General features: G+C 47.9%; 3 protein-coding genes across 15 annotated transcripts; 1 reads left to right on the top strand and 2 right to left on the bottom strand.

The window, feature by feature from the left end:
* Window positions 1-41370: 41370 nt before the first annotated feature.
* Window positions 41371-42429, bottom strand: G0S2 (G0/G1 switch 2). The gene is made up of 2 exons (XM_028125812.2): window positions 42199-42429; window positions 41371-42060 (listed from the first exon to the last, which is right to left on the bottom strand). The coding sequence occupies exon 2, from the start codon at window positions 42040-42042 to the stop codon at window positions 41731-41733; it is 312 nt and encodes a 103-aa protein (XP_027981613.1). The 5' UTR covers window positions 42043-42060; window positions 42199-42429; the 3' UTR covers window positions 41371-41730.
* A 136-nt stretch (window positions 42430-42565) lies between these two features.
* On the top strand, window positions 42566-105674 carry LAMB3 (laminin subunit beta 3). Of its 13 annotated transcripts, none has more exons than XM_088017239.1 (28): window positions 42642-42702; window positions 56912-57122; window positions 60820-61001; window positions 63575-63697; window positions 66680-66754; window positions 66858-67140; window positions 68514-68598; window positions 69388-69542; window positions 80855-80969; window positions 81503-81576; window positions 85418-85609; window positions 86961-87024; window positions 87445-87638; window positions 89720-89840; window positions 90598-90786; window positions 91948-92103; window positions 92455-92651; window positions 92967-93078; window positions 93864-94242; window positions 95461-95621; window positions 95747-95967; window positions 96252-96449; window positions 96787-96931; window positions 99509-99716; window positions 100359-100500; window positions 100908-101084; window positions 101849-102002; window positions 105165-105674. In XM_088017239.1, the coding sequence occupies exons 7-28, from the start codon at window positions 68571-68573 to the stop codon at window positions 105299-105301; spliced, it is 3519 nt and encodes a 1172-aa protein (XP_087873365.1). In that variant the 5' UTR covers window positions 42642-42702; window positions 56912-57122; window positions 60820-61001; window positions 63575-63697; window positions 66680-66754; window positions 66858-67140; window positions 68514-68570; the 3' UTR covers window positions 105302-105674. The 13 variants fall into 13 exon arrangements, with proteins under 13 accessions (XP_027981581.1, XP_027981585.1, XP_027981579.1 ...); XM_028125773.2 differs by having other exon boundaries at window positions 42642-42709; XM_088017241.1 differs by having other exon boundaries at window positions 42642-42709; window positions 63552-63697.
* A 2193-nt stretch (window positions 105675-107867) lies between these two features.
* CAMK1G (calcium/calmodulin dependent protein kinase IG) lies at window positions 107868-125498 on the bottom strand. The gene is made up of 11 exons (XM_028125832.2): window positions 125407-125498; window positions 120597-120725; window positions 117540-117614; window positions 114957-115095; window positions 114174-114297; window positions 112738-112813; window positions 111574-111686; window positions 110739-110817; window positions 109143-109230; window positions 108496-108902; window positions 107868-107958 (listed from the first exon to the last, which is right to left on the bottom strand). The coding sequence occupies exons 1-11, from the start codon at window positions 125496-125498 to the stop codon at window positions 107868-107870; spliced, it is 1413 nt and encodes a 470-aa protein (XP_027981633.1).
* Between the last annotated feature and the right edge of the window lie 4439 nt (window positions 125499-129937).

Below are 129937 nucleotides of genomic sequence, written 5' to 3'. Positions count from 1 at the left end.
GGAGATCTGATCCAGAAGCAAAAAGAACTAGCACCATTGAAGCAAAATTAGCCCCCAAAGCCCACATCCAGCTAAAGATTGATCGAGTATAACAATCAGAAGGCCAGAGGGGGAAACCCCTAGTAATTTGGGATGTATCACAGAAATATATAAATAACCACTTCAGTATGTTTGTAGCAAGAATTCAGTAAGGAACAGTCCTCAAAAAAAGAATTTAAGATACATTATTGTTAAGTTTTTCAACTTCCAACCAACTAACCAACCAAAAAAATTCCCACATCACAGAGCAAATATAGAATTCTGCAAATTATCAATAGAATTGAGAAAACCATTGAAATGTTAGGGTAAGAATGGATACCCGTGTTTTGGGAGGAGGAATGTGGGTTGAGGGCGGGGTTTGGGGGTTCACAGAAGATTAAGAGAAATTGAGTTATGACCCCAAGTACAGTATATGGAAACACTCACTGAGTTTTCACTTCAGAGTAAGGGAAAATAATTGAAGACCCAGAGGAGATGAAATAATTTGTCAACAAAGGCTCACAGCTGTGAAGTTCACTTCCAGGAAACAATGGAGATTTGACAACAGTTGAGGGCTAGCTAGAGCTCAAGGTTAATGGAGGACAAAATAGAAAAAAAATATAAAGAAAATTCAAGTGGGAAATGACATTACATCCTGACAGAACTACAAGATATATATGCATAATTTTATAAGGGGCTTTATGCTGCCAAGACATGTTACAGACTAGACCCCATTTTCATCTCCAGAGGGAAGGAAATTAAAGTTTTATTTTCTTAGTACTACCCTATTAATAGCAAAATTATAGAAAACAATGAAAAGTTGCTTTAAAATATGATGCTGCTGAAATGGAGAAAGATGGACAGAGAAGGTAAGTTTATTATCTGATAAAAAAAGAGACTTTAGAAAAAAAAAAGACTTTAGGGTGCCTGGGTGGCTCAGTCGTTAAGTGTCTGCCTTCAGCTCAGGTCATGATCCCAGGGTCCTGGGATGGAGGCTCCCTGCTCCGCGGGAAGCCTGCTTCTCCCTCTCCCACTCCCCCTGCTTGTGTTCCCTCTCTCGCTCTGTCTCTCTGCCAAATAAATAAATAAAATCTTAAAAAAAAAAAAGACTTTAAGGTGCACTGCAGAAAGCATAGATTTAAAGAAAGCAAAAATAACAATGAGTAAGACAAACTGCAGGTGATAGAACATGAAACAAATGCATCAACTATTGCTGATTGTTGGCTGAACTAAAAAATTAAGTCCACATTGTGCTGCTCAAAAGACCTGTTTAGACACAGGCACATAAAAAAACACAGACATTTTAATAATTAGTTGTTGTGCTAGAAAATAAGGATAGAGAAAGCATTCAATAATTTTCATGAAATAGATGAAATAATTTTTAACTAGTAAAATGCATTTATGAGAAATGAGGACACCGTGTAATGGTAGATGATATATTAAGTCTTAGCAGTTCTCAAAATTTTTGGTCTCAGGGTCCCTTTACAATCTTAAAAATTATTGAGGCTCTCCACTTTTGCCTAGAGGCATACTTTGGAGATATTGCAGGTTTAATTCCAGATCCCCACCATAAAGCAAATATTACAATAAAGTGAGCCCAATGAAGTTTTTGGTTTCTCAGTGCACGTAAAAGCTATGTTTACACTATACTATAATCTTTTTAGTGTGCAATAGCATTATGTCTTTAAAATATCTATACTTTAATTTAAAAATACTTTATTGCTAAAAATGCTAACTATTCTCTGCGTTTTTAGCTAGTTTTCACCTTTTTGCTGCTGGAGGGTCTCCCCTCAATGCTGATGGCTGCTGACGGATCAGGATGGTGGTTGCTGATGGTTGGGTGGCTGTGGCAATTTCTTAAAATAAGACAAGACTAAAGTTTGTCACATTGACTGACTCCCTTTCTCATGAATGATTTCTCTGTAGTATACAATACCGTCTGATGGCATTTTACCCACAGTAGAACTTCTTTCAAAAATTGGAGTCAAGCCTCTCAAACCCTGCTGCTGCTTTATCAACTAAGTTTGTGCAGTATTCTAAATCTTCTGTTGTTACTTCAAAAATCTTCACAGCATCTTCACCAGTAATAAATTACTTCTTAGGAAACCACGTTCTTTGCTCACCCATAACAAGCAACTCCTCATCCATTAAGTATTCTCATGAGATTGAAGCAATTCACCCGTATCTTCAGGCTCTACCACTAATTCTGGTTCTCTTGCTATGTCCACCACATCTGCTGTTACTTCCTCCACTAAAGTCTTGAATCCCTCAAAGTCATCCACGAGCGTCAGAATCACCATCTTCCAAATTCCTGTTAATGTTAATATTTGAACCTTTTTCCATGACTCATGAATGTTCCAAATGGCACTAGAATGGTGAGTTCTTTCCAGGAGGCTTTCAATTTACGTTGCCCAGATTCATCGGAGGAATCACTATCTATGGCAGGTATAACTTTATGGAATGTATTTTTTTTTTTAAAAAAAGATTTTATTTATTTATTTAAGGGGGGAGAGACAGAGACAGCACAGGTGGGGGGAGGGGCAGAGGCAGAGGGAGAAGCAGGCTCCCCCCTGAGCAGGGAGCCCAATGTGGGGCTTGATTCCAGGACCCTAAGATCATGACCTGAGCCGAAGGCAGATGCTTAACCAACTGAGCCACCCAGGTGCCCCAAAATGTATTTCTTAAGTAAAAACACTTGAAAGTCAAAATTACTCCTTGATCAATGGGCTGCAGAATGGATGTTGTGTTAGCAAACATGAAAACAACCTTAATCTAATTATACACCTCCATGAGAGCCCCTTGGGTGACCAGGTGCACTGTCAATGAACAGTGATATTTTGAAAATGTATTTTTTTTTTTCTGAGCAGTAGTTTTCAACAGTGGACTTAAGTTATTCTGTAAATGGCTGTGCTGTCATCCAGCCTTTGTTGTTCCAATGCTAGAGCACAGGCAGAGTAGAGTTAGCATAATTCTTAAGGACCCTAGGGTTTTCAGAATGGTAAATGAGCACTGGCTTCAACTTAAAAAGTCACCGGCTGCATTAGCCCTTAACAAGAGGATTATCTTGTCCTTTGAAGCTTTGAAGCCGGGCATTGACTTTTCCTCTTTAGCTGTGAAAAGTCCTAGATGGCATCTTCTTCCAATAGAAAGCTGTTTTGTCTACATAGAAAATCTGTTGTTTAGTGTAGCCAACTTCAGTAATTATCTAAGCTAGATCTTCGGGGTAACTTGCTGCTTCCCTTTGAAGTTTTAGGTTATAGAGATGGCTTCTTTCCTTAAACTTTATCAACTAACCTCTGCTCCTCCTGCAGCTTCCTCACCTCCCAGCCTTCATAGAATTGAAAAGACTTAGGGCCTTGCTCTAGATCAGGCTTTAGCTTAAGGGAAAGTTATGGCTGTTTGAACTTCTATTCAGACCACTCAAAGGTTCTTCATATCAGTAATAAGGCCCTTTCGCTTTCTTATCACTTGGGCGTTTGCTAAAGCGGCATGGTTAATTTCCGTCAAGATCTTTTCCCTTGAATTCACGTCGGGTCACCTGGCACACAAACACTTTCAGCCTACCTTGGCTTTCGACACGGTAGCTGTCGAAATGATTATGATTTAAAGTGAGAGATGGGGCCTCTTCCTTTCCCTTGAACACTTAGAGGCCATTGTAGGGTGATTGGTTGGCCTAATTTCAGTATTTTTGTGTCTTGGGGAATAGGGAGGCCTGAGGGGAGGGAGAGAGATGAGGGAACAGCCAGTTGGTGAGGAGTCGGAACACTTTTGATTAATTTTGCCATCTCACACGGGTACAGTTTGTGGGGCCCCAAAACAATTACAATAGTAACGTCAAAGATTGCTGATCACAGACCATAACAAATATAATAATGAAAAAGTTTGAAATATTGTGAGAATTACCCAAGTGTAACACAGAGACCCAAAGTGAGCAATGTTGCTGATAGACTTGCTTGATGCAGGGTTGCTGTAAACCCTCAATTTATAAAAAAACACAATTATCTGCAAAGCGCAATAAAGCAAAATGCAATAAAATGAAGTGTGCCTATATGTGGCTTTTACTATTGATATTGATGTATTAGAAATTGAGAGTGAGGGGGTGCCTGGCTGGCTCAGTTGGTACAGCATGCGACTCTTGATCTTGGGGTCGTGAGTTCAAGCCCCATGTTGGGTGTAGAGACTACTTAAAAAATTAAAAAAAAAAAGTGGAGGTCCCTCAAAAAGAAATTAGGACTGAGAATTTTTTTTTAAAGTAAGCTCTATGCCTAATATGGGGCTTGAACTCACGACCCTGAGATCAAGTGTTCCATGCGCTACCAACTGAGCCAGCCAGTCACCCAAGAGTGAGAATTTTTTTTCAACTCAAGAATATATAAGTGTACATGTATTATGCTTTGTATTATCACAAAACCTGTAGCTTCTAGAAAACTCATGAAAGAATAAGAAAAAAGGCAAATAATGTCTTAGTATGATTATGAAAATAGTGGACTTCTCAAGCCCCCGAGAGGGTCTCAGAGATGCACTGGTGCCACACTTTGGCCAGATTATGTAATAAACATTGATCCAAGATGTGTCCGTATCTTCACGCCTCGTTCTCTCATTAGCTTGTAAGCTCCTGGAGGATGCGGACTGGATCTTTTTATCTTTGTCTCCTTCCATATCCCCCTAGCCCTGCTCCAGGATAGGCATTCAGTGAACTTTGCTGTTTTAGTGTTTCTGAGGTGCTGCAGCAATGAGAAAATTGCTATCTTTCTGCAGCCTGATTTAATCCAGGGAAATCACTTCGATTCGGCATTCTGGTTAAAACCTTCAGCCCCACTCCCTACTCCTCTTCTAGTTGTTCTCAACAAAGTAAAAATAAATAAATAAATAGACAAAAGGAAATATGAATGTTTCACCTAGCAATTGTTTTGAGTCATATTTTCACTATTCAAGTAAAGTTCCTTTCACTGCCATGGCAATGAAGCTATAACTGTTTGCTCCACTCCTTCATGCTGGCAATCCCTTGTAATGCACCCACCATGTACACTTCAGTGTAGGCTTTCAGTGAAATACCTAAACACAACCTGGCAGTTTTCACAAACTCAGAGTGGGTCCCTCTCAGCTGGAGGCACATGTCCCAGCCCAGTCAAAAATTCTGATTTGATCATTCTCACCTGAATAAATGGGTCAAGAAGTAACAACGGGAGAAGAGCAGGACATTGAATGGGAACGGGACCATGAGGGATGGGCCAGATCTGACAGGACTAATAGTGGGTGGCAAAACTGTGAGGGGATGTAGCCAAAGAGGAATTTCCATGCATCTGGCGTAAGATGTGGATCGTGAAAGGTGCATCTGTCATTTCTGAGGCAGCAGCAGCTGTGGGGCTTTTCAGGCCTGTTTAGTAGCTTTGGTAAGTGGTCTCTTCTTTTTGCAAACTAATCCTACCAGGGGAAGAGTGGGAAGACCTCAGAGTAAAAGATGGGTGAACCCTTTCATTTTGGAGAATCTCCCTTCCCTGGGAAAACACCACTGACATGCTGAAACAGGAAAGGATCTTAGCATATTAGAATGCATAAAATTCTCCCTTTCTCTTTACCTTTCCCACCCATCCCAATCCAGTTTCTCAGGTCTGATTATTTTAGGAACTCAGTCTGCGCCATGGCTGCCAAGATTTGTTCCAAGCTATGGACACGACCACCACTTTGTATCATTTTATCCAAAAACACAGGTTCCTCCACACTCCCTCCTTTCTTTTTCCTCTGTGTTTATCTAATGAGGTGTGGGGGAGAAGTTCTTTTTTAACCCTTCTGCATGACCTCACTCCTAATGGACAGATTTTTCTCATCTTTTCTAACTAATGGAATCTCAAGGTCGGGGAAAATGAACTAGGAATGGGATAAACTGCCCTGTGTATGTCGTCCTGTCCTCACCTGTCACATATGGTCTGTGGCCAGGAGACTGTTGGGGCAGACTACCTGGAATCCATTTGTGTGGGAAAGCCAAGAGCCTCTTGGGAAAGAACAGGTACTTGATGAGGCCCAGAGCGTGGTCTAATCCCTGTCCCTCAGTGGGAGTGGGGCAGAGACAATTCCAAACATGCTGTAGTTGCAGTTTTTCAGGTTTTTCCTTTGGCCTAACTCCCATGGATTTGCATCTGAGTATGAAGGAGAGATAGGGCCCACCTACAGTAAGTGAAAAAGTTACTCCCTGGCAACTTTGGTAAAACACAGGTAGCACATGAGGAGCAGTGGAAGAGACCCACACGGCTGAGATGGCTGACTCCAGCAAGGCCACCACATAGCTCACACATTTGGGCTTTGGCCCATCTTGTGTTTTTTCTTGGTTATTAAGTCCAGCTTTCAGGAAGCACATCAAGGTAGCATGACAGCCTCAGCTGGGTGGGTTTCTTTAGGGTGCCCGTGCCTTCAGCATTAGAGAGAAGCCATTTCCCTTTGGTGGGAAGCAGGTTTGCCAGATTAGCAAACAGAAATACAGGACACCCAGTTAAATTTGAGTTGCAGAATACATTTTTTAGGATATATATAATCAACAAATATATATAGGGGCGCCTGGGTGGCTCAGTTGGTTAAGCGACTGCCTTCGGCTCAGGTCATGATCCTGGAGTCCCGGGATCGAGTCCCGCATCGGGCTCCCTGCTCAGCGGGGAGTCTGCTTCTCCCTCTGACCCTCTTCCCTCTCGTGCTCTCTATCTCTCATTCTCTCTCTCTCAAATAAATAAATAAAATCTTTAAAAAAAAAACAAATATATATAAACCATGGATATGTATATAAACAAAAAATACATTTTGGGGCTATGTATAACTCAACTATTGTGTTAGGGAGGAAGATTTTTCCTCTGCCTTTTAAGGTTCTCTAGCTGGTCTAAGAATCAAATTGACATAAGACAGATTAACAGGATAAAGTCAAAACAAAAGTTTAATAACATGTATGCCTCCTATATACATGGGAGAGATCCAGGAAAACTAACACCCTAAAAAGGCTGAAGCTACCCCTGAAATACCATCTCCAGCTAAAAACAAAAGATGTTGAGGGTGGGGAGTCAGGCATGAGAAGTTACCAGGAAAAGCAAAGTACTCAAGTGTAAGGTTGTTATGCAGATTTAACATCTGGGGTTTCTGCTTTCTCCACTGATAACAGTTTCTAGAGAATTAAGAGTCACCGCCTTCCTCCTGGTCCTGAGGGATACACCCTTACAAAGGGAGATTTTTCCCTTATACATGTAAATGTCTGTTACAAAAAGGTAACTGCTACTTGGTTTTCAGAGCTTCTCTTGTGCCCTTGGTTTATTAAAAATAACCAACTTAGAATAATCAATGTGCCAAAAAGACATATCTTGGGGTGGTAAAATTTCCTTCCCTACAACTAAAACAGTATTCATTGTTTATCTGAAAGCCAGGTTTAACTGGGCATTGTGTTTAATCTGGCAATCCCAGAAGTGCACAGAGCTCTGGGAACACTGGGAAACTAGGCCTTAGGTGTCGACAAAACATTCTTGACCATGGTTACTGATAGCAAAGGTCAGACTGCCTCATCCACCTTCACACAATGAAACCCAGCAGCCTGGCCACTGACAGCCCCCAAAAGGGCCCTAAGTAGGAAGGAGGAAAAGAGACATACATGCCATATGGTGGCTGAGGGGAGATTTCACCTGCTAACATTTATTTAGTACTTATATGGGTCAGGTCCCATGAATGAGAAGCAAATAAAATGCTTTCTAAGTCCTGGAACTTCTTCAGGGGAAGTAAACGAAATGTATAAAGTGCTACTAGTGATATGATAGAAGTCTATGGTGGAGGCTGTGGAGGGTGGGAAGAATTTCCTCTGCTCTTCAAAGTCATACTAGCTGGACTAATCATCAAATTGAGAAAAGACAGATTAATGGGAGAAAATCAAGTTTAGTTTTGTACATATGGGGAATCCACACAGACATGGATTCCAAAGACAGTGAAGCAACATGAGGCTTATATGAGCTAAGCAGACAGGTGGGGTTCTGAGGATACAAAGAATGGGGGGAAACATTAGCAGGAGGGTGAAAGGAGATGTTTGGAAAACAAAGATTGTCCTATTATGCAGATAAGTTTCTTAAGTAAAGAGGAATCACATCTATAGCTCTCTTCTGGGTATAAGCAGGCAGTTGAGGGGAAGTTAAAGAGATTTACCTAAATCTGCTGGGTTTTGACTGCTTTTAATTCAAGATAATGTTCATGCCATAGTGGCCCATCTTGGGGCAGTCTGCATGTCCCTCCTCTGAAACTTCCCTGACACATTAAAAGTTGAGCTGGTAGATTGTTTCAGCTCATTGAACCAGTCCTGGCAATAGGTCAGTTTAGTTAAACTCATTTCAGGAGGTGGTAATTCAGGTGTGTCCTCAAAGTTAGGCCTGTGGTTTAAACAATAAGGTATTAAATAAGAGGCATTTCTATGGAAAAGAAAGAAAAACAATGGTTAATGATTGGATCAAGTTATAAACCGGTTTCTGAGCTCTGAGGGTAGACAGTAGAGAAAATTTCTAGCTGTCAAGCTTGAAGCTTCTTCAGATAGTGTGAAAGCGGCCAGTGACAGATTTTCCTCATTTGTGGTGTGAATGTCTTTGGTGATATTTTTGCCCACAAAGCAGCAGGCATGAAGATGGCCTATATGTGAGCTGTTGTGTTGATTTCTCTGAAGTTTACATCAGGTTGTTCATACTTAGTTTGCAGGGCTTCAGGAAAAAGGGCATTTTAGTTCTCAAATGAATCCACCTCAGGAAGTGGGAGAAAAATAAAAAACATTAGTTTGGAGGGCTGTAGTCAGGCGTTGGAGGACACTAGAAGAAGTTGGGATCTAGTCTAGTTTACAGTGAACAGTATCGGAATCTAATATTTACTCAGGTCTGTTGTTGAAACCTATTTTCTCTATAATCACCCCCATTTCTACCAAAGATAGCCAGATTAATATTTTGTTTGCAAAATAAGTCTAGTTTCAAAAACAAGCAAGCAGGGGCGCCTGGGTGGCTCAGTTGGTTAAGCAACTGCCTTTGGCTCAGGTCATGATCCCGGGGTCCTGGGATCGAGCCCCACATAAGACTCACCCTGCTTGTGCTCTCTCTCTCTCTGTCAAATAAAATCTTAAAAAAAAACAACAAAAAAAAAACAAGCAAGTAAACAAACAAAAAACACACGGCCTGATTATTTACATAAGTGCAGCAAGAATAGCAGTTGGCCATACAGGCTTTTCAAAAACCTGCTTTGGGGCACCTGGCTGGTTCAGTCGGAAGACTGTGCAGCTCTTGATCTCAGGGTCATGGGTTCGAGTCCCATGTGGGGTGTAGAGATTCTTCAATAAATAAAACTTAAAAAAATAAAAATAAAAACCTGCTTTGCTGAAAGTTTTCATAAGGTGTATCTAGACTGAATTCTTAACAGTCTTTTGAGGCCAGAGGCCAAGTTAAATACTTACCATCAGATTTTGCCTGTAATACCTGTGGATTTGGGGTGAACTCCTCTCTTCCTGAGGTCCCCAAAATATCCTGAGATTCCTGTACCTGCCACAAAGTGACTTTCCTCACTGCACAGGCTGCTGGGAACTCTGAAAGCAAGGTACCAGGCTGGTATTTCCAAGGGACTTTATTGGCTCCATAAAGTCAGCCTTAGCTCTTTAAAGCTGTCTGGCCATATCTGAGTCTATGTATGTCTCCCTAAAATAGGAAATTCCAGTCAAAATTCTTGGTAATATAACCAATGTTTCCAATTGTATCTTGTTATAAGGAGAACAGTTTCTTACTGAACTTATGCAAATTAATATATTGCCATGAAAATATAAGAATAGTCACTGAGAGTTTTTAAATTCTGGAGAGACAAGGTAGGGAGGAAAAGATAAATGTTCCAATTCTGCTTACAAAGGTATAATTTATCACACTCTATAGGTCAGTCAGCTTAAGAGAAAAAGTTTCCTGAAATATGGAAAAACAAAACATTTAAAAATGTCAGCAATGTTTAAAGCAAAGTCATAAAAATGATAATTATCCTCTTCATTCAGTCCCAAGTTGTTAATTCTTTGAATCCAGTTTTTCCAGTAGTTTCGGAAATTCTTACCTAGTCAATTTTACGATCCTAAGATTATCAGAAACTTGTACTCAGAGTTTTTTGAGTCTCACGTAAGCACTGAAGTAAAACAGTAACTGTAAATGACAAGACTTACAAATGACCACAGTTAAAGATCCGATTAGACTTCGGGCGCCTGGGTGGCTCAGTTGGTTAAGTGACTGCCTTCGGCTCAGGTCATGATCCCGGAGTCCCGGGATCGAGTCCCACATCGGGCTCCCTGCTCAGTAAGGGAGCCTGCTTCTCCCTCTGACCCTCCCCCCTCTCATGTACTCTCTCTCTCTCTCATTCTCTCTCTCTCAAATAAATAAATAAATCTTTAAAAAAAAAAAAAAGATCCGATTAGACTTCATTACAATGCAATTGACAAAGAAATTTGGTTATTTCTGTGACACACAACAGTCCAAGATAATAACATACCAGGACATCAGATTTCTAGGAGTTTCATACAATTTTTAGAACACTTAGTTTAATAAGATATCTGCATAAATATAACCCAACAGGATTTAGTATCACTTACTTGACAATGCTTCCCATGTAATTTAACATGCCAAACAAGCCTACTTAATTTAATTTCTCACAAAATCTTTGAAATGTTCCAGGACTGCTCTGGAACACATCAGTTAGAGTGTGGTCAAAAGATTTCATTTTGGGATCATAAATTATTATGAAACAATATTTAATTATGTATTTAACCAAATTGACAATAAAAGATTTCAAAGGCAAATACAGGAGGTTAAGTAGTTGTAAGCAAAATTTAGCCTTTTAAATATTAAGACTCAGTTTTCTTAAGTAATCAGACTCGATAAATGTAGGAAATTATTTTGGCAAAACACAGAGTGCTTGTTTTCCAGGCAGATAACTTTAAAGGTGAAGAAAACTTGTTTGCAACTTCTTATTAAGAGCAAACCAGTAGTTCAAGAAAATTTGTCCTTTTACCAAAGAGAAAGACAAAATTTTAATTTTGCCTCAGTGTATTTTTAATATTAAAACTCATTTACTTACTTAAATTGACTCTAATCTTAGCCAGTACCAACCACACATAAAATCCTTTCCAGATTCCTTTTCCATAAACCTTCTGCAACATTTTTACACTCGGATTTTGTCCTAAGTTTTCCCTCTTTAAATAACCAGCCTCACTTTAGGACAAAATTATTTCTTTCCCCTCAACAAAAATGTGTTCCCATTCCTCATGCTTCGTCGTCGTTTTTGTTTTTGTTTTTATCCCCAGAAACACATCTTACTTTCCTTGCATACAAAGTTATTTCCTTTATTATTTTCAGTAGTCTTAATTAATTTATTAAAACTTTTCTCTTAGAAACCTTAATTTCTAATGAAAACTCTGTAGTAAGCAATTTGTGAACTGTTATACCAGTATTCTTTTCGTTGGCAAATTTATGAATACATTTTAAAATTTCAAGAAATGTATGCTTTTTCATAGTACAACCTTTCAATAAAGCACAAATCATGTTTACTAGCAGACCTGAATTTATCGTTAGTTTCTCTGTAATTAAACGAAAGTAAATAAACCAATGTTCAGTACTTAATGTTTTATTATTTTATCTTATTTGGAAATGATCTAGATATTCAACAAATTTAACAATGTATCATTTAACTTAGCAAAAGTTTATAAAGTTTCAGGTTATGAAAGATTTTGGAAGCTATTTAAAAGTTTACCTACAAAACTTTTATCTTATTTACATCTATTTAATTTACTTGTTCTTAACAATTGTGTTTAGATTACCCACAAGACATGAGGCATTAGACAAAGTCAATGATTATTTGAAGATTCTTTTTTCTTTTGGCAAATTTGGCAACAGAGATACAGTATGAACTTATTTGACTTTCAGTAAATATAGGCAGAATAAAAATTTTGCATTTAATGCTGATAACTCTAAAGATATGTCTATTTTAATTAAACTAACAACTTCAAATTAGCTTTTTATTTTTATTTTTTTAAAAGATTTTATTTATTTTTTTTGACAGAGAGAGAGACAGCGAGAGAGGGAACACGAGAGGGAACACGAGCAGGGGGAGTGGGGAGAGAGAAGCAGGCTTCCTGCCGAGCAGGGAGCCCGATGGGGGGCTCAATCCCAGGAACCTGGGATCATGACCCTGAGCCGAAGGCAGACGCCTAAAGACTGAGCCACCCAGGCGCCCCCAAATTAGCTTTTTAATACTGAATATTTTCCAAGATCATGTGAACTGGAAAAACATTTGGGTTAGTTTCTCTTTCTGAGCTTTAGAATGTCCAAGTTTTACAAATGCTTGCCTTAAAACCAACTTAAAAGAGCTCTCTGGCAAATTAATTTTAGCAATCCACCTGGAGGTAGAGAAAATACCTCATATTTACAACATATATGGACACACACTCAGAGAGAAATAAAATCTTCGAGCTTTTATTTTTACTAATATTTGTGGACAAGACAGAAAGACCCAATTTTTAAATACCTCCCTCTATTTATTTATTTATTTTTCCTGATGAAAAACTCTCAAGTTTGTATTTCAAAGAATGGCTCTTAGGTCCTAGGGAAGATGGGGGTAGAAGATTTGCATCACAAAGGCAGAGAGTAAGTATCCAAGTTCTCTCCGAGGTGGAGATTGGGAGCGTATCTGCCTATTATCAGAGGTGCTAGAGTCTGGGCATGAGAGCCCTTTTGGCAGTTTTTATTTTAAAAAGGCTTCCACCCTCCCTTTTTTCCCCCTTCAGTCTCAGGTAATGGTGGGCTGTATTTACCTTTTAAAGACATGATAATATTTATAATTTCAAGGGACATAGAAAGAATGCAAAATGTTTTTCCCCTTGAATTTTGGGGTAATTGCTATCAAAAATTTACTTTTTTTTTAATACAGGGGAATTTTGTTCTGATATTGTGTTTATATCTACAAACATTTTGAGAGGAATAGGTGAGGTTTGGGGTTTGGTAAAGATGGGTGGGCTTTGACTTTTATTTTTAGAGTTGCATTTCTGGTTTTTTGGAGATTTGTAAGACAAAGACAGTTGTTTCTAATTCCCCCAAAGAACTGGATTACAGCCTGAATATCAAGGGACTGGCCTGCTTTTTAAACTAAATTTCCTTCTTTATATCAGGAGGATTTTTAAGTAAAATGGGAATCAAAAGACTTATGCCTTTGTAAAATCTGTATAAAGCATTTCAACAAAAGCCTTTTTTTTCTAGGTACACAATTTAACCTTCGATTAAGGCTTCGATTAGTCCCTGAATATTAGCCTTTTGAGATCATTTGTAGGAGGGACTTGGAGAAATTTTGGTCCTGTTTCCTCTGTGGAAGGGAGGTTCTGAATAGTCATCAACCAATTCCTCTCTAAATTTGGTAGGATTTTCTAGAGGGGGGGGAACGCCTTTATAATTTAAAAGATCTGCTGCTGTCCAGGCAAAAGAATTCTTCTGCAGTGGGGGATCTAGGACACACCTGTAAAGGACATGGCAAGGAAAGCCTAGAGCTAGCAGATACCAGATACTGATTATAGAGCCCCAGGAGGCAGGATCAAAGCCAGCCTCACTGCCAATCTTGGGTGCTTTTATTAAGTTCATTTCCTGGATTGAGCATTTACCTAAGCAACTTGCATACTTTGAACCTAGAGAATAGGAGATGCTCCCTGTACATCTTGTACGGAAAGGGAAGTTAAAGCAAGCAGATTTTAGGAAAATTTGCATTGGATGTGAACATTTATTTTTGTCTTAAGTCTTTTTTTTTTTTTAGATTTTATTTATTTATTTGAGAGAGAGAATGAGAGAGAGAGAGAGAGAGAGTACATGAGAGCGGGGAGGGTCAGAGGGAGAAGCAGACTCCCTGCCGAGCAGGGAGCCCGATGCGGGACTCGATCCTGGGACTCCAGGATCATGACCTGAGCCGAAGGCAGTCGCTTAACCAACTGAGCCACCCAGGCGTCCCTGTCTTAAGTCTTAATTTCTGTTCTTTCATCTTGTCGAAGGAATCCCTAAGGCTATCTGTTATACTAATAAGACAATTGAGAACTCTCTATAAAGAATATTTTTCTTTTAAATATAGCCAATTTAAAGGATCCATCATCTGGCCATTGAGTAGGATCTCTTAACAGCAACCCAAACCAATAAGCCTTGTAATGGCTTAACCAAAGACCCAAGAGGCATTCAAGGAGGGCAAAGATGATGCAGCCCCCATGATCCAAAAGTTTACTCCCAAGATTAGCCTAAGAAAGAAAAGGTCTTCACTGCACAGGCAGTAAGGATGGTGTACTGAAAATGGTGTCTCTGGTCTCCCACAAAATCATAAGACACCTCCAGTCACAGACCGCTAATCTGTGACACTAGGCAGGTGCTATTGAAATGGGACTTTCCAGCATTCATAAGCAAGGAAGGTTGAGAGGACAAAGGTTCCTATGGTCTAGAACCTCTCATGACAAACACCACTGAGAGGTGGCAAGGCCCAGGATGAAAGGTGGGGGGGGGGGAGGGAGAGAGAGAGAGAGAGAGAGAGAGAGAGAGAGAGAGTCAGAGTCAGATCCCCAGTCGTTTTGACTAGCCACCAAGTTATACCCCGGTAAGTACACCGTCTAGATGATGGAGACCAAAGAGAATATTCTCATTGGTCACAAAGCCAAGCTCTTAGGACACAGAACAGGACAAAAGGAAAAAAATTATATGCACTTTAACAGCTATAGCTAAAGCCTTGGGTCTCTTGTGATGTGGAAATACTGGGGTTCAGAGCAAATGGTCAAGAAAGAATTCTTGAGAATGTCTTCAGTGCAAAAAGGTGGTTTTATGAAAGCACAGGGACTGGATCCATGGGCACAAAGAGCTGCACTGGGGTCATGAGAAAGTGGCCAATTGTATACTTTTAAGTTGGGAGGGGGTTAGGGACAGCACAAACCTCCAAGGTGTTCTGGAAAACAAGGTTTCCAGGATCCTGAGGGGGCTAGCTATTGTTTGGAAAAGGTCATTTATTCCTGTTAAGTGAAAACTCAGTCATGAGACCCTTCAGATATGTATCAGTGGGACATATGCTTAGAGGATGATTGGTAACATATATCTTGGGGGGTAGACATAAAGGAAGTTTCTAAAGGAATTTCTGTAAGTTTAAAGTAGACTCACAGGATCCTGGGGGGCAGGGGGGTGTCAGGCTAAGATTTCCTTTTGTGCTTAGCAAAGTGTCAACATTGAGGCAGCTGAGTCCCTAGAGGAAGGTCACTCTGCCTGTTCGAAGGACTCGTCAATGGGCTGTATGTATTAAGGAAATTTAATTTTTCTTTTGCCTTTGTTTCCTGCATCATTCCCCTCTGAATAATTTTGACCCTTAAGTCTTTAAGGTTGCTGAGGTCTTATCTTCTGTAACTTCCTTCTGATGAACAGGGGCATGGAAATGTCCCTAGCTGCGGGTCAACACTGGTCAGCTGGGGGCTTATATATATAAGAGGTAGGGAAGGCAGAGGCAGCTGAATTCAAGGGAGACCACACGTATGGATCGGATCTTCCGGAGTAGAAAGGAGCATCTGTTGGCTTGAGGTTATGGCAGTAAAGGGGTCTTGGCACCAGGTGGAGAGACATGGGAGAAAACAGCAAAACAAGATTAGAATAGCAAAAAGAAAAAAGAAGCCCAAATAGAAGTCCTTTGATAGTTGACAAAAATCCTCTTGAGTCCTGGAGTTGAACCAATCATTTAAGGAAAGAGAGGGATTGGATTGCTTAAAGTGCCAATTTGAGTATTCATGTCAGTTGGAAACCCAGAAATGTTTTTGTGATAATCTGGAACGTACACCCAACATTCCGTTTTTATGACAGCACATTCCACCTTGTGCAGCAGTTAAAACATCTAATGCCATTCTAGCTTGTAAAACTGCTTTATGCATTTGTGTTACTTCGGTATATAATAGGGAAATGCTATGTTGAGTGTCATTGAGGGCTCTGACTGTGTACTTATTAGGAGCTTCCATATGCCACACGACATTCTCCAGTGCCAAAGAGGGAACAAAGATGGATGCTAGGTGGTCATACCAATGAAACACAGAACATGTCCACCATTGTTTGAAATTTGGAGGTTGGCTGAGTTGGTAATGGTTTTAATAATGTGTCTATGCATCCAGGCAAAACCCAGAGTACAGTCGCCTATCCAGCCTGGGGAAAGCCATGGCCACGAGTCAGAGCCACATAGCCACTGGGTCCTGTTAGGAGCCAGCCATCTTAATTCTGGGCCTCCTTGAACTGCAGTCAGGATATCAATGGCTATTCAGTTTTGGAGGGCCACCTTTCCAGAGGATTGTGGATGCCAGTCCCAATGTAAAGAGTAATTAATCTTTAAGGCCTAAGTTATTTGCTGGGTTATTTGTGCAATAAAAGATGGTCCGTTGTCACTTTGTAGGGACAGAGGGAGTCCAAATCTATGGACAATATCTCTTAGCAAAGTTTTTTGTCACCTAATGATCTTTTCTGTTTTATGAGGAAAGGACTTTATTCATCCAGTAAAGGTGTCTACATAAACCAATAGGTACTTACATCCTTTACAAGGTGGCATTTGTGTAAAGTCTAATAGCCAGTCCTCTCCAGGATATGGTCTCCGCCTTTGGACTGGCCTTAAAAAAGGGTGGGGGTGAGTCGCACCCTCTGGATTTGCTTGTGCGCAAATAGCACATGATTGACAGACCTGTTTAATGGTCCTGGTTGAGCTAATTCCATAAATGTGTTTTAAACCATTTGTTCCAGGGCCTTTTTACCCAAATGGGGAGCCTGGTGTAAACCCTGTATTACCTTCCATTGGTTTTTTGTGGGTGTAAAGGTTTTTCTCTCATTATCAAGAAGCCAGTCCTGTGCATTTTTTTAATATCCTCATTCCCGGGCTATGTGAATTTCTTGGTCTGAACAGACGAGAGTTATGGACTTTATTGGAGGTAAGACTGGTATAAGACTTAAAATTTGTTTATTTTGGGATGCCTGGGTGGTTCATCAGTCAAGCATCCGCCTTTGGCTCAGGTCATGATCCCAGTGTCCTGGGATGGAGTCCCACATCAGGCTCCTTGCTCAGCGGGGAGTCTGCTTCTCCCTCTGCCTGCTGCTCCCTCTGCTTGTGTTCCCTCTCATGCTCTCTCACTCTCTCTCTGACAAATAAATAGATAAAATCTTAAAAAATATATATAAGGACACCAATTTTATTTATTTATTTATTTTAAAGATTTTATTTATTTGTCAGAGAAAGAGCACAAGCAGGGGGAGAGGCAGGCAGAGGGAGAAGCAGGCTCCCCGCTGAGCAGGGAGCCCAATGTGGGACTCGATCCCGGGACTCTGGGATCATGACCTGAGCCGAAGGCAGACGCTTAACCGACTGAGCCACCCAGGTGTCCCAGGACACCAATTTTTAAAAATGTGTTTATTTTGTGCTGCCTGCTTAGCTGCACGGTGTGCCAAATTGTTGCCTTCAGATTCTAAGGTCAGATCCTTTTGCTGTCCTTTGAGTTGAATTACGGCTACCTCCTGAGGCAGGTGTAGAGCCTCAAGAAGAGTCATAATTTCAGGCCCATGTTTGATTGGGGAGTTATGGCTTGATAATAATCCCCTTTCCTTCCAAATTGCTCCAAGGGCCTATAGGACTAGGAAGGCATATTTAGAGTTGGTATAGATATTAATTTTGAGGACTTTGCTAATTGCAAAGCATGGGTGACCACTACTAACTCTGCTTTCTGGGCAGACATATATACTGGGAGGGCTTTGGCCTCAACAGTCTGAATTAGACTGACTTATGGAGTACCCAGCTTTCCTTATCCCCTTTCCCATGAAGCCACTGCCGTCAGTAAACCCACTGTCATCTGCATTTTCAATAGGGGAATCTTTTAAAAATGGTCTGCTAGAATAAACAAGATCAGTAATCTCTGAGCAATCATGTTCTGACATAGAAATGCGGTGGTCAGGCCCGGGCATAAGGGGAGCTGGGTTTAAAGTTTGACAAGTTTTAAGTATTATTTCAGGTGTATCTAAGAGCATAGCCTGGTATTTAATAAGCCAGCCTCCCATCATCCATTGGTAGCTTTTGGTCTCTAAGACACCCTGAACCTGATGCGGAATCATCACTGTCAGGAACTGTCCCATAGCAAGGTTTCAGGCTTCTTCTACCAGGAGGGCTGTTGTATGCTTGGCTAAAGCCTCTATTTGCAATTTTACATCAATAGAGGTAGTTCCTATGACAAATATGGCCAAGGGATAAAACCGTCAAGAAGCCCTCTTTGTTTTAGGTCTAGCCTCAACAATATCCTAATTACGAGAAATCACTGGCAAGTGGGAGAAGACTTGTCTCAGGAGATGAGGGCATCCCCAAGTGCATCATCTAATCCAACCATAAGGAAAGTGGGATCATCCATTATCTCCACAAGTCCATAGTTAACCCCATGGAGTGGGGTACACTCTGGCTTTTAGGGAATGATACTGTCATTCCAGTCATACAGAACTGGTCAAGGTACTAGTTGAGTCACACAGTGGTTGGGGAATCAATCCCATTTTCCAGCTGCTCAAATAATCATTTGCCCCAGAGGTCCTGTTATTATCCCCACAGAATAACAAGCATGAAGATTGTCTAGACATGAGCTATAGTAGAAATTTCTCGAAGTTTACCTCAAGTTGTCTAGCTTGGGCCAACAGCAGTCAAAGACAATCAGAACTAGAACTTAACAGACACAGAGGTATGTTATCGAAACATACTTCTTTCTCTCTATAATCATCTCTATTCCAGAGATAGCCAAATCAAGACTAATTTTTTTGAAAAACAAGTCCAATTTTAACAAACGTGGCCTAATTATTTACATAAGTTCAGCAACAATAGCAATTGGCCATATAGATTTTTCAAAATCGGCTTTGCTGGCACTTTTCATAAGGCATCTAGATGGAACTTTTCGTAGTCTCTCAAGGCCAGAAGCCAAGCCAAATAGTTGCCATCAGACATGCCTCCAATACCTGTAGATTTGGGTGAATTCCTCTTCTCGAGGTCCCCAAAGTATCCTGAGGTTCCTGCACCTACCAGGAAGTGACATTCTTTACTCACCTGGTGAGGCTGCTGGGAACTCTGTAAGCAAGGTCCAAGGGGCTTTATGGCTCCATGTTTCATAAAGTCAAACTCAATTCCTTAAAAGCTGTCTGGCCATATCTGAGTCTCTGCATGTCTCTCAAAAATATGACATTCCAGTGAAAGCCTTGGTAATAATGTTTCCAATGGTGTCCTGTTACAAGGAGCACAGATTCTTATTGAACTTATGCAAATGACTATGATTGCCATGGAAGAAAGAATACTTACTAAGACTTTTTGAATTTCAGAGGGTTCAGGTAGAGAGAAAAGTTAAATGCCTCAGTTTGTTCACCAAGGAAGATTTTATCATATTTTTCTAAGTCATAGATATCTTAAGAGAAAGTTTCCTTAATCTGGAAGAACATTATAGAGAACCAGCAATATTTTAAACAAAAGTCACAAAAACTATAATCATATTTCTCAATTCATTTAGTCCCATGTCACTAATCCTTATTTAGTTTGAATGCAGCTTTTTAGTTCTGGAAATTCTTACCCATTTCAGTTTTATGATCTTAAAGATATCAAATACCTGTATTTGTCCTAAAAGTCCTTTTTATGAATCTCCTTGAAGATGAAACATGTTTTATAAGAGCATCAGAACACTTACAAATGACAAAAACTCAGAAAAGGACCTTGTTAATGATGTGATATTGATGAGGGAGCAGAAGGCTAGCTGAAGACAAAGCATCAGCTGACACCCAGCAACCTGTCCCCACCCCCCCCACTCCTGGGTGGGACATGTGTGACATTTTTCCAGGGATCTCAAAACTATCTTAGTGTTAATACCTTGCTAGAGGGGAAAACAACCTTAACTCGACAGTGGCAAGGCCTGCGGTATCTTGTAGGTATCTTGTAGATTCCTTCCTCTTTAGCACATGAAAGTTCTTTTGAAACTTCCCTTTTCCTGACTTCCCCCAACTCCCAAGTATATCATCAGCCACCCCTCACAACCCTGCTATAGCAGCTCTTTCTTCGCCTGGGTCCTGTCTCCCTGCTTTAATAAAACCAGTTTTTCACCAAAGACACCTCAAGAATTCTTTCTTAGTTGTTGGCTCCAGACCTCACCCCACAGAACCTCACCTATATTTCAAAACCCCATCAATATGAGAGTTCATTATGATGCAATTGACAAGCAAATAAAGTTACTTCTGTGACACAGAACACTTCAATCATCAGAATATCGAGTGATGACTTTATAACAAAATGTAACATACCAAATAAACAAGCCTAATTAGTCAAAGAGACTTCATTTATGATTTAAATCTTGGGGAAGTTCGTTAAAACCTTAGCAAGTTTTAAAGCACATGCCTAAATAGGATTATAGATCATCAAAGATCTGATAAAGACAGAACATAGAAACTGGTTTTTCTGGGCAAAGAGAAAAAAACTTTGTTTACATGTTCTTATCAAGAGCAGACTAAGAAAACTTGCAGAATTTCAGTCTTATACCAATGTATTTTTTTTAACATTTATTTATTTCAGAGGGGGAGAGTTTGAGAGTGTGGGAGGGGGGAGGGTGGGGGAAAGAATCCCAAGCTGACTCCACCCTGAATATGGAGCCTGATAGGGAGCTCAATCCCACCACCCCAAGGCCATGACCTGAGCCGAAACCAAGAAACCAAGAGTCGGAAGCTTAACCGTCTTACCCACCTAGGTGCTCCACCAGTGTATTTTGGAAAATCCATTCATTTCAACCTTAGCTCATCCTGACCACACTTAAAATTCCCTTCCAAAGATTTCCCTTCACAAACCTTCTACAACTTTCCTTTGCATTCAGATTTTGTCCCAAGCGATTTCTCTCAAAACAGCCTCAGGGCACTTGGTAGGTCAGTCGGTTAAGTGTCTGCCTTTGGCTCAGGTCATGATCCCAGAGTTCTGAGATCGAGCCCCGCATGGGGCTCCTTGCTCAGCGTGGGGCCTGCTTCTCCCTCTCCCTCTGCCTGCTGCTCCCCCTGCTTGTGCTCTCTCTGGCTGTCTCTCTCTCCTGTCAAAGAAATAAAATCTTAAAAAACAAGAACAGAAACAAAAACAAACACAGTCTAGGACAAAATTACCTTATTTTACCTTCAACAAAAATGTATTCCCAGTCCTTAGATCGTTCCTATACATACAGAGTGGCTTCCCTTATTTCCATCTGTCTTAATTACATTTAGCCGAATTTTAACTCTTAGAAACTGCAGTCTCCAGTGAAAACTAAATAGTAACCAATTGTGAACTGTTACACCAGAATTTTTTAGATGGCAAATTTACAGATACATTTAAGCACAAAGCAGGTTTTCCAACAGACCCAAATATCCTTAGTTTTGCTGCAATAAGAAGTCAAAAGCGGATAAGCCTTATGCTTAGTGATCAATGCTTTAGCACTTTATCCCATTTGGAAAAGACCTAGATGTCCAATGAATTCAATCCCAATTTAACAACCAAACAAAACTTTAAAGCTTCAGGTTACCAAAGATTTTGAACGCTATTAACAATTACCCATGAAGGGACGGACGCCTGGGTGGCTCAGATGGTTAAGCGTCTGCCTTGGGCTCAGGTCATGATCCCGAAGTCCTGGGATCGAGTCCCACCTCGGGCTCCTGGCTCAGCAAGGAGCCTGCTTCTCCCTCTCCCTCTGCCTCTCTCCCTGCTTATGCTCTCTCTTCTCTCTGTATCTCTGTGTCTCAGATGAATAAATAAAATCTTAAAAAAAAAAAGAAACAATTACCCATGAAAACTTTGAGACAGACAAAATTCGCTATAGTCTTAAGTCATCTTTTTGCTACATACTGCAACAGAGAAAACATGAGCTTATTTGACCTTTAGTAAACCTTGGTAGAATACAAGTTTTATAATTAATGCCAATAATGCTAAAGACCTATCTTAAACCAACAAACTTAAATTAGTTTAAATACCAAATTATGTTTCACCTGGGTCGACTTAAAAGTCAAAAGATTTGTCCCCCATTGTCGATTTTTACCTGGGGCACCGGTGGGGAAATCTGAAGTGGGAGATGTTAAGTCCAAGGGGGTGCTCTTCGGTCCTTGACGGCAAGGGTAGAAGAAGTCATCGGTGCCAGAGGCACTGAGGATGGTATAGGAACCAGTGATACAGGCCATAGCCAAGGTGCTGCAGAAATTGGGGTGGGGGGCGGTAGGCAGAAGAGGCTAGGTGCTGCCAGAAGGCAGAGAAAGAGGGTTCCTGGTTCTAAACCTCATTAGCTGACAGATGAGCAGATGTCATGTTTTTGTTTTTTTCCCACCAAAGTGGAAATACGTAGTTCATGTTGGGCTGGAGAAGACAGGGCACTTCCCCGAAGCAAAGGGAGTTTTGGCAGCTGCTTGGGAATATTCCTTAAAGTCCTCATCCCGAGGTAGACTAACCACAGTTGGCTCCAATTATAGCCATTAACCCAGGAAATGAATGAGGGAAAAGCCCCCGCATCTATTAGGAGGAGGAACAGTGAGAGAGGGTCAGTGTCTCTTTCATCAGGGGTGGCCTGTTTCCTCCAGCAAACTGGGTTCTATCAGGAGGAGGCCTATTTAGGTAATTATCATCCAAGATATCAGGAGGGAGTTTACTGGCCTGGTTACTGACTAAACACGTTCTGGAAGAGGCCTTCAGGTCCAGGTCCTGATTTACAGCCATCAAGGCTTGGACCTAGGGTACCTCTGTCCATTGCCCTGTTTCCTGAAGAAGAGATCTGATAGATCCTACTGAGGTCATGCAGCATTACAGGAGAGCAGTCCTTTCTTAAATTTTGCAATCTGAATTGTTTCCAGTGGGTTGAAAGGCATTCTGAGGGAGAGTCCTTGGGAACTGAAGACGAGAGAAGGTCCATTACCAAGAAAATCCCCACCCACCCCTCACTCCCAGGTGGCATCCCACGCAGAATAATGTCAGAGGTTCCTGGTGTCAAAGTGACCCGAGGTGTCCCTTGAATGAAATCGTTATGATCACTGTCTTGCCATTAAAGGCCCTGCAGGAAGGATGCTAGCGTCCCTCTGCTTCCCCGTGGCGATCTAGACTGCAAAATGGGTGCCAGTGTATGCACCAAGATACCGTGCCTTGCCTAGCTGTGAAGAATCCACCGTTTTTAACCCCTGGAAAACATTAGAAAAGTTTTACAAGGGGAAATTAACCAAATTTGTAATTTAAGTAGTTAGTAGAGGACATTGATGGAAAACAGTAAAGATAGAAGTCCATCATGGTCTAAGTGACATTCCAACACATGTAGACTTTTACAGCGAACTTCCCTAGGAAATGGTCCCTGTTTGGGTTTTAATTCAATCAGGTACTGGTTTTGGCCAGCTCTGAATAGAGGTCTCACAGCCAGAAGTGACGAGACCAGAGATGTGGAAGGCATCACATTAGACCAATGAGGAGGAACTTCACAGGGTAGTCTTAAAGATTGGCAGCCATCCTGGTGACTTAGGTGGCTGTCCCATGCCCAAGACAGACAGCTTTGTATACGGCCAGGAATAAAGAGAGGGCATCAAGTTTCTGGGTCTTATTACCATTCCAGCCATGGAATAACTTCCAGCCAAAAGGCAGGCTTTCTCCACCCCATAGAGTAGCCACGGACTAGAGGATTACAGCATGAACAATTGACGTGAAAGTGTTCCAATAAGACCATACTCCTTAAAAAGCCCTTGAAATGAAAGTAAAGAAAGAGAAGAGAAAGGACTCACCCAGTTTGCACCTTGGAGTCCAGGTGAGAAGACTCGAGCCACATGTTCAGACACCAAAATGATGTGGAAATGGTGGGATTCAGAGCAAACAGTCAAGAGAGAATTCTTGAGAATGTCTTCAGTGCAAAAAGGTGGTTTTATAAAAGCATAGGGACAGGACCCATGGGCACAAAGAGCTGCACTGGGGTCATGAGAAAGTGGCCAATTGTATACTTTTAAGTTGGGAGGGGGTTAGGGACAGCACAAACCTCCAAGGTTATTTTGGAAACAAGGTTTCCAGGACCCTGAGTGAGCTAGCTATTGTTTGGAAAAGGTCATTTATTACTGTTTAGTAAAAACTCAGTCATGAAACCCTTCAGATGGTATATCAGTGGGCCATATGCTCAGAGGATGATTGTTAACATATGAAACTTCCCAAGGAATTTCTATATGTTTAAAATAGACTCATAGGATCCTGAGGGGTCAGGCCAAGATTTCCTTTTGCCCTTAGGAAAGTGTCAACATTGAGGCAGAGGAGCTCCCAGAGGAAGGTCACTCTGCCTCTGCCTGTTCGAAGGACTCGTCAATGGGCTGTAAGTAGTAAGGAAACTTAATTTTTCTTTTGCCTTTGTTTCCTACATCATTTTGGAGCCACACTAATACCTAGGAGGGATGTGCCACAGGGTTGGGGACTGTATGCTGTTTTACAGTGTGCTACACTGCAGGGAAGTTGGTGGGCAACCCTACTGTCAACCTAACCCATTCCATGACAAAAGACACAAAGGATGCAGACAAAGAAAAACAAAGACCATCTCTGGAAAGAAATGGATCAGTAACCAAAGAGTAGTGTAGCATATTTAACCAGAGTTGCTAGACCCAAGGAACTAGTTCCACAAATATTTTCTCCTGCTAATCTAAATTTAGAAGGAGGAAAAAAGGACTCTCACTACTCTCACTCCACCGGACTCTGCAGATAGAGATTCTGGGAGCCTGACATGGTAAGAAATCTTACCTTCTCCCAGCTGTATGTCAGATGTCCCAGGATCTTTGAGCAGGAGCTGTGTCTGGGGAGAGCCGTATCCAGTGAGTTAAAGTGTCCTGTTGACTACGTCAACTGTTGGGGAGGGAGAATTTCCTTTGCCCTTCAAGGTCCTTCTGCTGGACTAAGAATCAAATTGACAGATTAACAGGAGACAGATTAACAGGAGAAAATCAAATTTACTTTCAGACGTGGAGTGAATCCACACAGACACGAAATACCAAAGACAGTGAGGCAGTATGAGGCTTTTAAGAGCTAAGGAGAGGGGTAGTGGTCTGAGGATACAAAGGGGAGAAAGACCATTAGCAGCAGGAAGGTGAAAGGAGATGTTTGGAAAACAAAGATTGCCCTGTTATGCAGATAAGGCAGAGAGGAATCTCCTTTATAGCTCTCTTCCTGGTACAAGCAGGAGTTTGGGGTGGGGGTGGGGAGCAGATAAAGAGCTTTTCCTGAATCTGCTGGGTTTGGATTGCTTTTAACTCAAAATAATGTTCATGCCAAAGTGGCCTATCTTGGGGTGGCCTGCCTTTGGCCTCCCCAGGGTGTAAAGAAGGAAATAGGCTGTTCTGTGTGGGGGACAGGCAAGTAGGCGAGGCTTTAGAGGCAAGGTTAACCTTGATCCATATTGAAACAAGAGCAGGAATGCTCCAGGCAATGAGGAAAGGTAACAGTGAGCACTGACTTGGGTTCCAGGAGTGTGTGTGGGAGAGGGGAGGGCTGGTCTGTAGAACATTCCATGCAGAGGAAGCTGTGTGAGAAAATAGAAGGAGGTGTGAAAGAGAATGGCATGTTTGGGAAACTGCAAACAATTCCATATGGCAGGATCACTGAATTTAAGGGGTGGGGTGACATGGTTAGAAATCTGCCTAGAGAAGTAAGCAGGAATTGCATCTTTGAGGGTTTTGAATATCTACGGCTGGAATCAGTAGTTGTGGCCATTCACTTCCAGACTTGGAACCTCTGCACCCTGGGGTCTCCATCCCTGTTCCAGATCTCTGCCTGTTTACTGGCCTTTTGTCTTCCCTCTCACCTTGTGTCAAAAATTCTGGGTCCCCTGCACTACTCAGGCTCATCTCCAGCCTCACTCCCTCCATCAACATTTCACTCCTTCTGCATGCTATGCCTGAGCCTCTGGAGGCTTCTGGCCTCCTGGAGCTATGCTCAACAGTGTTACTGGGCTCCCCCAATCCTGCTAGATTTTTCTATCATGCCTTATACTGGTTGGTTCTGTTTATATTTACCTGACTTCTCAGTAGCCTCTCTTTCCTGCTCCAAAGCATCTTCCCTTGGATCCTGTCCATTTATATTCTCTGGGCTTTCTTCCTACTGCTCTGACTGCTTCTTCTCAGCGTTCTTTATAGGCTTCCCTTCCCTTTTGGATTCCTTGAATGTTGGAGTTGGCCTTGATTCTGTTCTCACTCCTTTCTTCTCTCTCTTCCCTGTGGGGTTTCCCTCACTCCAATGGCTCCAACTACTATCTTTGTGTTGATGAAACTTAAAAATGTCTACTTCCTGTGCAGCATTGTCTCCTAAGCGTCAGGTGGCGTAACCAGCTGCTTACTCAACCTCGCCTTTTTAATGCCTCCTGAACACCTCAGACTCAACATGCTGAAACTGACCTGATTTTTTAAAAACAGCTTTTTTGAAGTATAATTTATATACCAGAAAATTATCTTGTGATAAGTGTACAGTTCAATAGTTTTGGTTTTTTTTTAGATTTTATTTATTTATTTGAGACAGAGAGAATGAGAGTGAGAGAGCACATGAGATGGGAGAGGGTCAGAGGGAGAAGCAGACTCCCTGCCGAGCAGGGAGCCCGATGCGGGACTCGATCCAGGGACTCCAGGATCATGACCTGAGCCGAAGGCAGTCGCTTAACCAACTGAGCCACCCAGGCGCCCCTACAGTTCAACAGTTTTTAATAAATTTGCAAAGTTGGGAAACCACCATGACGAGAGAATTTTAGGACATTTCCCTCACCCCAGAAAGATCTCTCTTATCCATTTACAATTATTCCCTGTTCCCATCCCCAGCCCCAGGCAGCCAATAATTTACTTTCTGTCTTGCATATTAGTGGAATCACATAATATATGATCTTTTGTGTCTGCCTTCTTTGACTTTAGCATAATGTTTTTGAGCTTCACCCATATCGTAGCATGTATCAATACTTTGTTCCTTTTCATTGCCAAATCATATTTCATTGTATGGACATACCATCTTTTGTTTATCCATTCACCAATACACAGACATTTGGAATTTCCACTTTTTGGCTATGATGAACAGTGTTGCTGTAAACATTGGTGTGGAAGTCCTTGCCTAGACGTGTTTTTATTTCTCTTAGGTATATACCCAGGAGCGCATTGCTGGGTCATATGGAACATTTATGTTTACCTTTTTAAGAAACTGCCAAACTGTTCTCCAATGACCTTGTTATTTTATTCATGATCTCCTAGGGATGTGCTCTACTCCATCTAATTCTTCTTCAGTGGTTCCTTATTGTTCTAAGGATAAAGTCCAAACTATTTTAGCTTTGTAAGTTCTTCATAAGTTTTGAAATCCTTTCCTAGGGACTTCTTATCTACCCACCTCCATTCTTTTCCTTCAGATTCTACCGTTCACAATCACCCTCCCTACCCTCCCTTGGACAAGGTAACACTGGGCATTTCTCATATCACAGCTGCCATCACTTGGTATTGGGGGGGTGTCTCAATGAGATGGGAGAAGGCACAGCCTTGAAGCTTTGGGAGGTCAAGGAGGATGATAAAGTGCCAAGAATACATTGGGTCTTGCTTATAGGAATTCTTGGAGACTGTGTCAGAGGGTTCTGAGGAGCTAAGGCCAGAATGCTATGGGTTGGAGAGTAAAGGCACATGAAGAAATGCAATGTTTAGTGTGAGCCTGGGGGTACTTTTGAGGAGCTTGAGAACTATGCAGATCTGAAGGAAGGTTCCGATTGTTAGGATAGCAATGGAGTTAAGCTTTCATTCAAATGTTTTTGAGCATTTTTTTCTGTGCCAGACACTGTGTTAGGCTAAGCACATGTTCAGCTTGTGGGAAAGATCTGAGTCCACAGACAGGTATGATTGACATGGCTCTGGAAAAGGGGACTCCAGGAGGTACAGTGAGGGCAGATCCACTTCCAAATTCAGTGAGCTCCTCAGCCTCAGGTATTCCTTTTCTTTGAGTTTTGGGAGGCAGGTGATTGTGGTGGTCCCGTTCATCCGTATCTCTTGGCAGGAGCGGGAGGAAGAAGGTGGGGAGGAAAACTCCTTAAGTTCTCCTTTTCCTCAGGCTTGACTACAATACGTACCCTCCCTGTAATGTCTGCCTCGCCCTGCTCCCTCCTGATCTTTACATATTCACACATGTAAGGCAAGAACGTCTTTCCCCGGTTTGTTGAAGTTTCCATTTTCTATCTGACCGGGAGGGTTCAGGAAGTTCGAGGGCTTGGAAACCGCCCCGGGCGCGGGGGGTGGGGGGCAGATGACCTCATTGGCATGGAATGAGTTTTTAGGTTTAGGATGCTAAGAGTTTTAACAGGCTTCTGCCAGCAGAGGGAACCCCAGGGTTGGGAGAGAAAGATCCGAAAGCAGAGTTTAAAATGCGAAGGGGACACGTTTCTGGAAATGTTTTTAGCAGTCCCGAGATATTTATGGGTTAAGTTCAGATAACAGGGAATGAAAGAGGGAGGGAGAGAGGAAGAGAGACTCATAATACACTGACATATACACAGAAACAGTCACACACACACAACACACAATCACATATCCCGCCCCGCTCACCCCTCCCTAGACGCACTCACAATTTCGGCTCCAGTCCAGTGGTTCCTGAACCTTTGCTGTGCAACTGAATCATCTGGGGGACCTAAGGGCAGATTTCCAGGCCCCCTCAAGGCGGGTGGAATCAGAACTGGCAAGGGCAGGACCTAGGCATCTGTATTTTTACAAAGCTCCCCAGACTTTGCTGAAGTGAATGTGGAGAGACTGGTGAGCTGCTCTGGGTAATTAGGTAAATACTTTAACTATAGCTTGTTCAGAGACTTAATTTAATGGCTCCAGGCATCAACATGTTGACTGCTAGCTAGAATGTAATCCGAGGGAGACCACTGTTAGGACTGAGCCATTTTCTTTCTTATTTTCTTTTTAAATAGTTTTTATGTTTATTAATAATACAAGAGAAGGGTTTAAAAAAGTCACATGGCACCAAACGGGTTATAATGAATAACAGCAATCTTTGTTCCTCCCTTCCCTGTGCCCTAGTCTCATTCAAAGGCAATCTTATTTTTTCCCCCCTCTGGGAATCAACTCCATATTTTTAAACAATATCCTTTTATTGCTGTTTCTTGATTTTGCAATTTTAGAAATTATGTATTTGACTGCCTACTAAGGAATATTAGGACTTCGCTTTTTCTTATAACGCTCGCAGACTCTCATTTCCTTCCTTTTAGATTCCTAATACCATTATTGCACAATTTTTAATTATATCAGTAGTGTTTATATTATTATGACCAATTGTTTACAGCACACATTTCTTTCCTTCGGCTTTCTCCTTCCCTCCAGGGAGTTAATAATCGCCTCATTTTTGTTTGCTTACTGAGTCATCCATATTCTCCAAATCCTCTGGTAAGAGCTATACAACTCAAATAAATTGGTCAATTTCATCAGAAAATCTATCTAATTTTTTTCTTTGGAGACATCCCTCCTGGAGCCCCAAGTCGTTCTGTTCCAGTCTGGACTGGGAGCTTGATAGACTATTTTCTGGGACATTCCCTTTGCAGTCCACCTGGGAACTCAGCCTTTTTTCTCTCTTGGCTCACTTCTTTATGAATGGTAGGGAAATGTTTTTGACACCTTGGATGCAGGAGTGATATTTCACATTAAACATCTTATGTGGCATGAATCCATCAGACCTTGGCCAGGTAAACACCAGTGAGGCAGCTCTGTCTGCTTGTCTTTAGTTTATATTCCCCTTGACTCCGTTTGTCTGGGTAAGGATTTCTAGACTGAAGGTGATTTTCTCTTGGAATTGGAAGACTTGGCTACACTGCCTTTCAGTTTCTAGCTCTGGTGGTGTTACTGAGAAGTCCAATTGCTCTCTGGATTCCTAATTCTTTTGGTTAAGATCAAGTGGATTCCTAATCCTTGCTTTGTGAACTGTTTTTCTTCTCTTTAGAACTTTGGGGATCCCTTTATTCCTGCGGTTCTAACATTTCTAATAATGAACTTTGCAGAGAGGTTTTTTTTCTTTTTTCCATTCATTGTTTTGGGCACCCAGTGGATCTTTTCAATGTGGAAATTCAAATCTTTCATGGGAAATTTTGGAGAAATTATCTTTTTGATTAATGTATTCCCTTCCACCTTCTCTTGTTCTCTTCTTGGAATTCTTATTGGAAGATGCCAGAGATCCTGGACAGATCCTGTAGGTTTCTTACTCTTTTTGTCCTTTCTTTCATCTCTTTCCCTTTTTGTCCTGCTTTCCGGGAGATTCTGTCAATTTTATCTTCCAGTTCTTTTTTTTTTTTAAAGATTTTATTTATTCATTTGACAGAGAGAGAGACAGTGAGAGAGGGAACACAAGCAGGGCGAGTGGGAGAGGGAGAAGCAGGCTTCCCGCTGAGCAGGGAGCCCGACGCGGGGCTTGATCCCAGGACCCTGGGATTATGACTTGAGCTGAAGGCAGACACACTTAACCACTGAGCCACCTAGGCGCCCTGAGTTGTATTTTTATTTTAAAAAGCTCTTTCTTGGGACACCTGGATGGCACAGTTGGTCAAAGTGTCCTTCTCTTGGTTTTTGCTCAGGTCGTGATCTCAGGATTGTGGGATTGAGCCCCACGTGGGGCTCCCCACTCAGCATGGAGTCTGCTTGAGATTCTCTCCCTCTTCCCTAACCCTCCCCTCCCGCTCTCTCTAAAATAAATAACTAAATCTTAAAAAAAAAAAAAAAGCTCTTTCTTGTTCTCTAGTATTTTTTAAACAGTGGCTTCCTGACCTTTATTCATGGATGCACTGTCTTTCCTTATCTCTGGGGAGATTTTAATGTTGCCATGGCTTTTCTTGTTAGTGATTTCCTCTGCTCTCTGGATTACCTGTGTTGGAGTCTCCATCTTCAATGCCAGAGGCTTTCATTCCGTGCTTGGTGATCCTTGGAGTCCATTCCTTGGCTGTTGGAAGCTTTGGGTTGTGAGGGCCTGGCTTGCCAATTGCTGGATTCTACTGCAGGATAATCCAGAGAGTGCTTGGTAGTTTCACTGAGGGACCCCCAAATGTCAGTATCTATGGTCTTCCTTGTTTTGGTTGGGCACTTTCTACAAGGAGGCATCTTGGATTCTTCTGCCCTCCTGCAGGCTTGAGTAGGGTGAATGGAGAGGAGGATAAGCCGAGCTGTTCCTGGTCCGGGAGCTGAGCCAGGATAAGGGGCTGGGGAATCCCATCTTTCAGTACTGAATCTTTCTCTAATCCGTCTGTTTCTAGCTCTGTGCCTAATCCCACCCTGTCCTGTGCCCAGTGTCCCTGAGCCTGGTGCCTCTTTGGCCAGTGTCTCTAGAAAATCAACTTCCCTTTTTCACTGGGGGACAAGAGAGGGAATCTGGAGTGTCTCCTATTCCCCTCCTAGCCCCCGCCAATCTCTCGGGCTGTGTACTGAGATGCCCGATGCCCTGATCCCTGACATTCTCCTGTGTTCTTTGGCCTCTTGTGGGCTTCCCATCATGGGCCCTTGGGCTTCAGCAGTCTCCACTTTGCTAAGTCACTTATCACTCATCCATCCACTTTTCATCTTCCAAAGGGCGTTGACATCTCTCCTCTGCCGTTGTTTCTATTCCAGTTCTCTTTGTCCTTGTGGTTTATAGCATGTAAAGTCTTCTACTACGATCAGTGCATTTTGTCAGGAAGCAGAAATCAACATTTGTTCAACTGCCACGTTTAACCCTAGATAGCTCTTTTGAGTAGCTGGTCAGGCTTGATGTGATCGGAAGCTTATAATAGTGACATCTATTTCCCCCAAGTTATTTGAGAGTCAGGTGCATGGAAATGAGACGTTTATTAAGTCATTTTAATGGAAGAAAATGAGGGGAGATATTTCATTTGTTCATTCATCCATTTTTCCCCCCAAATATTTATTGAGCACTAACATATGCCCAGACTGTGCTAGGTGCCAGAATATAAAATTTGAGCAATATTTGGTATCTTCCTTCGAAGATATTAGTTAATTATAAGGACGGTAGGTAAGTAAATCAAAATCACAATAGTGTAATAATGTGCTCTAATAGGGGTGTGCAAAGGGTGCTGTGGGAATACAGAGTAGGGTGTCCAAATCAGTCCAGGATGGTGGGAAAGGCTTCTGGGAGGAAGTGGCCCTGGAGCTAAGTTTTGAAGGATAAATACAAGTTACGGAGATGAAGAAGATGGGGGAAGGGCATCCCGAATAGAGGGAACTGTGTGTGTTCAGGCAAGGTGTCTAGAAATAGCACGACATGTCAGAGGAACCTCAAGTGGATTGACATTGCCGGAGCAAGGGTCCACACTGGGGAGTGGCCCAAGTAAGCGTGTAATGGTTACCAAACTATAAATATCTACATTAGTCCAGAGCATGATCCTCGGCCGACTGATGAGAGATACAGAAATAATAATATCCTATTCCCTCGGTGAATTTGAGACAATTTAAAAAATGTTAATGTAAAATGAGGATACTATGAGATTACATAAAGATATAAAGTATGCAAAATGCTGGGTCAGTGGCAGGAATTTAAAATATTCTAGTTGTCTTCTGACAAACCTGCCTTAAGTCTTTCTACTCTCTCTCTCTAGTCCCCTAACAGTTATAAAACAGATTCTGGAAAAGCTTAACTATTAGGAAAATCTTTCCTTCTTTCCATTTCTGCCAGGCAAGGATTACTCGAGCATCTTTGAACTGAATATTTTTTTAATCAGCAGATGCAGTGTTTATGAGTTCTTGGGTGTCTGGGGCACCTTCCTATAAAGTCTGGGTGGTTTTTTGGAGGGCCCTTGGGTGGGACCAGGAGAAATGAATTCCAGTCTCCTCTCCACCACGAACATATATGTGACCTTGGGCAAGGCCCTTTCCCTGTCTTGGCTCTGATCCCCTCACCTGGCAAACAAGAGGAATTAAATTAGATTACCTGTAAGATTTCTTCCAGCTCAGAAATTGGATGGAGGCGGCTTTTAGTTGTACTGATACTAGTATAAAGAGTGAGGTAGGATTTGGGGATTTTACTTTCATATCATCTATTTTTCATATCATGTGATATTTTCATATATCATGAAGAGAGAAAGGCAATTCCTTTCCAATCTTGGCAAGCAGGCAGAAGTGAGATTCTTTCATTGCTCCTTACCTCTTCCAACCTCCCACCCTTTCAGCTTCTGACTGATTTACTCACACAAACCCCAAAGAGAAATGCTGGCACTAAACACACACACACACACACACACACACACACACACACACACACACGCACACACACAAAACCCAAAAAAACTTCAAATGTGTCCTTCTGAATTGTTATGCACTGTTGGAAAAGTTGGGGGAGCCGGGGTTCTTAAAAGCCAGCTGTTGTGAAAACACATCATCGTTGTGTATAGTCGCTTTCCAAAGCATGAGTCCAGCTATTTTAATCCCTCTGAGTGGCTGGATCGGCAAAGGACAACCTTCCGGATGGTACTGTCTATCGATGGCAAGTGAGGGTTTGGGTAAATGGTGGGGGTGGGGAATGGCATTTTCTGTTCCTGTCGGGTTTCTCTAACTGACCTGAAAGAAGTGCTTTTAATTTTCCCCCTTTTAAGGCTCAGAGGGTCAGTATCCTGACCGGTCAGGCTGGACTGGGGCTAAGGAATAGGTGAACAGCACATGAAGAATTTTGTTCGACACTTTTCGGCCTCCCTTGGTTCATTGAACAAGACTTCTTGCGATAAAACAGAGCCTTCCTCGAGGCTCCGGGTTTCAATATTAATAATATTGAAGGGGCTGATGATTGGCTGCAGTATGCAGATATCAGCGTTCTCAGCAATTCCCAAGATACAGCTTGGTGTTTGTGCTCTGTCATGGGTTTAGAGCCAGTTTTTTAAAAAAATGCTTACGACCTGCAATCTTTGTACAATTTTAAAAGAACAGGCAGACCTTTTAGAATTATTTTTGCAACTTTTTGTTCCAACTTAACTTTCTGTCCCAAAATGATCAGAATGCTCCCGGTGCCAGTAACAGACGTCTCATTCCATCTGCGTCTTATCATATCTTCCCTCCTACATGTTGCAAATCTCATTGGGCATTTTTTTTTTTTTGGACCAGCATTTGACATTGAACTCTCTCTTCAGCTCAGACCTCCAGTTTATTCCAATAGTTGCATTATTTCAATAGCGGTTTTCTGAGGACCTACTATGTACTAGGCCCCGACACAAATAGTGATGCTATTATATATAATGTGATTTTAAAAAGTCTTACCTTGAGCTTTCAACCAAATTTGACTTCTTTTTATTGATTTCCTGTTTCCTTTTGCTTCTTTTCTCCCTTTCCCTCCTCCTCTGCCTTCCCTTCTGTTTCATCTCTCTCTTTCCCTGCGGTTTCCCACTCTTTGGGGAGGGGCAGGATTTCCTGCTCCGAAGTTGGTTGGTTTCTGGGAGGAGCCAGAAGACCTGCTTCGGGCCTGGAACCAGCTGGTCTGCCACCTGACCCAAGAAGGTGAAACCCAGGCCAAGGAAGAAGGGCCTTCTGCTAGGACAGAGCTTGCAGCCAGGAGGCGCTGGGGGAGGAGCCCCAAATGGAAGCCAGAGTGGACCAGTGGGCCAGTCCTGGCTGGCAGGCCCGGGGGTCCAGGGCTCTCCAAGGGACAGAGCACCCCAGGGCTGGAAGGATTGAAAATGGTCCTGGTTGCCCTGGAGACCTAGCCATTACTGTTGTTAGCTCTACACAGGCCAGAGGCACAAAGGCAAAGCCCTTGTCCCACCCTCAGCAAAGGCTCGAGCTCAGATTCCTGGCTTTGCCTCAAAGGGGGATACTGAAACAAGAACTGGGTTCGGGCAGGTTCTCCCTCCCCATCAGAAGGCACTTTAGGATCCAGTGTACTCTGTGAGACCTGTGTGTCTGCGCATTTCTCAGTTATGAACTCCTCAGGGAGTCATCTAAGTGACATAAACAATTACGGTGATCATATCAGCGGGAGCAGGGAGCAGACAGTGGAGGGGAAGACAGAAGCCTACCACAAGATCCAGGCGGGGTAGGAGCTTCACAAATTCCAGCCTGATTCACACCAATTAATGATGGAGGATCATGCCTCAATTTAGAGGTTCCGTTCTTTAGGGACTAAAGCACGGACAACTGTGTGCCAATACAAAGTTCACTGTCTTTATCCATTTATTTATTCACGATTCAACAGATATTTAATGAGCGCCTACTCCATGCCAGACACTAGGGTAGGAGCGGAGAATAGAGGGTTAGCCAAGCTAGACAAAGCCCCACCCTGAGGGAGGGTGTAATTGACATGGTCGCATAGTGGTGTCTATGAGATTTGGGGACATAAATTTAGAGGAAGGACTGGAATTGTTGGGTGCTAATGTCTCCCTTGGAACTGCATCACTGGACAGATTTTGGGTAGTCATCCTTCTGTTTCTTAGTCAAAATGGGACATTGGTTCTTTCAATGATGTTTTTCCTTGCAATAACTAACTAAGTATGCCTCTCTATAGGCTCCCAATTCTTAGAGGATAGGAGACTTTTTAGTCTTGTTTTTCTTTCAGGAGACAGTTGTTTCATCTAGAGAACCATAAATTCTATTGATTTCTAGCTTATTTACTTTCTAAGGCTCTCTGAAAATGCCTAGCCACAAATTGGACATTTGGGATTTCAGTTATTTTTTTTCTCTCATTAAATCCCCTAATTTATATTTGAGCCCATTAAAAGAAAGAAAAAAGAACTGAAAAAGACTAGTCTCCTTTACTTCAACTGTTGGGTCTACTCCAGAATACTCTTTGAAAATTTCCTGAAGTCTGTTTTCATTTTTATTTAATTTATAATTTTGAATCTTTGTCCAATGTCCCTTTAAAAGAAAGCCTTCTGGAATTGTCTTTCGTACTGTATTTTCTATTTTTTCTTGCTCTCTTAAGGCACTTTTTTCTTTCATTTTACATGGCTGAGTTATTTAAAATTTTTCTTTCTTCCCTGCTGCTTTTATATATTTTTCTCCATCTGTAGTACTAACAATTAATTGACCTACTTGGGGGCGCCTGGGTGGCTCAGTTGGTTAAGCAACTGCCTTCGGCTCAGGTCATGATCCTGGAGTCCCAGGATCGAGTCCCGCATCGGGCTCCCTGCTCAGCAGGGAGTCTGCTTCTCCCTCTGACCTTCCCCCCTCTCATGCTCTCTCTCTCTCTCTCAAACAAATAAATAAAATCTTTAAAAAAAAAATTTAATTGACCTACTTGGTACAGGTCTGTAGTCCAGAGCAATAAGTACCTAATAAAATCCTGAATTATTTAACAAATGTCTACCCAACTTCTTTAGGTTTAGGAAAACCTTTAATTATAACTCTTTTTTTTTTAAGATTTTATTTATTTATTTGACAGAGAGACACAGCAAGAGAGGGAACACAAGCAGGGGGAGTGGGAGAGGGAGAAACAGGCTTCCCGCTGAGCAGGGAGCCCAATGTGGGGCTCGATCCCAGAACGTCAGGCTTGAACCCAGAAACCTGGGATCATGACCCGATCTGAAGGCAGACGCTTAACGACTGAGCCACCCAGGCGCCCCTAATTATAACTCTTAATATGGCTCCAGACCAGGGCTTAAATTTAGCTCCTTAAAAAAAATTTTTTTTTCAATTTATTTATTTATTTTTATTTATTTTTAAGTTTTGTTTTTTTTTAAGATTTTATTTATTTATTTGACAGACAGAGACATAGCAAAAGAGGGAACACAACCAGGGGGAGTGAGAGAGGGAGAAGCAGGCTTCCCGCCAAGCGGGGAGCCCGATGCAGGGCTCCATCCCAGGACCTTGGGATCATGACCTGAGCTGAAGGCAGACACTTAACGACTGAGCCACCCAGGTGCCCCTAATTATAACTCTTACTATGACTCCAGACCAGGCCTTAAATTTAGCTCCTTTAAAAAAAAATTTCAATTTATTTAAATTGAAAAACGAAACAAAAATCCCTCAGAACAGTTCACCCAACTTCTCTAGGACTGCCTTCTGGTTTAGCAATGTTACAATGTGATCGCTTTTTTTTCCAGAGAAAATTCTGATGAAAGGATGGCTCATATAAAAGGTCAAGCAAAAATGAATGGAAAGAGAGGGAAATGAAACGGGTGGGTTTCAGAAGGTATCAGAGTCTTTGAGAGAGACCATACTGGAATTAGAATTTTGCTTCTTAGGCCTCAGCATGTGAATTAAAGAAGCAACCTACTGACTCTAGATTTCTGGAGTTCCTCTTAAATTAATTAATTTACTGATTTTGACCGGTCAAAATTCCTCCGTGATGGCCATTGTTAATCTAACTCAAAGTTTTTGTCCTTTATCAAAGTAAGCACAAGAGTTAGGATTACGGTGCAGCTTTATATGGGAAGTAAGAGTTCTTCCAAGAGGAGGTTGCAGTTTTGACATAGAAGAACCCAGAAAGACAAAAGAGGCTGCTTAGTAAGAATGTGTGCCTGCAAATGGTATCTTGTGTGCCCTTTCTAAGCAAAGGTAAGGAAAGGGCCATGCAATCAATGACCTGACAATGTTTGACCAAGAATACAGACTAAAAGTGACCTTCTTTTACACATTGACAAGACAGAGAGTGCTCTCATGGAAGTTTTGTAGGGGACCCAAAGCTAAGTTTGGCCAGTTGCCTTTTCCTGAATTGGACACCAGTCTAATGGCTCTCCAGCTACGGTCCCTTAGGTCAACTTGGACTGGATTAGTGATTTAGTGGGCTATTCCCTATGAAACACTCCCTTATACATATATCAGAAATAAGGTATTCCAGAACAAAACAAAAACACATAAGACAAGACTTTAAATATAGACAAACAAAAGCGAAGTTAAAGTGAGCAGCAGGGGAATAAGCAGTTTAATGACACTTAACAAATAGTTAGCAAATGGTATACCTCCAAAACAAAAGGTCTAATGAACTGTATGAGACCTATGTCTAATTACTCAGTGGTATACCTCCTAAACAAAATGTCTAATGACCTTATACAAAGGCCTAGGTGTAATTATTTACCAGCATGTACACCTGTCAACCAAAATACCTGATTACTTTGTACAAAGACTGATGATTTTATACAAAGACCTACTTGGTTAAAAATCACAGGAGTGGTGAGAACTCATTTGAAACCACTGGAGTTCAACCTGTCATTGGGACTGACTGAGCTGGCAGCAGATATGAAGGACAAACAGAGTTTGGGCACAATGAACCTAGTAAGCATACTTGTTGGTTTTTGGGAAACACAAAATTCAGAGATTGGCATACTTTCCCAGACTTAAGTGGGCTGATATCGCCTATAGAAGCATACTTATTTGTTGACTGCCTGGCGCTCTGGAATGTATTTATGGGGTGTGTCAGTTCCTGGTTGGTTGACCCTCAGCAGTGAGGGTCTATCACTGGCTGGTTGGCTTGTAAGAATGTGTTAGCTGAGGCGAGTTGTCATTGATTGAGCCAATGGGTTTAAACCATGATTATAGAACAATTAAACTTGTCCTAAGAATGTGGCAACTTTTTAATATTCTCACAGTTGATACCAACTATGTGCTTTCATTAAAACATAGTACAAGTTGGAATCTGATATAATACAAAATTACATATTTATTTATATTAATAGATCAGAGTTTTGGAACAAACGAGGTGACTAATAATTGTTTCACAGTGACAAAGTTTGAGAACCATTAGGTTCAAACCACCAGGTTAAGGTATTTTCTAAGAGGCAGAAGCCTTTGTTAGATAAACTTAATTGGTAAATATTTTATTTTTGGAATTAAATTGATTATTATTATTTAAATTCTAGTTAGTTAATATATAAATTCATTATTTTTAATAGTCATTTAGGAAGAAGGAAAATATTTGTCAACATGCTGAGAAAAAGAACAAAAAGGCATAGGAAACACAGAGGGTGTGTGTGTGATGGGGGTGGAGGGAAGGGTTCAGAGAAGCAGGCTGAAATAGGAAATATATCCCCTATTTGGTGGTTGTACCAAATAGAATCCCAGCACTTTTTTTTTTTTAAAGATTTTATTTATTTGACAGAGAGAGAGACAGCCAGAGAAGGAACACACAAGCAGGGGAAGCAGGAGAGGGAGAAGCAGGCTTCCTGCAGAGCAGGGACCCTGACGTGAGGCTCCATCCCAGGACCATTACCTGAGCCGAAGGCCGACGCTTAACGACTGAGCCATCCAGGTGCCCCTAGAATCCCAGCATCTTATAATTGGGTGACACCTCAGAGGTCATAAGACCACTCTCCCTTCCAAGTTCAGAAATCTCCTCTCCAGTTTATTTCCAACTTCTGCTTCCATGCTTTTAGTAATGAGGAGTTTACTATACATCACAGGGAAACTCCTTATGTTTTGAATTACTCTGATTTCTTAATGACCTGAGAATTGCTTCCTTCTACTTCTCTTTGCTACTTTTAGTTCTGCATTTTCAAGCCACATAAAATAAGTCTATTTTATTGGACTTTATTGAATCAATATGGCAGCCTTTCAACTATTTGGCGGCAGGTATGTGACAGAATTTTGTTGTAAATTCTCTACTCCTCTATTCAATTGTTCTGTATGTGACAGGGTTCCTGGATTTTTATATGCCCAAGTCCCTCTGATCTAAGTAGGTTTTTGTTTGTCAAGGTCTCTCTTGAAATTTAACAACTGAAAGCCGTTTGCCAGGTAACTGCTCTAAGCACTATACATGCATTGTCTCATTTAATTTGCAAAATTATCCCACGAGGAAGTCACTATTTTATAGATGGGGAAAGAAGTTAACTAACCAGAGGCAGAGTGTTTATAAGTAACTTGTCCAAGGTCTTAAAGCTAGCAAATGGAGGAGTCAGAATGCAAACCGAAGCAAATCCAGGAGGTCTCTTTTAACTTCTTTGGTTTCCCACCTGCCAGATTGTAAAGTAAAACAAATCCACCTCCTCATCCCCTTTTCTGGACATTAAATTTCTACTAATAAGATGTTAGGTTTTTTTTTTTGGCAGACTCTTGTTGGCTTATCTTGAGCTTGTAATCAGTGGAAACACCTAGGTCTTTTTCACATGATCTGCTGCTAGAATAAGCCTTCGTAATCCTGTGGCCATGCAACTGGATGTTTGGAACTAATTTTGTACGGTATCTTCTCTGTTCAGTTTCAGTTGATTAGCTTCGGGCATGCTTCCAACCTGTTGAGTCGTTTTGAATCCTGACTCAGCTCTGCATCAGCAACAGAATTGATATGTATACCTCCTGTCATTTCTCCTAGGTTGATGATAAAATTGCCAAACAGGATAGGGCCAAGGACCATTTCTGTCCCTGTGTGGGGAGAGGGACTTCTATTTGATAACAACCGTAGTCTCCCGAGACCACCCCAAAACCTTGATTCTGAAACTATTAAGCAAACCCTTTTTCTTTCCTTTCCTTTAACCCAGGGCTTCTCAACCTCTGCCCTATTGACATTTTGGACTGGAGAATGGTTTGTTGTGGGTGGGTGTCCTGTGCATTCTAAGATGTTTAGCAGCATCCCTGGCTTCTACTCCCTAGATGCTAGTAATAGTGCTCCTCTTCCCCTACCAGACAACCAGAAACATCTCCAGACATTTTCAGATGTCTCCTGGGGGGACAAAATTGCCCCTCCTTCCACAGAGAATCAGTACTCTAATTTCATAAATAGATTACTTGAGCAATCAATATTTAGTAAGGACCTATTATTTGTCCAAGACTTGGTAATTTCTATGAACACTAAAGAGGAAGAGGAAGACAAGGACCTTGACCACAAGAAGTTTATACTCTATCCCTGGAGGGAGAGGACTCAGATGGGTGATAACCAGTCTTTTCTCCTTCTAACCCAGAGCTTCTTACTATGATTTGAGTTGATGGGGAGGAAGGCTGGGTAGAGCTAGAGATCCAATTAGGCATTCTTGGGGACTTGCCTTCTGTCTTCCGAACAGCTAGCTAGTTTTCTTTTCTTTCCACTCTCTCTGTTAAAATACAGGAAGAAAGAGATATCAGTCATAGGAGCCTCGGGTCAGGTGTGAGATGGCAAATAGGTTTTTGCTCTAGAATTAATCAGTATCTGCTATTCGTGTACCATAGCTCAGAAGTTGATTTATCTTCCGATCTTAAAATGCTAAGTCTGGTGGGATTTAATAAAAGTTTCTCTCCTGTCACCCGTACCATGAAACAAAAACGAATCCTCAACATACTTATAAGCATGTAATGAGTCCCTGACAGTGACGTAAATGCTGCCTGCCGGTCAGGCAGCTGCTCTTCCCGCAGTGCTCAGCTAAGACCCCCTTGGGCAGCATGTTCACCCTCTCTGCTGTCCACCCCAGGGAAACATGCCCCCCAGGAATCAGATACTGAGACATAGTATAAAACGAGGGTTTTATTTCAAAATGCAAAATGGTGGTCATTGTAATAATAATAATAATATAAAAAGCATTCCCCGCCTTCCACCCTAGTGCAAAATGGTAGATGCACTCACATAGCTCAAAGATACGTAATTTTGGACATGTCATCCTGCAATGCTGCACAGCAGCAACACTTAATCCCAGACTCCTTTGGTGGATCCGTGTGGTAGTTCAGTTCTGCAAGTCTGTGGCTTCTCAAATCTAAGTCCAAACAACACAGGACTCCTGCTCTCTCCCACTTGAGCCCGACCCTACACGCGCTCTTCTTTCTCGCACTCAGGCTCTCTCTCCACTCCCTCTGCGGGCTCCCAGGGGTCCTAGGAGGCGTGCTGCCGGTTGGAGAGCGCCCGGCTGCAGAGGACGGCCTCCTGCTGCTTGCTTTTCTCCCGCAGGGTCTGGGTCGCCAGGACCTTCCGCTCTCGGGCGGCCAGCAGCTCGGCGACCGCTGCTTCCTCGTCCCGCAGGCGGCTGGCGGCCGTGAAGGGGCTGCACACAGTCTCCATCAGGCCGATCACCACGCCGAAGAAGGCTAGCACGCCGCCCAGCACGTACAGCTTCACCATCTTCCGATTGGGCCTCCGGGCCATCAGCTCCTTGGCCAGCGGGATCAGCTCCTGCACCGTTTCCATCTCGGGGGCGGGGGTGACCTGTGGGAGGGGCGGCGCAGGAAAGGGGACCGTTCAGCCACGGAAGGATGGCTCCAGCCTGCCCGAGAGCCCCCTCGCTCGGCGGTCCCGCGGGCAGGGGGTCCCGCCCCGCCGCGCTCTCCCTCCGCCGGGGCTCACCTCCAAGGCGCAGCGCGAGCAGGAGGCAGCGCGAGCCGGGGCGGCGGCGGCGGCGGCGGCGGCGGCGGGCAGTGCGTCCGCGGGTCCGGCCGGCCTCTGCGTTCTCCTCCTCCTCCTCCTCGGCAGCCGCGGCTCTTCCAGGTGGAGACTCCGCAGCGGGCACCTTGGACGTGCCCTAGGGCCACTTATATCTTTCCTCCGAGACCCGCCTCCTGGGCTCCCTTGGCCCGGCGCCAGCGCCGCTAGCGCCAGAGGAACGAGGGGGAAGGAGGGGGGAGGAGGGGGAGGGGGAAGGAGGGGGGAGGAGGGGAAGGGGGAAGGAGAGGGAGGGGCGCGGAAGGACCTAGGTGGAGGCGGCCAGGAGCTGTGCACGCTTGGGCCCTGTGAGCTGGGAGTCCCAGGCAGGGGAGACCGCGGCGGGGGCGCGGGGGGGCGGGGTGCGACCGGGACGCAGGAGGTCCCACGCCGGGTGCGCACACCGGTGAGGACCCGGAGCCCTGGGAGGTATCGCGTACGTTTCCCACGTGACTCTTCCTTAGTGCTGTGGGTGGGTGGCACAGCTTTCTTTGTCTGGGGTGGCCCGTGAGGGACCCCTAATGAGGACATCGCGGGGAGGGGGCGTTCTACCTAACCGGAAAATCTTTAGTTTTTATTCCCAAGGGTTGTCGTCTTCCCACAGGTGTGGGGATCAGACGGGAGAAGACAAGGGGAGAGGGATCCTGGTAAGGAGCAGCACCAGGTCTCCAGGCTCTGTATGTGCTTCTGTTTCTTTTCGGCCTGACTGGTTTTATTCACAGGTGCTTGCCCTGCCAAGGTCACTTGATAGATAACTACTTACTGAGGGTGCCCTTTTGCACAGCTGTGTGTGTGATGCGTCTCTGCACTTGCCCCTGTTTGTATATGTACATCTGGGTATCATTAAATCCCAGTTATTCCCACTCTTGAGAAGTGCAGCTGGGGGCTACGGGGCAGAGGAGATGGAAGGGGACTGCCGATAAATTTCTTCTGCTGGTCTGGAATGCAAATGCTCTCAATAATTACTCACTACTTCCCTGGGTCTGGGGTTACAACACCACTGTGCCATTTCAGCTTATAGAAACAGGGGCAGAAGGGTGAGAATAGAGGGTTTGGGTAAGAGCTAAAGAGAGAACTCTTGGGGCAGGGGGCGCTGGCTGGCTCAGTTGGAAGAGCATGTGACTCTTGATCTGTGGTCCTTAGTTCAAGCCCCACCTTAGGTGTAGAGATTACTTAAGTAAGACTTAAAAAAAAAAAGCACTGCTGGAAGCAAGGGAGGAGAGAAAGATATATTTTGGCTGGAACTAAACATCATCACCCTGGGGTGGAGGGTGTAATGATTTGGCTTTGGTTATCCATTTACCAGAGTTAGCTAGCAAGAGGGGGAAAGCAGAGGCAAGTGGGCCAAAGGGCTGCCAGCAGTAGAGGGGGAGGAGGGGGAAATCAGACTGTCCAGAAAATTGTAAAGGTCAGTGATGCAATCTTGCAATAGCCTCCTGTGGGGTGGGACAGGGAAAGGGGCTGTTTCAAAGATCAAATGTTTGAGTCCTTTTATGGGGGGGGGGGTGAGGCAATTTCCCAGACAATTCAATTAAAAAAGACAACCATAACAACTACCCTTTGCCTTGGCTATTACCATTTAAGGTAGTAAGATTTGTGTGGGCATGCTGATTGGCAAGGTTAGTTAAGCAGCTGTGGTAAAATTCTGCCTTTTAGCCTGCTCCCAAGCAGTGAAGGTGACACGGGGCCAAATAAGGGTTATTCCTAGAGGATGGTGAACGCTGCTTATTGTTCTTTTAATGTTAGACAGGAAATTCCTGAAACAAGGGACCAAGTTGAGATTAATATCAATCTTGGCATTTTCTTTCTTTCTTTTTTTAAGATTTTATTTATTTATTTATTTGACACAGAGAGAGAGAGAGAGAGAGAGAGAATAAGGGGAGAGGCGCGGGGCACCCGGGTGGCTCAGTTGTTAGGCGTCTGCCTTCGGCTTGGGTCATGATCCCAGAGTCCTAGGATCGAGCCCCGCATCGGGCTCCCTGCTCAGTGGGGAGTCTACTTCTCCCTCTCTCCCCCACTGCTTATGCTCCCTCTCTCGCTGTGTCTCTCTCTGTCAAATAAATAAATACAATCTTTAAAAAATAAAAAAAAGAAGGGGAGACGCACAGTGAGAGAGGGACAAGCAGACTCCCCGCTGAGCAGGGATCCTGACGGGGGCTCGATTCCAGGACCCTGGGATCATGACCTGAGCCAAAGTCAGACACTTAACCGACTGAGCCACCCAGGTGCCCCAATCTTGGCATTTTCTTTGAATCTTCCTTAAAATTTTGGAGAAGTCTCTAATAACCTGGCAGAAATGATATGTGAACCATCTCAAGATTGTGAGTGTGCCAAACACTGTGGCTTCTGGAAGAGTGTATGATGTATACCTTACTATGGGGGCTTTCACCTGGTTCCTTCTCTGAAGGTGAGTCAGCCCAGCTTTGGTTGCAAAACTCCGAAATTGACTCCATCGTAAGCATTTCTGGTATTTCTGTAACTCAAAGACGAAAACCACATGTCTTCCATGGTCAGCAGACTGCAGTTCATCTGGGGTTCCCCTTTTTGTGGTTTACTGTGGTAGAGCACATTACTACCTGGATGAGTTCCCCTCTTTCTGTCTTTGATAATCTGACTTTGACCCCCAGACCCCACCAGCTTACTGGCTGGGGCTGGGCAGAAAGAGCAGCAGGTGGTATGGATTGGGGGTGCCGGTGCATTTGGTGTTTCTGGTTTAGGTGGTAGCTGGAGCTGAGTAGGACATGGTGGGAATAGAAGGCTGGGGAATCCAGGATCAACTTATGTTTAGGAATTTCTGGTAGCTCCTCTGTCTAGGGGGGGAAAGAGAACCCAACTTCTAGGGTAGAGGGTTAGGTAGGGCTTGGGAAACTAAGCACGTGATTCAACAGCGCTGATGTCACTTTAGAGATGGAAAGCCTTATGTTACATCATACAGGCCAGACCAGCTGTATGGTGATCAACCATTTCAGTGTGTCTAGGGCTGAGGGGTTTCCCTGAGTGCAGGACTTGCAGGGCTGAAACTGGGACAGCTCTGGGCTAATTGGGATAGTTGGTCAGCCTACCCTTGAGTCTATCCTAACATTTAATTGTGCCATTTCTAGGAAGGTAGGAAAGGCCAGTTTAAAATTATTTTGCTTTCCAAATCCCTTTCTCCCAAACATTAAAATTAAAACAAACACCCAGAGCCACCTGCAGAGGAAACAATCACAAAGGGGCAGCAGGTGGTCCTAGGGGTGAGTGCAGAAGAGAGATAGAGCTGTCCCCACAACTGTGCCTTAGCGATTGAAGGAACAGGGGACAGAGGCCTTTTGGATGATTGGTTGTAAATGAGCCTCAATTATTAGTAGTAGTATTTTGTTACCAGCTCCTTGCCACCTACCAAAGTCAGCGCCCACCCCTGGTATTATAGGAGGCTGAAGGGACGCATCATCCATCACAGGAGGTAGGATAAAACATTTGTAAATCTTAAACTCCATTTTTTTTTTTCCAGTCCTTGAGTTACTTTCATTTCATGTATACTAGTTTTGGAGAGGTTTCTTATCTCTCGAATATCAGCGGATGATTTTTAAATCTACATGTCTAATCTTTGTCTTCCTCTGGTTTTGTAGACTAGAGTTCTAGAGTCTAGACATTTCTGTGTGGATCTTCTGCTTTTATCACAAGCTTAACACACTTTAAATAAGACTCCCCATATCCTCTGTACTCTGACAAACTGAGTCACCTTCTCAGTATCCTTATTGCTAGCAGTGGCATCTCCATTTTATCTATTCTCTGGACTTGAAACACTGTGGCATTTTCTTAGAGAGGCCTTTCCTGACCATTCTGTCTTACAATTCCCTACCCAATGCCCTGCTTTATTTTTCTTCATAGCACTAGTACCTGACTTTATTTTTTTATTTTATTTTTTCTTTAAATTTTTTATTGTTATGTTAATCACCATACATTACATCATTAGTTTTTGATGTAGTGTTCCATGATTCATTGTTTGTGCTTAACACCCAGTACTCCACACAGAACGTGCCCTCTTTAATACCCATCACCAGGCTAACTCATCCCCCCACCCCCCTCCCCTCTAGAACCCTCAGTTTGTTTTTCAGAGTCCATCGTCTTCTCATGGTTCGTCTCCCCCTCCGGTTTACTCCCCTTCATTCTTCCCTTCCTGCTATCTTCTTCTTTTTTTCTTTCTTAACATATATTGCATTATTTGTTTCAGAAGTACAGATCTGTGATTCAACAGTCTTGCACAATTCACAGCGCTCCCCATAGCACATATCCTCCCCAATGTCCATCACCCAGCCACCCCATCCCTCCCACCCCCCACCACTCCAGCAACCCTCAGTTTGTCTCCTGAGATTAAGAATTCCTCATATCAGTGAGGTCATATGATACATGTCTTTCTCTGATTGACTTATTTCACTCAGCATAATACCTTCCAGTTCCATCCATGTCGTTGCAAATGGCAAGATCGCATTCCTTTTGATGGCTACATAATATTCCATTGTGTATATATACCACCTCTTCTTTATCCATTCATCTGTCGATGGACATCTTGGCTCTTTCCACGGTTTGGCTATTGTGGACATTTCTGCTATAAACATCGGGGTGCACGTACCCCATTGGATCCGACACTTGTATCTTTGTGCACTAGTACCTGACTTCATATTGATGTAACTGTTGCTTTGCTTTTGTGTTATCTTCCTTGCTCATTGGAGGTGGATCAGCTTCATGAGGGCTGGGACTGCATTTTGCTTTTCACTGTGTCCCCAGAGCCTCCTATGATCCTTGGCACTGGTAGGTCCTTAAGAGGTAACTATGGGGTTAATGAATGTCTTCCCCATTGGACTGACAGGGAGGAATTATGTTTATTAAGTTTGCATGCAGTCAGATGTTTAGTGGATGCTCAAAGAAGCATTCAGGTGTTTTTTTTTTCTTTTTTTCTTTTTTTTTTTTTTTTTAAGTAGGCTCTGTGTCCAGCACGGGACTTGAACATACAACCCCGAGATCAAGAGTTGCATGCTGTACCAACTGAGCCAGCCAGAAGTCCCATTTTTTTTTGGTTTTCAATAGTTTTCTTTTCTCTTTTGTTGCTGTTGTTGTTGTTGTTGTTCTTTTCTTTTCTTTTTTTTGTTTTGCCTTTAGTCCTTTCTTCTATAATCTATCTCAAACACTACCACCAAATAAATCTTCCTAAAATTAAATTTTTATTCTTAATTCTTAATTGCCTGCTTAAAACCTGGATCATTTTGGGCGCCTGGGTGGCTCAGTCGTTAAGCGTCTGCCTTCGGCTCAGGTCATGATCCCAGGGTCCTGGGATCGAGCCCCGCATCGGGCTCCCTGCTCAGCGGGCAGCCTGCTTCACCCTCTCCCATTCCCCCTGCTTGTGTTCCCTCTCTCGCTGTGTCTCTCTGTGTCAAATAAATAAATAAAATCTTTAAAAAAAAAAAAAACCTGGATCATTTCTTTCTTTCTTTTTTTTTTTTAAAGATTTTATTTATTTGAGAGAGAAAGAGAGTGAGAGAGAGAGAGAGAGCACATGAGTGGGGGTAGGGTCAGAGGGAGAAGCAGACTCCCGGCTGAGCAGGGAGCCTGACGTGGGACTCGATCCCGGGACTCCGGGATCATGACCTGAGCCGAAGGCAGTCGCTTAACCAACTGAGCCACCCAGGCACCCCTGGATCATTTCTTATTGCCTACATGGACTCCTGGATTCTGCATATTGGATTTATTTGATTGATGTTCTTGGAATCTGAGACTTCTATGATCTGCTCTTCCCTACTCATCTAACTCTATATTCCATTCTTCTCCAACAAGAACCCTTTGCTCCACAGATGGGTTTCTCATGTCCCAAGAAACAGTCCATTCTCATTGTGGCTGCCTCATCTTTGCTCATAATCTTCTTCCTACCTGAAATGCTGTTCTGTTTCTACTCTGTCTTCCTTTCTTCAATTCATGTGCTCCAAGAAGCCAGCAGCACACCCTGATCTCTCCTTTCTGTGAATTTCAGCTGCCTTTGTGGCTCACCCTGTACCGGTTGGCACTGCGTTGTGTACTGTTTTATACAGCTGTCTCATTGTCCCCTGTGGGCTTGCCCTGTCTCTGTGGAAGACCAGATCTTTGTACCTTTCATGGTGCTAATGTATAATAGGGGCTTAATCAATACTAGTTACATTGGCCTGAAAGTCAGTATTGAGATAGAGATTGCAAAATGATCAGACTCTTTGGGGAGGTTATTTTAGGCACAGTGGCTTGTCCTTGGCACAGAGCCTTGGGGGTAAGATTGCCCAAGACCTGGCAGCTTGGCTTAGTTCCTTCCACTCTGGCTTCCTCACCTTTCACTTGTACTCCCAGCTTAGTGTCTGACATTGCAGTGATGGTCTCTAGGGCACTCCTCCAGCCTGCTCCTGGGACCCAGGGCCTTGACAAATCCACACTGGTGAACAGACCCCTCGTAGACAGTTCACTTTAGTCCCTCATGACTTCTGGCCAAGCAGAACCACTATCTGCTGGACCATGCAGGATATGCTGGGAGCAGCAACACCCTACTGCCCACGTGCCACTTCTGAATTGTACTAATCTACTCTGTAAGTTTGAATCAGCATGGAATTTTCCCCAAGCTCAAATGCCAGCTAGACTTAAGAGTATAGGGCTCTGGGGTCAAACAGACTTGGGTTCGTTCAAGACCTGGCTCCTCTTACCAGGGTCTGACCTTGGACAAGTGACTTAACTTCTCCAGTCTTGTTTCTTCATCTGTAAAGTGTGGGTGATGATCACACCTAATAAATGAGGTGTGGTGAAGCCTGAATGAGCTGGAGCACTGGAAAGGGCTTAGCAGTCTGGCACGAATAAAAGCAATCATTACATGTTACTGATTCAGTCATTATTCTGTTGTCTTTGCCCCCTGCTCAGGTCAGTAATTCCTGTGGTCCTTTATCCCGGCCCAGGTCATTCACATCCCCTAGGTGACATATAGGCAGCGATAAGGTCCAAAAATGTTTGTTGAAGCTGGCCATGTATCTGATACTGTGTTAGGTATAGTTATGGAAAGCAGAATACAGCACTGTTTTCGCCCTCATGAGGCTCATAGTCAAGTAGAGGACTCAGACATGAAGTAAGTTATTAATATACTGGGATAAGCACAATAATAGAAATATACACAGGTAAACAAATAGAATAGAATGAGAAATATATTTTTAAGGGTATTTATTTATTTATTTATTTATTAAGAGATATTTTTATTTATTTGACAGAGAGACAGCCAGAGAGGGAACACAAGCAGGGGGAGCAGGAGAGGGAGAAGCAGGCCTCCCGCAGAGTGGGGAGCCCAATGCGGGGCTCTATCCCAGGACTCTGGGATCATGACCCGAGCCGAAGGCAGACGCTCAACGATTGAGCCACCCAGGCGCCCCTAGAATGAGAAATATATTGACTGATTCAGTTTGGGGAGGAGATGGTCAAGGAAGGCCTAAGAGTGGATGATGCCTGAGCAGCTGAGGGTATTAAAGGATGGATGATGTTTACCTGGTGACTCTGGGAGGGAGTGGGGTTTCAGGATTAGGGGAGGCCTGGAGTGAGAGAGCGCTGCATGTAAAAAGGATGGGATGCATGAGAATACATTGCATGTTCCAAGAGAAGTTAGGCAAGATTGGCCTCAGAGCACAAAGAATGGGTTTTGGGAAATGGCAGGAAATGAGGGGGAAGTAGTAGGCAGGAGCCATAATGAACAATTACCTAAATGGTTGCCAACATATGTGATGTCTAGGAACTATTGACCACTCCCCTGTTCTAGAAAGACATTGTCCTTGGCTTCCATGTCATCGTATTCTAATTTTCCTCCTGTTCTATTCTGGACACTCTTTAGTTTTTTTTTTCCCCCCCTCACTTCTGCCTTTTAAAAAAAATTTTTTTTTTTTTAACGTAGACTCCATTCCCAGCATGGAGCCCAATGCAGGGCTTGAACTCATGACCCTGAGATCAAGACCTGAGCTGAGATCAAGAGTCGGGCACTTAGCTGAACCACCCAGGTTCCTCACCCTTTTGCCTTTTATACAACCTCTTAAATATCAGCAGTTCTCAGGACTCAGTCCTGGAACCTCTTTTTAAACTTTACATCCTCTCTTTAGGTGATTTAATTTACTTGGGAGGCTTCCATTATGCCTCTGTGCAGATGATGTACACGTCTGAGCCCTGGACCTTTCTATCTTCCTGCCCAGGCTATGTCTTAACTTGGATATCTTGCAACTATCTAACTTTCCATGTCTGAAGCCAAAGTCAATATTTCCACCCCCAAAATTTGCATCACGATCTTGCTTCATCTAGGCTTCACCATCGATCTGGGAGTCCAGGTCCTAAGCCTAGGAGCCATCCTTTTCTCCTCTCTCTCTCTGTCACCTCTCATATACAGTCATCAAGACTTGCCATTCTGTCTCTTAAGTTATCTCTTGACTTTATTTGCTTTCCATCCCCCTTACCACCCTCCTAGTCTAAGCCCTCATCATCTCACCTGGACTATTGCTATGGTCTCACAACTGGTCTCTCTGCCTTGGGTTTTGACCTAGCCAATCCTATTAATCCAATCCTATCCAATGTAAACTTGAGAAAAGAAAAAGAAAAAAAGCAAACCGTATCATGTCACTCTTCTCTTTAAAACCCTTCAGTGGATCCCCATGTTGCCCTTTGGATCATGGCCTGGATTCTTAGCATGGTATATAAGTTCCCCCATGATCTTGTCCTTGTCTGTTTTTCCGGTTTCATTGTATGTCCCTCAACCCTTGCTCTCTAGGTGCCAGCCACACTGTTCGGTTCTTTCACAGCTTCAGATCCTTCCTTGTGGTGTTCTCTCCACCTGGAACACTTTCATCATTTCCCTTGATCTTATGAACTCGTACTCATCCTTCAAGTGTCAGTACCCTCTCGCTGCCTCCGGGAGGCCTTCCTTGATGCTTAGGTGCTGCACGGTCCCACAGCCATCTTACTTTCCCTTTCATGACTCTTGTGTGTCTCCGTTGCCAGACTGTAAGCTCTGTGAGGGTGGAGACTATCTCTGTCTTGTTCAGTGTTCTCAGAGCTAGCACAATGCATTGTCTGTTGACTTATTTAATCATAGCTTTCAATTTGCCTTATATTGAATTGGTTATCCTCTAGGCAGTGGCAAAAATTGATGAATCTCAGGCAGCAGAACAGTTCAATAAGGTTGGCATTTTAAGTAGATCACTATTGGCATAGTGAAGAATGCATGAGTGGAGCAAGACTAGAGGCAGTAAGTAGGATGTTGTCAGAGTAATTAAAGGGGTGAGGGACTGGGCTAAGACAGAAGTAATGGGGATAGAGGGAGACAGATTTGAGTGATGCATTGTAAGTAAAACTGGAAGGCTTAGTGCTATAGAAGAGAAAAGGAGTCAGAGATGATGCCCAGGTTTGGAGAAAGAAGAAGGAACACATTTGGGGAGGAAGAGAATGAGTTCCATTTTGGATATATTGAGTTTGGGCTGTTTATGAGACATGCAGGCAAAAGTGGTCATTAAGCAGTGTGTATGAATCAGGAACCTGGAGCTCTGGAGAGAGATTGGGTTGCCAGTTGCGGATTTGAGAGATTTCAGTGAGTTGGGGGTGCCTGAGATCTTGGGAGTGGGGGAGATAACCCATGAGGGAATAGAGAGAGGAGAGAAAGGATGGAAATATGGGGACTGAGGAAATACTGATGCTTGCCTGAGGCTGGTGGTGAAGCAGAGCAGTAGGTCTTATTTCCTAAATCAGCTTGCAGAGTAGTTCGGTTCTAAGAGTATTAATCACAAAATCTGATTCTCTTCCTTCACATCCAGAATCTAGGCCAGGAGCCCTCTTGGAATAAAGAACTCATTTCTAATGTGGTGGGCAGAATTTTAAGATGGCCTCTGATATACAAGCCCTATAAAGCCCCCAGGATTTGTGAATATGATGGGATAGTCACTTCCATGATTAGGGTATATTATATGGACAGCTGATTTAATAGAATTAAACATTCAGTTCATCAGTCACTTGAACCACATTTCAAGCACTCAACAGCCACAAGGAGTTAGTGACTACCATTTTGGACAGTGCAGGTACAGAACATTTCCATTGTTGCAGAAAGTTTTATAAGAGAGCACTGGGTCTCAATCCATGGAACTGTAGGAAACATCTAGGAAGTGGTTCTCAATTCTGCTATAGATGCTGCCTGAATTCTTTGTTCCTCTTCATAACTAAAACTGTTTATTAACAGTTTTCTATAATCACTGTATCCATTTCTTCATCAACCATTCACTCTTACCCACGTCCATCTGGCCTCCATTACCACCATCCCCACCAAAAGCTAATGGGATGTTTATTGAATGAACTGGATTTTATCATTCAACAGACAATAACTCTTTCTTCCTTCTAGAAACACCTTTTCTCTTTGCTTCAGGGACACTGCACTCTCCTGTCGAAGAACAGGAAAACACTGCACCCTCCTGTTCTTCATTGTACCACCTTAGTTTCTTCTTCCCAGATTTCCTTCGTTACATCTTTCTTTTCTACCAGTCTGTGGTTCTCAACCTTGAACACACATTCGAATCACTGGGGAACTTTTAAAGTTTCTGAAGACCAGGCTAGATCAATTAAATCAGAAATCTCTGATTTAATTGGTAGGACCCAAAGATCAGTAATGTTTAAAGCTCTAAAGGTGATTCTGTTGTGCAGCCAAGGTAGTGAATTACTGTTCTTAATGTTGGGGGTATTCTAGGGTCTTACCATGATTCTTCTTCCCCAGCTACATTATTTCCCTAGGTCAATGGTTCTCAGTCCTGGCTCCACTTTAGAATCATCCTGGGAGCTTTTAAAAGCCATCATTGTCGGGGAGTTCCCCAAGATGGATCAATTCTAAATTCCTGGGGGTGATTTCTAAGATCTCCTGGGGCTGGAGTAAGGCGTTATTTATTTATTTATTTATTTAATTTCTTTAAAGATTTTATTTATTTATTTGATAGAGAGAGACAAAGCGAGAGAAGGAACACAAGCAGGGGGAGTGGGAGAGGGAGAAGCAGGTTTCCTGCTGAGCAGGGAGCCCGATGTGGGGCTCGTTCCCAGGACCCCGGGATCATGACCTGAGCCGAAGGCAGATGCTTAATGACTGAGCCACCCAGGCACCCCTGGAGTAAGACTTTAGAGGCCCTAAACCCTGAAAAGATTTGAGTTTTCCACCCTGCCCATATAAATCAAAATAACAATATTAAATCTTAAAATATATATAGGGGGGATGTACAGCCTTCTAATTTTGCCTAAGGTGTTTACTTCCATATCTTAAAAAATATTATATATAAAAGTTTTCTAAAAAAATTTTGGTACTTCTACTTTGCTGGTGCCTTAAATACATGTTTAGCCTGCCTTAGGAGGTCCAGCCCCAAATCTCATCCAAAGGTCACCTCCTTGGGGAGACGTCTCTTATCTTCCTCCTTTTTTCAATTTTCAAATAAAATTTATTTGACAGAGAGAGAGAGAGAGAGAGAGAGCACAAGCAGGGGGAGTGGCAGAGGGAGAGGGAGAAGCAGGCTCCCTGCTGAGCAGGAAGTCTGATGTAGGGCTGGATCCCAGGACCCTGGGATTATGACCTGAGCTGAAGGCAGCCACTAAACCGACTGGGAGACCCAGGTGCCCCTTATCCATCCTTTCTAAAGTGGGACTGCTAACATCCTGAGATCCCCATCTAGTATATCATCCCATTACAAACATTTCATAAAAAGTGTTGAAATTTGTAATTTTTAGATTTTTCATTTACTTGTTCATTGTATGTCTCCTCCATGAAGGTAGGGTCTTGTCTTTTTTGCTTGCTGCTATCTTTCGTGTCCTCATCTAGCACAATGCTTGGTATAAAATAAGTGTTCAAATAAATTTTACAGAATGAATGAATGCACACTGATGTATGGCAAATAGCAGTGAGTAGATGAATCCCAAGGCAGATAGGCCACCTTGGGTTGTTACCGTGTAAAAGACTGTCTTCATGGGGTGGGAAGGGAGAAGTGAGTTCATGAAGGGAGGTCCTTGTTTCCAGCAACCTGGTCAAGGCTTAGAGCAGCAGGTGCATGCCATGATGTTGATGGATGCCAGCGAGTATTTATTTTTAGTGTGTAATTTCTCTGTGTCACCTCCAAATTTTCAGTAAAATTTCTTAAACTCAACAGCTGTGTGTTTTGTTCTTTGGGGAGTGGAGGAAGGATTGTGTGTTCGTGTTTGGGGTCAAAACAGGCCATGGAGATGCTTAGAGCTAAGAGTGCTTGAAGACAAACAGCAACTAGAATGAATTTGTATTATCTGCTAGCATCTCCCTAGAGTTGTCAGCATTATGGTTATTTGGATAGTAGACGAAAGGGTGATTATGGTTATTTGGATAGTAGACCTCAGATGATTTGAGGTCACTCTGGTTACATAATTAATAAATTATTTGGTAATTCTGTGTTCAGTGTCTGTCCATGAGACTGTAGTCTCCCTTGGGACAGTGATTCTGTCTGACTTGTTTACTCCTGGCCACTGGATGCCTGGCTAGATGGGTGCTCAGTAAATGTTGGTTTTGCAAATGAATGGTTCTGGATATTTTTGTGTTCTGGGTCAGAAGTCAGAAGGGTCTGCTGACATGTGATGAGGAGGACTGGAAGAAAAGCCCAGGCTCTGAGAATGAGGACCAGGTAAAAGCTGGAGGTGGAGGGGTGTTCTGTACAGACTGGTTTGTTGGGAGGATTCAGATCCAAGCTCAGGCCCCCAGGATGGCTGGAGGGATAACAGGACACTGTTGATACCTAGTCAGTGGACTTAGAGAAACAAGTATTCTGAGACCCCATTGAGTTGTGGGAAGGGGTTTCTTAATGTCTTAGGGTTGATGCTCATTGACCCAGGGTTGGGATGGGCCTAAAATAACCATCGGGACACATTATCTTAGACGGCACAAGGACAGGTGGGGACTGACAGACCTTTGGCTGCACGTGTTCCCTGATTCTCTGAGAGTGACAAAAAACCCTTAGACATGTTGAGGAGCTCTTGTGTCCTAAGACCCTCTCTCCATTTGTGGCCTCCTCTCCCCTGGCTCCACTTGACCCTTCTATCACCTCTGCAGGTTCTAAAAGCTGGGTCTTGTATGCTTTGAGTGCCTAGGTCCATGGCCTGACCACAGAAGTATTTCAGTTCCCCAAACCAAAAATACTGCCATTTTGATTCCTGGCCTTTCTGTCCCCAAAGACCAGCCGTGGTGGATGGAATAGGAAGCTTAACCATGGGAACCTGTTGATCAGTGGATTGAATTTTCATCATGAATTTTCCCAGGTTCCAGTTCTCAGGAGAAAAAATATTGATTTTTCTGGATGATTTTCTCTGCATGTTGTCTTGACAGAGAGTTATGCAGTAGTATTTATGGCATCATATTTTTCAACATTTTTTGTTAGGTTTTCCCTTGCCCCATGGATCCATGCTTACAAATCAATATTTGTTTATTGAGCACCTACTATGTGCAGACACTGGGCTATACACTCATCAGGGGATAAAAAGAGTAGCTAAGGGTAGTTCCTGTTCTCCAGGAGTTTACAATCTGGGTTTGGGGACAAATCAGAAAATAACTATAAGTTGAATAACTGTAAATATGTAAATTTGACATAGAAGGGATTTATAAACAGAACAGAACTTGAATTGTATAAGGTCTGCTGCTGGAATTTGGGAAGAATTTATAGAGAACAGCAGAGAAGTCATCACTGATCCAGGAACCTGATCTGAGTCTTGGATTTAGAACTTACCCAAGTACACAAGAGATGGAGGCATCAGTGTAGACGGACAGAGCTGGATGAATTGAGCCTAAGTGTGGTCAAGGGAATGGAATGGCTGGATCAGAGCACTGTGTGAAGGGGGGCTGTATGTGATAAGGTCAAATGTGCAGCTTTTTAAGCAGGACCCTGAGAGCCTAGCCTGGCCGTGGACTTGGGATTTTAATCTGGGGATGATGGAAAGCGTACAGGTCAGAGTGCATGCCAAATCCAACTCAGCAAATGAAGCACTAGGCCAATGCTAACAGGATGAAATGTACCTTGGAAGAAGTGCAAAGACATGCATGTGCATCTCTGTGTGTGTATTTGTGTGTATGTGTATGCACCTCTTAAGAAGAGCACAAATTCGGGCGCCTGGGTGGCTCAAGCGACTGCCTTCGGCTCAGGTCATGATCCTGGAGTCCCAGGATCGAGTCCCACATCGGGCTCCCTGCTCAGCAGGGAGTCTCCTTCTACCTCTGACCCTCTCCCTTCTCGTGCTCTCTTGTCTCTCATTCTCTCTCTCTCAAATAAATAAATAAAATCTTTTTAAAAAAAAAGCACAAATTCGAGATGGAGGACAGCCCATTTTAACAGTATTTGACTTGAAACAGATAGAGGTGTTAATGTATCTATAAGCTTAATATGGGTCCTTGGTTTGACCTGGCTGGGAAAAGCCTCCTGTCCTTCAGGCTTCAGCAGCAGGAGTAGAGTCTCCAGAACCAAAGATGTCCTGGCATGCTATTTTCTTTCCCCAAGTCCTTGAAGAGGACTACTTTGATAAGATGGCCAATATTCATAGAGGAGCTTTCTGAGTTCTCTCCTGTGGGAGAGTCTTATTCTCATGGGCTATTTCCCTTCAGGTTTCTCTAGGACTCAGAGCCAACTTGACTTTCTCAGATCCTGCACATCTTCATGCAGCTTACTGAGCTGCCTCAGGTGACACATTCAGACCTTGTCTGGGAGAAAAAGTATCGATGTACAACCAGCTGAGCAAGCATTTGGGATGAAACGATGTTCTGAGACATGGAACTTCTAGAGCTAAAACAAGGAGAATCCTGAAAAACTACAATGGTTGGTCACCCTACAACATACCAGAACCTTCTTGAAGATTCACCCCCACACCCGGTGGTTTTTCTCTTAGAAACTGGAGGAACATGCCTGTCTCATAGATATTTATCCTCTAGGTACAACTTGAAGAGATCTCTTGGTCTATGTTTCTAAGATTTTCCAAGGGGGCAAGCTTGTGATGCTTTAGGTTTTGCAAATCTAAAACATTCACCAAGGCCATTTTTCCTATCCATTTCCTTGAGGTATCCTAGTCTACAAAATGTCCCATGTGATTTTTCCTTTTTGTGAAGAGCAGATTCCCTTAATCTTGGGAGGACCAGATATTGTAATGGAAAGAGTATGGATTTTTGAAAGCTTAAAGATCTTCTGGTGGATTCTGGTTCTACTATATACTCATTGTGGTGGACAGTGCTATGTGTTCACCACGTTCTACTGCGTTTTCCTCTTCTGGGCACGTAGGAAGATCACTTAGGTGCTCTCTGAACAGTTCTGGCCAATAGGCTGTAAGCTGAGTGACTGTGTCACTTTATAGCTGAAGCATGGAATATGAGAGAGCTTCTCCATGCTCCTCTATCCTTGCCGTCATGACCACGAGGGCCATGTGTCCTTCGTTGGTGTGGCTACAAGATGGCAGAAATCACTGAGTGACTGTATAACAGAGGATTTCTCCCCTTACCATTGTCTCCCTTCTTACTTTGTGCGAGCAACAAATGAATGTTTGTTGTGTTAAAGCTGCTGAGATTTTGTGGTTGGTTTATTTCCACAGCATAACCTGACTAAAACACTAGTTCTGTGTCTTCCTCCCCTTAGGTTACCCCAATAAAAAATACCATGGATTGGGTGGCTTAGGCAACAGACATTTATTTCTCATGGTTCTGGGGGGCTAGAAGGGCAAGATCAATGTGCTGGTGAGAGCTGGCTTCCTGGCTTCAGACAGGTGGCTCCTTGTTCTCTCTGAAGGCAGAGCCCTGGTGTCTTCCTCTTCTTATAAGGGCACTAATCCCATTATGAGGATTTCACCTGCATGACCTCATCTAAACCTAATTACCTTCCCCTTCTTAAGAAATATTGGTATCCCCCAATACCATCACATTGGGGTTAGGGTTTCAACATATGAATCTGGGGAGGATATATTCAGTCCCTAACACGTTATAAGCTTGTCAAGCTTCCTAATAATGCTGAGGCTATAAAAAAGGGAAATAATATCTCCTTCAAAGAGCCATCTTATAGGGCTGTTAGATACTGTAGATGTGGTGTTTAGAATGGTTCTTCATGCATACCAAGAGCAGAAAAATATTTTGTTCCCTTCTGTTCTTTTAGGAAAATATTCAGGTGTTTCTTTCTGGAGTAATACTTAACCAAAAGAGTAAATACAACCTCTCATGTCCAGGGAAGCATACACAGAGTCCCCAGGTGATGCAGGTAGGCCCATGTTTGTACTGTTGTTTGGCTCTTGGTCTTTCACCTGGAGTGGTCTTTGATCAAGGGACCCATGCCCAGAACATGCCACCATGATGTCAGACATTGGATACCAGGACTCCCCTCTGTTCACTTTTTTTTTTTAAAGATTTTATTTATTTATTTGTCAGAGAGCATAAGCAGGGGGAGTGGCAGGCAGAGCAGGCAGAGGGAGATGCAGGCTCCCTGCTGAGCAAGGAGCCCGGGACTCCATCCCAGGCCCCTGGGATCATGACCTGAGCTGAAGGAAGGTCATGACTGAGCCACCCAGGCGTCCCCCCACTGTTCAATTCTAAGCATCATATTTTAGGAAAATTGTTGATAGGTGGGGGAATTTCTAGGGGAAGGGGAGCAGGTTAGGAAAAGCCTGGAAGCCATGGGGATGGGTGAACAAACTACTACAAGTAAGGTTGTCAGATTTAGCAAATAAAAATACGAGAAGCCCAGTAAAATTAGAATTTCAGATAAACAGTGGATCCCATTTTAGTATACGAGTTGCGTCATGCAATCTTTGGGGTCTCCTTATACTAACAAGGTATCCCTTGTTTATCTGAGATTCACATTGAACTGGGATCCCTGTAATTTATCTCGTAGTGCTAACTGCAAGGATTGTTGAGGACAGTGCACCCACATCAGATAGAGATGCAATATCATACTTAGGAACACAAATGTGTATTTATACTTGGCTACTGGGAGTTGCTGGGTATGCAGATTTCTGAGTGAGCAAAGGGGAAGTTCAGAATTAGGTGTGTTATTCTGGGGGAACTGCATGTGAGAGGCAAATTTGGACGAGGGTGGGAATTTTGATTATCCTCGCTTCCTCCTTCGCCTCAAAATATAGATAGATGAGAACTGACTCTTTTGATTTGCCCTAAGACCTACAAGCAGGAAGATAAGGTGCTGATAGTTACTTAGTACTTTTTCTGCCCGCCCTCTCTTTTGGTCTATCCTTCCTTACACAGTTACTAGTACATACATTTATTGAGGAACTATGCTAAAGTCTTTCTTGACAGAAGAAATCTAATAGCTCCAAGAAACAATATTTCTTTCTTTTTTAAAAGATTTTATTTATTCATTTGACAGAACGAGAGAGCAGGAGAGCACTAACAGTGGAAGGGGCAGAGGGAGAGGGAGAAGAAGGCACCTTGCCGAGCAGGGAGCCCAATGCAGGGCTCGATCCCAGAACCCTGGGATCATGACCTGAGCCGAAGGCAGTCGCTTAACCAACTGAGCCACCCAGGCGCCCCAAGGCAATATTTCTTAAGAAGGGGAAACTATCGGGGACCTGGGTGGCTCAGTCGTGAAGCGTCTGCCTTCAGCTCAGGTCATGGTCCCAGGGTCCTGGGATCCAGCCCCACGTCGGGCTCCCTGCTCCACGGGAAGCCTGCTTCTCCCTCTCCCACCCCCCTGCTTGTGTTCCCTCTCTCACTGTGTGTCTCTCTCTGTCAAATAAATAAAATAAAATCTTAAAAAAAAAAAGAAGGGGAAACTATCTTACAGAATCAACAATGATTTAGACAGCTTTTTGTGAACTCCCGGGCAGTCTGTGGGTATAGTGGAAGGGGTTCAGGGCACAGTAGGGAGCAAAAAGGGGATGGATTAATAACTTGTAGAGAAACAAAAATTACCATCCTTACCTCAGCACTTTTAAGTTTATGTTTATTGATTATTATAGTAAAATATGCTCCTTATGGAAGACGAGGGCATGCAGAGGAATAGAACGAGACAGGAAATGTTAGTGTGTTGGATATTTTTTCCCTGTCCTCTCTCTATTAGTTTTCTTTACAGTGAAGTAGATTTTATGTACATTTATTTTCTAATTCCCCCCACCCCCTCACTTAACAGTATCCCATAAACATGTCCCTCTTTATTGGTATTAAATCTCTTAACAATATTTTAGGTCAGTTTTGACTCATGTTTTCAGGGGAAGGAATGAGATTGGATAAAGACTCATCACCCTTGTCTGCTAGGATATGGACCAGATATTGATCCGTGTAAGCAAGTCCCCAGGAAAAGTAGGTGCCTTTTATCTAGAGCCCTCAGACTTGCCTGGCAAGTTAAGAACAAGACTTCTGTCCAGATTCGCTTAGACTCCTATCTTTATCAGGTGCTGGACTCTGGTTTTACTAAATCTTGATGGGCATAAAAAATAAGTCTGTTTTGCTTACGCCCGTTCCTCTGCCCTCTGTCCTATGTTTGTAAACACTCCCCAACCCCCTGCCCTCTGTTCTTCCCTGTCCAGGAGTGCTGGAAGCATCGCCCTGCTCTCAGGTGCTTAGCTTTGTTGGCTCCCAGAGTGTCCCCTCATCCCTTCTGGTCCAGGTCTTGGCTCCTGAGGAGTTTGCAGCCCCTAAGGAATAGAGTGGAATGCACAAAGCATTCTTGGGTTGGGACATGGAGCCTCCATGGATGGCTCGCTGCCTGGTAAGTGAGCTATGAAATATCTGGATTGGACTGATATTTGTGTTTTGATAAGAACAACTGCAGGTTCTGCTGATCATAGTCCTTGACACCTGCATGTGATACACACGTAGGTACAGACACCCCTTATGGAGGACACACCTAGCTAGGCCAGAAGTTTGCATTGTTTCCTTTAAAATCCTTACAAGGATCCATGAGGTGGATGGCTAATATCCCCATTGGAGGCAAGTAGCTTTGGTTGTCCAAAGGCACGCAGCTGGTGAGTATAGAACCAAGACCTTCACCTTCACCACTCTCACTCAGAGGTCCAGGCTTTAACTGCTGTCTGTCTCAGAGAACAGAACATTCTGGAGCTGGAGGGGGCTTCAGAGGAGATTTAAAAATCTTGAATGTCCCAGCTGCTCTGTAAGCCAGTTAAATTTTTGAGTGGAACCTGGCTTAAGTCATACGATTTTGTAAGTTCTGCAAGTAATTCTGAGAGGCAGCCTGGATTAAGAACCAGTAAAATCCAACACCTTTATTTATAAATGATGAAAATGCGACCCGGCGGGGGGGGCTTGCCCTAGTTTATACTTTTATTGAGTAGCAGAGCTGGAGCTAGGTCTAGGATTTCCAAGACGTTCAAGTCCATACATGGACCCTATGTGGCCACAAGGACTGCACAGAGGTGCTGATTAAAAACCTTGAGGTGGGGTTGATTCCAGACATGAAGCCAGATACACCCATGCTCCCTTCCCCCTCAAACCACAAGGTGCTCATTTCCCCAGACTCCGTCAACAAACACCAATTTGAACATTTAGGTATTTAGTTTGTCGTTCTGCTGGCCCTTTCAGGGATCATATTTAGAGTTACAAGGTCCTGTTTGGCAGCCCTCTGCTAGCTTGGGTAGCAAATCTGGTGCAAATGCCCGTGTCCCTTGCAGCCATTCCCCTGTGTCTTCCCCATGCTCCTGGTCTGCCATGTGGCTGCATGTTGCCGCCTTCAGGCATAGCTCTCTCTCCTCTCAGGCTGGGCCATGGCCACATGGCCCAGCTTCACAGGGCATCTTTGGGACCAAAGGTCTCAGAGGTTGCACTTAGGTCTGGAGAACCTAATTCCCTGCGGGCGGAGGTAGAGGTGGTTGGGAGTAGAGGAGGGTGCATGGTCATGAGCTGGCTTGTCTGCTGGAGGAAGGTCAGGAATCTGGGAGGGCAGTTAGGTGGTAGAAATGCCAGCACATTCTTCCCTCTTCTCTGGGAAGCCAGCCAACAATGGGCCAACCATGGGCCAGTGTTCTCTCCAGCAAGCTGCAGGCTACACTGGGCGGCACTCCTCAGGAGGGAAGGGGTGGGGCATTTGGGGGTGTACCGTGGGAAGGAGAACAGAAGTAGCTGAGGCTCCTGAGGTGAGCCGGCCGGCAGCCTGACCTTGGGAGGGGATTCCCCCTTCCTGTGGTGAGGCGGAAGTTTTGTCATCTTGTCATAGATGTCGTGTTTCATCTTGCTAGGTCACTGTGATGTTTGTCCGGCTGCCTTCTCTTTCCATTCCTTATAAGGTGTTCGCGTCCCTGTCAGCTCCCTGTCAGCATGGTGGGGGAAGCCCTGCCCGTAGGTGCCTGAGCCTCTGAGGTGGGGGATTTGGAGGCCAGCGCCTTCCCCATCTCTGCCCACACAAGAGAGGCTGTCAATTTGGGAAAAACAAACAAGAAGGCACCTAGTGGTGTCTGTTCTGGGTGTTCCTACAGCATCGTTGGCTCCCCAGGAGTCCCCAGCTGATACCAGTCCTCCAAGAGTTGGAACAAGAGCCCAAAGAGGCCTTTACAGGGATTGGGCCTTGATGAGGTTTGGGGAACATGAAGTTCAGAGTCTGGTAGATTCTGGTCAAAGATAACGAAAGGGAGGAAAGGGACTTGAGGCAACGTTAGAATCTAAGTGATGGTTAAAAATATGAGTGCTGGAGCAAACTGGTCTGGGTTCAAATGACCCCTTCCTAACTGGATCCAAGTTACCAAAAATGTGCCTCATTTTCTTCAGCTGCAAAGTAAGGGTAATTAAATGTCTGTCCCCCCAGAGAGGTAGTGAGTATTGATTGAGTTAATACATATAAAGGGTTTAGAACGGGTTGGGGGGAGAGAGAAGGGCACGGAATGGAGTCACCCCAGGACGGGCAGGCCAGGCTCCTGTTCTCTCCGAGGCTGGGTTCCCATCTGCGCTCAGTGACACAACAGACTCACTTTTTCCCTCTGGTTTTCGGAGAGGAGCACGGAAGAGGGACCGGTGTCTGGGCTGCTGAGCTGTTGTGCAGGTATGGAGGGCCACGCCAGCTTGAGTCAGGTGGCAAATCCCCGGGGACGTTCCTGGAGCCTACCCTGTCCCACAGACGAGGACTCACATGTGACTCACCATATGCAGGTGGTGCCTGGGCCTGAGTCACCTGGTGCCTCTTCCTCCAACACCTGCGATTCAGCGTGCGCAGCCTGGACCTGGCTCTCTTATCCTCCTTCAACTCTTCTCTCCGTTCCTCTCTCCTTCCCTCCTTTTCTCGTTCTCTGTCCCTTGACCTCCCATTGAGCAGATCTTGGCTGATCTCCCCGACAGATGGATAATGGAGACGGGAGCTTGTTAGGCCACCCCCACACCCTGTCAGACAATGCCAGGAATGACTGAGAAGCACACAGCATACTGCCTACATCAGCATGGTGACATTGCTGTAATCTGAGGGTAGGTATCTCCAAAAGATCCCTCTCTCTGTTGCTGACTGCTGCAAGAATTTCCACTCTCAGCTGTCCGTTCAGGTGACCGGACGCCCAGACTGTCCCCTCTGAGAGTGCAGGTATACCCACAGTGCATGGGGACTCCTGAAACTGTATCAATATGATATCATTACACGAAGAGTGAGCACCTACTATGTGCCAGGCACTGTTCTCAGCACTGGGAAAACAGTAGTGAACGAAATGGACAAAAATCTCTACCTTCTTGGGCATTACATTCTGGTGGGAGGGGTCAGAAAATAAACATGATAAATACATATATAGTTGGTTTAAAGGTGGTAAATATTGCAAACAACAACAAAAAAGAGCCAGTCTACCCATAAGATAGGGTAGGTGGAGTTGGGAGTGGGATCGGGCAGGCAAGTTGGTTGTCATTTTATTTTTTTTAAAGATTATTTATTTGAGAGAGAGAGAATGAGAGACAGAGAGCACGAGAGGGAAGAGGGTCAGAGGGAGAAGCAGACTCCCTGCTGAGCAGGGAGCCCGATGTGGGACTCGATCCCGGGACTCCAGGATCATGACCTGAGCCGAAGGCAGTCGCTTAACCAACTGAGCCACCCAGGCGCCCTGGTTGTCATTTTAAAGGGTGGTCAGAGTCATTGAGAAAGTAGCATTTGAACAAAGACTTGAAAGAGGTAAGACAGTTAGCCTCGCAGATGCCCAGGGGAACCGTGTTCCAGGCCGAGAGAGCACCTGGGGCCAGAAGCAGCCTGGTGATTTGGAGGCGATGCACCTGGGGTGAAGGGAGTGAGGGGCTGAGACAGAGAAGTAATGGGGGTGTTTGGGTCATGCAGGGCCTCACAGACTCTCTCTGAGGGCTTTGACCCTGACCCTGACAGGGAGCTAGTGCAGGGTTCTGAACAGGGGATTGACGTGACCTGTTGTGTGGGGTCTACTGCAGACCAGTTGGAGGCTATTGCGAAAGTCCAGGGAAGAGAGGCTCAGGCCAAGAGGGTGGAAGTTGCCTTTGGAAGGGGAAATACCGTTTCCCGGTAGCAGGAGGTGGGTGCCAGAGAAACCACAGTCAGGGAAAACTTGACTAGCCGCTTCCCTGAGCACAACATTCTGATGAGCCAGGTCTGGGGGGTGGTGGTGCTGCTGCTGAGGGTGAGGGCTCCAGAATGGGATGATGGGAAGCAGGGCACAAGAGAAGAGTACGCCGAGGGAGCCTGGGGCACCGTAGTGACACCCCCACCTGCACTTTAGCCCTGGCCAAGTCCTAACCCAGCCTGTGGCTCTGTTTTAGGCTCCTTATCTCTGAACAAATTAGATTCTGAAGTTCAAAGCCAGTGCCTGGGGCCCTGCCACCCCCCCCCCCCCCCCCCCCCGGGGAGTGCTCAGTGTCCCTGAGGAGGGAGGCTGAATGGGCTGCCCTTGGGGTCTGCAGAAACAATGGCCTGGACTGGGCCCAGAGAGTGTGGGGGGCCCAAACAGAGCAATTGCCACTTTCCTCTGTGAAGCCAAACCCCTGCTGGGACCTGCCCCAGCCTGTGAAGTCTGAGACACTGAAGGCTTATTTACCTGGGCTCCTGGCCTCCTAAGAGAGGAGAAGGAGGGGGATTTGAAGGGCTCCAGCGACCCAGTGTGCGGCCCACCACAAGGCCCCGCCTGGTCTGAGGATCTGGGATTGTCACACCGGCTCCTGCTAGTTAACTATTAATGAGTTCTTTGTCACATCCTCTTTCCTGGTGGTGGGCCCAGGATGGGGCAGTTCCAGGAGGGTGAAGGCTTCCTGGAAGCCTTGAGTTCAGGGAGCTGGAGAAGTGGAGAGAAACAGACCAGGCAGGTGGGCTCAAAACCCCGGGGTGGGGGTGGGGGGTGGCATCAGTGATCTTTCTCTGGAGGACATGATGGGGGTCTCTCTGGGGTCTTGTTGCAGTGGCTGGCCCATGAAGGGAGGCTGCTCGTACTGACTCGGGCTGGCTGACTTCAGCCAGATTTCACTGGAATTCTTACAGGGTCTAGACACTAACATTTAGTGGAGTATTTGTTATGTGTGTAAACAACTTAATGCCTATTTGCTAATTACAGTACTTCCCCTGCCCATCTAAACTTACTGGACTGAATTAGAACCGAAGGGTTAGAAATGCCCAGTTTAATCCACAAAATCCTACATTTTCCCCTTAAGGGTTCTCAAACCAATTTCTTGGACTTAACCCTCAAACTGTAGAGAACTTGCTGCTTGGGGGCCACTGACAGCCTGGACTGGGTAGTTAAGAGTCGCCTTTAAATAGAAACTTTGAGGTGCTGTGTTCCAAAACAATGCCACGCAGGCTCTCCTGCAACTGCAGGCCCAGCATATGGACTGGCTGACCTTCCACCTCTCTCTAAAAGCCCCCTGACCCTAAGCTGGGGCCGAGCGTCCTCTGAGGCCAGCCTCTCGGTCTAGGCCTGGTTACTGCCATGTCCAGTGGCCCTCAGGCAGGAGTGCACCAGGAGTCCCACACAGGAAGCTGTGTCCTGAGGCCTGGTGGGGGGCGGGCCGAGGAAGTTGGTCTAGTTATGCGTCAGGTCAGGTCTGTTTTCTGGCCCTCCAGGCTGGCATTCTTGCCCGCGGAGGGAGGGGCTGGGAGACCAGCCCTTCGGAAGCTGGGGGCATGACTCACAGGTGGTTACCTGTCCTAGGGCCCCCTGCCAACCTGCAGAGGGATCCGGAGGGGAGGAATTTAGAGTTTGTTCCTGTTTATTCCTCTTGAGCTTTCCTTGGGTGGGTTGGGCTTTGACCCCCTTCCTGATGAACCTAAAGCTCCTGCAAATTCCCCCCAAAGCGGGGATTTTCCACTTTTTTAGTTTTCCCTTGGGAGGGGTCTGGTGCTTTCCAGGGTCCTGGATGTTTGGGTCTATTCACCTTGTAGACCAGTGACAGGTTTGGGCAATAACAGCCTACACACCAGCCCTGATCTTTGTGTTCTCTGCTTGGTCTTCTGTCCAGGGCCGCCCAGGACACAAGACGAAGCTGACCCCTGTGGGCCTTGGGGAAGTGCCAAGTGCAGTGCCTATCACAAATGTGAGTGCCCTTCTCTGCCTCCTGGGAGTTACTGACAGTCGCCTGGGGCTGTTTGCAGTGGCTCCCTTCACCACCACCCCCTCCCCTGCCCCCCCCCCCACAGGCCCCCACAAGCAGCTGGGGACTGATGAGCTTGCTGTGAGGCCTCTGAGACCCACCCACCTGCCCAGTCCTGTCCTGGGGGTGGGGGTGGGGGTGCAGTGACGGCACATGGGCGTGCCAGCCGCCAGATTCCTGAGACCCGCCCTGCAGTGGGCGACGCCCAGACGGGGAGTCTCCAGAGGTAAAGCCATTCTTTAAAAACTGGGAGCCAGGAGAGGAGACCCCACATTCAAGGGGTGCTGTTAGAGGCCATCTGGAGAAAGAAGAGCGCAGTACGGAGCAAGGTACGTTACCTGCCTTCCCCTGCTCGGTGGGGGCCAGGCGCGGGAGCAGGGCTGTCTGTGTGTCTGGGTGTCTGGGGCCTGGCTGCAGGGCCTGATTCATTCCTCCTTCAGGGAGGTCACCCGAGCAGGTGTGTTCACCTGCAAAGGCTAGGTCAAATGTCTGCCTTTGTTTGGGTTGCTTTTTCGTCTCAGAGAAGTATCTCAGTGACTTAGAAGAAAGCAGCTTCAGATCTGGGCTGAGCACAAAGAGAAGTGGAAAGTGTGGGCTGGCCCAGCTAGAGCTCTTCCAAGGGCCACTCTGATGCCTGGTTGTGGGGGATTCCAGCCTGGGGGCAGGAGGGCAGAGATAGCACTGGATGGACACCAAAAAGTGGGTCTCCCTCTTGGGCCATCATTAGTTGTGCAACCTCAGGCCACCTGTCTCTTCCTGGGGCCCCTGACTCTTCTGGGAGAGGATTGGAAGGCATGATTTCTAGCTATTAGGATGTGGAATGTAAAGACACCAGGAGGGGCCCCAGCTCCCTCTCTGCTCCTGCCTTGCCACCCACACCCCCCCCTCATTTTTCCACCCTAGCCAGAGGACTTTGTGGCCGTCATTGGAGCAGACACGCATCCAAACCAAGGCAGAGCTGGGCACTGCATGAGCAGGGGTGGGGCATGCCTCTGCAGGCTAGGCCTGCCTGCCTCCTGGAGGGACGCTTCAAGTATCCAGCGTCAGCCTCTAGAATCCCTGCTCTGCGGCTGTCCTGCATAGCCCTGGGCCATAATGGGAGCCATTTGGAGATGCTTCCAGTTCAGATGAAATCCTCACTCACTTTTTAAATGCTGCAGGCTCGCCTTTCTCCCCATCATATCCTATCCCAGCTGCCTGCTTAGCTCAGAGTTGTGGTCACCACAGCCTCACCCTCAGGGAGGCCCCGGGTGGTATTGGAGACCATGCCAGTGGCACAGAGACCTTGCTTCTAGGCCTTCAGCCACTTGGACCCATTCACCTTTGGGCCTGCAGGCTGGGCCAAGCCCTGAGAAAAGCCAATTCTGTTTCTTGGGGGCAGCAACAAGGCCTCGGACATCTCGTTAGCGCCTCTCCTGCAAAGGGCCCAGCCCTTTTCTGCTCCCTACATTGTCCGTAATGACTGTGTGGGCCGGGGAGGGCCAACTCTCTTTCCCTTCCATCTCAGAGGGGGAAGATGAAGTCTTGGGGGGGCGGGGGGGAAGGTACAGTGTGAGTCACACGCCAGTGGGGACAGGGGTCCAGGGCTCTGGCATTTTCCAAACTTATGGCTACAAATGTACCTGCTGTGTACAAGTATCCTAGGTCGAGACCCTACGTAAAGGGGGCTAGTGTGCCTTAGGGTTTGTATTGTTTTATCCAGGCTGCTCTGCTCTGTCCCACGTGAGGTCCTCTGAGGGGATTCCCCTGGTGGCTGAAGATGAGGCCACTCCTCCTCCTGTGCTTTGGTAAGTGTCCCCTTCCCATCCTTCCAGGCCCTGTTCTATAGCAGGGAGGGGACAGCCACTGGCAAGAGGACTGTGAACCAAAGTGTGAGCATCATCTGTCACTCTGTCATCCTTCAGTTTAGAACACTTGTCTCCTGGGGCCCCAGTGGGGTTTCCCTGCTCCTTTGGGCCTTTGGGAAAGATGAGGCTCCCAAGTGTCTTCTTATTCCTACCTGAGGGGGGCTCGTGGTTCCCCAAGGGGCCTGCACAGCTAATTGCTCAGCCTTTCACTTTCTCGCTGGTTCCGGAGCCATCACGGCTGGGTTTTACAGTGGACTGTAGCCGGGCACTCACAAAGTGTGCTGGGTCCACCTTACAGAGAAAGGAGCAGAAATAATGGTGGCCTCTCCCAGCTTTGCACAAATGGTGAGCAGCGAGCCCTGCTCTGGATGCTGACCAAGGCCAGGCTGCAAGTGAAGGGATTGAGGAGTGTGTCCCAGTGGCTGAGCATGTGCCTGCAACTTGATCCTAAAAGCCACATATGGAGGCCACATTTCAGGATCATCCAGGGTTTCTGGTGGCCAGCATTTCTCCTCCTTTCCTTTTAAAATTACAGGTTACAGAACACGAAATCAGCTTTTTTTACCTGATAGCATCAGGAGTCGCGTCCTTACCGCCACCACTGAGTGGGAGCAGGCGTGAGGGAAAAGGGCTGGGCTTGCTGATTTGTGCTTCCCTGGGGGAATACTGGGGGTGGCCTGGTGGGCCCTCCTCTCTCTAGGCTATTCCCCAACACCCCTGTGATTTCAGTCTGGCCCGGCCTCCTGTGTGCCCAGCAAGCCTGCTCCCGTGGGGCCTGCTATCCACCTGTTGGGGACCTGCTCATTGGGAGGACCCGGTTTCTCCGAGCTTCGTCCACCTGCGGACTGACCAAGCCTGAGACCTACTGCACCCAGTATGGTGAGGTAGGTCCGACCACCATGTCCTCCAGGACTGGAGAAGACAAGGTGGAGTGGGGTGGGTGAGCCTGCCCTTTGTTCACACAATGCCTAGAGTGTATTTGGGATAGCCACAGCTCCATGCACTGTGGAGAGTGCAAGCAAAGCCTAAGGCCAGATCTCTGCCTCTAAAGAATTTTCTCCTTCATTGGGCGAGAGAGAAAACGTCTTCAGAATTAGTTGAATGGCTCTCTTCTCCCTTCTGCCTGATAAAGCTGGAGTTTTTCCTCAATCCTCGGGTACGGGTAGGATAGTTTTTCAAGTCTTGGGAACAATCAGATGAATGTTGATCTTTTAGATCGGAGAGTGTAACGTGTCATCTGTGGTGGGCGAAGTCAAGTCTGATGGAGCATAGGTGGTGGGATGTGTGCACTGGGTTGTGTTCTTGCCATGGGATGAACTGAGTGGTGCCATGGTCACTGTTTGCCACCATCTCTTTGGCCAGTGTTGGGAAATGAGTACAGACTGAGCTAGTGGGAAACTATTTGATTGTAGGCTGGAGTGGACTTTCTATGGTTTACCTTTGCCATGTATGAAGAGCCAACTTACTTACCTCTCAGCCTTGTTGGTCCCCTCAGGCAAGTGGGAAACACCCCAACTGCTGTTTAGAGGACATAAATCAGCAAGATAGACAAGCGATGAGGCCAGCGAGGGGGTTCAGTGACTCGGCTGATAAGTAATGAACGTGAGCTGAACAATCTAGAAACCCAGACACTCTGACCTATGTCAGTTAACAGTCCCCGTTTAGGCAACTGAGTTCTACAAAGAGCTGTTGTGATTTTTCTTCTACACACCTCTGGACCTTTTTTGGAGGAACGTTGGCTTCTTTTCTTTTCTCTTCAACAAGGTGGGGGTCATTCTTGGTGCCTTGTGTTTACCAAAGTTGAAAGCACTTAGCGTTTCCTTGTTTCCGACTGCATGTCTCATTTGGCCATTTTTTCTGCCCTGAAACCAAAGGTTTGGACAAAGGAATGTGTGAGGGAGGAGTTTTCCCTGAGTCTTCTAGTCTTTTCAGAGAAAGAGAGAAAGAAATACAGAGAGAAGGGGAGTGAGAGAGATTGACTGCCGTGCAGGAGACTTGGGTCCTCTGTGGTGTCCTCTTTCCAGACTGTCCTTGTCGTTGGGACGATGGAGGTAGCATCTGATACTGCCTTTGGGCGCTGCTGCCCTTCTAGTCTCCGGTGATCTTTTGGCTACTTTTTTTTTTTTTTAAGATTTTATTTATTTATTTGACAGAGAGAGAGACAGCGAGAGAGGGAACACAAGCAGGGGGAGTGGGAGAAGGAGAAGCAGGCTTCCCGCTGAGCAGGGAGCCCGACGCGGGGCTCGATCCCAGGACCCTGGGACCATGACCTGAGCCGAAGGCAGATGCTTAACGACTGAGCCACCCAGGCACCCCGATCTTTTGGCTACTTTTAATGGCAGATGGTACCGAGTAGCGGCTTTGGAGGTGCTGAGCAGAGTTGACTGTGGTTTCTGCATCTCACCCAGTTGGATGTGGGGAAGCCAGTTTGACGGTGTTGGGTAAGATGGCCAGCATAAGGCCAGGACTCCCTGTGGGCCCAGATTACTCCACAAGCATCGGGGACCTGGCAGTATTGAGCTTTCTAGGCAATGGAATGGTTTTCGCTGCTCCCTTTCCACATGCCCTCAAAATCTGGGACCACTGAGCCATGTCTAAAAATTTCGGGGAGACTTCTACCGACTTCCTTCCTCGAGCTGCCTTTTGGGAGGAGAAATACAGAGCCCCTGTGCTGGGATGTCCCCTCAGCCCCAGCCCTGTCTGGATAGCCTCTGTCCCTGAAGCCTTGGACTTTTGCCTTCACCTTGGCCTGCCCTCTGCCTCTCTCAGATGCTGCAGGCTGCCACGTCCCTTCCCTGCTCTTACGCAGCCCCCCTGAGAACAAAACGGTACTTGCAAAACAGAAGTCTAGACTTTTGCAACCCTGGGGATGGATAAATCTCAGGAAGAAAGCTATGCAGCCTCTTTTGGAGAGTAGAAGATAGGGCATCTGGAATCCAGTGTAGTTCCAGGTCTGCCACTAACCTGTGGTGTGATCTTGGGCAAGATATTACCCTGCTCTAAGCCTTAACTTCCTCTTCCATGAGTGAGTGTTAGATGAAAGGGTCTTGAGGTTTGCTCCTGGCCCCAAGTTTCTTTGGGAATGAGCTGACGGCTGAGAGCCAGCTTCTATCCCCCTACCTGCCACCTCTCCCTTGTTCCATTGCCCTTTCCCCCTCTCTTACCCGCCTGACCTCCTAGAGGCTGTTGGTTGACAGCAAGGAAGACACACACTAAAGGCACATAGTCCCTTCTAGTACTCTGTGCAGATGCTCTCCCTGAACCCTCATTGGCTATGGGAGTGGCTGTGTGATGAAAATTTGGAATCAGGATTTTAACTCCGCTGACTTCCAATTTCAGTTTTTAAGTTTAATTATCAAATTATTATTATCAAATGTTACGTATAGCAGCTGTAATTTATTAGGCACATGCTATGTGTCCCAGACCTCATACTAAGAGTTTTACAGAAATTATCTCAATTAATTTTCACAAGGCTTCCTGTGGGGGCGCTTGTTACCTCTATGTGCTGTTGGGAGGGTTTGGATGTGTTCTGGGACCCCAGACTTCTAGTGGAAACACACAGGTGTCGAGTTTTCTGAGGAGTTAGAGATGGGGGGTGTACCGGACAGCCCTAGCTGGAGATGAGGCATGATGCAGAGCTGCATTCCTGGTACCTGCCCCTCTCCATTCTCTCCCTCCCCCCTTCCTACCAACTCCTGCCCCCATATACACACCTTCTTTAAGTCGAAGCTTCTGGTTTGTGCTTCTGTTCTATTTCCATGACGTTGCGAGCCCTGAGCCAAGCACGAACTCATCCAGCACCTGCTGTCTGCCCACTGATGTGGCGTGAATGCAAGTGCATCGGAGATTTACGACTCTTGGACATTCTGCACCGCTCATTCCCCTGCCCTTAACCCCAGTGGCACTCAGTGGAATGGGAGTTGCAGGAGCAGTGGGGACTCGTTCCAGTTCCAAAATTGTTTCTCCCAGCTCCCGGTCTCAGAGTGCGGCTCCCGTTTGCTTGCTACCTCCTCAGTGGCTAAATCCTATCAGCCTCGAGGACTTGCTTCTGTGGTTTTGGGGTCCATATTGCAACCCTTGCAATGGACATAGGACTTGGCCAGCTTTGCTTTGGGGTACCCCTCCCCTAACTTTGCCCTTCATAGGCCTGCCTGCCTTGACTGCCCTTTAACCATCCAAGCTTGGGCCCAGGCTGTTCTTTCCCCAAATGGCCCTGTCTCCTTGTCCTCCTTCCTTTAGTTCCTAACTAACCTCCGGGTAGACTCACTGTTCCCTAAAGCTCAAGGCATGTCTGTGTTTCCCCCATATCCTTGTTCTCTTCTGTGCTTTCAGTGTCAGCTCCTCAATTTGAAAAATGAGAGTAATGACAGCACCCTGCCCTGTGAGTGGTTGCAAGGACCGTATAAAGGAACGAGCCAGGGATGCCTGGGTGGCTCAGTCGTTAAAGCGACTGCCTTTGGCTCAGGTCATGATCCCGGGGTCCCGGGATCGAGTCCCACATCGGGCTCCCGGCTCAGCGGGGAGCCTGCTTCTCCCTCTGCCCCTCTCCCCTCTCATGCTGTTTCTCTCTCTTAAATCAATCAATAAATAAAATCTTAAAAAAAATAAAAAAGAAAGAAAGAAACTGTCAAATGCCATTAAAAAAAAAAAAAAAAAGGAACGAGCCAAGTAACCTTGGCTGGTGTCTGCAAGACATTAAATGTTACATCCTCTCTCCCCTTACACACCCTCCTCCTGGCACCTGTGTCTGCAGGCAGAGGCCGCCCCATCTGCGAATCACACTCCTGAGCATTTCCTCCCTGATTAGGATACCCAGTCGCATACTTATTGAAATCAACTCATCCTTGGGCCGGCCCACTCTGCTCCCAAGGTGGCCGCTCTCAATCTGGTCTGTAGCAGACTGTGGGAGAATCTGGAGGCAATCACGGTTAGTTGAAGTTGCCCTGCCCGGGTGTGGGGACTCTCTGGTCCTGATCCTGGCTCTGACACTGAGATGAGGGATGCGACCTTGCTAGCTCCTGGGTTCTCTCTAGACCACCATTTCTCCATTTGTGAAATGAAGGAGTTGGGTTAGTTGGCCCTTGTGTTTGCTCAGCTCTAGCATCTCCGCCTGCTTCTCAGAGGTGGCTGGGCTGTGTGTGACCCTGTGGGTTCATCATGGTCTTGCTCAGGCAGGGGCTTCTCTACAGGCAGGGGCTGAGCCGTGCCTTTCTGGTCAGCCCTGTGGGCTGCTTCAGGCTCCCCAGGGACCAGGGCGTTTTGCCTGGAAGCTTTCTAGCCCTGATTTCTGCTCCTGACAATGTCTCCTCCAGCGTTGTATCTGCTCTTCTAAATGCTTTATTTATCTTTCACTCCCTCCCTTGCTGGGGGAAAACTTAATTACCCAGCTGCCTTAATAACAGTTTTACCCAGTGTATTCCTCAGGTTAATGAGCTGTGTAAACCCAACAGCTGTTATGTTTATCTCTTGGAAACATGCTGAGAAGTAATAGCCCACTGATACCCCCTCCACCCCAACACACACACACATGCACACACGCACACATACATGTCAGTGCACCCACACGCACATCCCCCAGCAACCACTGCCTTTCTTCATTTGACTGTTGTCTGTTTTCTGGACTTTTGGCATGGCTATTATGTAGGCGGAAGATGTGTGAGCTCCTTCTGTCTCTCTACTTTGGGACTGCCTTTTGCCCTCCTGTTTCCCAGAAGTTCTCAGCAGTTCTGAAACTTCCAAAGCTCCTGCCATTGGCGATCTGCTCTTTTGGACGAAGCATTGTTGCGTCCTTTGTCTGAAATACAAACACTCTTGGGGAAGGCACCATATCAATCTATCATCAACTGTTATATCTCACCCAGGGTTTTCTTACCAGAAAATTAGCTGTGGCTTTTGTAAAGGGTTCCAAGAAAGTAAAGGCCAGGATGGGTAAGTTTTGAGGGATAGAAGGACATGGGTAGGGACACTGGGGAAAGTGTTACCATGAGAAGGAAGCAAAACTTGGATTGGTGGCATGTGAGATTCTTGGGTCCTGCTTGTTATGGGCTGGGAAGTACAGCTCATGGGGCTAGGAGGGCAGAAGAAGGGGCAGAGACGTAGTGGGAAGGCCTGGACAGACGTGAGTGGCCTGGTCTCTCACGCCATTGCTGTTGGGGTTCAGGTCCCCCAGAAGTCTCGGCAACATCTTGCAGACCTACTTTGCTTCTTTTTCCTCGGACGCTATAGGAACCATTGTCACTGGCGGAGCCTGCAGAGGTCCTGACAAGCAAAGCAATCCTCTGCACTTGGGTCTAGGGAAATATCTGTTTCTGGAGAGCTCCAGGCTGGGGCTGAGGCTGTCCTTCCCAGGGGAGAAGTCAGGGAGCATCCTGACAGCCAACTCTGGTCCCTGCCAGTGGCTGCCAAATGACCGCTGTGTCCCTTGAATTAGAACAGGGCTGGAAGGTTTAGGGGCAGACATCCTGGGACAGAAATCCCTGCTTTATCTCTTCCCAGCTTTATGGACTTGGACACATTTCTTAACTTCTCTAAGACTTGCTTTCCCATCTGTCAAATGAGTATACCCATCGTTTAGTGTAAAATACCGGCCTCAGAGATTTTGGAAGGATGACATGAGATAATGTATGCACAGTGCTCAGGAGAGAGCCTGGTGCAGTGTAATTTCTGGGTGTGTGGTACACATCATTTCTAACCAGCTTCAGAGTCAGCCTCCTGAACTTAGTTTGGATGGTGAGAGGGCAACGTTGAGTTAAGCTTTAGTGAAGGTGTTACTTCATGACAAGAGAGAAGATGAAGTTGAAAGTGCCTTATGCACTGGGGCTTTCCTCCTCGGCACCCCAGCAGAACCCGACTTTTGACCTTTACCAGCAATATCCACTGACTTAGAAAGGCTGAGGCTTGTGGATCCCAGTGGGGTCTAATGGAGGCCTAGCTGACCACGGGCCATGAGGGCCCCTTCTTCTGCCCACTTAGCTGAGAGGAGTATTTCTCCAGTATGGCATCTGGTGTCTTTTTTTTTTTTCTTCCTTCCTTTGCATTCTTGTTTGGACTGTTTTAAACTTCTGAGCAGATAAGCTGGAGTAGGGGAGAATTCTAATAGCATGTTAGAGCAAGAAGAAACTTCATTATCTTATTCCACGCCTGCATATTACCAACGAGGAAGCTGAAGTGGAGCGAATGCCTTCTCTTGCAGGCAGCTGGATTTTTTTTTTTTTTTTTGTCCTGGCTTCCTTTCTTTAGGCCCTGGCTGGCAGCCATGACCCTGATGCTATCTCCTTAGATAGACGCAGGCAGCCTCTGGCTTGCTCATGGGAGGGAGCTGGGCCATGAAAAGCAGAGGTTTTTTCCTGTTTCCCCCTAGAATTAGCTCTGTGATCTACAAAGGCACAGAGCTTCGATTTGCATTTACCTTCCTTTTCCCACCTATTTCCACCGTGATTCAGGCTCCTGCTGGATCTTGCTCTCTCCTTTGCCCTCCCCCTAGCTCTCTGGAAGGGTTTGTCTTCCAGTGAGCTTCTAGAAAGCTCCAGGATAAGGGAAGAGGCCCAGCCTTTCCAGATGGAGAGCAAGTAGGAGCCAAACTGGCTGGAGGCCTGACAGGCTGAATTGATAACAAGGCCGCGTCTCTGAGGTAGCTCAGCCAGGAGGACGTTGGCCAGTTGACCCCAGAGAGGGGGGGCTGCTGCAGCTGAGAGCTTCGCCAGAGGCACGTAGCACACAGGAGGGAAAGGGCCTCGCGTTGAGAAGCACGCACACGCATTTATTAGACGCACACTCACGTAGGCATACAAGAATAAATAGAAAGGGAAACTGAGGCCCAGAGGGAAAGAGGAAGTTAGCAGCTTGTCTTCATGTGGGCTTCTGCCATAAGCCGCTCTATTTCAGGTCTCCATCCAGCTGACTGGTTGACAAGCAGAGCCAATTAAAATACCTGTCCTGAGCCTGTTGGCTTAGCCTGTCTCTAAGGATTGCAATAAATCCCTCCTTTAGCTATGTTTCTATGATAAGCAGCACGTAGGTTTTAAGCCCATGAGGGCATCTGATCTTCCCATCAGTGCCTGCACACGTGGAAGGAAGGTGGGGCGGGCGTGGGGTACCCCCAGGCTCACTAGGAAGCCTGAGCCAGGAGGCAGGGTACAAAGCCCAAACTGAACACCCTGGACATTTTTTAGTTTGTTTTATTTTATAATACTGTCTATTTTCCTGAGTATAAAAGTGAATATATATCCAAGGTATTAAAGTTTAATATTATTAAAGAATAACAAATAAGGAAAAAAGCTCCCTGCCATTCTATTACCCAGAGATATAAGGTTAAGCTGCATGCAGTGGCTATTTTTGTAGGTCAGACTGGCTGAATATCAGCCATTTCATATGGTTCAACCTAATCTATTGGTATATTTCCTTCCAAACACTTTCTTTTCCTTTAAATTTGTGTCTTTGAGATCATGACATATACACGTTTATGCCCAACTTTTGTTCTTCATAAAACATTATAATGTCAGCATTTTTGCCGAGTAATGAAAAACTTCCTGGGAGCAGTCTTTTTAATAGTTACATAATATTTCATTCTTTGGGGACCATCAGGGTCATTTCCAGTTCCAGGTTGAGTTGTTCTAGCTCTGGTGCCCCAGGCCTGAGGAAAGAAAGAGCCTTGTTTCTGGTGCTGTGTTGGCCAGGGAACAGGCCGGGATCAGGTCCCAGCAGAGCTGGGGAGGGAGCTCTGGTGACAGGCGGCCAGAAGGCAGCTGGCCCTTGACTCTCTGGGGGACATGTGCTGAGTGCAGACAGAGGCTGGGCAGTGGAAAAGTTTGCCCCCGAGAGGCTGCACAGAGTGGGGAGAGGGGCATGCTTACTGCCAGGGACCAAAATAGGATTGTGGAGGAGAGTCAGATTCCAGCAAAAGGCTTCTCTTGCCCAGAAAGGATTATTTTAAGTGCTCAGGTATTTATTTCAGCCACTGACACATCTACAGTTTCTGTGTTAACTGAGCTGGGTCAGCCTGAGAAGCCAGCTTTCTTCCCAAAGTGCTCTCTCTACCTTGGGCTCCCCCATGGTCAGTGGCAGGGTCAGGCCAAGCCCTTTGAGTGAGACAGAGATCGTCACCCTTTACCATGCTTCCTGTGATGTCTGGTTTCCTAGCAGAAGTGAGAGGATGACACAGGGGGAGGGAGGGAGGGAGAGAGAGAGGGAGGGGGAGAAAGGCAGAGAGAGGAGGGGGAGGTGATAAGGGGCCCTCTCTGGTGTTGATTGGTGCTGGGGCTGACACTGGCTGTCGGTCAGTAGAAAAGTCACTAGCCTTTTTGAGCCTCACTTTTCACATATATAAAATGGGAATAATATTCCTTACCACATAGGGCTGTTTGTGAGGCTTAAATAGGTTTTTGTATTCAAACTCCTAGTACAGTACCTGGCCCATAGTGGGCTCTCTGTCACATAATATTGCTGTTTTATTACCTCCCTCCCCCATCTCTCCTTCTAAACTCCCTGACTGCAGGAAGAGAATGTCTAGTGATAATTAAAATGTTAGCACTTATTGAGTATTTACTATTCATTCGGTAAGTATTAAGGGCCTACTATGTGCAAGGCACTTTTCTAAGCACTGAGGATACAGGAAAGGAAGCCCTTGTGGAGTATACATTTGTAGTAAACAGATAATATAAGCAAATAAATAGACAGTAAGTGTACAATATTTCAAGTGGAGATATGTACTATGAAGAAAAATGTAGCAGGGCAAGCGGGGAGGGAGGGACAGTGAGCAGGGAGGGCGGGGCAGTGAAGGGGTGGGGGGGCAGAGCAGGGAGGGAGGGGCAGTGAGCAGGGAGGGAGGGGCAGTGAGCAGGGAGGGAGGGAGGAGCAGTAAGCAGGGCGGGGCAGTGAGCGGGGAGGGAGGGGCAGTAAAGGGGAGGGGGGGCAGTGAGCTGGGAGGGAGGGAGGAGCAGTAAGCAGGGCGGGGCAGTGAGCGGGGAGGGAGGGGCAGTGAGCGGGGAGGGAGGGGCAGTGAGCGGGGAGGGAGGGAGGGGCAGTGAGCAGGGCGGGGCAGTGAGCGGGGAGGGAGGGGCAGTAAAGGGGAGGGTGGGGCAGTGAGCTGGGAGGGAGGGAGGAGCAGTAAGCAGGGAGGGGCAGGGAGGGGCAGTGAGCCGGGAGGGAGGGGCAGTAAAGGGGAGGAAGGCAATGAGTGCTCTGTACGGGGCACATGTGCTAGCCATTATTTGAACATTAAATATCATACAATTATTGTTTAATAAAGCACTTTTGGACCCGACGAGGAAACCTCCAAGCACTAGGAAGGATGACAATTCTCTTATTTTGGAGGTGAGAGCTGGAAAGCGGGGTGGGAAGCCGAGGCTCCCCTTCAGCTTCCGCACTGCCCCAAGCTTTGTCAGCAGTGGAGAGGGAAGATGGGTGTTGGGCAAGGAATTTCCATAACCCCAGGCACAGACTCAGCATATTAACTCAATCCCTTTGGGACTGACCTGTCAGGTTAATCAGTTCCGCAGACACTACCCGTTCTAAGACATCAGTCGTATTGGCTTATCACCTTCCCTGGACAGGGCAGAGGTTCAGGAGCTGGAAGGCCTTGGAGAAGCGAAAGCTTTTCCCTGGTTCTGGTGAGTGGAGGCCGTAGGGGAAAGCAGAGGCATGCAGTATTTGGAGATACAGTTGTCTGTATCTCCACCCAGAAGGAACAGCAGGCCAGTGAGGTTCTTGTCCAAGCTTCTACTTGTGGGTGAATATGGAGCCCTCTGAACAGTGTTCTTTACGCTAGGCACAAGGTCTGGTACCATGGTAACTTAGAGAAAACAATTTATTTGTGTTGCTTGGGGGAGCTGAGGCAAGGTCATGCTGTCTCTGCCGGGTTTGTGTGTGCGCGCACACATACAAACTAAGAGAACAAGGGCCATGTACTCTGGCCCTGTTCTTTTGCTTGGTGATCTCTGCCTGCTGTGGAGCCCCTGGGGTTCAGTTCTGTCTCTTGTCTCACTCCAGGGCATGGGCAGGCCAGGGAAGGTGTGGTTTTGGGGGGAGCGCCCCAGTGAGGTTGTTTCCTTTTTAGCTGCCCACTCTGGCCTCGATCTTCATGCGGGAACTCTTGCTCTCAGCCCCAGGGTGGCAGATTTCCTCTGTTCTATGCATTCCTGGCCTTGGGACCACCTAACCACAAAGCTCCATTTGGTTGGGGACCCTCAGATTCTTTCCTGTGGGTAGGAAATGCCAAACCTGGGAAGCGTCCTTAAGTCCCAGACATCGGTGCTGGAAGGCCTTTGAGATCATCCAAATGTTACTGTAATGTTGGCTCCCTAAGGGCAGGGTCTTTACTTTGTTCACTGTTAGAACTCCAGAGCCCAGAGCAGGGTCTAGCACATAGTGCACACTCAATAAATACCTGTTGAATGTGTGGAATGAATTCTATTTCAGCCTCCACTCAGTCTATAGAGGAGAAAACTGAGCCTAGAAAATGGGGTAACACAGAGCTAGGACTGGAACCCCAAATTCCCTTGTCCTTTTTTGTGTGCCCCCTCTCCTTGATGCTCAGAAACTCAGTTTTCCCTGGAGCTGCCAGCATTAGGTGAGATGAGATATAAAACCCTCTAACCGTACCTAGCACATAGGAGAGGCTAAATTAAAGTGAGTTCCTCATCTTTTTGTTCTTGATACTGTTTTCAGGTTTCTCTCTCTTTTTTAAAGATATTTATTTATTTATTTATTTATTTATTTATTTGGAGGGTGAGAGCAGGCAGGGGGAGGGGCAAGGGGGAGGGAGAGAGAGAGACTCCCAAGCAGACTCTGCTGAGTGTGGAGCCTGATGTGGGGCTTGATCTCACAACCCTGTGGTCACGACCTGAGCCGAAACCAAGAGTCAGATGCTTAACCGACTAAGCCACCCAGACACCCCTCAAATTTCTCTTTGAGGCAATGTTCTGTACCAGCGTTTTTCTGCCACCTCACACCTCTTTCCTGGCAATAATGCCTACTCACTATTCACTTATCTATATGTTAGAAGGAACACAAAAGAATTACATTCAAAGATGACCAATAGCCTTGTTTTAAGAGGCTAATCCTTCCAAGGGTATTATTGAAACCAGTGGATCCTTGCGGGTAGGATTTCCATGGAGGGAATCTTCTAGGCTCTCAGGATGCTGGGGGTAATCCTCTTTGGACCCCGCCCACGAGGCTCTGTTGTCTTCCTCTCCCGCAGTGGCAGATGAAATGCTGCAAGTGTGACTCTAGGTTGCCTCACAATTATAATAGTCACCGAGTGGAGAATGTGGTTTCATCCTCGGGTCCCATGCGCTGGTGGCAGTCACAGAATGGTAAGCTCTGGCCCCCTCCAGGGGCCTAAACTTGTGGGAGGTCCCACAGGGTGGGGGGTCGTTGGGGTTGCCCGGAAGCCCTTTTGGGTGTCCCAGGCATTTCTTACGATGGTGGGACATGTGTGGTTGACAGACTTTCTGCCTCTATGTTTGAGGTCTCTCAGATGCTGTAGGTAGAAGAATTTGCTGGAAGTTAAGGAAAGGGTAAGAAATGCGAAGAATGCCTTTATTTCACCACACTTAGTTACAGTGAGCTCGTTGAAGGAATTGAGCTTGTAGAACAGACACATTGAAATCCTTTAGTGTGTTAGGATCATCAAGAGATGATGGGAAGGAAATTTGGCCAAGGACAGATGGGCTCTTGAGTAGGAAATATAGGGAGAAGCATGTTGGTACCATTCCTCTGGAAGAGGGAAATCAGAGGATGGACCTTAATGTTTCTGACTTCCCAGAGCTAGTAGAGTCCAGAGCCTTCTTCAGGCTGGGAAGATAGAATTTCTCTGTTCTAAAGTTTCTGCTTTTTGTCCTTCCAGATGTGAACCCTGTCTCTCTGCAGTTGGACCTGGACAGGAGGTTCCAGCTTCAAGACATCATGGTGGATTTTAAGGTATGCTTCCTGGAGATGGCAGTGGATAGGAGACGGGGACCCTGAGCCTTGTGGGCTTGGGCTTATGGGGAGCACAGTGGCTTTGTCTCCCCAGGCTTGGGGTGATGGCACCACATGGTAGGTGTGGTGACAAGGCGACCTTTACCCTGAGTCTGTGTCATGGTGACAGCAGAGGCCCACTCCTGGGAGCACAGTGGCACATCCAGGCCCCCCGTCCTGGCCATGCAGTGGTTGTATATCCGCTTCCTCTCTGTATCCCCCATCCTCAACCCATCTAATTAATTCAGCTCTGCCAAGTACCAGTTCCACTGGGTCTGGTCAGTTGCTATATAGTTGTGTATTCTTGGTATGTTTAATAATTTTGCTGATGAGATTGAGTTTAGCAAACAGCCAATAATTGGCCCATCCTTATGAAAGATGTGCTTTGGGAGCAGCCCCTTTGGTGGGCCATGTACTCATTCACTGCTGTTACTTCTCAGAGTACTTTTGGATTCTGCTTTTAGACCAGCCTCCCAAGATACTCCTTTGGGAGGGAACATTTTTGTTCATTTGTCACAGGTCATTTTCTTTTTTTCAGAGAAGATTTGGTTTTATTCTTTCTACAGAAATAGTCAAATATTTAAGGATCAAGCTTGGTTAATAAGATTAGATGATCACGGAGGGTGATATCATTTTTCAGGAGCTAAAATGAGCTGTGAATAAAAAGCAATAGGATCTAATTTCTTCCTTGACTCAGAAAGTTAGCTCTGAGATCCTCTCTTCAAGAAAAGGTCAAAAGTATTTTGAGAAATGGCAGTATCATTTGAATAAATGCCCAGTCTCTAAAGGTGACAACTTTGAAGGGCAACATTCATCTGGAAGGATATTGTTAGTTACATTGCTTGTTCATTACTCACTCATTCATTTACTTGTCCATTCTTGCTACACACATATTGAACACTGGTTGTGTGGTAGGTTTGGGGCCAGATGTTAGGGATAAAAAGATGAATAAAGCTAAATCATGGTTCTCACATTGCTCTAGTGTATGTTGGGAAGACAAAGGATTGATGGTGAGGAGATATGTATGACATGTGCTCTGATATTGATAGGAAATGGTGCTGGGAACACAGACGGGTGTCAGACTTGGTCTGTCTTTGGGGTGTGAGTCACAGAATGCCCAGGAAAAGGTGCACCTTTTAGGCCACTAATAGCTGGGCAAAGGGCAAAGTTCATTCTTGGACAAAGAGAACCAACCATAAAGTACAAAGGCCTGGAAGCAAGAGGCAAGAAGGTATGCAATTGGGGAGGGGCCAAGGGAATGCATATATAGGGTCTGGAGGGGAAAATGTGTATATTGTGGTGAGAAATAGGGATGTGGAAACCTACAAGCTGGTGAGAGATGAGTTTACAGACATAAACGAGGAGGAGGGAAGTAGACTTTATCCATTCATTCAACAAATGACTAAGTGCCTCCTGTGTGCTAGATGTTGGGGGTGCAACTTGAATAAGACAGACAGGGGGGCCTACGGTTTACTGTAGTGGGTCTCAATCAGGGGATATTTGGCAATTTCTGGAGACATTCTTGGTTGTCACAACTATGGGTGTGCTATTGACATCTCATATGTAAGAGGTCAGGGATGCTGCTAATCATCCTATGATGATCGGGACGTCCCGCACAAGGAATTATCCAACTCCAGATATTAACAGAGCCAAAGGCTGGGAAACCCTGGTCTAGAGGTAGAGGAATCAAAAGCAGCAAGCCAACAAATAAATGATTCAAAATTGTAGTGACATTTATGAAGGAAACAAACAAAATGCTGGAATGGGGTAGGGTGGGCAGAGTGTGGGCAGAAGAATGTGCACTGGATAGGTATGAAAAATTTTGGGAGGAGGTGACATTTAAGCTGAGAACAAAACAATGAGAAGGAGCCCACTAGGGGGAAGAACATTCCAGGCAGAGGAAACAACCTGAACGAAGGCTCTGAGGAGGGAATGAGCATGGTGCAGCTGAGGGCTTGCTTGGAAAGATGGAGGTGCACAGGGCACGAGGTGAGCTGAGGAGACAGGCCCACGTAGCACAGGACTTGGTCAGGAGTTCAGACTTACTCAAGAAGAGCAGGCAGAGGACTTGAATAGACATCTGTCCCAAGAAGACATACAGATGGCCAGTAGGCCAATGAAAAGATGTTCAACACCATTAATCATCAGAAAAATGCAAATCAAAACTGCACGGATATATTGCCTCATCCTTGTTAGAATGGCTATGATCCAAAAGACATGATGTACATGTTGGCCAGGATGTGGGTAAAAAGGACCCGTTGTGTGCTGTGGGTGGGAATGTAAATTGGTGCAGCCACCAATGAAAATAATATGGAGGTTCCTCCACAAACTAAAAATAGAGCTGCCCCATGATCTGACAATTCCACCTGGGTATATATCAGAAGGAAATGAAATCCGTGTCTCGAGGAGATATCTGTACCCTCATGTTCATTGCACCATTATTCACAATGGCCCGAAACACGAAAACAAGCTAAGTGTCCATCAGCAGATGAACGGACAAGGAAAATGTAATCCCCATCCATATATCTATACACAATGGGATTTTCAGCTATAAAAAAGAAGGAAATCCTGGCTTTTGTGACAACATAGGTGGACTTCGAGGGTATTCTGCTAAGTGAAATAAGTCAGACAAAGAAAGGCAAACAGTAGGTGTTCTCGCTTATATGTGGGATCTTAAAGAACTGAACCTATACAAACAGAGACTAGAATGGTGGTTGCCCGGGGCTGGGGGGCGGGGTGGTGGGGAGATGTTCGTCAAAGGGCCAACGAACTTCAGCTATAAGATGAGTAAGTTCTAGAAATCTAATGTATAGCATGGTGACTGTACTGAACACGGTATTATACACCTGAAAGTGGTTAAGAGTATAAATCTTACATGTTACCACCACACACAAAAAATGGGAATTATGGGAGGGGATGGACGCGTAACCATTACAATAATCATTTTGCGGTATGTACAAGTGTCAAATTGTCACATTGTACATTTACACTTATATATATTATATGTCAATACAATCTCAATAAAGCTGGAAAAAAAAGAATAGTGGAAAGCTATTCTAGGGTTTTTTGCAGAGGGGTGACACGGTCCATTTTGTGTGTGGCGGTGGGCGTAAACAAGGTGAGAGTGAACAACAGGGAAATCAGGTGGTGCCTACTAGAGAGGTGAGGGCGATGGGCACTGAAGCTGGAGACAGGGCCTGGTGTGGGATCTGTTTGGAGACTGGGTTTCCGAACCTATAGTTTGAGGAAGTGGTCCAAGCTGGGAGCCGTCAGCATAAGGACAGCATTGAGAGCCCTGAGACATGGGTGAACCCACCGAGGGAGGAAGGGCACAGTGCGTCACGCTGAGAGGCTTGCACTTCATCTTTAGCTAATGCAGACCCATAGAGGGGGCTGGAGCAGGAGTGACGTGGTCAGGTAGTCATCTAGGAAGACCTCTCCAGTGAAGTGGGGAGAGAGGCTTAGAGGGCCTGGACATGTGGCTGTGGGATAATTTTCTGGCCTGACCACCCGGGTGGTGGGCTGAGCTAGGGATCACATTCTTCTAGAATGTAGATCACCTTTCTCTTGGCTTCCACAGTTCCCCTAGGGAAAATCTGATGGGGTCAGTGTAAGAAATCAGGAGAATTGGACCCGGATGCCCTGAAGCCCACTTGCTCACTCTCGTGCCCCTTCTCCCTCCCTGTGATTCTTTCGGAGGAACCACCTGTGCATCTTTAGGAGCCTATTTTGGTGATTGTGTGTCTCTGGTGACCCCTTCCCGTCAGTCCGCAGGGCCCCCACCCTACCTGTGTCTCCGCAGGGGCCCATGCCCGCTGGGATGCTGATTGAGCGCTCCTCGGACTTCGGCAACACCTGGCACGTGTACCAGTACCTGGCTGCTGACTGCACCTCTGCCTTCCCTCGGGTCCACCAGGGCCAGCCTCAGAGCTGGCAGGATGCTCGGTGCCAGTCCCTGCCCCACAGGCCCAACGGGCGCCTGGATGGGGGGAAGGTAGGTAGAGGGGACTCTGGAAAATAGGCACGGGGTTGTGGGGGGGAGGCCCCTGACATTACTTTGCTCTCACAGTCCCCCAGCCTCTGGAGAAGAGATGGCCCCTCGGTGCGCCCTGCTGTCTTTCCTGCTCCCTAGCTGCTCTCAGAATATTTGCTGTTTGTCCCCTTTGCTACTCAGGAGGCATATTTCAAAAACATGTTGAGAGCACTCCATAACCCAACCTGCCCTCTTCCTTAGCCAACCCCCCACTCCCCCCCGCCCCGCTCCTCGGCAGGTCCCCATCGTGGAAAGGGCAAAATCCACTCTTCTTCCGTGCAAGGACTTTGAGAAGGTTAGTTTAGATTCAAGTGAGCACATTACACAAATTGAATTCAATCTTTGATCTCACCTTGATAGGGTTGAACACAAGGATGAGCTTTCTCAGTTTAATCCCTCCATCTGGCCCGTGGGGAAATTCAGGTACAAGCCACAGGTCCGAGTTACCGGAACTTACACCCCGAGTGAGAAACAGAGAACCTGCCTCTAGAAACAGCTCAGAATTCTCTCCCTGACTCCTTCCACCAGGGGCAGGATTCTCGTCTTTCTTTCGTGACTGCCTTTCCCCTCCCCACGGCTTGAGGGTGGCTTTGGGTTCTGTCCTCCCTTCTTTGGCTCAGGTTCCCTCGGAGCGGGTCCCCTAGGCACCCAGTGCGCAGCGTGCTGCCCTCCCTGTGGACGGTGCCTCTTTCCTTCGCAGGAACAAATCCTCCTGGGTTACAGCCCAACCCACACCCATGTTAATTAACCACATTCCCTAGACTCCAGATCAGAACCCTGGACTTTTTCCTGATTCGTGGAGGTCTGTCATGAAAACTCTGGAGTCCCATAGAATGAGTTGTTTTTATGAAAAAGGAAAAGCACTGTGGAAATGGCGGTTGTCTAGATGGTGGTGGTGACCACATCCATGAATCCTTGGGTTCTGGACCTTCTCAGTCATCCAAGGTGTTTGGAAAATTAGTATCCCCTAAACCCTCATGTGTACATTATACATCTTACCATTATTTTTGACCCAAGGAAATCAGGAAATTCTTGGGATATCTGTATTTTCAAGTGGAGAGAAGCTGTCTACACACACACACACACACACACACACACACACACACACACACACATTTAGGGTCCAGTGATCATCTCACTCCCTCAGGGTTGTTGGTAGACCTCACATCTATGGTCTACTCAGGTTCCAGGTGAGAAGGACCTTTGAGCAGTGTGACAGGGATGGAGCATTGGTGGGAAGGGAGACTTCCTCTGAGCTTGGGGTGCCCCATTTACCTCTTCCCCAGGCCTTCCCTCCCCCCTTTCTCCATAGGTTCAACTTAACATCATGGATTTAGCATCTGGGATTCCAGCCACCCAAAGTAAAAAAATTCAAGGTCAGTGTGGTTACTCCTCTTGCTAATGGCGGAACTATGGGGGTGGGGGCGAAACTTGGAACTTGGGACTTGAAATGGTTGGTTGGTTGGAACTTGGGTCACAGAAATTCCCTGGTCTTTCGTATTTCTGTCTACATGGTTGGATTTGATATTCACCCTGCTTACTCCATCAGGCTGGGTGGTAGCCTGCGGAGGCCTGAGGCGGAGTGCAGGGGTCTCTCCTGTCTTGGGAATGTTGAGGGCTGAGGAGGACGGCTCCCGATATAGCCAACCTTATGAAGGCAGGGAGATGGGGTGGTGAGACCGGAATTCCTTTCCTTATTCGTCCTGCCCTATGAGACTCGGTTTGCATTTAACTTCCTTTTTTTTACTTTCCCTTCCCCAACCCCCTCCCCCTTTGTTGTTTTGCCCTCCTCTCAGAGCTGGGGGAGATCACAAACTTGAGAGTCAACTTCACCAGGCTGGCCCCTGTGCCCCAGAGAGGCTACTACCCCCCCAGTGCCTACTACGCGGTGTCCCAGCTGCGTCTACAAGGCAGCTGCTTCTGCCACGGCCACGCCGACCGCTGCGCCCCTCAGCCTGGAGCCTCTGCCAGCCCCTCCACCACCGTGCAGGTGACAGCCCCGGGTGGGAAGGGCCGAGGGGAGAGAGCAAGACCAAAGCAGACTTAGGACATTCTTGGGGCTCCTATAAAACAAGGGAGGGCACTCGATTTCAGATGTGGGTCTTTAACATTTTAGCCACAGTGGAAAAGAGTCTAAGTGATGATTCCTTCAAAGATCAGAATTTTGTAGCACTTTCTTAAGCCTGCCTTCTGGCTTATGACGGTTTGATTTTCAGTCACCTGTAAGCACATCTGGGAGTCTTGTGGGGAGCTTAAGGCGATGCTGCTCAATCCTGGCTACATGTAATAATTTCCCGGGGAGCTAAAAGAAAAAAAAAAATGCCCAGACCTCTGTCCTCAGATATTCCAGTTTTATTATTGGTTTTTAAATCTTCCAGGGGATTCTCAGCACTGCCACGGTGGAGAGGCACTGGTTTGGGGACTCTAGAGTCCCATCTAGTGGCGAGATAGGGCGAGGGCGAGAACAGAGTCTCACATCCTTCCTGCTAAGTCTACCCCGGAGCAGCTGAGTCAGATGCATCAGGGAATGGTGGGGGGAAGCTCCAGCTTCTCACTATCTCCAGATGTGAGAACCGTCAGTAGAGGAGAGAGAACCCTGGGCCCGGAGGCGGAAGAAGCTGTCATTTTGCTTTTCTGGGGCTTTGGTTCTTCTGTTAACATAGGGAGCTCATTTACCCTGGCGGTAGGGGGGCACAGGGCTAAAATGGCCTGAGAGGGAAACACAGGTGAAATGAGCCCTGGGCAGCTTCGTCCTTCCCATGGCTGGGCCAGGCCCTGCCCAGGGCTGCAGAGGAGGCCAGAGGGAGACCGGCTCCAGGAATAAGTCATCTATTAGGGCCAGGAGATGAACGAACAGAACACAGGCCCAACAGGACTGCTGACGGATGAGGAATACAATGTACTGGGGGCTGTAGAGAGGGAAAGGGCACGCCCAGCCCCAGGGGCTCTTGAATCTGGCCGCACCCCCTCCGCCAATCACCACTTTAAAAAAGTACCAAAGTCTGGGCTTTGTCTCTGAGATTTGGATCGAACTGGACCTGGCAATGGTATTTTTTTAAAAAGTTTCCCACGTGACTCCAGAGTTGCATCCAGGATTGAGAGCCACCGAACTAGAGAACCAGGGAGGCCCGGTTAAGAAGATGCCATTCTAGCTGGCAGGATCTTACTGGTGAGGGGAGGAAAAAGGGAATTCCAGGCAGGAAGAAAAACATCAGTAAAGGCCAAGAGGTGGGGAAAAACAGGGCTTGTGCAGGACACAGCTTGAGGTGCAACCTGGCTGTGCTGTTCCGAGGGGGCAAACGCCGTCCAGGTCTTTGATGCCAGGCTGAGGGTGTCGGGCTTAATGCAGCAGACAGTGAGCATACAATAGTAATTCTGTTTTTATATCTTAACGAGTCTAATAACAGTTGATCATAGCGGTCCCATTAGCCAAACAGCCGCAGTCGAAGATTATTGGAATATAAAGCTCCAGAGGGCCCACAAAGTTCTGGAATCATAGTTTGCCAATAAGGGTGTCTGGGCACCTTCCAGGTGCTGCTTTGGACTAGGCCTCAAGGGGATGTTCAAGGGCAAGGAATGAACTTTTATTTATTTATTTATTTATTTATTTATTTTTATTTAACATGTATTTATTTGAGAGAGTACGCGCACGTGGGGGGAGGGGCATAGGGAGACGGGGAGAGAGTCCCAAGCGGACTCTGCATGGAGCGTGGAGCCCGATGCGGGGCTCCATCCCAAGAGACCCTGAGATCAGGACCTGAACTGAAACCAACAGTCAGATGCTCAACCGACTGCGCCGCACAGGTTCCCGGGGAATGAGCTTTAAAAAGCCTAGTTAGAGTAGAAGGGCAGGCACGTGCATGTGCGCGTGCGCACACACCCACACATCCACGCCCACAATAGCACACAAGCAGGCAGCTGGGAGTGTCACTGGAGCTGAGTGAAGGCTGGAGGAGATGGGGTCTGAGCTGGACCCTGAGCAGTTTGGGGAGGGGGAAGGGGAGAGGGCAGGTCCATTGCTGGGACATTCCTTTGGTAATTATTCCTGATAACTGGTGGCCCCTTTCCCAGGTCCATGATGTCTGCGTCTGTCAGCACAACACTGCTGGCCCCAGTTGTGAACGCTGTGCACCCTTCTACAACAATCAGCCCTGGAGACCGGCAGATGACCAGGACCCCCACGAATGCCAGCGTAGGGTCCTGGATTCACCCCCTCCCCTGTAGTGGCTGGGTGAGGTGCTGGCCCCTCTGGGCTTCAATGATCTCACCTGGACACCCGGAGAATCTCTTCTTTATTATTTAAATCTAATAATCTAATCTTGATTGCACCCCGGTAATGTAAGCTCTCCTTACTTTGTGGGGATGGAGACAGTGTGGGTTGCAGCCACCGTCTGCCTCCCCAGGCCTTCTTCTCAGTCAGGCCCGAAGGGACCAAGGCTGGTCCGTGCTACCGACGCCACATGGCCTTCGTGGTCTCCCTGGGTCCTCTTTCTTCTGGCCCCTTCACTTGCCTTGTCCTGTGTAGGACAAAGCTGGTTCCCTACTTCAGAGGGCCCCCTGGAGTCAGGGTCTTTCTCTGCACAAGTGGGAGAAACAAGGGTCCCCAGCCCAGAGAGAGGCAGTGACCCGGCAGGAGATCCATGGTGGCTATGGGGGAGGTTGGGATGGACCATTCCAAGGGCTCCCTTTTTGGACCCACACAGATGTTATTCTTGGGTTAGGACCCATATTGGGAGTTAGGAGGCCCGAGTTCTTACTCTAGTCTGCTTTCTTACTGGCCGTATAATCTTAAGTGAGTTACATAAGGCTCCCTGGGCCTCAGTTTCCCCATTTCCTAGACCTGAGCATCTTGCAAAGTTGCAAGAGATGCTAGTGAATTAGCATGGAATGTGCTTTGTGGATGGAAGTGGGGCTGGTCTACGGTCAGCCCTGGAAATCTCCTTTTTCAGGGTGTGACTGCAACGGGCACTCAGAGACCTGTCACTTCGACCCAGCTGTGTTCGCCGCGAGCCAGGGGGCACACGGAGGTGTGTGTGACAACTGCCGGGACCACACCGAGGGCAGGAACTGTGAGCGGTGTCAGCTGCACTATTTCCGCAACCGGCGTCCCGGCGCTCCCATTCAGGAGACCTGTATCCGTGAGTACGGGCTCCAGGGACCCGGGGTATCATCTGCCCACCACTCACCGGAGCATCTGTGTCCCTGGGGACACACAAGCCCTCCGGAAGCACGAAGCCTCGGTTGTTTGTCAGGACTTGTGGGCAATTGTTTTAACTTAGCTGCGCACTGCTAAGCAAATCACTTAGCCTCTCTGGACCATCAGTCAATCAGTCGATAGTTATGTAGCCCTTATTTTGGACATAGGAGAGACAAAAGTAAATATAAGAGACGGTTCCTGCTGTCAAGAAACACACACCCTGTTGGCAATGTAAATCATACTTGAAAAAGGCGGACTGAGCACTCCGTCCATGTATAGGTTACTGCCTTTACCATGTGTAACGTGGTTTGCTCTGTATTTTTCTTTCCCCCTCAATATGGAGAACTCCTCCATGGCAGGGCTTATGTCCTATATCCTCAGGCCCTAGTGCCATGACAGGCACATAGCTGATGCTGAAGAAATGTTTCCTGAAGGAACATACACATGGAACAGCCAGGAATGACTTAGCATGTCCACAAGGCCGCACAGGAGAGGGCAGAGTGGACCGAAGCAGTCTGCATCAGGCGGGGTTAATCACGAAGGACTCTTTAGATGGAGGGAGAATCTGCATTTTGAAAGGGCTGCAAGAGGCCTGGGGGTGGGGGTGGGAGAAAGCTGGTTCACTTCCTGTCGTTATTATGTGGGTATGGAAAGAGTGAGAAGGACAAGTTGACTTCTGTTTCCGCGGTTACTTGCTGGGTGACCTTGAGTGTGTTCCCACCTTTCGGGGTTGTCATGAGGATTACATCAGGCAACAGGCAAGCATGCCCAGCTCAGTGCTTGGCATATAGCAGTTGTTCAGGAAATAACGGCCACAAAAACCTCTAAAGTACTTAACGTGGGCCAAACGCTGTCCTACCTACTTTTCATTTACTCATTTATTTCTCAGAGGGAATCTATGAGAGTTGTATCATTATACCCATTTTGCAGATGAGGGAACTGAGGCACAGAGGGGTTAAGTAACCTGACCAAGGTCGTAAGGTTGTGAGCCAGTAAGTGGCGGAATAAAGATCTGAACCAGGCAGTCTGCCTTCTACAATCTGCTCTTCACTTTCTGCTTTTCCTCTTTATATTCACTGTGGTGGCTGCTTTTGTCTCTCAGCCTGCGAGTGTGATCCCGATGGGGCTGTGCCAGGGGTTCCCTGCGACCCAGTGACTGGGCAGTGCGTGTGCAAGGAGCATGTGCAGGGGGAGCGCTGTGACCTGTGCAAGCCAGGATTTACGGGACTCACCTATGCCAACCCTCAGGGCTGCCACCGTGAGTCGGGGGCCCCAGCCTGGGATAGTATGGGGAAGATGGTGTGGGCCCCCAAGGCTCCTGACTTACCTCACGGGGCTGTGTGCCGGATGCCATGCCCTGGGTGTCCAGCAGGTGGCAGCACAGGCCCGGGTTGGAAGGTGGCACTGAGTCAGCCAGAGGGAGGGAGGGTGGGCGGCCAAGCTGCCAGGTGCCAGGCAGGAAAGCGCCGTGGCCTCGTGAGTCAGCCGGGTCATCTGGAAAGAATGACCCTGCCTGGTTCTTTTCCCAGGCTGGGCCCTCTCCCTGCTGTGTGTCCTCCAGGGGTGTGCTTTGATTGTCTTGTGAGCTGAGTAACCCTCCCTCCTGCAGGCTGTGACTGCAGCATCCTGGGGTCTCGTCGGGACATGCCCTGCGATGAGGAGAGTGGGCAGTGCCTGTGTCTGCCCCACGTGGTGGGCCCCAAGTGTGACCAGTGCGCTCCCTACCACTGGAAGCTGGCCAGTGGTCGGGGCTGTGAGCCCTGTGCCTGTGACCCTCACAACTCCCTCGGCCCCCAGTGCAACCAGGTACAAGAGGGGGTGGCCCCCTGGGTCCCTCCGCGGAAAGGCCGCCTGCTCACCAGCCTCTGTCTCCCCTCCACGCTGCCCACACTCAGACTGGGCTGCTTCTGTCCCTGTTCTCCTTGGGGACGCCACCAAATATCCCTCCCAGGGTGGCTCTGAGCCTTCTGCCGGGCCATTTGGGGCTTGGACTTCCGAGCTCGTCTCTGAATGGGAGCGCTTGTTTTGGGGGCACACCCGCTCTGCAGGCAGACCCAGGCCCCGACACCAGGGCAGGACCGGGCTTGCGGGGGAACTCCCTCACAGTGCTCTCCCCGACAGTTCACGGGGCAGTGCCCCTGCCGAGAAGGGTTTGGTGGCCTGACGTGCAGCGCCGCAGCCATACGCCAGTGTCCCGACCGGACGTACGGAGGTGCAGGCACGACATGCCGCGGTGGGTACTCTACCGAGTGGGGGGACACTGAGGCACCGGGGGCGAGCGTGTGCAGGAGGGCCTGCCGTGTGGGAGGACATCCCGTACTGGGACGTGGGGGGTGGGCCCCGGCAGCCCCGTGAGAGTGCAAGTTCCCCGCACCTGCTCCAGCCAGTCCCAGGGCCGCCTGACCTCAGGCCATCCCCCCGGTCCCCATGACCGGAGGGTGCTTCGCTCCCTGTTTCCCTGAAGCAGCATTTCCCAAAAGCCATCTCCAGGGCAGCGGCAGGGAGGGGAGGAGTTTCTTCCTAGATGGAGAAAGTGAGTCCTGAGGGGGAAGGTGTGGTTTCCCCAGAGTCCGTTTGACAAGTAGCCACAGGAGCGTGGGACCTGGAGCGTGCAGACCCAGGTCTGGGCTCAGCGTGGCCTCCGTCTTACGGAGGGGCTGGGGCCAGTGGCTGCCCCCAAGGCCTCGGTTTCCTGAGGGCATGTTGCACTTAATATCTCTGTGCCTGGTGCTTGTCTGCACGCATGGGAAGATGAGCGTGGTTAACTCTGTCACAGAGTAACTGTGTGAGCGGGCGGGTGTCTAACTTAGGGCAGTGCCTGACACCTGGCACACAGTAGGTGCTAACTAAGGGCTTGCCTTCATTGCTGCCATTGCCGTGGTTTTACTCTGGCCTTGACTGTCTACTGTTTCAAGTCCTGTAGACGGGCCCTGAGGTCAGACCTGCCTCTGGCTCTCCCTACCACATGCCTTTAGCTTCCTGACCCCCAACCCTGACCGTCATCTTTCCCCGCCTTAGCCTGTGACTGTGACTTCCGGGGGACAGAGGGCCCAGGCTGTGACAAGGCCTCAGGCCGCTGCCTCTGCCGCCCTGGCTTGACCGGACCCCGCTGCGACCAGTGCCAACGAGGTTACTGTGACCGCTACCCGGTGTGCGTGGCCTGCCACCCTTGCTTCCAGATCTACGATGCTGACCTCCGGGGGCAGGCCCTGCGCCTCAGCAGCCTCCGCAATGCCACTGCCGGCCTGTGGCCCGGGCTGGGCCTGGAGGACGCTGGCCTCACCTCCTGGATCGCGGATGCCAAGAGCAAGATGGAGCAGATCCAAGCAATCCTCTCCCATCCCCCGGTCACTGAGCAGGAGGTGTCCCAGGTGGCCAACGCCATTTTCTCCATCAGGTAAACTTCCCTTTCCCTGCCGGGTACCCGGAAGAATTCCCTCACATGGGTTCACGTAAGTGGCACACGCGGGTCCTTCCACTGGTACAGCCCTTTGCAGTTTACAGAGCATTTTCGCATGTGCTCTCTCTTTGAACTATCACAACGGTCCTGTGAGGTTGGTGTTTGGGTGTCATTACTTCCATCTTGCAGGTGGGGAAACAGGCATAGATGGGTGATGTGACAGAGTCACACGGCCACTGAGGAGCAGAGCTGGGACTCAGAGCACAGGCAGGAGCCCCAGTGTTCTTTCAAGTGCCCAGCGCTGCCCGTGGGAGAGAGTCAGCTCTGGATTAGTCACCCTGGTGCAGGGCATCTGAGAGGCAAGGGCTCTAAAAATAACTTGTGTTTGCCTTTGGAATGGGAGCGGTCCCACCCACACCTCCTTCCTACCAGCAGAGGCCCCTTCTTAGGAAGGTTTGGTTCTGGAAGTTTCTATAATTAGTTTGCATTCCCCAAGCACTAGCTGACTTTTGGTGCCCAGAGCCATCCAGGTATATGATTGACCTAAGTCTCAGAATTGAGTAGCAAGTCCTTAGGTATTTGGTAGGCTGAAAAAGCAGGCATAGAAGGGTGCTCCATGGAAGGACGTTCCATGCCAGAGCAAAGCCTGTAGGTGAAGAATGCAAAGCTTGTGGGAGGGAGTTGGTGGTTGGTAGACCAGCAAAGGGGATGCGGAGAGAGGAAAGCTGAATGGTTGTGGGCCAGGGCTGGTGGATCCTGACCCCCTTTGGGTGGAGACGACCAGCGGGCTGCAGCTATGGGTCCTCGTGGGAAGATGTGGGCTGCAGAGGAGAGACTTAGGAGCCTGGCGAGCAGGTGGTACAGGTGGGAAAGCTGGTGTCAGCCTGCAGCGAGCCCAAGGAGGAAGGGGTCAGGGTGACACGCCTCATGGAAGCCCGCTCTGGGGAGGTGCAGCAGGCTCAGGACTCTAGAGGCACACAAGTTGAGGAAGGAGAGGTTTTTGAGATCTGCCTGCCGAGGGATGGAGGGAGCTTGCGCCGGCTCTTCCAGCCTTTGTCCAGCAGAATCCTCCACAGCCTGTGGAGTCTGCATTCGGCGGCCTTTGCTGAAGACCTCTCTCTTTCCTGCCTCACAGAGGTTTCTCCAAGGGGCTGGCAGTTTCTGGGGAGGCAGCCCCTCTCCCGTATTTTAGTGAAAGCTCTTCTCCCATCTCAGGCAGACTCTCCAGGGCCTGCAGCCTGATCTGCCCCTAGAGGAGGAGACCTTGTCCCTCTCAGAAGACCTGAAGAATCTGGACCGAAGCTTCAGTCACCTCCTCGTTATGTATCAGAGCAAGAAGGAGCAGTTTGAAAGGATAAGCGGTGCGAATCCTTCAGGTAAGGAGGGCTGCTCAGACAGCTGCACGCAAGACCACGCCGCACCTTGGCTCCACACCTGCTGCTCCTCCATCTTCAGGCCTCCCGGGCCGGGGTGGCTCACTACCCTTCTTGTCTCCCTGCAGGGGCCTTCCGGGTGCTAACCGCAGCCTTCCGGCGGTCCTCCCAGGCTGCTCAGCGGGTCTCCGATGGCTCCCGCCTGCTCTTGCAGCTCAGGGATGGCCGGCGAGAGGTGGAGAGGCTGGAGGGCCAGCTGGGAGGAGGAGCCGGAGTTAGTGGGCCCCAGCTCGTGGCCCTGAGGCTGGACATGGCTTCCTTGCCTGATCTGACACCCACCATCAACAAGGTGACTCGTGGCTTGGAACCCCACTTCCTGGATACCCCTGCTCCAGCTTGTCACACACCGGCTGCTGCCGTGTTTCCTCCTAGGGCAGTGTGAACCCGCCCCGCTCCCCCCCACCCCCATCCTGGTCTTTGGCCCCTCACGCTGTGCTCAGTGGTTGCCAAGGAAACAAGTTTCTGGTGCCTGGTTGCCATGGAGATGTCTGGCTGTTTGTTCCCTGGGTGTGGGGTGGGAGTGGTTGTTGAAGAGCCTTGGGTACCCTCTTTGACGCCTCCTCCTCTCCACAGCTCTGCGGGGGCTCCAGGCAGACGGCCTGTACCCCAGGAGCGTGCCCTGGAGAGCTGTGTCCCGGAGACAATGGCACGGCATGTGGCCCTCACTGCAGAGGTGCCCTCCCTAGGGCGGGTGGGGCCTTCCGGATGGCGGGGCAGGTGGCCCAGCAGCTGCAGGGCTTCAATGCCCAGCTCCAGCGAACCCGGCAGATGGTAGGTGCAGCCAAGGGGGGTGGGCGCACGTAGGGAGAGGCTAAGGGGATAGAGCCCCCAGGGCAAGTCAGTGGTTATCTTACAAGTCAGGAGACAAAAGCCCAGAGAGGTTAAGTGACTTGTCTGAGGCCCCACAGCCAGTGAGAGGTCGAGTGTGGGGCCAGTGTTTTGGGCTTTTTTACCTGACTCCACATCATTTCTTCCAGAGCCAAACCAGGTTAGCTACCGATGTTTCCCAGGTAGATTGTGGGTAGCGGGTGTCCACTGAATCCCTGAGGGCTTCTGAGAGGCTCTCTCGGGGCCTTGACCACTGCTGACCTGTACTGTGTGCTGGCAGATCAAGGCCGCCGAGGAAGCCGCCTTGAAGGTGCAGTCAGACGCTCAGCGCCTGGAGACCCAGGTGAGCGCCAGCCGCTCCCAGATGGAGGAGGATGTCAGGCGCATGCGGCTCCTCATCCAGCAGGTCCGGGACTTCCTGTCGGGTGAGCCTGGCCCTTACTCTCCTTTGGCCTGATATTTGGACTCCTGCCTGGCGCTGGACCCTCCATTCCCTCCATGGAGCTAGCTGCCTCCTGCCCTCGCCTCCGGGCCACCTGGGCCAGGTGCCCACCGCTCACCTGGGTGGCTGCCACCGCCCTCTCTTGCCGCCTTGGGAGTAGAAAGATCCCTGGACAGGACTCGGGAAACCTGTGACTTTGGGCAGGTTGCTTTTCTCTTTGCCTCATGTTTCGCTTCTGCAAACCGGGATGGTAGTATTTCATGTTCCTTCTGGGGACCTAGTAACTGATGTAAAGTAAGGGCTTGGTGTGACCACAGGGCTCTTCTTGCTACTCCTGTGGGCCCTTTGCTTCCCACAGGTCCCAACCCCGTCCTGACTGTGGAGGGCAGGTTGGAGAGAGGCGGGGAGGATCTGCTGGCAGCCGTGGCTTGCCTGAGGCCAGGCTGGAGTCAGCCTCCGGAGAGCCCCAGAGTGGGGGAGAGTGGATGCAGGGAGATGGTGCTCCAGAAATAAGGATGAAGGGGCAGGCCAAAGTTTGGGGCGTGGACTCGCGGATAAGGAAATCCTCCCCCAAGCAGAGCCTGTGAGGCCCAATGGCATCAGCCTTAACCAGGAGGTGGGAGGGAGGTTAGGAAGTCTCTGGGGTACAGCCTGGGCTCACGTGAACAGGCAGGGAGTCGCTGGGCCGGGGGTTCCTTTTTGTCCTCTAAATTATAGTGTGTCTCAGGTCAAGTCCTCTGATGGGACCAAGGGCCAGGAGAAGGAGCAGAGTCTGAGAGAGGCCTGACCCCTGCGAAGGGCCCACAACAGTTCTGGCAGTCTCCATGGCAATGGGTTTTGGTCTCCAGAGTACTGTGCAGGGGGCACAGGTACTAACTAGCTGCTGCTGTGCGCAGGGTCAGTGTGTGGGGGGGTGCGTGGGAGGCCCGTGGGGCAAGGAGGACATGTGGGCTTTCCCAGGTCTTCACACGGAGTTCACAAAAATCACAGCTCAGGCTTACTGAGTTCTCACTGAGTGCCTAGCACCGTTGTAAGCGCATCACGGGTATTTCATGACTTAGTCCTGATTGCCTACTGCTTCGCGGAGGAGGGCTTCAGGCACAGGGAGGTTAAGTAACCTGCCTATGGGCATCCAGCTTGGAGGGAATGTGGGTAGGATTCTTCTCATTCTGTCGTCCACAGTCTAGATGATTGTACTATTAGATGGACACACACGCACGGTTTTTGCTAATGCTTTTCCTCTCTCTGGATTGCTCCCCTGCCCCACCTCTCCAGACCTGGCTAAGTCCTGCTCCCCCTCTAAGAATCCTCTAGATGGCCCACTCTCCAGGAACCCTCCCCTTGCTCCCTCCTTCTGCCCCATCAGACTGGGTTAGGGCGCCACTCCAGTGGCCATCTGAGCACCCTGTGCTCACCCTCGCACTTAGGCTGGCCCTCCTTGGTTATGTGCCTTGTCTGTACCACTAGGTTTCAAGTTCCGTGAGGACAGGGACTGAGTCTGCTTTGATTTTCATTCTCAGTTCACCACATGCTGGCCCCAAGTCCCAGGGCAAGCCGTCTGGGTGGGCGGGTGCCCCCTCCCCTCCCACGCCAGTCCCTGGGATCTGTAAAAGTGAAAGGGAGAGATAGGGAGGAGATGCCACCTCTGTACTTCTGACCTTACTCTCTGACCGGAGTTGGCTTGTAAAATCCTTGCTGACTGGTTGTTTCATTTCATCCCTTCATGTTGAAGATCGTTATCCATTTCACAGGTCTGGAAAGCGAGCTTAGAGAAGCCATTTGACTTGTCCCAGTTTGCTTGACGAGTAGTAGGCCTGAGTCTGGAGGTCTTTGAATCATTCGTTCACTGTACAAACACTAAGTGCCTCGGAGGGCCAGGCACTGTGGCTGGGGCCGGGGGTATGGACGACACCCAGTCCCTGCCATCACAGGGCTTCTGGCCAGGTAACAGACAGAAAACAGACAGATCCGTGAGTCACGGGTTCGGCACGTGGGAGGTGATAAATGATAGGGAGAAGGAGAAGCAGAGAAGGAGAGTAAGGGGTGTTGGCACAGGGGGATAGGTGTGATTCTAGATCGCGTGGCCACGGTTGGCCTCTCTGGAAAGGTGACATTGGAGCAAAGACCTGATGATCTCTCTCTCTGCCTTTGCGGAAACGAGCACGCTGGCCTGGGGAGGGGCGCGTGGAAGGGGTCTTCTTGCCAAGGAAGCAGTTCCAGTTCCTGGCCTCTCTCCCCAGTGCAGGGCTAATTATGTTTGTGCTGCAGGCATTGTTCAGTCCCAGCTGTCTGGCACCACCTCCTTCTCTCCAGCCTGCAGTTTCCTGTGGCCCCAGACACTTAGCTGCCACAGCTGTGCCCACAATCGTCCTCCCACAGTGTTCCCAGAGTGGTGTGAACGGGCACCTGAGTGTCCCCGCCAGGGTTGTGGCGGCTCCTCGGGCAGCGGGGGGCAGAGATGCACGCGGGTGCTTCCCTGGAGCTGCTCAGCTCAGAGAAACCTCTGATCTTTGGGGAGGTGGTGAGTCTTCCCCGGGTCTGATGGATGGCTGTCTTCCAGACTCTGACACCAATGCGGCCACCATCCAGGAGGTCAGCGAGGCCGTGCTGGCCCTGTGGCTGCCCACAGACTCGGCCACGGTGCTGCGGAAGATGAATGAGATCCAGGCCATTGCCGCCAGGCTACCCAACGTGGACCTGGTGCTGTCTCAGACCAAGCAGGACATTGCTCGGGCTCAGAGGCTCCAGATGGAGGCTGAGAAGGCCAGGTATGGCCCAGGGCCCTGAGCCCGCGCTTCTCGCTGCCCAGGGTTGGGCTGGTGTTTTGCTCCCTGACTCCTTTGGTCGCTGGCAGAAGAAAAAGAATCTGTACATGTCAGAGCGGTGCAGAGGGCTGGGGGACAGAAGGGGTGCTTACTGTAGTGGGGGGTGGTAAAGTGAGAAACAGTGTCCAGGGTGAACTTTCCTCGGCATGACCGTGTCTTCCATATTGGTGACACCAAAGGGTGTCTCAGACGTAACGCTCACACTCCTCATGTGACGTAAGGCTCAGACTCCTCATGTCTGCTCTGTGGGGTCCCGGGATGGAAAAGCTGCTGTGTTAATACTCCCTTTTTAGTCTTGGCTGGGAAGAATTTTCTCTTGAACCGGTTGGTGAGTGGAGCCATGCATCTCTTCATTCACTGGTCGCACATTCTTTCTTTCTTTCTTTTTTTTTTTTTTAAAGATTTTATTTATTTATTTGACACAGAGAGACACAGAGAGAGAGGGAACACAAGCGGGGGAGTGGGAGAGGGAGAAGCAGGCTTCCCGCCTAGCAGGAAGCCCGATGCGGGACTCGATCCCAGGACCCTGGGATCATGACCCGTTGCTCATTCTTTCTTATCTCCCTTCCCCTCCCCCTGCTGCAGGAGCCGAGCCCACGCGGTGGAGGGCCAGGTGGAGGACGTGGTGGGGAACCTTCGGCAGGGCACGGTGGCTCTGCAGGAAGCTCAGGACACCATGCAAGGCACCAGCCGTTCCCTTCGGCTTCTCCAGGAGAGGGTTGCTGAGGTGAGGTGGTGTGACTTCCTTCCGCCGCATTTGGGAATGAACAGACAGATTCAGGCACAAGATATAGAAAATGCCTGAAGGTGACCTGGAAGGGGACCTAAAGAGGGGGACTATGAGCTCTGGGCCCAGCTTTGAGCCCTTGGTTTTCTGGTTGCGTGGCTGGGTGCAGAAGGCCAGGGGTGGGCTCTGAGCCGCAGCGAGGGGGTGGGGGGCTTGGGGGGTAGGTCAACTGAGCTGGAGAGAGAGGGGCCCTGGCTGCCAGGGGACAGATAGATAGGGGATCAGCAGGGGGACAATAGTGGTATCCTGCTTGGAGACAGTTTTCGATGCCTGATGAGCTCGGCAGAAGGACAGCGAGGTCCCTGCTTAGGAGACCCACCACAATCCAGGTCTCTTTCCCCACCAAGGTTCAGCAGGTCCTGGGGCCAGCGGAAGGACTGGTGGCCGGCATGAGCTTGCAGCTGGGTGACTTGCGGGCACGGATGGAGGAGCTCAGCCGCAGGGCCAGGCTGCAGCAGGAGCAAGTGGCGAGGGCCCAGCAGCTCACAGAGGGTGCTAAGCAGCGGGCGCTGAGCGCCCAGGAGGTGAGAGCAGGTGGAGGTCATCCTGGGCAGCACCGGCCAGCGTGAGGGTCCTGAGCAGGAGAGGACTCTGTATACTTTATGAGACCCTGGGCTCAAAAGCAATTAGAACATGTTATTCTAGAATCATCAGAAAGGGCTTCAGGACTCACCCTGACCTGGCCTGGCATCTGGACTCTACCTCGGGCCGCCTCTGGGGAGCTGGTTCAGGGGTGTTACAGACGATCTAGTCCAGCCCCTTTCTGTTTACAGATGGAGCGGTAACTTTGTCCAGGCCCAGAGCTCACCTACAAAGCAGGTCCCTTGACATCCAATCCAGAACTTGTCCCCCATCATGGCTACCCAGCCCAGAGAGGCAGTCTTCACTTAGCCTAACCTGGGCCAGAATTGTGTCAGAGAGGCGATCGGAGAGCCATCCTCTGGGTCCCCAGTGTACCAGGAACTTTGGCATTCATGGCCGGTCCCAGTACAGTGGCCAGGCTGCCAAGCGTACTGCTGAGTGACCACTAAGTGCCTGGCACTGTGTGTGGAGAGTTAGGTGGGAAAGGACGGGAGCCACAGATGGAGGGAGGGAAATACAGAAGAAGTGTCAGATACAGTTTGGGGCCTAGCAGTTTTCATAGGCCGGAGCAACCCACTGGGGAGTATTAGGAGGCTCCTCATCCCTGTGTGTAGATTTGGATGATATTGAGTGCTTTAGCCAAAGGTCTTTAGGACTTTGGGTGATGATGATGCTGGTGGCACTCAGACTGTTTCACCTTTTTCAGGGATTTGAGAGAATAAAGCAAAAATATGCTGAGTTGAAGGACCAGTTGGGTCGGAGCCCCATGCTGGGGGCTCAGGGCAGCCGGATCCTGAGTGTCAAGACGGAGGCAGAGGAGCTGTTTGGCGAGACCATGGAGATGATGGACAGGATGAAAGGTGAGGGGGCGGACCTGGGGCTTGGACTCCTGGGCACCCCAGGAGGCTTCGACCGCACCTCCCCCACACTGAGTCACGGGTTCGGCACGTGGGAGGCGATAAATGATAGGGAGAAGGAGAAGCAGAGAAGGAGAGTAAGGGGTGTTGGCACAGGGGGAAAGGTGCGATTCTAGATCGCGTGGCCACGGTTGGCCTCTCTGGAAAGGTGACATTGGAGCAAAGACCTGATGATCTCTCTCTGCCTTTGCGGAAACGAGCACGCTGGCCTGGGGAGGGGCATGTGGAAGGGGTCTTCTTGCCAAGGAAGCAGTTCCAGTTCCTGGCCTGGGACTGTCCCTGGGCCAGTCCCTGGCCAACCAGGGCTTCTGAGGCCCGCCCTTGTCAGAACTAGCTGTGCTAAGGGGGCGAGACCAGTAGGGCTTTCCCAAGCATCCAGGAAGTCGGAGGCACAATGATGGGGCGGTTGGGAATGCAGAGATACTTGTAAGACTTGCCCTGCCCTCGAGAGCTTGCAATCCAGAGGGGGCCATTTTTCTGGCCACCTGCAAGATGTGTGAAACTATTTAACAGCACAAGGGGGTCCATGATAGGAGCCCACATAATAAGCAGTCTGCGGAGAGACATTTCTATTGGAGAGAAATGCTCGGTGAAGGTGAGGTTCAGAAAAGAAGATTTGACATAGGCCTGGAAGGATGTGTAGGCCTTGGGGGGGAGGCTGTGAGGAAAAGCAGGGACATTAAGACAGGGTAGGTGGGAAGCAACGAGACATGTTCTGGGGATAGGGGCAGGCGCACCCACCAGGAGAGGAGGGGTGATGAGGATCAGAACGGGTGGGAGACAAGTAGCATTGGGTCACTGTGGCAGGGTCCAGGTGGCTGGTCTCAATGCCAGCATGAGGAGGGTAGGCTCAGCCCTGGAGACAGCAGAGAACTGTCCAAAGGTCTTGAATATGGCAGACATAAAAAATCGTTTTCAGAAGGGTTCTGAGGTTCTTCAGATGGGAGAACAGGGATTTCCAGGAACTGGGCTCAATGTCTAAGATGTGATGACGGGTCAGTGCACTGGTGTGCCCAAGTGAATGGCACAAACAGAATTTCTCTGAATTTCAGAGGAAACAGACAAAAATCTGTTTGGTGAGGCAGGTAGACACCATGGGGAAGGTTGGGCAGGTGAGTTGACGACAGGTAGATCGGAGGCTGTGGCCAGCCGTCCCTGAAGGGTGAGCTGCTGAGCTGGACGGAGGAGCTGAGGGGCTGGGTCGGTGCACGCCCTGCCCTTGTCCATCGATGTTTTACACGAAGATAAAGAATTTGTTTTTCAAACCTGTGGACAACAGGTTGTTAATACTCTAGGTAACAGAATCAGTTACTCCAAGGCCATCTCAGAAGGCTAAAAGGATGGGCTGAAACCAACAGGGTAAAATTAAAGAGAAGTATTATCATCTTCCACTCTGGCCTTATCTGGGCCTAAACTCACAAGTACAGCTCGGGTGAGTCCTGGCTTCTCAGAGGCTAATGTACCTGAAAACACTTTATAACTGCTAAAATGATAAAACATTTCATAACTGGTGAGTGATAAGCAAATAGGAATTGTTGGTCACCTGAAAATTACCCAAGGGTTTTGAGTGATGTAAGCTCAATGGAAATTAGCAGGGTCTTGCTAACTGCCAAAAGAGCGAATAAATACAAAGCATGCAAAGTAAGAGGAGTAATGATCCAGGGATATTAAAAATCTTTAGTGACTGGTGTGTCACACATCTACGAGCCAGAAAAGGCTCAGCCTGTAGCAATGGAACAGGCATTTACCTGTCTGCAGGAATTTACCTTTCATTGCAGGATTTTGGGGAAATCATGCATGGGGCTCCTGGGGATGGGGACCAGGGAACACAACAGCAGCTGCTAAAATTTCAATATTTGGTCAACCTGCAGGTCCATATGGGTGCCCAGTGGCTGAATGTCAGGCCAGTAACATTGCTGTTACCCTCTGTGGGTGGGATCTCACCTGGCGGGTGGTATTCAGTGGTGGCTACTTCCTCCTCAGAAGGGAGACTGACAAGCCTGCACCTATCGCGGGGGGGGGGGGGGGGGCGGCCAGGGTTGGGAGGTAGAGAAGGCACGATCATTATAGCAGGTGAGGAATGGGTGAAGGAACTAGGGAGATTTAATCTGAGAACTGTGGCCTCAGACATTTGAAAGACTTCCATGTGGGAGACAGAGCAAATATATTCCCACAGCCCTAGGAGACAGACCTTAGACAACCAGGTGGAAGCAGAAGTTGGTCAAATTCTGGCTTCGTGAGAAGACTTTTAACAGCTAGAGCTGCCTAAAGCTGGAGCCTTGTGAGGCAGCGCGCTCCCTCCCTATTCCTAGAAGAGTTCAGGCTGAGGCTGGGTGGCAGCTCTCGTGAGTGCGGTAGGGCCTAGAGTGACAGGAAGTGCCGGCTGGACTAGGTCACTTTGGAGTCCTCCACATCCTCCGCGCGTCATCTAGTGGTGGCATACGGACTGGATCGGAGCGGGGCGACTAGATTTATCTGAAATGGTAACTGGGGAAGGGAAAGTGCGGAGGAATTCTGGTCCCCCAGCCGGCTTTCTGGCCGTGGTGCCCACTTGAGGATCATCGGTGGGATGGCAGCTGAGTCCAGTAGTCAGAGGTTGGTAATCTTTTTTTTTTTTTAAGTAAAGATTTAATTTATTTATTTGAGAGAGGGGTGGGAGTACGAGAGCAAGGTGATGAGCAGAGGGAGAAGCAGACTCCTCACTGAGCAGGGAGCCTGATGCGGGGCTCGATCCCGGGACGCCGGGATCATGACCCGAGCCAAAGGCAGCCGCTTAACCCAGAGTCACCCAGGTGTCCCGTAGGTTGCTAATCTTGATGCCAGTGGTTTCCCTCATCAGTCTCGGACAACTGAGAGAGCCTAGAGCAGAGGAGGAGGGTAGGGGCTTCCTAGGTCTGGCTTCTCTAAGAGTGGGGTAGGGGTGGAGAGCTGTGAGGGGTGGAGAGCCGTGAGGCTGGAGAGAGCTGCCTCAGTGTCCAGCCCTCCCCCTGCCAGGTGATTTCTCCAGCAGGTGCTGCCTCCAGGTCGTGGGAGGAGAAGGAAGGCTGGGGAGTCTTTGGGTATCTCACCAGCCCCTCCTCCCCTTGCTGTTCCATCTGCCCTCAGACATGGAGTCGGAGCTGCTTCGGGGGAGCCAGGCCATCAGGCTTCGCTCGGCAGACCTGACGGGGCTGGAGAAGCACGTGGAGCAGATCCGCGACCACATCAACGGGCGTGTGCTCTACTATGCCACCTGTAAGTGATGCGCCAGCCTGCAGCCCCCAGCCCCGCTCATCTGCCCTCTTTACTTTTGGAGGACAGGCTGGGCTGGGATGCCTTCCGGCTCCAGGAGACTTTTATACAGCCTAAAGCACAGCCCGGACCGCCCCTGGAGTGCAGCTGTTAAGATTATTCTGGGCTGCAGCTGAGCCGGAGCTGATGGGAAATTACATCTGAGAGACAGAGGGTGGAGGCGGGCCGTGTCCTTGTGACGAGATGCTCTCAAGTGGAGGCGCACTTGGCCGGCCAGCGTCCTTGCCCTTCATCTTCCATGGAGGCTGAATCCTGGATGAACACCAAAACTTAACAAAAACATGATGTACAAATGAAAAGCCCAATAAAAATCTTTGGAAAGAAGTCTGGAGGTTGAAAGAGAGAAAATGGTCCATCTCCCCATTAAGTACACCTTTGTCACTTGTTCCCGTCTCCCACCTGGGGTTCCTGGGTGCTCCTCTGCTCAAGCCCAAGGCCTGGAGGTGTATGAAGCACAGGCTGTCCCACTTGGCTCAGTCCAGCTTGCTCGTCAACCAAACTTAGGGGGGCTGGACCCCTTTGCCCCAGGACCCAAAGGATCCCATCCTTGAGAGACCAGACGATTTCCGTCTTTGAGCAGTGATCCAGTTGCTCATTCACAGATGAGGAAATGGCAATCCAGAGAAGGGAAGTATGATGTCCAAATTCTCACAGCTCCAGAGGCGGAATCTGTGTCTCTTGGGATCTCAAGGAGAAGTTGCAAATGGATGTGCATTTGTGTTTGCGGCAGATATGGAAATGGTGTGAATATCTGTGTGCTAACCACGGCCTGTGCAATGTGCTAGGCATTTTTAAAATTAAAAAAAATTTTTTTTAAGGTTTTATTTGAGAGAGAGAGACAGAGACAGAAATAAAGCACAAGCAGGTAGAGGGGCAGAGCGAGAGGGAGAAGCAGGCTCCCTGCTGAGCAGAGAGCCCCTCATGGGACTCGATCCCAGGACTCCAGGATCATGACCTGAGCTGAAGGCAGACGCTTAACTGACTAAGCCACCCAGGTGCCCCGTGCTAGGCATTTTATCTACATTTTCTTGATCATTATTAATCACATTAATTATTGAGCACTGTGTTAGATACATCATCTGCGTTATCTCATGATGCAGGTGGTCCTGCTGTTCCCATTTGACAAGTGAGGAAGCCAAGGCACAGAAGGCTGTGTTACTCCCCGAAGCTCACAGATGTGGCAGGGCAGAGGGCAGGGCTTCAAATTCACGATCATCTAGATCGCCTAATGTAGTTGTTAGGAGAATGGATGCCGGAGCCTGACTGCTTGGGCTCCAACAGAGCCTACCCCTGGAGTTGTGAGGAGTAAATGAGTCAACAGATGTAACTCATGTCACGTAGGACCTGGCACATGCGATGCTCTCTGTGTCAGCCACTGCCCTGCCAGGTTCCTCCTGACCCCAAGGCCCCAGCACACTTGCCATTCCACACAGGCTCAGACGTCCCAGAGCCACGTCTGACTTTAGGAAGAACCAAAGGAAGCCTCCTAGAGAAAAATATGTCCATTTTATTGAGCACAACACCGAATGTGAAGCTGGAGGGGGCAGGGGTACAAGAAAACGAGGGAGGGACAAGAATAATGCCCCTGATTTTCGGGGACAGAAGAGCAGAAGCAGGATGAAAATTACCAGCTGAAATGAAAACAGTCAACTTCCAGTTTTTACTTAATCGGGTGCGGGTGAGGCGTCTGGCCAGGATAAGAATTCCTTACAGCCCCTCCTTGATTTCTTTCTTTTTCATCTGGAAGGCTGTGGTACTGCTTTTGGCCTGGGGCAGGGAGGGAGGTGTGCTGGGCCCCTTGGAGCTAATCATGGAGTCAAGGGTTGGAACTTGAGAGCTCACAGGCAGACCACGGAGCCACCTGTCATTCATGCGGATGGGCAGGCGACTACATTAATGAGCCCGTTCTGGCCACGGGCACGAAGGCCTCGAGGCAAGAGCATGTGCTGAGCGGGAGTCTGGGTCGATGCTCCATATGGCTTTGCTCGGAGAAGGTGACACAGCCTGGCCAGCCCAGGAAGCTTTTCATCACAAACGACACAGACCCGGGCAAGAGCTACCTAGTTCACTGCACAGAGTCACGGCACGTAGGGTGTGGGGGCACAGAGCAGGCAGGTCAGGGAGACCTGGAAGCGGGTGGACGCCGCTCCTCCTGCTCACAGCTTCAACGAGGCCTCCGCGCCTTGGGGGCTCGCTCCTGGGCCTTCTGGGAGGGTCTGCCCCAGGCGGCAGCAGCCCAGGGCTTCTCACCGTAAACTCCTGCCAGGCCCTGCTCCGCCCGCTCCGCCTTCCTGCGCTGCAGGGTGGACGCCAGGTTGGGAAGGCAGAGAAGAGTTGCACGTCTCTCCTGCAGAGGAAAGGGGTTCAGGGTGGGGGTGGGCCTGTGGCTCCCGGCGCCCCTCAGCCCCGTTCGTTCAGCTCTGTGATGGGGCTGGCCTTCTGGGACAGCCCCCTGCCCTGGCCCTCCCCAACTCTGTCACCTCACCTGAAAATCGACACAGGCGTGGGCTCCAGGGATCACATAATGAGACAGACTCCAGTCTGCCCGGCCCGGCAGTGGGAACCGCCACCCGCTTTAACTGGCACCATGACCTCTGATTTGTAGTTCCTGGAAAGCAAATGAGGCGGGGGGGCTATGAAGTGTTTGGGGAAGGGAGAAGAGCTGGCGGGGCAGGGGGAGCTCTCCGTGCCTGTGGCCTCCACTCGGCCTCCCCTCCGTCAGGTTCCGAAAGTACGAGCCCTTGCAGAAAGGGCGAGGATGACAATGAAGTCCCACTTTGCCCCCCAAAACACAATGGTTCTGGAAACTCCAGAAATCTAGTGTCCCCCCCCCCCCCCACTGACATGTACTCGGTTTTCTGCAGGCATTTATAATTCCCGTTGCTTCACTCAACTTTTAAGTAGCTTGGTGAGGTAGGCTGAGCAGGCGGCTATGATCTCACAGATGGGCAAACCAGAAACAGAGACATCGACTGATCGGCTGGTAGCCACACAGCTAGTGGTAGGGACAGGACTGGAGGCATTTCCCTCAGCCCCTTGACCCAGAGCTCTTCCCATCCTGCAGGCCCGGCTCCCTTTGGCCACTTTCTTTCAGCCCTGTTGCCTGAGCAGGGTGAGGCCTCTGTGTCTGGCTGAAGATACGTACTGTTTTTTGTTGGCTTTTTTGAGGAGTGTGGGCTCGGAGCAGTAGGAGGACTTCCCTTTGCTCCCGATGCTCAGGCAGCTGGAACAGCAGCTGCAGGGCCCAGCGGCCAGGGGCCCCTGCTGCATGGGCACCAGGCTGCTGCTGATGCGGAGCGAGCCGTTGACCAGGCAGTTGAGGGACCTGCCCCCGGGGGGCCGGCAGGGCAGCCGCGCCAGGGCGGGAAGGGCCACACTCTGGTCCAGGGCCGGGGCCTCGGTGATGGTGATCTCAGAGGGGCCGGGTCTCGAGGCTTCTGAGGCTGGAGTGCTGGGTGGCCTGTTTTCCACCTCCGGGCGGAGGCCTGGGCTGTGCAGGTTCATGTGCAGCTTCCTCATGTGGTGGACCACAGCGGCCGCGTTGAAGGCTTGCTGAGGACACACCACACCAGCCTCTGACCCTCTCTCGGAGGGCCATGGGGCTCAAGCTTTCCCTTTGCCCCTCAGCCTCGGCTTCTTGAAACTGATGTGCCCACGTCTCACTTCAGAGAGGGTCCAGGCAGGTCCAGTGTGAGCGGGAAGCCCCGGGGAAAGCCCCTACGTCAGCCCTGCCCCAGCTCAGCCTCCAGGGGCCTGGAACAGCCTGCCTACCTCCTGCAAAGGGCAACTTACCCTCCACTTGCTCTTGGCAAAGTTCTTCTGGATCTGGAGACTGACTGACGGGTAGATGTCCCTGTGGAGGGCTGTGTTTCCATCAATCCTGTGGGTGTGGACGGGACAGCTGGCTCATGGGGGGCTGTGGGAATTCAGCCCGGGGTTGGGCAGGGGGGCTGTGCATGCAGGTCCAGGTTAGCTGAATGGAGTGCCTCAGAAGAAGGGTGGCCCACGCGGGAACGGGCTGGAACCAGGGCTCCTCTGTCCCCCTGGGCAGGTCATTACGGGGCCCATGCTTCGGCAAAACCACAGTCTTGCTTTATGGAAGGGTGGGCAAACTGTGACCTATGGGCCAAATCTACTCATTGCCTGTTTTTGTAACTGGGTCTCCCTGGGACACAGACATGCCCATTCATTCAAGTATGACCTATGGCTGATTCGTGCTGCAAGGGCAGACTGAGTAGCTGCCCTATAGACAGTATGGCCAGCTAAGCCTAAGATACTTATTTTCTGGCTTCTTCTAGAATAAGCTTTCCAGCCCCTGTGTCAGAGGGTGCTTGGGTTGTCACTATCCTTTAGCTCAAAACTTTCCTCAGAACGTGCTTCCTCCTGGAAACCTTCCTCAGGGAGGCCCACCGATACAGGCTGCCCTCTTGCTGGTCATCCATCTCTGTGTGTTCCTCGGATACTTGCCATACGGGGCACAGTGCTTTCGAGGTACTAGGGACACAGAGAAGTAACGGATGGGACCCTCGTCCCTGGGGCTTTCCAGTGTAGCTGTGGAGACTTGTTCCATGCCATGAACTTGAGTAATTCATGGTAAGCTCTGTAATTGCTAAAGAGAGGTAAGGGCTTCAGGGCAGGGCAGAAACTGCTCTGGATCCCGAGGGATGCAACATACAAGGCAAGAGGCAAGACATTCTAGGTGGTGAAAATGGTGTGACCCAAGGTATAGGTTGGGAAGAGCTTGGGATAGGGAGCGGGGGAGGGCAGGGAGAGAAATACAGCTTTGAGGCCTTTCTGGAACAGAGGAGGCATGTTGGGAAATCAAGGTGGAGGTAAAGGGTCAGGCCAGATTAGGGAAAACCTGAAAAGGAGGAGGAAGCTAGGCTTGCTGTGGTAGGAGGTAGGGAGCTATTGTGAATCTTCAACAGGCGTATAGCATGTAAAAGGTGTTGCAAGATTTATTTACTCATTTTACTGATTGGTTGCTTTGTGATTCTTCACAAATCACCTCACTTAAAGCAGGTTTTGACCCCACAGTGAAATGATGCTCTTAAGGACAGGGCAGAGCTGCCCATTCCTGGGTGCCTCTTGAGTAGCTAGTACTGAGTATTACACCCTAGTAGGGATGACAGAGCCTGGCTGAGTCTGTCTCCTGCCCTTGACTAGGAGACACAGCGGCCACTCGTGGGTCAGAACCCACTTCATTAAATGCTGTTTGCATCTCTAGCTGGACCTAGAGATGCACAGACCACGTCTGTGCTCCTTACGTGCTGCAAGAGTAAAGAGCTCAGGGCAAGCAGACTCTGGGGAAACACCACGTGAATGAGTTGTCGCGGTATGTGGGGAACCACAAGGCTAGGGTTCAGAGCCCACCCCGTCCTCACTCACCAGGGGTGCCTCAAGGCCTTCTCGCAGGTGTACCGTTCATTCGGGTCCTTCTCCAGCAGGTGGCAAATAAAATCCTTGGCTAAGGGGAGCAATCAAAGACACAACTAAGGACCAGATTTCAGGACTGCTGGAAATTCATTTCCGGGCTGGTGGGTGGCAGTGAATGCATCTTTAGCTAATCTTCCAAAGAGGCAATTTTAAGAGTCTTAAAAGAGAAAAAAAAAAAATCCAAACAACCTAACAACAACCCACCATAAACCACCGAAGAGAGGCTCTACGTGGCCTCACCCACACAGCACTGCAGATACGGCTCTTATCCCGAGGCCCCAACGTGCCTGCATGCCACGGGTGTGTGCGTGTGCACCAGTCAGGGGCCGGCAGCCACACGTGGGCCCACGTGAGTGCTGCCCCGGCCCACCTCTGATCCCCACTTAATGGGCCCAACGGTGACTGCCTTCTCTCTCTCACACACAGACGTTGCATGCTCTCAGTCTGGATATATAATAAAGGCAAAACTTGGCCTTGGTTTTGCCACTCATGCCTGGAACACTCCCTTGTGCAGGCTCTGCCCTCCTGGCCCCTCATCTGAACTACCTCCCCGCGCTTCCCCCGGCATGCTGTGGTTCCGTCTCCAGGAAAACAAAAGCATGAACCTCAGATGCGAATAATTTATTTGACCTTTGAGCCAGATGAAGATTTCTCCACTTTCCTTGGCAGCCTGTTCCGTAAGATTCCCCGGGGACTTTCAAGAGCCAGGACTGTCCTCCGTTGTTAAGCTCTTTTCTCTTGGCAGCCTTGAGCCTGTTATCTTGTCCTTCACACCTGCTAACCTTACCTGACTCAGAAATGTCATCCCAGAATGGAGACTCAAATTCATAGTAGCCCTCCTTGATCTTCTCGAAAAGCTTAGACTCTGTTTCTTCGTAGAAAGGGGGATACCCACACAACCTGCAGTGAAACAGGAAGGAGTTAATGCTGCTAAACAACCCCAGTCTCCCTTTGCCCAGCCTCCACTGCAGACACAGCAGGAAACAGGGCCCCCAACCAGCAGGAGGAACAGGACGTGGATTTGCCCGATTCTGGAATGATGCAGGCCCCATCAAGTGTTTCTGCAGGAGCCAAAGCTGGGAACATGCAGCTCTGGAAGGCCCCTTTGTAAATTATTCCCTCCAAACCCTCGCCGCCTCTCCTATACCTCCCTGACACTTAGGGGATGTATACAGATATCTTTAAGAGAGATGATAGAATGTCTGCTTGAATGTACGTTTTGTAAGGAATTTTTTAGGCTATTTTGTTCTTTATTTTTTAGTACCTAAACCAGCGATTAGCACAGAATAGACTGTCGATAAATATTTGTTGAGTACATGAATGAATGAGAGTAGTTATTCAACATAAGCTCAGTAAATAAAGAACTGAGTCCCTACTGAGGGATAAATACGTTATTTTCCTAAGAGCAGAGTCTGCTACAGGTGAGGAGGGCTGGTGGGGAAGGGGTGATGAGTAGGTTTGGGAAGGAGAGGCCAAGAATATGTGGACAGGAGCTGTGACCAGGCTCATTCAGGCCATCATTTTGCCTTGGGCAGACTTGCCAGGAGAGAAATCTGAGATGTGAACATTGTGCCCACGTGGCTTCCAAGCCTGGCTTGTCCTCTCCTTTCTTCACTGCTCAGTCCATAGAGCAGGACTCAGCAGTTACAGAGAGTAAATGGGGGTGGGGGTTCAGGAAGAGAGAGTACCATATGGTAGAACAGTGGGTTCACACTGAGCTCTGTTTTAATAATCTGCTGGAGACCAGAACAGAAACCTTTGGAGCTGTGTGCATGGTAAGTGTGTGTGTGTGCGTGTGCGTGTGCACGTGTGCATATGCACATGCACATGTGTTCGTGCACACGCTTTGAAGGTGGATGTTGCTCAAGGAGCTAAGATAGGGGAGGGGAGAAAAAGGATGAGCAGGTTCTGAGATTTCCCAGGAACTGAGCCGATGCCAGCTTCTACTCACAATATGTAAGTGATGACGCCAATGGACCAGCAATCCACAGCCTTGCTGTAGGGTTTCTGGGCCAACACTTCCGGAGCTGGAGCAAACCAAAGGTAGAGTCAGGGCTGGGACCAGAAGAGAGAGCTTTGGGGTGAGGGTCAAAGGTCAGGAAGAGGCTTAGCGAAGTGGACTAGGAAAGCCCCTGGGATGGTAGTGTTTCTGTGAGAATGAAAACGTTCCTAGGGCAGGGACTGTGGCTCTCCCATCAGACTGAATCTTCCTCCATCAGCCTGGAAGGTCCCCACGACAGGGCTTATGACTCTTACATCAGACCGGGGATCTCCAGGGCTACATCTCCCCCATCAGACTGAGTACTCTCTGAAGGCAGGTCTACATTTCCCCATACAGATAGGGTATCCCAGGGCCAGGGCTATGTGTCTCTGTTCAGACGGGGACATACATGAAATAGGGGCGGTCTCTCTCCCACTAGACTGGGATCTCCCTGAGGGAAGAGACAGAGTCTTCCACATTAAATGAGGAACTCTTAGAGGCAAGTGATAACTGTCGCATCCACCTCAGGTACCTTCTGCTGTATCAGATTGAGAGCTCCATGCGAAAATGAGCCATATATTTCCTCTGACTGGGAGCAGCAGAGAGATACCTTCTGTATTTATCCCAGATACCAGGGCTTTGTACTCGGCAGGACTCAATACCTACTGACTGACCTCTCTTTGAGGGTGAGAGCAGATATTTCCTTTATTAAGTTAGAGGTCTCCTTCCCACGTCCCATCCTCAACCAGGTGATGAGTGACTAAGAGGAAAGGGGCAGGAGGGGATGCTCTGACTACTGGCTTTCTCTCCATGGATCTCAAGAATGCTTTCACCTGGTAACTTGCCTGCTCTTACTTTTTAGGGGGACTTGAAAGCCTCCTGTTTAGGCAGGAGGCCCCACCTCTACCAGTTTCCTAGGGTGTTTCTTTGGGAATATATCTGGGGGGGCATGCTTGGATTCCTCAGCTTCAAACTCAACACTGGGCCTCCAGGATACCAACAACTATGGCATTGAGGTCTCCTCTGGAAGTGGGAGAAAGGAAAAGGGGCACCTAGTGTCAACCCCTCGGCAATCTAACCATCTCTGGTTTTATGATCTTGTTTCTGCCCCTCGTCTAGCCAGAAAGACAAAGGCAGGAAGTCTGTCTGCAAAAATGAGGGCCAAGTATAGGCAGGGGCTGTGGGAATGGCTCAGGGGTAGGCTGTCTCCAAAGATGTAGGGCTTGGGAGCAGGAGGGGTAGTTCCAGAGATACATGGATCTAGCCTAAACCTCATAGTGAATGCTCTACTTGTATTGTCCCTGAAGTTGAACCCTGTCTCCCCATAACCACCCCTCTCCATTAAGTAATATCCATGAGGTTCAACACAGCCAACCGGTCAACCTTCCTCCTCCTCCCAGACTCACCCACATAGCCTGGGGTCCCACAGGCTGTGGACATGACTCCACTTTGTTCCATCTTGGACAGACCAAAGTCTGTGATCATGATCTTAGAATTCTCTTCAGGGGTTAGGTACAGCAGGTTTTCAGGCTATGGGAGAAGAGCAATATCATGCTGTGTACGATATAATAATCTGAAATACATATTTCTTTTCCTCCCCTGATACATAATTTCTTAGGAAGCTGCACTCTGGGCTCCTGACTTCAAGGTCAGGCTCATCTCTCCCAATTCCTCCCTCCTTCCTCCTACCTGTAGCCCCCCACTCCATATCGGAGCACTCTGTATTTTGCTTATGGCCCTCACGTTGCTCAGCTTTATAGCCATGAAGGTACTACTCCCACCCTCCCCACATCTCCAGCTACCCTAAGACTGTTTTTTGAGGGAACCAAACCATGGTTAATTGTCTCTGATCTCTCTCCAGTCTAGTACATGCCTGATGCAATGTTGACCCCCAAGTTAGTATTTCTTACATTTGATTTTGACTGTGGCTAGGTTCAAGAAACATGTGGATTATCTTGGTATCCTAATAGGGTGAGGCCTAGTGAAAAGTTCAGGAAAAAGGCTGAGCTGAAAATTAGCGATGATTGTTCAGTCATTTAAGTTTTGCTTAAGGAATCTGAGGGCAGAAGGGACCTTAGGAGTCTATTCGTACGACCCTCTTTATTTTACACGGCTTAGGCTGTCCATGACCCAGGCAGCTTCCTAAAGGGTCATTCTCTGTTTCCCACTGAGGGCTCCCACTTTGGCACCTTTAAGTCTCTGTGGACGATGCCATTCTCGTGGAGGTATTTCACTGCTGACAAGACCTGCTGGATCACGAGGCTGGCATCCTTCTCTGTGTAGACACCCCGCTCCAGGATCCGGTCAAAGAGTTCCCCGCCAGAAACACTGTGGGCATAGGGGCAAGTGCAGGAATCCAGGTCTTATTTCAGGTCAAAGGTACATAAGTGTGTTTGCTCTGTAGCCATGAAGACATAGCTGTGGCGGAACAGGCAGGTGCCCATGGCCTGGGCAGGGAGGTCTACTTCAGTCTGAGAATACCTCCTTTGGGTGCTGGAATGGTATCATGTGGGAGTCATTTCTTTGGGTCAACCATTGCCCTCTCCCTGGACCTTTCCTTACAATGCTCCTGGTTAGAGTCAAGCAAGAAGCTAATAATCCCTTAGTGGGCACATTCTTAGCTGCCTGCTTTCCTGGCCTAGGACCCAGGGAGTAATGATGAAAAGGAGAGGTGAAACTGAAATCAGGCCAATGCAGGAAAGAGAAGGTGTACAAATGAGACCAATTGTGATTGCGTCGTGATTTCTTTCCTCATTGTGGAAAGCTGGGCTACCTGAAGCCGGAATCATGGGTGGAGCTGTAGCGGTGTTTGGAGACTCCAGTGGTATGGTATCTTAGGATTCAGGGGCTTTAAGATCCAGTCTGTCCCTCATCTCTTGAATGCCATCTACACTGCTTTTGCCAAGAAGTTCTGTAGTCCATACTGGAACACCTCGGAGGGAGACCACTCACTACCTCCTAAGACAGACTGCTTTATCTCTCGCCACCTTCTCAATATTTCTCTATATTATGATGGAACCCACTCCCGGCAGTTTCTACCAGCAGACACCATGTCCACCCACTGGGGCCACACACAGCAAGAATCCTTTCACATGAATCACTTCCAGTATGTGAAGGCAGTGAAATGCTCAGCTGCGGCCCTCTCTGGGGTAAACATTTCAGCCTACGTCAACCATGAACCAAGGCTTCCAATTCCGTTGCAGTCCTGGCCCCTTCTCACTGTTCCAGGACACCAGATACCGACATGCCCATGTGATAGGACCATGCGGTGATGAGGAAGGAGAATTTCTCTACTCAAAATGCACACCACCCTACTCCTTTTGTTTCTGTCCTAAAGCTCTGGGCTCTGTCACGGGAGCTAGAGGCCCATGAGAAAGATAGTCTTTCTACACAACTAGGAATTCCTGACTTGGGAGTGGCTGGGATCCTAGGGCTGGCACTCTCGTTGGCTTTGCAACTCTTCAGTGACCTCTAAATCTGCCTGCTTCCCTGCCTCCCCTTCGCTGTCTAAATGCGTGCTCATCCTGTTGAACTGGCCTCATTAAGGTGCCACCTGGTCCCTGCTCCTTTGTTACTGCTGTTCTGCCTCCCTCTGCCCCAACCTCATTCCCTTGACCACGTGCTCCCTCTATACGCTGCGCCTCGGGTGAGCCTAGGAGTTAATTAGCTGCTTAGGCCTGAGTTAGCTCGTCCAAGTATCTGAGGAATCAGCCTGTCAGTCAAAGATATTGCATCTAGCTACAGAGATTGCAGAGTGGGGTGTGTGTGTGCGTGTGTGTGTACTTTATAAATAGAAGTTTCTCTGAGTCCAAGGCTGAGCCCTCAGGAGCACCGACCAACGCCTACAGCATTCACTCTCCGGCAGAACTCCTATTGATATGTGACAATGATGTGGAGACTTTTCTAGTGAGGTGCCATTTCTGTCCCACAGATGGGAACACACGATCAGAGCTTGTTTTTAACTTCGGATGGATCTCTTTTGAGAAAGTCTTTTTTAAAAATATCAAATTGAAATCGACGTACCTGTGGTTTCTAATCCCACAGTAATTTTACCCTGGAGTGGCATTAAGACATTTATTTTTATTTCTTCTTTAAAGATTTATTTCTTTATTTGAGAGTGAGCGAGCGAGCATGAGCAAGCAGGGGGAGGGGGAGAGATAATCCTCAAACAGACTCCCTGCTGAGCATGGAGCCCGATGAGGGGCCCTGATCCCAGGACTCTGAGATCATGACCTGAGCCAAAATTAAGAGTCGCCTGCTCCGTCGACTGAGCCACCCAGGCGCCCCAGCATTAAGACATTTAATATTCAGTTTGGTGGACACAGACAGACTGGTCAAAATGGACGCGAGCCATGGTGCCAGAGAAGGGTTCTGGAGGCCCGCCGCCATGCCAGGCATTGTCCCTTCAACTGTGGGGCTGTGGGAAGGTCCAGAAAGTCTGAGGGGAGGGGCTGGGACAGCAGGGGAAGATGGATGGGTTGGAGTCACAGCTATCTGCTGACTTGTAGAAAATATTTTAATGACTGGCAAGGCCATACTGGTACAGATCATTTCAATAATCAGTCCTAGATTTACCCCTCAGTCCACACAGAACATGTTCGTGACCAGAAGCATACTTAGCCTGAGAGAACTCTTGGCATTTGACAACCTCTTTAGCTAATTTTTGATCTTAGCTTTTGAATCACCACACTCCCCTCATCACCGAGCAGCCTCTTCTAGGCCTCCCAGGTCCCCGAGACATCTGTGGAGGGAGTGGGTCACCTTTCACTTACAGCTGCATGACCAGGTAGTAGTGAGTGGTGCTCTCATAGATGTCCTCTAGGGTCACGATGTTTTCATGCTTGATCCTGGGGAAAAGTAAGGCTCATGGTGAGGGGTATGTGGTTTAGGTGGTTCAGACAAAGAACGGACACCCAGCCCACTGGACTTTTATTTCTGTTAGAGACTTTTGATGACAATGTTTAGGAAGAGTGGATCCTTGTGAAGCCTTCCTAATAAATAAGCAGTCACAAAGAAATCCTAGAGAAAAGATCCCAGGGTGGTATTCAATCCATATTTTTGAATGGATAATTGATCATCCGGCCTTCAGGGAACCAACATTTTGTCACTCCTCCAGAAATCTCTTTAGACTTTAACAAAAGAGAAAGTTAAAAGAACTGACGAAGGCTAAGTGAACACCCCAAATGAGATCATTTTACAAAATGGGTATCCAGATCTCCTTCAGAAACATCCTTGAAGAAAGTGGACTGCAACAGAAGAGAATCAGGTTGGCTAAGCCTCCTCATGGGTAACCATGGAAGGAGTGTTGCAAAATTATTATTCCAGAGTATTGTGAGGAGCAAGGAAGATGCTGATTTCTGGGGTCAGTTCTGTGGGACGTCTTGGATCAGTAATTCTCAACCAGGGGCTTTTTTGTCCCTTGGGAGACATTTGGCAATATCTAGAGACATTTTTATTGTTGTGACTGGGGAGGGGGTAGGAGCTACTGGCATCTAGTGAGTCGAGGTAGGACTGCTGTTAAACATCCTACAATGCACACTGAATAGCCCCCCAACCCAATAAAGAATGGTCTCGTCTAATATGTCAACAGCACTGTGTTCAGGAAGATTTGCTCTAGATTCCCTCTGCCTGGGATTACTCAGGAGCCAAGGCGAGCAGAATAATCAAATTAACTAGGGGGGGCTTGGCTTCCTAGGCAGCAATTCTATGCATGCCTGTCCAGGAGGAACATTCCTAGGAAGTTTAACTCATGGCCGTGCAGCACAGGGGTTAAGAACTTGGACTCTAAGTCACTTGGGCTTGAGTCCTGATCTGGCTGAGGCACTTGTGAATTGGCTGACTTTGGCTTTCTCAAATCTTCTAAATCCCACTCTTTGGTTTGTAAAGTACATCTCTCTCATAGGGTTATATCAGGATTAAAAGAGATAATGCATGTAAAATGCTTGGTATGGTGCCTGGGGAATAGTAAACACATAATAAACAGTAGCTATCATGTTTAAGTTTAATTTCTAAAAATATAGACCTGTTACAATGGTTACCTGATGGATTCAACCACACTCACTAGCTGACAGTGAGTGCTAACATTAATTTATCAATGGTTCATTTACTGAACAAATATTGACTGAGCATCTATGCTGTTAGGGACTGATGATATAATGCAATGGTAAGAAGGACCACCATAGTCCTTGCTCTCAATGAATCCGCACTCTGTCTCTGCTCTAATCTCTCTGGAGCTCAAACTGGTATCTCCAGCATTCTCCATGTACTGACTGGTGGAAACACAGATTCAATATGTTCCAGCAAATGTCTTTCTATTTTCTCCAAGCCTACACATCCTTTTGGTTCTTTCCCAAGCAATGATATTATGTCCACTGAATTGCTCAATCTCAGCATCATTTTTTTAAAGACTTATTCATTTGAGAGAGAAAAAGAGTGAGCAGGGGTGGGAGGGGCAGAGGGAGAGGGAGAGAGAAGCTCAAGCAGACTCCATGCTGAGCACAGAGCCCAACATGGGGCTCGATCCCACAACCCACGAGACCATGACCTGCCAAAATCAAGAGTCAGACGCTTAACCAACTGAGCCACTCAGGCGCCCCTCTGCATCATTTTTAATACTTTTCTCTTTTGTACTCTTACTGGTCTACCCAAACCCAGTCACTTCTGTCTCTTAGATCCAGTCTTCCTGCTGCCACATGATCCTGCTATTACCTTTGCTTGTATCCTCATCCCTTGCTGAGATTATTGAGGAAGCCTTAGAATTGGTCTCCCATCCTCTAGGCTCTAACCAAATCCATCTTCCACCATCCTTAAGAGGGATGGCTCTAAAATAGAAATCTGATCATGTGATCCTTTCCTTAAAATCCTTTGATGACTTTTCTTTGCCCACAGAATAAGTCAGCGCTCTTTATCACAGTATCCAAGACCCTTCATAATCAGGTCTCATTTGGTTCCATCTCCTGCCCCTTGATGGTCCTCACTCTAAGCTCAGGGGCTCCCAACACTCACTCTTCCTAAGATCCTTTGCACTTTCACAATTCTATGTTAAAGTTTATGTTACTCTCCGCCTGAATTCCCTTTCTGCATTGCCTCTCCTGACTCCATCAAATTCTGCTCATCCATCGAGGTCCCTCTTCTTTGAAAATGTACCTAATACCCCATACTCATAAAAGCACACATGTAGGCAGAATGAATCTCTGTCTTCTCCAGACTTTGCCTGCTACTACCATTGGCTCATGTTCAGTGGGGTTAGAGTTTGTTATGGGCACCTCTGTGTCTGCCTAGAAAATGAGAGCTCCTGAGGGTAAGGAATTTTGTCAGCCTTATTCTTGTGTTCCTAATACCCTTTTGGCACACCATGGGGGTTCCACAAGGCTTTATGATATGGGTCCTGCTGTTACCATTTGATGGTTTGTTAGTGTGGCCTCCTATCGTGATGGTTGGGTGCTGAACCTATATTTGATTTTGTACAATTCAGAGCTAATTTCCAAATCTTATTCTGCTTCCTTAATTACTGATTCTTCCTGGTATTGGCCCTCAATTGGTTTTTGTGCCTTCGAGCTAATTACTCTCTGGTCCACGTGCCCGAGTCTGCTACCAGTTGGTTTGCTAGTCAATTTGCTGCACCCCTTTCCCGGCCCCTCCCCTCCCCCAAAACCAGCCAAGACACCTCTTTGGCTAAACTTAGCTGACTGATCAAATGGACCCATCAATGCAATCAAAGGAAGCAATGCTTTTGGGCATGGAAATCCAGCTTCAGTCCTTCTCGAAGGTAATTTGTGAAGGAAATGTGATCCCACGGTTGTCCCCGGCCAACCCTAAGACCCACTCACTTTTTCAACACGGCAATCTCATTCTCCAGACTGCTGTCCCGGAAGGCAGGTGACTTCTTGATGCATTTCAGGGCAAAGAGCTTCCCAGTCACCCTTTGCTTCACCAGGAAAACTTCTGAAAAAGCTCCTCTAAGTAGAAGACACCAAGAGATAACAATTAGTACTGGCTGGCTAGAGAACATTGTTGGAGGCAAAACCAAGGGGTAGATGAAGGAAGGTGTGGCTGGTCATTAGTTTCCATTGTTACTGTGGGTACCTGAGGAGCTGTATCGAGGGCAGAGCCTATCTGACCAGCCCTGGGTCCTTTCTTTCGAGAAGGAAAAGATTCTACTACAGACTCAGAGACTAGCTGGTGCTATTTCCTGATTTTATAATTTGGGAAGGACCCCCAGGGACTCTGCTTTGGTTATGGAGAAATTTCCGTTTGGCCGACCCATTAAAGAGGGGCCACTGCAGAGTCAATTTACTTTGCTTCTTCCAGCACGGTGGAGTGTGGTGCCCTAGGATGGCAGTTGGAGGTAGCCCTGGGGACAGGGCTCAGGCAGTGATGGCAAAAAACTCCAATCTCCATTTTCGATTGTGATAATTACCCTGACCCTATTATCAGAGGCTACAGGGGCTGAGCACCCTCTCATTCAGTAGGATCTGTGAGAAGGAAAGACAGGACCCAGCAGCTCTGGGCTGGTTTTCTGAAGATAGAGAGGATGGAATCCAATGGAAATACAGGGTAGGATTCCAAATTATAGGCTTCTTGTTTTTAAAAGGGGCCTCTGGTGACCAGGCTGTTGGAGCTGTGGTTAGCTAGCAATGGATGCTGGAGCCCAGGTGCCCATGTGAGAACCTCAGCTTTTTGGGTGACAAGTCACTTAACTTCTATAAACCAAGTTTCTTTATCTGAAAAGTGGGAGTATCAATAGTAGCTCATCCATAGGGTTGTTTAGAAGACTAAATGAATTAACATATATAAAGTGCTTAAAAGCATTGCTGACATCTGTTAAACTACATGTGTCAGACACTATTATTGTTATTACTATTACTATTTGAATACCATAGGGGGGGACACCTGCTAGTTGACAAGAGGTGATAGAGTGTAAGGGAGGAAACATCTGGGTCATCCTCTCTCCTGCCATCTGGGGATTCTAGAATGGAGGCCCAAGAGCAGTCAAGCTTGTGTAAGGACTTTGAGAATCTACGTTAGAAAATACTTGGGTGTTTCCTGGGTCTGAGCTTCCTGTCTCCCCCAGCTGCACTCAAATGGAGTTAATCAGAGCCTTTTAGAGCCTGCTCTATTCAGTCACTCATTCCTTCACGCATCCCTTCAATCAAGATTTATTGAGCACCTACTGAGTCAGACATTGGAGATAAAAAGGTAAGTGTTTCTGCTCTTAAGAGGCCTGTAGACAAGTGAGGAACACAGACAAATGAGCCATTAACATCTGATTCGAAAAATGTTATTAGGCATTCAATGAATGCTTGTTCAGCTGATGGAACCTCTCTGTGTGAGGCACTCGGATGAGTATCAGTCTAGCTTAGAGTGTGCGAGATGGACACGTACAGAGAAACGGGGGGCATTATGAGACCACAGACAATGAACACTGAAGACAGGGTCTCTGCTCTGGTCCACGATCCAGCAGATGCCATTCACCTTGGAATCACTGTACATCTTCATACAATAATTATTACACCACTTTCCCCCCCAGCAGACAACAAGCTGGAAAAAAGGGCACTTTTTTTCTAGTGTGTACAAGGCAGTTGCTTGGAGTAGCTAAGAAGCACGTAATTCCTGGCCTTTGGACTTCAGAGTTCCCTGAACCCAGTTTTAAGAGGTGAATGGGAGTTAGCCCAGTGAAAAGTTGGAAGTGATGTCTCAGGTAGGGGTGAGAGGGAAATCCAAGGAATAGTATGGAGGTGCGGGACAGCAGGTAGGGATTGGGGCTAACCGGGGTCCAGCACCATTTGTGAACTATGAGACAAGGAACAAGGGGAGATGAATGCGTAGGAGTACCCCGTCCTCTGCCTGATCACAGATGGAAAATGCTCAAGAAATGTGTGATGGATGGTTGGATGGAAGGCTGGAAGGCTGGATGTGTGAGAAGTTTGGCCTGGGATTAGCTGTGTGTTCTACTCATCTTCAGATGCCACTGTCCCTTTTGTGAAAGGAGAGAGGCAGACCACACAGCCTTTAAGATTCCTGCCGGCTGTGACCTTCTAGGACCCACTTTCAGAGTCCCCCCTTCCATCTGTACACAGGGGTGGCCCCCTCGTTTCAAAGCTGACACCCACCCGGGTCCTCCTGTGGAATGAGATCAAACAGGCCTTCCTGGGGGCACAGCGTGTGTGAACAGCACCACCTGGAGCTGTGCAGTGTTGTGGCAATTCGAAATGGTGTTACTGCCCTTCGTGTGTGTGTGTGTGTGTGTGTGTGTGTGTGTGTGTGTGTGTGTGTGTGTGTGGCAGGGCAGGGGAGAGCGATTACAAGACTTAGTTGTGCCGTAGGTCAGACTGGGGAGCAGAGGGAGCAGAGAGCTAGTTTCGAGCAGCTAAGGTTGCTGGGGTCAGAAGGCAAGACAGGCAGAGCCTCCGGAGCCAGGGGTGTTTTGCTGCAATAGAACTCGGTCTGCCTTTCCTGCTCGGACTAGCTCTCCCCTCTTGCTGGGTGACTGGTTGCTGGGGGAAGTGAGGGAGGTCCGAGGAGAAAAGTCTCTTCCTGCACAGTGAAAGCAGAAGGACAGGCACCTGGGTGACAAAGTCCCTGCTACGGACTAGCTTTGCCCAGTCTCTCTGCCTTAGGGCCCTGGAAGTGTGGGTGACTGGGCAGATTTAGTGAAAGCCTTCTCTCCCTGGTGGGTTGTTCCAGAGGAGCTGGGGGTCCTGAGCTTCTGGTGCATCGTACTCAGAGGAGTCTGCTCTGCCCACTGCTCGCTTCCCCTCAGCCCCTCACTGTGGTAACTACACGGGGTCTGCAGCCTGGGGCTGCTTGTCCCCCTCCTGGGCACTACAGGGGTGCCTACTCTTTAGCTTTTGTTCAGCCCCAACTGCTGCAACAGCTGTGACCTGCCCCCCATCTTGTCCTCTCAGTTTCCCAAATCAGTGTGGGGCTGGGTAGGTGAGAGCCACTGAAAGCATGTAAAATACAGATTCCTAGCTCCCCACATCCCAGGGCGGTAGGTCTGGGACCAGGAATCTGTACTTAAAAAAAAAAAAAAAAAAAGAAAGAAAAAACAACTACCTAGGCTAAAATGCTACTAGGGAATTATTATTAACTCTCTTGAGTGTGACTATGCCATTGTGCATATAGAAGAAAATGCCTTTATTTATAGGAGATGCAGACAGAAGCATTCCAAGGTGACATGTCATGATGTTTGCAACTGTTTACAAATTGTCCAGGGAAATCAGTGTGTGTGTGTGTGTGTGTGTGTGTGTGTGTGTGTGTGTGTGTGTGTGTGTGATGTATGTATGTAAAACAAATATAGTGAAATGTTAACAATTGTTGAATTGAGGTGGCGGGTATGTTGGTGGTCCGCTGTACCATTATTTCACTTATTTTTTAAATTTAGTTGAAAGTTAGAGGGCTAAGCTCCTCCCAGTGACTCTGACGTCCCTCTCGGTTGAGCACCTCTGTGGCCGGGCTCCACGAGAGTGGCATGCGTCTGACTTCTGACAGCCCCACAGCACACCTCTGAGCAGACCGTGAATAAGCGCCTGTCACCCCAGGCATCCTCCCGCCTCCTCTTGATTTTTGGGATTCTTAGCAAATCATTTCTGATTCACGCATGAGTCTTGTCCCTCTCTCCTGCCAAAAACCCCCTCTCTAGCCACCCCCATCTTGGCAAAGGTCCTTGATGGAAGGCCAGCGCGCCGATGACCAGCCCCAGCGCTGAGGATCCTCCTGGGTGCTCAGAGCCCGACACTTGCCTGGGCAGGGAAAGCTGGGGGCTGGGGGGGCTCATCTCGGGGCCAGGCCTGGCTCCTCTGAGTCTACAGCGACAGTGTGGGCAACTGTCATTGCCCGAGGTCACTGCCTCCTAGCCAAGGCAGAGGGAGCTGCACTTAGCCCGAGCTGGCTAAAGGGAAAGCTTGCTCGAAGGGACAGCCTCCTCACTGTCCCTCACTTCCCGGGTCCCAGTTAGCCCAGACGAAGTAGCTGGCCAGCTGGGGTCCCGAGGCTCCGGAGCCGAGGGCCTCAGCAGCAGGACTGAGCGGACCGTCAGCTCCAGACAGGCTGTCTCTGTTCCTCCAGCCGTGTAATCGCTGCCAAGGGGCAGGCGCAGACTCCAGAGGCTGGTAGGAGTCTGGGCTACGGCATGACTTTATTTCTCCAACATGGCACTTAAATGTAGAGCAGAGAGGATGGTGGTGGGGATCCGACTCCGGCGTGTGTACCCATCAGCTCTCTGGGGCCCAGAAACCCCTTCTCCTCTGTCTACAGTAGACAGTGCGGTTGGCCCACCTGTTTACTGCCAGGGGAAATAAAGAAGCTGGAGGAGGAGGCCCAGGAAAGTTCTAGGGCCACTGAATCTCCTGAAGTGCCCCAGAGCGCCTCTTCCCTGCCACTAGGGCAAGAAGCCACAAGCTGTCCCAGATCTAGAAGCAGGGCCCCTGGGGGTGGGCCAGGACGCAGAGCCTGGGGAAAGGGCTGGTATTCCCTGTGGGCCGCAGCCTATGAAACCAAGGTACCTTTCTCTAGCCTACCTCCCTAGTCCCTTTGAGTCCCAGCTTGTCAGCCGCTGCTGGCCCAGAACAACTCTCTCCAGGCACCCCCCACCCAGTGCACAGCCTCGCCACCCCGTCTCTCAGCCCCAGGACTCACGATCCAAGCACTTCCATGAAGATGAAGGTTTTCCGGATGTTGGTGGTCTGTTTCTTCCAGGAGCTACAGTCATCTTCTTCCTTTCGACCCATCGCCTCCAGAGTTGAAGCTTTGGGGGATGCTTTGAGGAAGGGGAGAAAGGGTCTGATCAGCTAATGTCTCAGACAGGATGAGAACAAATTGCAAAAAGAATCGAAAACACTCATATCTTTCACATAATAACTAGAAAGAAGGATTAGAAGCAAAACCTGGATAATGGACAAAAATAAGACTATTCCCTCCGCTTGCTTTTTAAAATTACCACAACAGGGGTGCCTGGGTGGCTCAGTGGGTTAAGCATCTGCCTTCGGCTCAGGTCAGGTCATGATCTCAGGGTCCTGGGATCAAGCCCCGTGTTGCCCCCCAAACCCCCACACCGTGTGAACACTCTCTCAAAAAAAAAAAAAAAATCTAAAATTACTATAACAAACGTGTTGCGGGTCTATTGCCTGCCCATTGTACTTGTTATACGCTCAAGGGGTTGAGATTCTAGTAGTGCAAAGTCCACTTTGTACATATGTATTTAAGGGCATTAACACACACGTATGGATTAACACGTGACTATCCACCTTGGGGCGGGGGGCGGGGGTGCGGATGCGTACTCCTACCTCTCTCCTACCTGTTCTGGGCTGAATGAAAGACTGTTCGATGAACAAGCATTGTTTCCTCCCAAGCTCCCACAACATTAGTATAGTGCTGGAGAGAGAGTTATTCCTTAAAATCTGAATTGAATCTTGTCCTATCTTTGTATCGGGGTTCTGGAGTTGCCATATGCATTCACCCGAGTCAGCACCTATGATGCGCCAGGTGCCGGCTCCATACAGATGATGGTCTGTCCTACTGGGACTGGCAGGCTCCAGGGGGCCTGCAATGAGCAAGTAGAGTACCATGCACGCAGAGACAAAGTGTGGGAAAACCGTGAAAGAATAAAACCTAGGCTTGTAAGAGGGACAAACGGGGACGGTCATCTTTAGATAAAGTCCCGGGAAGGCCCTATAGCAGGTCAGTCATATTGAAACTGTGATCAGAAGTTTGTGAAGGAGCCTGCCAAGCACAGAGCGTGTATGAGGGAGGATTTTGGCAGGAGTAAAATACAGGAGGTCAGTGTGGGGGCAGGGCAGGAACAGAGCCTGAGGGGATGGAAGGGACAGTGTGGCTGGAGCCGGGCGAACTCTGCATGACGCGGGGCGGAGTGGGCAGGGGAAGGCAGGCAGGGGACACACCGTTTAAGACTCTGCTAAAGATACTGGATTGTCTTCTAAGCGAGACTGTGAGACACTGAAAGATTTTTAGCCGAGCGGTTACACCACTGGTTTTCGAGCTCACACCAGCTGCTCTGTGGAGAATGGGGTGGGGGGAGTAGGAGTTGATATATGGAAAAATGGGTGGGGGACGGACGTCCAGGAGAGAAATGACAGTGGCTTGGATCATGGTGGTATAGCGAGGAAGAGAAGGGGTGGGCTCGGGATACATTCGGGGTTCTGATTATGTACGATGCCAAGCGATGTGCCCACAGAGCAGTGAGAGGGGTCTGGGCTGGCTGTCATGTTTCTGGTAGGAGTATTGGGGGGGACGGTGCCCTTCGTGAGGCAGTGAATACTCGAGAGAAACATGTTCTTGGGGGTGGTTGGGTGGTTTGGGGGGAATCTCTGTCCCTTTGGGCACTCTCTGCCCTAGTTGCCTCTACTACAGGAGGATACTGTCGGGGGGGGGCGGTGGGGGAGCACCATTTCTGCCAACACCCTTTTCCCCATTCTCCTTGGACCTAAGAAGTAGGAAAATATGTCCACTGGCTGCAACTCTTAGGCAATGTCCCTCCTTCCCCATTAAAAAAAAAAAATGCCTGTAGACTCCATGGAGTCTTCTAATAGCTTCAGCACAAAGAGAAAGTTTGTGCCTCCACAATTTAGCATCGGGTAAAGAGCGGAGGTTTGGAGTTCAACCTGAGTTCAAATTCTACCGCTGCTAGTTACTACTTGAATGGCCTTAGGCAAGTTACTGACCTCTTTGAGTCTATTAACTCATCTGTAAAATAGGGACAGAGTCCTCTATGGTCATGGTGCAGCTTAAATGAAATCGTGGACATATAGACTTAGCACATTGTCTCACATGTACTAAACAGTTGTGATAGAGATAATATTTGGGGGGTACTAAATCGATGTAACCCCCATCTGGAGGACTCATGTCATAAAATAGGTTCTAAGGTATAGAGGAAAACCGCTTCTGCATTCAGACACAAGTGTGGGGCTTAAGCCCCTGTGTATTAAGAGGAACATGACATGAGTGAGGGCCTTGCTGGAGAGGAACAGGTGTAGACAGACTGACAGTTTTGGTTGGAGTGGATCCTGGGAAGGAGACAGGGAGAAATAGGTGCACACATCTTTGCTTTCACCCATCCAGGAATGGGGGGAGATTGGTGACACAGATGGGTGGATGGGTGGCCTTCTCAGGACCCTGCTGTGGGGGAGCCATAAGCGTGGGAGGTACTCTGACTGCAACCACACTTAACGGGGCAGGAAGTAATCATGGGGCAGGCCTAGAGGGAAAAGGTGAGTGAGATGGAGTAGCATGACCGGCAGGATTCCAGAAATTCCCCAGGGCCTGTGGGGGTCTGCAGCCAGCTTATTCCAGAGCATGAGAGTCAACTGTGTGCGTCTCCCCAGCTCTGTGTGGAGCAGTCTCATGTTGTCAGCTTGAAACTGGCCGCAGTGGGAATACTGACACTATGGACACGGGCAAATGCTATAATCACTTCTGCCCCGGGCCCTGGTGAGGGGATACAGAGCTGCTCGAGGGCCTGCCCCCTGGGGTCCAAAAGAAGAGACAGCTTTGATGTCAGCAGGATGCCCCACAGGCCAGATGGGACCAGTCACACCTGAGAGGTCAGCAGTCATCCTCTGGTGAGCTCCCAGACAACCAGGACCTGAGGCCCCTGATGAGTCCGAGGCCCCCTTCTCCTATCTACAACCAAGTCAAGTAAGCACCTTATAACATAAAATGCCCCCTTGAAGTAGAGCAAGAGCAAGAACTGATCTCAGGGCTGTGTGTTTTCCTGGAAGAAACTGAATTGGCTAAATGAGACTCCATGGAACCTGAGATGCTATAATGAACAATTTCAAATTTAAAGTTCTCCATTTCCCTTTCTTGCTGCCTGGTGAGGGTAGGAGTTCACGAGAAAGATTTTACAGGAAATAAGGATCCTATATTCTCTTTGTTCACTTCAGTATTGTGTGTAAACTTGCAACCTTGCTGTGTACTAACTCGTGGCTGAGATTATGAAAAATGTGTGTGAGAAACGTTACGAATTCCTTAGCATTTGGTACGTTCCCATGTAGATCTGGTGGTTTGTGCTTGTACTTTAGGCCCGTTTGTGGAATCTGCTCCTCTTGGGAGGGTGGCAGCCCAGAGGGACACAGGAGTTCAGGGCCCAGGCACTAGCCAGAGGAGGACTCGCCAGCAAATGCAGTGGTGGTCTGACCCTTGATTTGGAGGGCACGGTCCACAAGGCAGAGACAAATGAACCCTGACTGGCAGAAGGCTTTGGGGAAGATGAAATATTAGAATTGAGGGCTATCTTTAGCCAGATACCATTCTGCAGATTCTTAGCCCCAAATCTGCCAGCTTCCACTTATCAGAGTGGTTGGCATCTGTGCTTGGACCAAGTGCTTCTTAGCGTATACACTGCAGTCTTGAAGAATGTACAGGATGGGAGCATAGGGGTGGACATTAAAAGGAGTCAAATCAACAGGGTCAGTCTGTGTCCCGCCATCTCTTCCCTCCACAAACGGGCAGGGCTGCAGATGCTGCTTTTCCAGGTAAGGCCCTAATCAAGAATCTTCTTTCCAGCTCAGGGGCCATCAGCTGGGGGTTTGTCACTCCCCCTGCTGGAGCCCCATGGAATGACGGCCTGCTCCCCAGGAGGCACGACCACCTCATTAGCAGATCTGTACTCACTGTTCCTTCTCTCCCATCTCTCTTAAATAGCTTAAAAACATAGTATTCTTAGCTAAGCTAGGCTATAAGAAAACATCTTTCCCGCCCACCCCTCCTCCCATACACTCAATCCTAACAATGGAGCTCTATCTTCAGAGCAAAGTGGAGAACTCTGGGGCCCGGATCTGAAACCCCCAGTCGCTCCCGCCCCTCCCCGATCTCAGAGAGGTCCCCAGGCCCCGGCGCCCAGCGTGGTGGAGGTCTAACCATGGGCTCTCAGAGGGGCGGCCCACAGTGTTCCTGCATCCTGCTTCTTTCCATCAAAGTCCTTCCCATGGCTCCCCTGACTCCCGTAATCTAGGTTCTTTCAGAGGAAAAGCAAACGCATTCTGAGACGCTTGCAGCCCCAAGAGTGCTGTTGTTCCCAAAGTACTCCCACCTCTCTCTTTCTGGCCTCCACTTCCACTGGGCTTCAAAGCTCAGGAAGAGCCGAGTTAGAGCTGATTTCACAGGTATAGCTCAGGAGACACCGTGGGTGTTGGCATCCGTGACCTCCACT

Source organism: Eumetopias jubatus, unplaced genomic scaffold (assembly GCF_037043125.1).
Source record: "Eumetopias jubatus isolate StellerSeaLion01/CBP00866 unplaced genomic scaffold, mEumJub1_p1.0 scaffold_12, whole genome shotgun sequence".
Lineage (NCBI taxonomy): Eukaryota > Metazoa > Chordata > Mammalia > Carnivora > Otariidae > Eumetopias > Eumetopias jubatus.
The sequence above is the reverse complement of the archived record's forward strand: the minus strand, read 5'-3'. Positions and strand labels throughout refer to the sequence as shown.

Coding starts and splice junctions, on each gene's coding strand:
- LAMB3 (XM_028125780.2), top strand. CDS start 68,571: ATGAGGCCACTCCTCCTCCTGTGCTTTG. Junction 90,787..91,947: donor CATTCAGGAGACCTGTATCC/GTGAGTACGGGC, acceptor TTTGTCTCTCAG/CCTGCGAGTGTGATCCCGAT. Junction 101,085..101,848: donor GGGCGCTGAGCGCCCAGGAG/GTGAGAGCAGGT, acceptor CACCTTTTTCAG/GGATTTGAGAGAATAAAGCA.
- CAMK1G (XM_028125832.2), bottom strand. CDS start 125,498: ATGGGTCGAAAGGAAGAAGATGACTGTAGCTCCTGGAAGAAACAGACC. Junction 117,615..120,596: donor GAGATTGCCGTGTTGAAAAA/GTGAGTGGGTCT, acceptor ACTTTTCCCCAG/GATCAAGCATGAAAACATCG. Junction 108,903..109,142: donor TTGCCAAGAGCAAGTGGAGG/GTAAGTTGCCCT, acceptor GTGTGTCCTCAG/CAAGCCTTCAACGCGGCCGC.
- G0S2 (XM_028125812.2), bottom strand. CDS start 42,042: ATGGAAACGGTGCAGGAGCTGATCCCGCTGGCCAAGGAGCTGATGGCC.